General features: G+C 45.0%; 4 protein-coding genes and 1 pseudogene across 15 annotated transcripts; 1 reads left to right on the top strand and 4 right to left on the bottom strand.

Moving 5' to 3' along the window:
• Positions 1 to 724: 724 nt before the first annotated feature.
• Positions 725 to 31,754, bottom strand: CELF6 (CUGBP Elav-like family member 6). 11 transcript variants are annotated; one of them, XM_081049417.1, is made up of 13 exons: positions 31,214 to 31,754; positions 27,462 to 27,544; positions 18,507 to 18,555; positions 6,774 to 6,902; positions 6,586 to 6,665; positions 6,278 to 6,421; positions 6,024 to 6,156; positions 5,707 to 5,856; positions 5,498 to 5,560; positions 5,153 to 5,233; positions 4,922 to 5,065; positions 4,155 to 4,310; positions 725 to 3,304 (listed from the first exon to the last, which is right to left on the bottom strand). In XM_081049417.1, exons 1-12 carry the CDS (start codon positions 31,473 to 31,475, stop codon positions 4,183 to 4,185), a joined length of 1,446 nt encoding a protein of 481 aa, XP_080905543.1. In that variant the 5' UTR covers positions 31,476 to 31,754; the 3' UTR covers positions 725 to 3,304; positions 4,155 to 4,182. The 11 variants fall into 11 exon arrangements, 8 of the variants coding, with proteins under 8 accessions (XP_080905543.1, XP_080905540.1, XP_080905541.1 ...); XR_013993423.1 differs by lacking the exon at positions 5,153 to 5,233 and having other exon boundaries at positions 5,498 to 5,598; positions 5,707 to 5,859; XM_081049414.1 differs by having other exon boundaries at positions 4,922 to 5,233; positions 5,707 to 5,859.
• A 2,176-nt stretch (positions 31,755 to 33,930) lies between these two features.
• Positions 33,931 to 34,456, bottom strand: LOC308497513 (ferritin light chain-like; the record flags this gene model as incomplete). Its single annotated transcript, XM_081048289.1, is given in 3 exon segments — positions 33,931 to 34,150; positions 34,152 to 34,174; positions 34,178 to 34,456. Coding segments are annotated over 3 exon segments (522 nt in total).
• A 14,172-nt stretch (positions 34,457 to 48,628) lies between these two features.
• On the bottom strand, positions 48,629 to 77,292 carry HEXA (hexosaminidase subunit alpha). Its single transcript, XM_081047346.1, has 14 exons — positions 76,979 to 77,292; positions 61,442 to 61,534; positions 60,573 to 60,638; positions 58,946 to 58,992; positions 58,321 to 58,431; positions 57,291 to 57,392; positions 56,680 to 56,812; positions 55,919 to 56,099; positions 54,848 to 54,934; positions 54,528 to 54,600; positions 53,611 to 53,794; positions 53,350 to 53,440; positions 52,591 to 52,695; positions 48,629 to 51,636 (listed from the first exon to the last, which is right to left on the bottom strand). The coding sequence occupies exons 1-14, from the start codon at positions 77,229 to 77,231 to the stop codon at positions 51,573 to 51,575; spliced, it is 1,590 nt and encodes a 529-aa protein (XP_080903472.1). The 5' UTR covers positions 77,232 to 77,292; the 3' UTR covers positions 48,629 to 51,572.
• Positions 77,293 to 88,638: 11,346 nt separating this feature from the next.
• Positions 88,639 to 89,405, bottom strand: LOC308497638 (NADH dehydrogenase (ubiquinone) complex I, assembly factor 6-like; annotated as a pseudogene). Its single transcript has 2 exons — positions 89,259 to 89,405; positions 88,639 to 89,140 (listed from the first exon to the last, which is right to left on the bottom strand). The product of its transcript is annotated as an NADH dehydrogenase (ubiquinone) complex I, assembly factor 6-like (transcript).
• Positions 89,406 to 93,533: 4,128 nt separating this feature from the next.
• TMEM202 (transmembrane protein 202) lies at positions 93,534 to 101,061 on the top strand (the record flags this gene model as incomplete). The annotated part of the gene is made up of 5 exons (XM_081047723.1): positions 93,534 to 93,614; positions 93,849 to 94,104; positions 99,617 to 99,766; positions 100,105 to 100,236; positions 100,691 to 101,061. The coding sequence occupies 5 exons, from the start codon at positions 93,534 to 93,536 to the stop codon at positions 100,909 to 100,911; spliced, it is 840 nt and encodes a 279-aa protein (XP_080903849.1). The 3' UTR covers positions 100,912 to 101,061.
• Between the last annotated feature and the right edge of the window lie 8,937 nt (positions 101,062 to 109,998).

Below are 109,998 nucleotides of genomic sequence, written 5' to 3'. Positions count from 1 at the left end.
GGAAAATAATACGTGTAGTATATTGTGTTAAAAACAAAAGCAAACTATGCAAAAAAAGTGGTTATCCCATTTTCCTTCACTATTTCTTATTAGTTATGTAGGTATAGCTAAATTTATCTTTTAGCCATAGATTGTAAAATCACAACAAATTATATCCAGACCTGATTAAGAACTGCACATCACAAAGGGACTTTGGACTAAAGCAACTGGGCATGATTCTGTTTTGTCTTCCACTGGGAAGTGGGTATGTTTTTTGCTAGGATTATTGCACCATTAGGGAGGCACACTTTTGAGATTGCATGAGTATGTTTGTCAAGAAAAGTAAAAGTGAATGCTGAGCAATAAAAGGGTGGAATATAATAGATGCGTATTGCTTATCTGCCCATCATCCCTTCCTTTGGAGACCCATTTCTCCCCTCCACACAGTCCTGGGGAAGTGGCCTACTCTTCCACCCTGGAGGTAGTCACATGTCCACTCTGGTCAAAGTCTTCCCTAGGACTTTAGAAGTAGAGCTACTGACGCCAACATAAAGAAGGAAACAGAGCCAAGAGATGGAGACATCATCATTTGAACCCTTAGATCCAGTCATGCCTGAAGGCAGACACATCCTTTGATTTGCCAGTTACGTAAGCCAATCAATTTCCTATTGGCTTAAACACATTTGAGTTAGGTTTCTGACACTTGCAGCTGAAAAGGTTGAGACTAACACAAGCACACACAACAGACACACAAACACCATGTTGTTCAAACTCATTAGACATTATACAAGTCTTTCCTGATCTTATAGGAGTCAGCAAACTTGTTGTCTAAAGGATCAGATTAAAAACGTTAGGCTTAAAAAAAAAAAAATAAAAAAAAAATAATAAAAAAAAAAATAAAAACGTTAGGCTTTGTGGGCCACATATTGTCTCGGTCTCATATTCCCTTTTGTGTTATTTTTACGATCCTACACAAATGTAACAACCGTTCTTAGTTTGTAGCCCACACAAAAACAGACTGCAGGCCAGATGTGCCCACAGCCCATAGCTTGCTGACTCCTGGTCTTGACCTTGCCAACCCCTGCAGCATTGGCATGATCTGCCCGTCCCTAACCACGAAGCAAAATACTTCTAAATGCCATTTTGGTTCAAGTGTTTTAACATGACTTAATGAGTTAAGGCTCAGGGAATGGGAAAAGGGTCTTGGTACCCATTATCTTCCACATCAGAGGCACTGAATAAATGGTAACCATGATTATTTCTTGGCAATAAAGATGATGTATCAAAATGATGCCACTGTTCCAGGTCAACCTCAAAGACCCCTCCCTCCTTTCATTTCCTTCAGGAAACCTTTTCTGATCTCCAGTCAAGTCTGAATTACCGATATGAATTAGGACTCTCATTCTTGTTATCACAGACCCTGTGTGGTCCTCCATTGTAACGACATGACTGGTGTGTCTTTCCTCCTGACTTTGGGTACTTAGCACATGCCTGAGCCCCAGCTCCTAGCACAGCGCTGAGCACCTTGGACCGAAGGGCCACTATCCCTCCATCTGAATATCTGATTGAATGTGCAGGTGCTATATAGCTCCATCCTTGTCCAGGGTGGTTAGTCTATGTGTCAGCACTGTGCTGATGTGCAGATGCCCTAGACATTGGTTCCTTTCTCAGGGGGAAATTATTAGTTGATATACACCGCACCTTACCTGGTAATGTTATTATCGGATTTTTCATCCCATTCCCTCCAAAAATGAGTCAAAGACAGAGGAACAGGTGGAAACAAGTTTTCTTAGAAACTGTCATGAAGGAGGAACCCTCCGACCCCACCCCCACATCCTTACTGTCTTATGTGCGATCAGATGTGAGGCCTCCAGCCTCAGTAACACCTGGGGATCAGAGTGCCCACCACACAGCTGGGACCCCGGACTAGTTTGATCCATGTCTATGGGGTGGAGAAGAAATTATCCTCTGGGGAAAAATATGTGCAAGGCCCTGCAGGCCCAGAAAAGGCTGACCAAGGCAAGGTGAGTCATGGTGTTCTAAGCTGAAATCTTTTGCCCATCTCACAGAAGCAGGCAGAAAGCACCACCATTGATCAGCTTTATATGGCACCCACTGTATACAACAGACAGACAAAGACAGACAGACAGAGCACACACCACTTCTAAGCTGAACACTGCTCACCATCTAGAAGCACCTTGGATAAGCACATGTGAGACACTCTTGCATAGGAAAGATGTACTTTTTAAAGGAATGAAGAAGTATTTTGGCAAAACATCTACTTCCCTCCCAGGTCCTGTGTAAAGAGGGACCTCTAAATTCTGAAGCTTCTACATATTGAAAATTATCCCCTTCTCAATGGCAGTATATACAGTAGCAAACCTTCCAAGTCTGTTGTCACAGCCCTCTACATATATCCTGAATCTACTTTACAGGTGGGCAAACTTAGACTTTGAGTCAGAAGGTGGCCTGGAGCGAGGGGATACTGGGGCTGGCTCAAGGTGAGGGGGACACAGGAGGTGTCTCGGCTCAGCCAAAGGCAGGGCCTCTGTCTACCTGGAAGGGGAAGGGAAAAGCTAGGGTGGCCCCCACTCCCTCTTTCTTCCTGCCTGGGGAAGCAGTGGTTCCCACTCCTGCTGGCTAGGTGGCCTGTGTGGGCGGCCAGAGCTCCTCCCGAGGCCTCTTCAGGAGTTTGGGGATTGTGGGTTCACTGCTTCCGTAACGCTCGTGTTACCTGCGTCTGAGCCTATAACTCAGTCCTTCATTATCTTCAAAAGGTGGGTGGGGAGATGGTTTAAGAGAGAATGAGACACAGAACAATCTTCCCACAGCCCCCTTCTGCCTAGGCTGGGACTTTTAAAGGTCTCCTTCACCCTGTCTCCTAGGGATAGTTAAAGGCAGCTTTTATGAGACTCTATACTGTCTTTTGTGAGTTTTTTTTGTTTTTTTCTTTGTTTTAATTTATATAGATATAGATATATATATTCTTAAAAAAGCAATAGTCCTTTGGTCCCTAAACTCTAAGGAATGATATGATTTTGAAAGAAGTAAATCTGGGCTTCCCTTGCGGAGAAGCCCTTGGCACCCCCAAGGGCCCCTGCTGGTTCCCCTAGACAGTCAGTCCTCAGCCAGCCCCAGCTGCCTGGCCAGACTGAGCTCTAGCCACAGGCACAGCACAACCCACATGATGAAAACAATCCTCAAAGTGGCCTGAGCCCCAGGCGTCGGTCTTGGGTCCAATCCACCTCTGGCTGCGGCTGCTCCTTCAAGAAGGGCTGCTCAAGCGCTTCTGTGTTTTCCTTTCCTTCTTCTCACTCTTAGGTATCTGTTGTTGGTATGAATTGGTAAGGGGAGGAGGGAGGCAAAAATAACTCTAAAGGGCAAGACAAGAACAGCAGTTTGCCCCATCAATGATGGCTTGGGTGAGTGGCTGGGCTTCTCTTCCAGAAGAGCAGAGCTATGGTAGGGCCAAGGCAGCAGCCTGATTCACTGAAGCCAGACTCTGGGTCCTTGGCAGATGACTTCAGCCCAGCACCCACCCCAGAGGGCTCCCGGGGTTAGCTCAAGTGAGGCAGGGCCATGAGGACCATCTGAGACAGCAAGTCTCTAAACGTCGCAGGCAGCTGGCCCTGCCAGAAACCTAACATCCTGGCATCTCCTTCCCCTTCACCCACCAGGCCCGCAGGTGCTGCCTCCTCAGCATGCGTGCTTGTCTCCCCCTCTCCGTGCTCATTGACACTACCCAGCCCTTCCACGTGTCCTTTCTTCACCTAGCTCCTCATGGTTCTCCACCATCCTCAGGACAAAGTCCAAATTCGTGGCCTTTAAGACCCTTCACAAGCTGGCCTAAACCTACTTTTCTAGTCTCATTCTCCATCCCTCTGCCCTCCTTCAGCAGGAGTTCTCTATTCCCACGGCCCGCTGCGGCTATCCCGGGAGCAGAACTAACTGTTAAATGTCACTCCCAGATGATGGGGAAAAGAATGTTGCCTAATTTATCTCGGTCCTTGGATGGAAGGAAAAACATCTCCAACTAAGAGTTCCTCCTAAACTCCTGTCTCTTCTCTCCCAGACTTTTTCAGAGATGGGTGCCCCAATGTCCCGAAAAGAACATCAAAGGGGAGAGGGCCTCCATCACTCGGGCCCCATCTGCCTGGGGTCCACCAAGGACTCACCTTTCTGTGGCTGGTCAGTGAGAGCAGATCAGTAAGGCCGGTTGGCATCCTTGGGCCTCTTTAGTTGGACCTTGAGCCTCTTCATGCCAATTTGAAAGCCATTCATAGCCTGAATAGCTGTCTGGGCACTGGTTGGATTGTCAAAGCTAACAAACCCTGAGGGGTGGGCAGAGGTTAGCTGGGAACTGTGCTTAGCAGGGCCTCCTTTCTCTCTGACCAGCCCCCTTTTCTCCCTGCCCCCTCAGGCCAGTTCCATCAAACATACATCCTTCCTCCTTCCATTGTTTGCATGTGCACACACACATACGGACACATGCTCATACTTACACGGACAAATGGCCTGAGTTTCCTAAAAGGGTGATTCTTGGAAGGACAGAAAGCAATTCTGAGTTTGTGTATTGGTCAGGGAGTTCCCCTGTCTTTCAGTAGCATGGGTTGATTCTCTCCCTCCACAGCTCCCATTCTGGTCGTCTGAACTGCAGTTGGAGTTGGAGGGGCTCTCTGGTCCCAGATCCATACTCCTCCTGCCCTGGCTAGACTCTAAAGCCTGACGTGGGTAAACATCTTCCAGACACCTGACCTTCCCAGATGACCCTGAACTAGACTTCTTGCTGGTCTGGGCTGAGCCTCGTCACTTGTCTGTGACACCGCTTTATGCCATATACTCAGCCTCTGGGAATCAATGACTTGTGGAGGGACAATCTTAGGGTCTGTAGGGCATCTCAAAGTTGGCAGTGGGAAAAGTCCAGGGCTGGGGTGCAGCTCACCAAAACACTTGCTCTGGTTGGTGGCTCGATCCACAAAGACTTTGGCAGAGACAACGGCTCCAAAGGGCAGGAATGTCTGTATGAGTTCTGCATCACCAAACTCCTGAGGCAGGTGATAGATGAAGAGGTTACAGCCTTCGGGGCCTGCAGGAACAGTAGCAGGCTGGTTCAGGGGGAGGGACCCTGAGTGCAGCCCCACCAGGCTCTGATCTCCAGCCCCCTGTCCCTCACCTTCTCTTTGCTGCTGGGGCAGGGCTGAAGGCTGCTGGGGAAAAGCTGTGCTCACTGGGGCATAGGCCGACGGATAGGCTGCTGGAGACAGAGGTGGGAGTGGGCAGTAAATCCCAGGATCCATCTCCCAAGTAGGGTCCCATCTGCCTGGCCACCTTTGACCAATTCGGTCCAGTTCATGGTAACCCTCACCCCTAGAGAGGTCGTTCTGGGGCCAGGGGTAGAGGGATGAGAGGGTCAACTCCTCAGAAGAGAGCCTAACCCCCTGCCCCCCGCCCCCAGGTTTCCTAGTCTTTTCTGGGGCCCTCCCACCCTCGCCCCAGGCCAAGCAGCGCCCAGTGAAACCTGCGTAGTGGTGCGTCCCAGAGTAGGCCTGCTGCAGGGGGTCAGCCACGCCGGGGCTCTGGGCTGGGGAGACAGGGGCGTGAGGCCGTGGAGAGGGCGGGCTGGCGGGCAGGGTGGAGTGAGAGGCGGCAGGACACCAGGAGAAGTCCCGAACCCAACACCCCGCTCCCCCTCCCATCTCGGGGGGATTGGGGCGCAGCGGGGCCCACCTGGGTAAGGGGAGAGCCCGCTATTGTAGAGAGTGTCGGAGCCCGGCTGCGCGTTGGTTTGGGAAGTCAGAGGGCCGAAGCCATTGACCCCGATGGGCGCCGGGAGGCCGGGAAGCGTGCCAGGGCCGCCGCCCGGAGGGGAGCTGGCTGCTGCTGGCGGAGGAGGTGGCGGGGTCAGGGCGCGGCCCGGCTCCAGGCCCGTCCCGGCTCCAGGCCCCTCCCGGCTCCACGCCCCTCCCGGCTCCAGGCCCCTCCCGGCACCAGGCCCCTCCCGGCTCCACGCCCCTCCCGGCCGCGCCCGGCCCTGCGCGCAGTACCTGCCGCGGGCAGCAGCGGCGCCGCCACAAGGCTGAAGGCCGCCACGTGCTGCATTTGGGCCGCCACTGCGGCCACCGGGCCTAGGCCCGGGCCCTGCGCCGCCGCCAGCAGGGCCGCCTGGTGCTGCAGGATCTTTGAGAGGGAAGAAGGGCGGGTGTGGAGGGCCCGGCGGCGGGGAGCTGCTCTGGGTCCCGACCGCGTGCCTGCCCCACCCCCCGCCTGCCCGTCGCGCCTGCGGAGGCCCGGCACCTACCGCGGTGGTGTAGGCTCCGCAGGCCCCGAGCGGTAGTGGCGCCGGGTGGAAGGCACCCAACTGGCCCGCCATCTGCTGCATCCGCCTCAGCGCGCGCTCCCGGTCGGTGTCCGCCAGCTTGACCACGAGGCTGGATGAGGCGCCCTGGGTAGGGCAGGGGAAGCCACAGTGACCGGTCCAGACCCCAGCCCTAGCCCTGGCTGAGCGCCTTGCCCATCAGGCCCTTTCCTGGGGCACCGATCAGACGTGCGGAGGAGGAGCCGTCCCCACCCCACTGGCCTCGCCCTCGGCCCCGCGCCCGCCCTCACCGCCATGGTCCGGCTGCCGTGCAGACTCTGGATGGCCGCCTGAGCTTCCCCCTGACTCCCAAACTTCACAAAGGCACAGCCTGGGGCAGGATAGAGGGATTGGGTGGCTCAGGCCACAGGGGCCAAAGGGTCATGTAGCCCAGAGTGAGGCAGGGTCACCAGGAGATCCCAGGGTCAGCTCAAGTCACCTTTACTGGCGCCATCCGGGCTCCGTAAGACAGTGCACTCCTCGATGTGGCCAAAGGGCTGGAACAGACGTCTGACGTCCTCCTCACCCTGCTGCTTCCCCAGCATCCCCACAAACAGCTTTCGGTCCTCTGGGGACAAATCCAGGAGTGACCTGGGGAACCTAAGTCCTCTTGGACTCCCGAGAGTAGCTGGAGGAACTTAAGAAGGTAGCGCACGGCGCTCTAGCTTTGGGAAGAGACTTAGGGAGTGAGGAGGTCCTGGGGCTACAAGGTTGGGTTTCTTCCAGGGCAGGACCACCTACAGACACATCTGGAGAAAAGGAACTCAACCCAGATTTCCGTCAGGAAAACCCAGATCCTGGAAAATTCCAGAAAGACTCACTGCTGTCTTTGTGGAAAGTGATTCAGTTATTATCGTGGTTGGGTAGAGCCCGATATACATCTTTTATATGCCTGACCTTTCTGTTCTTTGAGTTTGGGAAAGGCTATTTTGGACCATATGAGCCCTATTAAGATCGGGGGTCCTCAGAGAAGGCCTTTGCATTCGGACTGGGTCTGGAGAAGAGAAGTACACCCTTGCTGCTCAGCCTGATGGCAGTGGCTAGAATCAATGCCCCTTCCTGCCCAAATCAAGTAGTATTCTAGGTCAAAAAGCAGCACCGGAAGCAGTTGTCTCAGCATACTGCCTCATCCCTAGACACTGAGCTCTGGGATGATTACTGCCCACCCCTTGCACCAAACTCAACCTGGGTGCCCCCATCCCCCAAAGACTGAAAGAGGGCAGGAAGCTTGGGTTCCTGAGACGCCAGCATTAGCATTTTTCCCACTACACTTGCTGAATCCCTGACCCCTTTCCTTACCTCCCACCTCCACCACTTGCTTCCCTCATTGAGCTGCCAGGGCCCTCACTGAGCTCTGCTGCCTCCTTTCTGACTTCCTCTGCCCTGGTCCCGCTCCAGGTGTTCACGCTGGTGTTCATGGGAGAACAAGTTCTGCCTCTAGACCTGGAAGGCCACCTGAGAACATGTCTGATCCCTCAGTGTGTCCACCCTTCCTCTGGGAATGGCAGAGATTCCAGGAAAGGGGCTGCAAGCTGGGCCTGTGTCCTTTGGAGAAAGGCGGAGAGCTGGGGCTGGAGACCATGGCTTAGGTGCACATGCAGCAAGTCAGGCCGCAGGGTCACTGTCCAAGAGCCTGGGGAAGAGGGGCCCAGCCCACAGGGCCTGCTGCCAAAGTCCTGCTCCTTTCTGTACCAAGGGAAGTCTCTGCATTCGGTGTGGGGCTTTATCTGGGTGATACAAGTTGAGAGAGAAGTGGGTGGGAATCTGGCTTCAGGCTTCACCTTTGAGATCCTGGAGCCCAAGAAAACCCACCCCAAACTCCTTTACATTCTTTATAAGCTTGGCTAGGCCTATGGGGTTTCTTGGATCCTGAATGCAATGGAGCAAGGCTGGTAAGGGTCATAGACTGAAGCCTAGGTGACAGTGAAAAGGAAGAACAGACTGTCTGAAGTTAGCAGTGGAGGGAATCTCCAACAAAGCTATGTGTGTGTGTCCATATTGCACCTGGAAGGTTCAGTGTAGGCTGCCCTGGGTACACTAAGGTGTCTGTCTGTCAATGCTGTGTCTGTGTGTGTGTGTGGGGGGGGGGTGCGGGGCTGCGGCTTATATGGGACGGGCATAGTGTGTTTCAGCAGAATCTGTCCAGAGGATTACTGCCCAGTGATCCTGAGGGGAAAAGGATGGGTAACGTACTTGTGGCCAGAATTCTAGAGGAGATGTCGACCTTCTGTGGTGAGAACATAATCAGTGGGTGTGCTTCATTTCTTGGAGGGTTAGCCATAGAATAGTGCCCTTGGAACAGATCACTGGTTTCCCAACCTTTTAAAAAGGCTATTTAACCCATTGTTCTGACAAAAATATTAGGATGAAGCTGAAAATACAAGAGAAAAGCAGAACTTCTCTGACTGAAGTCAGTGAAGGAAGTGTGGGGTGTGTGTGTGCTGGAATGCCTCTTGCTTCATCTACCCCTTAGATGGGGCTCCAAGGAAAGTCTTTCAAAAACCTAAAAGATAGGGAATAGAGTTCCAGAATATGTATGAAGAGGGATCTGAGATCATCCTGTTCAGGAACCTGAGAAGATAGGAAAGGTTTTTCATGAATCTCTTGACTAGTATGATGTTGGCGGCTTTGCCTTGACATTGGAGGACAGACCTCATTTGGTCAGGGAATAAAACCCCAGAAGACTGTGTCATTATTCTGAGCTATGACACTAAAGTATGCCCATTGGCTGCAGAAGGCCCAGAAGGGGCTGGAGAAGATCCCAGGGCCTCCAGAGTTCCAAGGCTTAAAAGGTGTTTCATTATGCCCTAATTTATAGTGCAGCTGTGTCATTGGGTAGGGTCTGCAAGATGCTGATGGTACCTAGATTAAGATGTCATGCTACATGACCAGCATCCTAGGTAGGAAGAGAGATGTCCAAGTTGAGATAGAGCCTGTAGGATGCGAAAAAGGGTTGTGTGGATGGTGGTCTGATCCTTCATCTGCTCTTTCTCTTGTTACTCTTTTGTGCTGATGCTTGTCAGTTCAAGGTCATGTCACAGACCATGAAATTCTGTGATCCTTCTTTTGCAGTGAGAGTCTCCCAAGTTATGAATTTCCATTTCCAAGATAAGGCATGGACTCTATGGTTCTGGGCTACAGGGCTGTACAGAATTTGAAATTGAAATGAGGCCAGGGTGTAGGCTGGGCTCTGTGCTGCCCATTTCCCAGGTATCACCTTGAATACTAGTATCCTCTTTGCCATTGTACATGGACCTTAATGGTGTTTGACAAGAGGATGACCTGGGTCACAGTGACCTTAAGCCTCAGGTGATCCCAAAGTGGTGGGATACACTTAAGAGACCTGGTAAAAGAGAAGTACAGGCTAGACCCCTAAGAATAGTCCTCAAATCCACAGCCCTGACTATTTGGAGGGCTGATCAATGTCATCAGGGAGAGATGATGATGAGATTTAGTTCAGATAATTCAATTTCCTATAGGTTAAACTCTACCAGTTTGGTAAAAAAGAAAAGTCTGTAAGAGGTAGGTCAGAAATGTCTAAATAAAAGCATCCCATGGGTGGTGAGTGGGTCCCTAGAAATATGAGACTATCAAAAAGGGAAGTTCAACCTTGCTGAAGTGGGAGGAATTGGAAGATAACATCAGTGTGGCATTAAGACATAGTAGGAAAGACACACAGTTGAATGGTATAACTGCATTTTTCTGTTGGCAACCAATGTAGACTCCTTGCTCTTCTACCAAATGCTCTTTTGAACCCAAACCAAGTTGTTTGGGCCCCAGAGGCTCATATCTATGAAGCTGCCTTGTGCAGCTGGTCATACAGCTCAGGGATTCTAACGCAGCAAATGATGGGGTTGAGAGCCCAGCGTCAGAGTCAGTCTGCTTCATCTTCCCCAGGAATGGCACCAAGATGCTATTCAAGAAAGGAGTCTCTGCCTCAAGTTGACCCTGAGGAATTCTTAAGGTAATCAAGTTTCTGGCTTCTAGGTCCCTCACACTCACTCACCTCAATGTTGATGGGAAGTCATGGTTATAGGAATAATGTAGAGGCAAGGTTTCAGCATTGGGGTACCAACCAGCAAACACATCCTCAAAATACTGTGCCACCTCTCCTCCAAATACCAACCCAGCAGGTCCTGCTGGTGGCAGAACATCTCCACTGATGTTCTTAGTGATGACTGAAGCATAGGATCCAAGGAAGACTGGAAACTTGAATGAAGCTAATATCCAGGGCAAACAGAGTCTCCTGGCCAGATATGATGAACTTCAAGAAGAGCTTTAATATCGCACACACACACACACACACACACACACACACACACACACACACCCTTTTAGAATTAATAAACATATTCAGTGAAGTTGCAGAATACAAAATCAACAAACAAAAGTCAGTTGTGTTTCTATACACTATCAGTGAACAATCTGAAAAGGAAATTAAGAAAATAATTTTACTTAGAAAAGCATCAAAGTAAAATAAAATATTTAGGAACAAACTTAACCAAAGAGGCAAAAGGAAACTACAAAACATTGCTGTAAGAAATTAAAGAAGACACAAATAAATGGAAGACACCCCGTGTTCATGGATTGAAAGATTTGATATCATTAGGTGTCAATATCACCCCAAACAATCTATAGATTTAATGCAATCCTTATGAAAATCCCAATGGCATATCTTGAAGCAAAATAAAAAAAACAGTCTAAAATTCCCATGGTATCTCAAGAGACCCTGAATAGCCAAAACAATCTTGAAAAAGAACAAAATTGGAGGTCTCACACTTCCTAACTTTAAAACTTAGTACAAAGCTACAGGAATTAGTGTGGTACTGGCATAACGGCAGACATACAGATCAGTGGCATAGACTAGAGAACCCCAAATAAGCCCTCATACATATGATCAAATGACTTTTGACAAGAGAACCAGTCTTTTCAAGAAACAGTGCTGAGAAAACTGGATATCTACATGCAAAAAAAAAAAAAAAAAGATGAAGTTGGGCCCATACCTTAAATCATATACAAAAATTAACTAAAAATGGGTCAAAGACCTAAACATAAGTGCTAAAACTGTAAAACTCTTAGACATAAAATGGGGGAAAAGCTTCATGACCTTGCATTTGGCCCATGATTTCTTGAATATGACACCAAAAGTATAGACAACAAAAGTAAACATTGATAAATTGGACTACATCAAAATTAAAAACTCTGTGCATCAAAGGACACAATCAGAGTGAAAAGACAACCTACAGAACGGGAGGAAATAATTGCAAATCACATATCCGATAAGGAGTTTGTATGCAGAACATACGTATAAAGTGCTCCTGCAATTCAATGACGACAATAAACCAAATAAGCTGACTTAAAAATAAGCAAAAGACTTGAATAGACATTTCTCCAAAGAAGATATACAAAGGGCCAACACACATAGGAAAAGATGCTCAACAAGACTGCAAATTAAGAAAGTGCAAATCCAAACCACAGAGAGGTAGTCCCTCACACCCATCAGGATGATTGTTATCCAAAAACAACACAAAACAAAAAAACAAACAAACAAAATCCAGAAAGTAACTAATGTTGTTGGCAAGGATGTAGAGAAATTGGAACCCTTGTACACTGTTGGTAGGAATGTAAAATGGTACAGCCACGGTGGAAAACAGTATGGTGATTACTCAAAAAATTAAAAATACAATTATCACGTGACCCTGCAGTACCAGTTCTGAGTGTATATCCAAAGGAATTGAAATCAACGTCTCGAAGAGATACTTGTGCATTCAGGTTCACAGTAGTGTTATCCATAACAGTCAAAGGGTGGAAGCAACCCAAATGTCTATCAATCAATCAATGGATAAACAAATGTGATCTATACAATGAAATATTATTCAGCCTTTAAAAGGAAGGACATTCTGACATATGCTACAACATGGATGAACCTTGAGGACCTTATGTTAAGTGAAATAAGCCAGACACAAAGACAAATACTGCATGATTTCCCTTATACAAGGCATCCAGAGACACAGAAAGTAGAATGGTGGTTACCCGGGGCTGGAGGGACAGGTAAGTGGGGAATTACTGTTTAATGGGTACAGAGTTTGAATTTCGTAAGATGAAAAAGTTGTGGAGATTGGTTGCACAACAATGTGAATGTACTGAACACTACTGAACTATACTCTTAAAAACGGTAAAGATGCTAAAGTTTGTTATGTCTATTTTACCACAATATAGAAAAAATAAAAAGAGCTTTAAGGATAGTTGAAAAAATAGGAAATTAGACCAAGAAAGAACTGTATCTTTATCCTGATCCAGGAAAGCCAGGAGATGAGTAAGAAAGGGAAACCAAGCCTGGGCTTCCATGTTCCCTTAAGAGAGAAGAATTTCAGCCTCCCGAGATGCCTCTTCTGTTTGCAAGCTGTACACCTGTACCTGAAGGGCTTGTGAGCGGTTCAGCCATGTCCACAGCCTAAACGATCAGCTTTGGGTGACCTGCTCTGAGTCATACTGAAGGGAAGCAGCTCTCTTTACCTTCATAGGTAGAATGCATTTCAGGCAGTGAAACATTAACCTGAGTAAAATCGTAAGCAGTACTGTTGAAACACATCCAGTCAGTTGGAAGAATACTGTTTAGAATTAAATGAGTATTTGATTGAAGATAGGTATGAGTGTCAACTGACCAATAGAATCGTTGTTACTAAGATCCATATTTGATTTTGGACACAGGATATGTCCCACTTTTATGAAATTCTGAAAATTCTAGCTCAAAATTTAACTTCAACTCAAAGCTTAGTTGTTAAACGCTGAATAAAATAGAATCCTAGAAAAATTTTGGAAAAGATGGCTTACCTAGTCAGATACTAACATATGTTTATTACTCAAAACTCAGGCTAATATTTAATCAAACCCTTGCAAATTCAGGCAGTACTTAAACAATTACAGGATGGGGGTAAGAGGGTTTCTATGAAAACAGATAATTGGATTTTAGAATGGAGTTAAATGAATCTTCAAGATTAAAAAAGAGATTCCTCACCTCAGAAAATGTTTTCAATTTTAGAGTTAAAAAGTAAGGGAAAAAGAGTTCATGGATTGATTACTTAACCAATTTCTGTACCTTGGTCATTTTAGATACATAAATATTTGCCGAGTAAAAAAATACAGCAAATTTGGGGAATGGAGCAAGCAGAGCAATCACCATTGTGATTTATGAATTTATTGATTTTATGTTATGAAATTTGAAAGAGAGGAAAGAATACAGGAGTTCAATGATTTTGAAGGTTTTGCCTTAGGACTAAAAAGTGCTTTTCCGATAAGATTGATACTTACAGTTTAACTTATTTTTAGTGCTTCCACAGTAGAGATAATGTAAGCTAGGAAATATCAACCACAGTTTCCGTGCTGAAGAGCAAATAAAATAGACCTATTTAGTTACCATAATGTGAGGGATTTGGGGATCTCTAGCTCTGGCCTCATATAATTTGTGGTTAACATTTTCAAATGCACGAACCTTAAATATTTGTCCAGGCAAACATTTTAGTGTTCACATTCAAATAAATCTAAATGCTGAAGGAAAAGTTTTTGGCACTATGTATGTTTAAAGTATGAGGTGTGATAAAAAAAAAAAACAACGGTGAATGTTTAAATTAAAAGTAAAACTTATTACATCAAAAGACACATTGCCATTAAACCCCGTCCAAATACTCCCTCTCGCTTGGAACACACTCATCCCTTGGTTCTTGCCACTTTCTGAAACAGTTCTGGAAGTCCTCTTCCGTGGGCGTCTTTAGTTGTGCTGTTGTGGCTGCCTTGATGTCATTTTGACTTTGGGAAAGAGCCAGAAGTCGCATGGTGCCAGATCGGGAATAAGGTGGATGAGGACACGCTGTATTACTGTTTTTATTTCACAGAAATTGCCGTTTCGGAAGTGATGTGTGACATGGAGCCTTTCCGTTGTAATCAGCAAATACAGTGAATGCTGCTGGCAATGGCCATCCAACAGAAAGGCAGTGTTCTTCAATACGGATAACAGATAGTGGAGTTTCAAACCTTAGTAACAGTGTGTGACAAGTTTCAATTTATTTGGTACAGTCAGTCAGGTGTGAGGTACGATTGAGAGAAGGTGTGTTTTCTTTTTATTTTAGTTTTATGTTTTTTAACTTTTATTTATTTTAAGTGTGTTTTTCCAGGACCCACGAGCTCCAAGTCAAGTGGTTGTTTCAATGTGGTTGTGAAGGGGGCAGCTCACAGTGGCCCATGCGGGGATCGAACCGGCAACGTTGTTGTTAAGAGGACCGCACTCTAACCAACTGAGCTAACCGGCCGTTCTGAGGTGTGTTTTTTAAGTGTGATGTAAATCATCCTCCATCATAACAATGCTCCGTGTCACACTTTGCTTCGGTATATGGCAATTTCTGTCAAATAAAAACATTACGGTGTGTCCTCATCTACCTTTTTCACTGGATCTGGCACCGTGTGACTTCTGGCTCTTCCCCAAAGTCAAAATGATTCAGGACATGGAGGCAGCCATGACAGCGCCATTAAAGACACTCATGGAAGAGGACTTCCAGAAGTGGCAAGAACGATGGGATAAGTGTGTTCGAAGTGAGCGGGAGTATTTGGAGGGGGTTTAATGGCAATGTGTCTTTTACTGTAATACATTTTATAATTTAAACATTCACCATATTGTTTGATCACACCTCATATATAGTGCCTTTAATATAATAGGAGATAATTTTATTTTGGAAAATTAGGTGCATGTTTTTCCTTAAGAATACACTGCTCAATGCCCCTAGATATAAAATATAGGCACGGAGTATGGAATGTATGAACAGTACAAATTTAGCTGCAGAATTTATGGGAACTGGCTGGGATACATTCAAAGGCTGCTATAATATAGTCCGTGAGGACGTCGATGCCCGTCTGAGACTCTGAGTCTGGAAAAGCTGCAGGGCATGGCCATGGAAGAAGAGGAGCCTCGCATCTCCTCTTAGGCAGGCCCTGTTGTGTTGCTACTGTTATTGCACTGTAAGCATTGAATGTGCGTGTTACCCATGACTTCTAAAAGTAACACAATATACAATGTGTTCAAAATATAGGTTATTTCAACCACAAATCTCATGTCTATTGATTAAAAATAAGAGGGATACTACCCCGTTGCACTAGCATCAAAATTCAAGAGACAGAATGGAAAGTAACTATTTTTGTCTAAAAGCTCATGTGTGCACAATGGAAAATTCTGTATGGCAGATGAAAAAATGGAAGTCTTTGGGCCAAAGAAGCAAATCTGATGGGTTTGGTTAGACTCTCATATGCTGCTCTACTTAAAAAAATTAATTAGTTGCCAACATTTAATATAATTAAAATGTAAATTCTTTATTAAATCATGATAATCTGTCTCATCCATTTAGGCTTACTTACCTGACTCCTATAGAATTTGAGTAGGTTATCCCTATTTTATGGGAAGAAAAATCTAATAATCCCTTCCAAAAGAAAATGGCAGACTTTTGGAAGATTATGTTTGCCTTGATAATCTTTGGATTATGTCTACATTGATACTAATATTCTTATCAGATATAGAAATCATTGTTAATCAACTATCATAAACTAAGGGATTTAATTTCATGACTAAAACACATGCAGGCTCACAGGCTTAAATATATCAGGACAGGTATGACCATTAATTCTGAATGTTTACAGAATGTCTGGGATCACAGAGATAAGATTTGAATGGGACAAGATGTCCCACATTGGTGTCAGATGCTATATTTCAAAAGCAAAATCCAACTCCATTTTAAAAGTTAAGTTTCTAAAACATTAATTTGTGTTAAAATTCAGCAGAGAGCTGAACTCACTTTGGGAGAGATGACAACATGTAAGAAAAGGAAAACATTTTGGTTAGTAACAAGATTATGTAACACAGATCAGTTGGTAGTAAAATACTTATAAATTATACAGGCCCAACTGTTCTCCAAGAAGACTTAATACATGTATGCCTCCTCTCTCCCAAATATGTGGCAGGGAACATCTGGTGAGGCTGAGCGGGAGCAGGGCGGAATTGAGAGATCTTGCCATCCAAAGCTGCAAGAAGGATTATCCATGGATGCATTTGGAGTATATGCTCCTTAAGAGCCATCTGTGGTGTATATGCTCCTTAAGAAATATCTGTGTAACACATCACTACTAAAATTATGAATTCTACTGCCAGGCAGACCTCTTTTCAGCTAGATTTGCTTTTCTTGCTCTCTTGAGCTGCTCGAATATAAACAGGTAATGAGATGAGATGCCACGTGCACAGAATTTGCCATTGATGTGACACCTGAAACACTTGTACAAAAAGAAAGAGAAAAATAATAAAACTTAGGCTGATGCCATTGGTTGGGGCCCAGACGACCAGGACATAGGCACGAGGCCAAGCAGAACCACTGTCAGCATGGAAGCTTCCTTTGTGCAGCTGCCCCAGCCCGGATAAGATGTTGGACTCCAAACGGCAGGCGTGCCCCCAGCACTGTGGACTTAGTGCCTAAACCCGACTCCAAGTTGCTTGATGTTCTTCCCAGCTCTGTACGTGTATTCTCTCTGCCTGAAACACTTTCTCCTCCCCACTCTTTTTGTTCTGTTTCACTACATTTCGCTCGTCCTAGAGATCTCCAATACTTCTACCTCTGGGAGCCCCCCTGACCTCCCAGACTAAGCTGGCTGCCCCTTGCTTGTGCCCCGACAGTACCCCCAGGACTCGGAAAGCGCTGATCGTACTGAATTGTAGCCCCTTGTTGACTTGTCTGCACCCTGTCACAGCGCAGAGCTCCGCGAGGCCAGCGGCCAGGTCTGCCTTGCTCACATCTGCATTCCTAATGTGGGGTAAGTTGTTGGTTGCATGGTTGAATAAACGGCATCCCAACCTGTCTGTTTCTTAGCTCACTCAGGTACTCTCAGCAGGACTCTCAGCTGTGGGACGGCTAGGGTTTGTGGGCGGGGCATAGAAGATGGCCAACAATGGCCTTGATGCCTAACAGTGCCCCAAGGAGCAGAAATTCTTGGGACAGGTGACCCAGAGGTTTGGTATGCAGCCTGGAACTTCTTACAAATTGAAACAATGAGACGGGAAAGGAGAATGTGTGTGTGGAGGGGGGGATGAAGCTTGGAAATACCTCTTCGAGGCAAAGTAGGGTGGTGACATCTTGACCAGATATTAAGAATCAGAGATCAGAGGTCAGAGAATCTAGAAGGATGAAAGTATGATTTTTTTGGAGGAAAGAACTCCACAATGGAACCAGGAAGCTACCAGAAGCCCTCGTACTGAGCATGATGTCTGAGAGGGTGTGCAGAGTTAGTAGGGTTAATAAATGTCTGTCAATTGGGTTCCGTTGTCTCCATGACATTGGGCAGCTTCTTTCACCTAACAAAATGATGGCTGATCTTGAGTAAGGTAGGGAGAATCTTATCCAAGGGAGAGAGTCAGCAGACATCAGGGAGGGTGACAAGCAATATAAGACCCAAAAGTGAGAAAGACACCAAAAACTGATCCCAGGACTAGCACTGCTTTTCCAGCATGGAAGCAGCCAGAATGCAGCTGGTTGTCTGAAAGCGCAAGCTCTCAACCCCTCCTGTTCTTAAGAATCATTGGTCTTTGTGCACCAGCAATGCAGCTAAAAAACTTTCAAAGTAGTTCTACTGTCTTCAGCCTAGAACTACTACCAGTTCCATGGTCTGTAGGCCTTAATATGGCCTACAAAGTTTGTCGTACCAGCCTCATCTTTGACCATGAGTAGCCAGGCAACTGCAATGAGGGAATGAGTGGCCTCACCCTCAAGAGGACTGGGTTCTCTGTAATCAGAAGGATCTGGAAAAGTAGAGTAACTCTAGCCTTGTTCTTCAAACAAAGAAGAACCTAGAAAAACAGTAATGAACTCTCTTGAGGGGCAAGGTAGCAAGAGTTCCCTTCTTCTATCTGCAGCATCGGCTTAAGCTCTTCCTGCCTCTTCTGGGTCTAGGGACGCTGGATCCCATCCCTTCTTAGTTTGAGCTGGGATGGCTTAGCTGTTTCTGGTGCTGAGCAACTCTGGACATCATTTGTCCCCCTGACCCAGGGAGTCTCTAGTAATAAACCATGGGTAGGACTGATTCCAGGAGTGGGCCCATCATCCCCTACACAGGTGACACGCTGAGGTCCATCAGGCAGGGAAGTTACCTCCTCGGCCCTCACTGGCAGCCGGCTTCACTTGAATTGGACGATTCATCTGAAAGACATCAGACCAACACTCCCAGTCAGCATGACTGCCTGGCCATAGGGACCCCCAGCTTCTCCACCCCCGGACTCTGCAGGATCTAAGCCCTGGCCCCTCTGAACTCTGTACTTTACCCCGTTCACACTGGGATTGCAGATTTTCTCCAGGATTCCTGCCTTAAATCCAGGAATTTAGAAGGTGCTGAAAGTGAAGGGTTGAGTGATAGGAAGCTCATTGTCAAGAGCAGGACGGACTGTGGAAGCTAAGGAGATTCTCTTGCCTTGGGCTCCAGGCAGGGACCACATGAGGCCTGTGCCTCTGGCTCCTAGACTCCCTTAAAGGCTTTGGGTGAGAGGAATTGGGTGGGAGTGTAAACGTGATATTGAAAATTTGTGTTTTGTGCCTCAAATTGAGAATATAATTCTATGTGTCATTTAGATTAAACCATCTGAGAATCAGACTTAGCACTGTCTATCCCCGACTCTGCCATTTAATGGTTGTATGACTTCCAATAAGCCAATGTCTCTCAGATTCAATTTGTTAAATGGGGAAAATCTTCCCCAAGCTTCTGTGTCTACCCCTCAGTCCCCTCCCTGGGCCCCACTTCCCCTGACAATGTTGGGGTTCTCCAGGGCGTCTTTCTCAGTCCTGCTCATTCTGCTCCTCCTATTCTTCCTGGATACTCTCACCCACACCCCACAGCACAGCTACTGTCCCCACAGGGATGACTCAGAGCTCTGCATCTCCAGCCCTCCCTCCCCGCTGAGCTTTAGACCCAAGTGCCCAGCTGCTTGCTGGACATCCCGACTAGAAAGGCCCCCTGGCACCTTCCACGTGACGCACCCAAACCAGAGTTCATCGTTTTGCCTGAACCTGATCCTCCCAGTCATCCAAGATATAAACCTGCAAAGCAGCTTGACTCCTCCCCATACCCTCCCCCACCAACCAATTTCACTTTTAATTCAAGGGTTCCCTGATCAGGAGTGGATAAGAATAACCTGGGAACCATATCAGACTCTCAGGCTGGGGGATTGAATTTGTAAAAGCTCTTAGGTGTTGTCAATATACACCCCACACGTTCCCATCCCCCAACCACCCTAAGAGAATTCATGATTGAATCCCCATCTCACCTTCCTCTCATGGGTGTTGTGGGGATCACATGAGATAATGGGGACGCAAAAGGTCTTTGTAAACTGCCAAGAGCTGGGTGCGTAGGATGTGAGAAATTATTGTTGGGGGGCAGACAGCTGAGTGCCCGGAGGAAAGAACAGCGGCCTTCCTGGTCATGGAGAAGGGGTACTGATGCCCATCTGGCCTGAGAGGGTGATGATCTGACCCCCTTTCCTCAGGAAATGCACTGCATCTGCACCAATCACGGGCCACTCCATCCTCTACCAGTGTGCTTGTTGCCAAGACAACAGGCAGCTTCCTGTTACCATAGCCACAAGTGCTACCCAGTAACCATGGTAACGCCCTGGCAGTCACAGTTGAGCAATTTCCTTTGGATCAAATTTGTGGGTGGGGGAGTGGGGAGGGTTTATGGGGGAAAAAAAAAGAAAGGAAGGAAGGAAAATAGACGAAGCCTGAATCTGTGCAATTTCCCTCCCACCCAAAGCTCAGGTTCTTAAACACTCTGACACGCCCACCTGCTGGTGGTGGAGCATCTGCAGTGTACCGGGCTGTGGGTGGGGGTCAAGACACCGATAGGACTCAGGCTGCAGTCTAGAGGGGATGACAGAGTGATCCAAGCAGATCAGGGCAAGCTGGACAGGTCTGGGATGGCCTGGATCAGGGACCAAGAGGACAGGACCCGTCCCTGGGCATGGCCACCTGTGACTGTGGAGCAGAGACCAAGAGACAGAGCCATGGAGAACAGAGACACAGGGAGAGATAAAGAGACACAGGAAGACAGAAATAATGAGAGACTATAAGAGACAGATCTAGAAAGGGACAAGGAAAGAGAAATACTGGTGGAGATGGGAAGGAAACGAGAAGATAACGGGTCAGGAAGGGGACGCAGGAAGGCAGGGAGGAGAGTGGAGGGGGAGAAGGGAAGAAGGGTAGAAGCCTGAGGTTGGGGGCAGTGAGGGTGAGCGAGACCATCATTATTTTATTAGTTCTTAAATAGATCCTGAGAATTTCTCTCTGGAGCCTAGAGTGATGAGCACATGTGACAGCAGTGGTTTCCATGGCAGCTGCCTCCTGGCTGGGTTTCTGGGAAGATGGAGCTCATCGGTGCCCTGGAGAATGCCCTTTTCCTCCACCCCCCACCACCACCCTTTGATGGAGAATGGGCATTAGGTGGTACGTACATGTTTCCCAGGGACCTGGCAGAGTCTAGACCTCAGAGGCTGGGCACCTCGGCTTCCCACCACTGGGGCATGCTGCCAGCCTTTCCTGAACTCTGTGAAGATGCTCAGTATGGGTCCTTCGGAGGAGATAGCGATGACCCTGGAGACCCTGTCCTCAAAGGCTCTCCGAGGGGAAGATAATGCCACCATTTCCTGAGAACCTAGGATGCGCCAGGACCTTCCTGGGGCACTTGACATACATTGTTTCTAAATTCCTTCCAACCTCTCTGCAAGGTAATACCATTGTCCCCATAGTACAGATGAGAAGGCTGAGGCTGAGGGAGGATAATGACTTGTCCAAGAATACATGGTGGGTAAGTGGTTGAGCTGGAATTTTCCCCCCAGTTCTGTCTGACATTGAAGTCCATGATTTTTGTGCTGCACTGCTCAACTCTATTCTTCAGACATGAACACAAGTAATGGGGTACAGAGTGAGCAGGGCCTTAGGAGAAGTGCACGGTAATGAGCTCAGGGAGAGGGCTGACTCCAGCTGGAGAGGCTATTCAGGGGATGCTTCATGGAGGAAGCAGATTTGACCTGGGGGGTCATTTGTAGGACTGGGGTCACTAGGCCATGTGACGATAATGGGAGAGGTAGGGCTGGAGGCTGAACCTCCAGATGCCTGGGGTATGGAGAGGGAGTTGCCAGTCTGAAGGAGCAAGGGTTCTGGGGGCACCTGGCACAGAGGCAACCCGGGAATAACAAATCACTTGAGTCAGATAGACAGGGATTGAAATCCTGGCTCCATCACTGGCAACTTCTCTGAGGTCTCTGAGCCTCAATACACATTAGTAAAAAGGAGAATCATGGTCCTACCTTCCAGGGTTGTGGTGAAAATGACAGCGGCTGCGTCTTAGTAGGTGCACCAGATGTAATACAGATTGTTTGTTTGTTTAATGGAAGGGTATGGAACTGAAAGGTGGGCAGGGGCCAGATCGGGGCAGGCTGTGAAAACCACGACAAGGAATTTGACTTTGTTGTATTCCAAAGGCGATATGGATCCAGGGAAGGGTTTTAAGCAAACTAATCTAGTCCTTGCTGTTTTATGAAAGATCTCACAAGCTGTCACCATGCAGAGAAAAGATTGGAAAGCGAAAGATTAGAGGCAGGAAAATCAGTGATACAGGAAAGGGGCGAGGGTGACCTGGGCCGGGGGAGTTGGAAATGGACAGACTCAAGAGACGTTTAGGAAGAATTAACTGGACTGAAATCCTGGTGGGCATGGGACTGAGGCGGAGGAGGAAATGATGGCTGACTCTCAGGTTCACGGCTTTGGTGTTGGGAAGGTTGGCAGTTTGGGAGTTTGGAGGTGCAGGACAAGTCCTCAAGGGAGTAGCTCGAGAGGATGAGGACAGAACTGTGGAGAGCAGTGCCCCCCGGGCTCTGGTGGCAAGGGACTTAGGTGTGCTCTGTGGCTGGAGGAGAAAGAGAGCTGCCCACAGGAACTGCCTGGGCAACCCCACCCTGCTTCCTCCCTGCCACAGCCGGGGGAGGGACGTGAGGTAACCATGGCTCCCCTTTGAAGAAAAGAAGGCATTGCCTCCTTGGCCAAGAACTTGTCACGGGACCTCAGGTGAGCTCTTGCTTTTGGCTTGCACCTATTCCCTTGAGAGTTTCCTAGGTGGCGTGCAGGCTCATGTCTGCCTCAGAGCCCAGTCCTGGGGGGGAAATCAAGGGACAGAATGTCAGCGAGATGAGAGAACAACTTACTCCAGGAAGTGAAGAGGGGAAGGCTGCAGTCAGCATGTACTCGTGGCGGGCTTTGATCCTTCTGCTCCCATCAGCAGAGGGAAGGCAAGACCCCACCCCTTCTCCCTGCTTCACTTGCCTAAAATTCCTGCCCTTAGGCTCAGCATTGCCCTCTTCAGGTGCTTCTGTCCTAATGCCAACTCCTTCCTCCACTCTGCACTCATGCTCTCAGCCCCTACCCCCCATGGGAAGAGTGTTTTCAGAGTCTCCCCAGAGAAGGGACCACTGGTGGGTCTAAGAGAGGTGTCACGCGTGCAGGGAAGAGCAGAGCAGAGCAGAGCAGAGGAAAGGCAAACTTCACCACTTCCAGCATTTTGTTCTACTCACCCCCTTCTCTAATTCAACCAAGTGCCAATGGTTCTAGACTCTATATGCACATGGTAAATACCTCTCAAGTGCGTCCTCTCCGCCTCATTCCTGCCCCATGCCCAGCTCCAGGCCAGCATCATCATTCACCTGCACTCAAGCAACCGTCCTAAAGTGTCACCCTCCCTCCGGTGGTGCTAACTCTCCAAGCCAACCTTCACCCTGTAGCCAGGGTGGTCTTTTAAAACCAGTTCCTCACTCTTTCCTGTTTAAAACCCACCCATGGTTCCCCATTGCAAGCCTCCCAGTAAATCTCAAGATCCCGAGACGAGCAGTCAGAACTTGTGAGTCCTGCCTTCCCTGCTGCCCAACGCACACGATACTGTCCATTCACGGAGAATCTTAGCTCTCTTTGCTGAACACCTTCTCTACCAGTTCTCACACTGTCCACAGATTTCCAGAAGTGGCCTTTGTCTTTCAGGTATCTAGACCTTCAAACATGATGAATTATGATCATGATTCAGCTCTGATAGCATCTCCTCTATGAAGTTTCTCCTCCCTCTTTACTCCTGCTGCGTCTTTTACGTACCCTGGTGTAAACCCCACTAAGTTGTAATGAGCTATTTCTGGGCTGGAAGCTCCTTGAGGGCAAAGACTTGACTCACTCACTGGGCATCTGCTAGCACATACAGTGCCTTTGTGTGAGTTAGAAAAAACGTGCCTTTTCCTCTGAGCTGACACAGCGCTGTGATAATGTGCATGGCTTGGTCAGTGGAGCGTGGCTGGATTTTACTCCCCATTTGCTCTTTCCACTCAAGCTGTTTTGTGCAGGGCACAACTGCAAGAGCAAATGTACTCAGTCTGTCCATCTCTTTCGCAGTGTTTAAGGGATGAATGCCCAAAGGAAAGGAAGTCATAAGCAGGGAGATACACAAGTAAGGGGGCACTTTCTCCGTCCCAGAGGTGGGGGTGAAGCTGGCCTTCACCTTCTGCAGGTGGATTCTGGGGCCTAAAGTGGGGCTGAAGGAAGTGGCTCTGGCTTCACAGGGGAGAAGCTGAAGAAGATGGGACACACCACTGAGGTTTGAAGGAAATCCTGAGTAGGGAGCCAAGCTTTGCTAGGTGACAGAAACGAGCACAGGGCAGGTGGAGGTCCCAGTGCAGCAGTTCCCAAGAAATTTCCCCGAGGGGCTCAGGATTTCTCTTTGGCATCGACGCAGCATTTCCCCGTCCCACTGACAGTCCTGCCTGTCTCCAGAAGCAGCGAGATTGATTTTGTTTCTTCTTCTCCAGGAGATGGCAGTTGTACCCGGGACCCAGCGCTTAGAGAAAGCTGGACACCCTCCTCCCTCTATTCTGGTGGGCCTGAGGCCAGGTGAATAAAGCTGCCGCTGCCTCTGGCAGGCCCGGAGGAAAGATTGATGGCATGGACATTGCTGGGGCTGGCCAATGGAGCCATCAATTTTCATTTAGGAGAATAATTAAATATTAATTTTCACTTTGTTAAGCTGGGGAGGGGGAACAAAGCCAATCCTGGCAGTGCCAGAGAAGGCCAGGCCATGTTGGAAGACTGTAGATGAAAGGGTGGGAGGGGACAGCTATATCCAGTTACCAACCCCTCCAAGACCCCAGACCCCACTCTGTCACCACCTTGGCTCAGATAACAGAGAACAAGTTCTGGAGCCAGACTACCTGGCCTCAAAACCTATATCCTCCCATTAGTAGCTACATACACTTGTTTTCTATGACTCAGTTTCTTCATCTATAAAATGGGAATGCCAATAACAATACCTTCTTCACAGAGGATTAAATGACTTCGAATATGTAAAGTTCCGGAATCCATAAATGTTACTTACTATTATTTCTCTTTTCTTCCCCATAAATTATCCCAGTAGTCTAGGGCTTCACAGCCCTTTATCAGGCGCTCTTAGCCTCATAGTCTTCCAGGTACCTCTTATCATGTGGAGCCCTGTGGCTGGTTGAGGAGGGGTGTTATTTTCCCAAAGTTCATCTTCATTTTTTCAGTGCCTTTTAGTTGCTTTCAGAATAAAGTCCAAACTCCTCAGCCTGGCATTCAGAGGTTCCTGTCTACCCAGGGGATCCTTCTCTGGATTCTCTCCGGCCGGGCCCACGCTCACAGGAGCCCTCCCCCACACTTCCAGCCCCGTTTCACACACATCCTGTTCCTTCTGTCTCCGCACCTCTACCATGCTGTTTCCCACATGGAATGTTACGGTTTGTCTCAGTGACACTTAATTCTAATTCTAGCCACAGAAGTCATTTACTCTCATGGTTGGATGAATGACTTCTACTCCTCCTCCTACTAACACTGCTGTTACTATTACTACTACTACCACCACCAGCTAACCTATATTGGGTTCAGCCCTTTATATGACAGTTCATTTAATTATTACAACAGCCCTAGGAGTTCAATTTGACAGATGAGGAAGCTTAGGCTTAGAGAGGTGAAGACTTGCCCAGTGTCACCGAGTTAGTGAGTGGTGAAGCCTGGATCCATGGCCAGGTCTGTCTGACTCCAGAGCTCGCACACAGGTACTGGGGAGAGTGATAAGCTGGTGTTACTAGACACTAAATCTTCAAGAGTGAGGCTTCAATTCTTAGGGTTGGTTCTAGGATCTGACATCCCATTAACAGCTTGCTCAGCTCTAGGAAAACTTTGTCCCCTTGCTGGGCAGCTTCAATTCAAAGAAATGACTTCTTTAGCTTGAGATGAAGGTAGTGTTTCTGTTCTTTACAGGGTCGGACACTTAAGTTCGTGAACTCACCCTAGAAAAAGTGCTGCACACCTCATTGCTGAATCTCACTACGGTCACCTTCGAAGTCCTCCCCTTGGGAAGCTATGCACCGACGCCAGCACCTAGTCCACCCTTCAAAGCAATTTTGAAACTCTTTTTCTGGAATGGCCATCAGAGCTGTCGTCATATGGCCATTGATGTCCTGAATGTCATCAAAATGTCTTCCTTTCAATATTTCCTTTATCTTCAGGTAAAGAAAGAAGTCATTGGGGGCCAGAGCAGGTGAGTAGGGAGGGTTGTTTACTGGCTAAAAACTCCCTCACAGGCAGTGCTGTGTGAACTGGTGCATTGTCATGATGCAAGAGCCATGAATTGTTGGTGAAAAGTTTGGGTCATCTAACTTTTTCATGCAGCCTTTTCACTTCCAAATGGTAAACTTGGTTAACTGTTTTTGTGCAGTTGGTACAAATTCATAACGAATAATCCCTCTGATACCAAAAAAGGTTAGCAACAGCGTTGCAACAGGTTTGCAAACTGAACTGTCACACATTGTATACCCACTGATCCTGATCCTTTCCTCTGGGGCCACCCACAGAAAACCAAGTCCCTCTGCAGAATCTGAAGGTGATCACCCCGACCTCCAACAGTCATATTTATCAAGATCTTACTCTGTGCCAGGCACTTGCTAACCCTCAGTTAATCCTCATGATAGCCCAGTGAGCTAAGCGTTAGTATCACCCCCTCCCTATAGATGAGGAAATGGACGTTCAAGAAGCCAAGTCATGTATCCTGAGACACAGAACTGGCAAACGGAAGAGCTGGGATTCAAATCCAGGTCTGTGAGTCTCAAAAACAACTCTTATTAATGTTAGGATGCCTCTCTAGTAAACCCCCACTAAACCCTGTCTTCTCCAGCTAACTAGCTCCAATTTCTGCAAACTGTTACCCCCTGTCTATATTACGTCCTCATCCCATCATGGTCTCTTTTTGGTGGGCTAATGACCCTCTTAAATCTGAGGCCTTGGGCTGGACACAGTCCGGGTTAGCCGCCCAGGACATTTGCATACTGCTCCTGTTCCAGACGCATCACTCCTTGGACAAGAGAATGTGAAGATGGGTAGTGTCACTTGCTCTTGGTGAACTCATGCTGGTTCCTAACAATCACCACTTCCTTCCTGCCACGTGGCCAACAGGCCCTTCTTTGCCTTTTGTCCAGTGATTGGCCATTAGCCAAGGCCGTACCAGGTGTCATGGGTACATAATGGCCTGGCTGCCTGGAGAATCAGGTCTCTCTTAACTTCAGCCAAGTGTTTTAGGTGCAGAGGGAAGGCAGTCTTGATGAGTCAAGGCACCCCAAAAAAACACTACAGAAATATAACCAGAGGGGCATGCCATTAAGGACCTGAGAATTGGAGAAAAGGGGCTACCAGCCCAGAAGAGCCCTAAGCCATGTGTCTGCATCCATGCTCACACCAGTGACAAATGACACCTGAAGCCATGACTTTAGCCAAGGTAGGCAAATTCCAGTGTAGCCTACCACACTGATGCTTCTCCTCAAAGATGGGATGGAACCATTTCTTTCAGCCGGAAGAAGAACCTGTACCAGCAGTCCAGGGCACAGGTAAGCCTCTCCTAGAAAGATGGCTCTACTGCTAATTCCTGGTTTCAGTCCAGCTCCTATGTTCTGCTTTGGCATGCACGTAGGGCATGTCGCCAGGTTGAGGTGATTCCCACCCCCCAACCCTGGTGGACTTACCCCTGGCAGGGTCTTCTGCTCGTGCAGTGCACTCTGGGCCTTGAGAGCAGAGTCCCGGGCGCAGTAGGTGAGGAAGGCACAGCCTGGGGAGGAAGAGGCTGGCTCAGGGGGTTTCCTGAAACCCCCAAATACTCTTCCTGGAAATACTCCATTAAGTTGACAAACTCAAGGCCACTCTCCTTTAAGCAAGGACACTGCTTCTTCTCTGCCTCCTACCCTCTCTGAAATTAGGGGTTTCATGTGCCTGTGTCCAATGCTCTGGCTCCCTTTCATTTGCTCTTGACCTCCTGCCTAGGGAACATGGGTCCCCACACCCAGTCACATGTTCATACAATCCCACATCTTTCCTCCCGACTCCAGCCATAAATCCTGTTGGGGTTAAACCTCCCTAAGCGGCTTTGCCTTCAGCTTTAAGCCCAGCCTGCCCCTTCCTTTTTGGATTCATACTCAGAGTCTCCCAGAATCAGCCTTGATTCCTTCCCAACTCAGTTTCGGATGGGAAGGGGTAGAAGAGGAGAAGGAAGGTTGGGATCCAAGTCCAGGACCCCACAACTCCTTTCTAAAACTTCCCTCCTCCAAATTTGAAGCTGCGGAATGGGATAATTTGAGGCTTAGAAGATAGGGCTGGCTTCCTGTAAGTGGGAGCTTCCAGGACCCCCAATCCTATCCAAGGAGCTTGATCTGTCAGCTCTCCCAGTGTTTCAAGATAGGGCATCTTAAAGGGTTATTGTGCCCCAAATCTGACTTCTCTAAAAGAGCTACTAGATTATAGGGAAGAGGAGTCTGGGTTGAACCAAAAGTCCTACCCCTTTTTGTTCAGCCTCAGAACCTGTGGCCTACTAGGAAACACTGAGGCAGGGATCTTCTCCTTTCCAACAGTCACTGAGCTCTCATTTAGGAAATATTTACTGAATGCTTACTTATGGTGGGGCATTATGATGGGCTTGGGGATAAAGTGGCAAAAAGACAGACACATTCTATGCCTTCGTGTGGATTATATAAAGAATCATGAGGGGCATGCAACTGAATCCAAAGGGCTGAGGAATGTCTCAAAGCACCCACTGAGTCTGCAATAACAAATAGGGTTTAACCAGGTGACAAGAAGGGTGGTGGTTATTTCAAGAGAGGGAATGCCATGTATGAAGACTGTCAAGAATTCAGTGTGTTGGAGAAATGGGTGGAAGGCCAGTCTGGTTGGAGATTGGTGAATAGAGGCAGAGTAGCCAGTGAGGTGTGCAGGTATCAGGTCATCTATAGTCTTGTACACCTCAGTCTGGATTTTTAACTTTTTTCTAAGAGCAGTGGAGAGCCACTAATGGGTTTTAAACAGGGTTGTGGCATGATAAGACCTGCATTTTCAAAAAGAGCCTTTTGAGTGTAGGAAGGAGAAAGGCTGAAGGAAGAGAAAGTGGATGTGGGCAGCCTTTAGGAGCTTGGTGCAGTTTTCCACTTAGACTTCAGCGGACTAGAAAGGCAAATGGGAGCTTTTCTCCAATGCCTTCTATGTGGCTTCCCCCTGAAGGTGGGTGGATATTTGCTGTTTGTTGAGTTAATGGCACCTTACAGAGCTCCTGGGACAAATTCTCATCGTATCAATAGGGAAACTGAAGCCCAGAGAGTGTGTCTGTGGCAGGATAGGGTTTAGAATCTCTTAACTCCTAGGCTGAGGTTGTTTTTCAAAGCACTGTGTCTGCCTCCCTCAGTATCCAGCCATCAAAAGGAAAATGAGTCACTGGCTTTTGGACGTCATTGTTGCTGGGGAGAGGGTGGGAAAGATGCTGACTTGGAGACCCTCCCTGATCATCTTGCAAGGCAATCCTGCCTTGGAGAGTTGCAGGTTGGTTTGGGGCTAAATCACCAAACATCGGATTCTGCTTACTTCTCTTTTCCATCTTCTGTCACCAACCCATATCAGCTGACATCAGAACTGGGCAGGGCTGGGGCCCTGTCTGAAAGGCTCAGGGGCCCAACTGCTGCCTAAAGGAGCCCATGTGGATTACCTGAGATAGGGGGTGGAAGAATGAAGGGATGGAATGACAGAGAAGCATGGCTTGAGGGAGGGGGTGAATGAAAAAAACAGGAAAAATTAGGACTAAGTGGAGAGAGAATATGAGAAAACAGTCTAGAGACTCTGATGGTGTTTGAGTGAGAATTAAATGTATTCTATACACTTCCCTTATTGTAAAGATGACTCCCCAAATTAGCTTTTATTTACATACTGAAATAAATGTCTAGAAAATAAGAAAATAAATTGCTATGGATGGATGGACAGCCAGGCAGCCAGACTGCATTAGAAGGAATCTGGATGTTATGCTCTTGTCCTTTCATGCCCCGTTTAAAATAACCCCACCCCAAAGGGTAGGAGATGCTACCTACTTGGTCCCAGATCTTCTATGGGCATTTATTTTCCTGAAGTCACTAGGAACTCCCCAAGGCCTCCCAATTGAAAAGAGGTGGAAGCCTGATTACAGCTCCCTTAGGGAAGTACCTTTAGCTGTTATCCAGGGCCCACCACTTCTCTCCCAGGAAAATCATGGAGGATAGTTGGTGAACTTTCCCTCCCCCAAATCCTGAAACCACAGCATGGTGAAAGTAGGGAGAGATAAAGTGTTTCTCCTCAAATCATTTCCTTCCCCCATCCATGTATGACATGTGACTCTGGCTCTCTTACTCCAGCCCAGCCTGGAAAGACTTTTCTGCATGTAAACAAGCCTCCTCCCTCTCTCTACAGGAAGAAAGGGGTGTGGCTGGATAGGACTGTGATGCTTCTGTCTTTCTAGCAGGGGCAGGGAGAAGACCCCTTTTCTGCTTCTTCAACCTGACTCACCCTAAGTCTCTGGCCCACAGGCTCTGGTCCAGGACCAGCCTGTGAGGAAGGGAAAAGAGGAGGCCACAAAGGGCAAAGTTGAGGCACAGGATTGGGGTGATTAGGGGATGAAAAAAGTGCAGGGTCAGCTGAGAGGAAACCTGAGATGAGGGGGCACAAGGTGGCAAGAGTTCCAAGCCAAGGTTAGGGTTCTGGACTCAAATCAGAGGCAGACAGTGTTGGGATCCTGGCAAGGGGTAGGAGAGATTGGAAGTTACTCTTAAACATCAGGGTGGAATTTGGAGCTGAGAACCCCCTGGGAAGGGAATTGGATTTTGTGAGTTCGCTAGGCCTGGGTTCTGAAGAAGGGGAGAGTTTGGATCTGTGGCATTTTAAGGTGGCAGTCTAAGAGTCAAAAGAAGACTCCGGAGTTTGGCTGGGCTTGGAGGCCAGAATGAGGGGTGCAAGTTCAAGATGTGTGTGTGGGTGGTTATGCTTAAGTGGGGTGGCATCAGATGGGGGTGTTCAGGAATGATTGGGTCCAGCATTTGGAGGACTGAAGGTATTAGAGACCTAGAAGGTGGAATAAGTTTCCAAATTCCAGGCTTTGGGATGTCTAATGGGAAGAATGGAGGGAGGTCCAACTGAAAGGCAGGGACTGTTGGGATGTGAGAGGCGAAGAGTAGGAAGTTTGAGAACATGTCAGAGGACCAGAGTGATGATCAGAGGAAGGACAACAGAGAAAATTCTGGGTTAGGGGTTCCGTGATCTGGGGAGGATACTGGGCTGAAGTGAGGCTGATATTGGACTGCCCCTAGGTAGGGCTAGGGTTGGGGCTGAGGTTGAGGCTGGAGTTTGGGTTGGGCCGCACTCTAATCGGATTGGGGCTGGGCAGGGCTGGGCAGGGCTGGGCTGGGCTGGGCTGGACTGGGCTGACCCCGCGCACCTTTGTGGAGGCCGGTGAGCCGGTCCTTCAGCACCGTCAGCTCGTAGATTCGGCCGAACTCCTCGAACAGCGGCTTGAGGTCCTGCTCGTCCAAGCCCCGCGGGATCTGCCCCACGAAGAGCTTGATGGCGTCGTGGTCCTTCATGGGCACCGCAGGACCTGGGTTTAGCCCGCTCATGCCGATGCCGCTGTCCGCGGTGCTGAAACCCAGGCGCGGGCCGGGGCCGGCGGGCGGTGCAGACCCTCCGGGCGCCGCGGCCATATCCCCGGCCGGCCCGCCCTCCCGCCGGTCCCACCGGTCCCGCCTGTCCCGCCGTCCCCTCCCTGGACCGGTGGCGACGGCCAGGAGGGAGGGGGCGGGGCCCGGGCAGCGAGGGCTGGGGGCTGCACAGGGGGCGGGGTCCCTGGTGGAGGGGCGTGCAAGGGGAGGGGCGGGCTGGAAAGAGGCGGGGCCGGGGGCGGGGCAGGCCCGGGCGAGCCTGCCGGACGCTGGGGTCTGGTTTCAGGTGCCCGCTCCGCTCTCTCTGGGCTCCCGCCGGAGCTCTCCCGGAGCCGAGCCCTGAGCCCCAGCCCCCGTGCTTGGTGACGTCAGGCAGCTGGCCGCCGAGTCTACGCAAATGATTTGCATAATGAGGAAGCAGCGTCCAATCAGAGCTGGAGTTGACCGGGCTCGGCCGGGGGCGGAGGGACGGCTGGGCTCACGCGCGCCTGCTCGCCATGGCAACCGGACCTTCGGATGCCCTGTGTGTGTCGAGTATGTGCGGGCGTGGCCGTGAATCGCGCGTGTGCGCCTTAGACCGCGTGAGGGAAAGTAGCTTCGTCATGCGTCTGCGGGAGTCGGAGCTGCCCCCCTCCTCACACACAAGCACACACAAGCACACGCACCTCTAATCACAGGAGCCTTTCCTGCGGGGGCGGATGGGGATTCCTGTCCCTTTCACACTCCCAAAGCCCGTTCCTCCGAGCCCTCCTACCCCGCCCCATCACACATCTCTCTTCCGTGTCTTCAACCATTTCCTTACCCACGAGCATCAAACACGTTCTTCCCTGCACACCCCCCTCCCCCGTTTTTAATTTTTTTTTAAAGAAAGAGAAAAAAATAAAACAAAAACTCCAAAACACTCTTTGAACTCGGATTCCTCCTCAGGAGAGAGAGAGAACTTATTCGCCATATTTGCTCAGATAACCTAGTTCATCGCAATTCCGTGAGCTCAAAAGAGTTATCCATCCACCTTGTCTGGAAAACGAAGCTGAGTGAGGGTCCAGTAGGTTAGGACCAGGCCCGCCCCTAACATCTGCAGGGCCCATGGCAAGAGAAGAAATGGAAATAGACAAACAGTGTGTCTATATATTTAAAAGAGGTAAAATGAGTTCAAATTTGTTAAATAAAATATGTTCGCGTCTCATTTTCACAAATACATGTTCATAATAAAAATATATGTAAAGCTGTTTTTTATATGATTGAATGTTGGCAAAATATCAGAGCTGATGGAATTTTATTACTCTTGCTCATGTCTGAGTATTCTCTTGATGGGCCAGTGATGTTTGGACAGAGGAGTAATACAATAAAGATAAATAATTCATAAATTATATGTTTATTTTATAAAACTTTTTCTTGTCTTTTTTCATGTAAAATTGCTAACCTGTGTCCACTGATTGTTCTGAGAAACTCTCAAGAGCAGCAATAGCAATTGGAATCAACAAAATATTATTCAGAAATAAATTGTGATTTTTAAAAAAAAATTATTTTTTAAATTTTAACAAAAGTTACTTCTTGTAATTACCTGATTATGAAGTGGGTTACTATAACATTTTACTTTCATTCAATTCGATGTAATTTTAAACTTCCTTTGACCCATGGATTATTTATAAGTGTATTGGTTAGTTTTCAAATGTTTGAAGATTTTCCTGTTATCTTTCTGTTAATGATTTCTAGTTTGAATCCATTATGGTCAGAAAACATATGGTCTGTGTGATTTCACTTCTTTTGCATTTGTTTATAGATTTTTATGACCCTCAGAATATGATGTATCTTTGTAAATGTTTTGTTGGTATTTGAAAAGAATGCATATTCTGCTGTTGTTGGATGGTGTGTTCTATAAAAGCTGATTAGATCCTGTCAGTTGATGGTGTTGAGTTCTTCTATATCCTTGCTGACTTTACGTCTTGTTGTTTTATCAACTGTTGAGGGGTGTTGAAGTCTCCAATTATAATTGTGAATTTATCTATTTTCCCTTTTTGTTATATTACTTTCTTTTTTCTTTTTTAAGGGGAACAGGACTTTATTGGGGAACAATGTGTACACTTCCAGAATTTTTTCCAAGTTAAGTTGCCTGTCCCCCCAGTCGTAGCCATGGCGGGCACAGTCCAGCTTCAGGTCCAGCCACCGTCGTTAGCCGCAGGGGTGCAGCCCACCATCCCCTGCAGGAGTCCAACCGGCAACCTGGTAGTTGAGAGCCCACTGGCCCATGTGGGAATCAAACCAGCAGCCTTCGGTGTTAGGAGCACGGAGCTTCAACCGCCTGAGCCACCAGTCTGGCCCTACTTTCTTTTTTCCCTGCAAAAAGTTTTATTGTTTCAATTTGGTCCATGGCATGGGAGGGGGCTCCAGGGTGGTTAGAAGCCTGCCTAGTAATTGCAGGGAGAAGCTCAGGCAGAAGCCCAACACCAGGGGGATGCAGAGGGGCCCCTCAAAGGCCTCTGGACTTCAAAGTGTCCTACTGGTACTTGAGGGTGAGCTTTTCAAAGAGATACTTGCCTAGCAAAGCCTGGAAGCCAACCACCCTGTGGAGGTTAGTCAGGTGGTCGCCCATCTTCTTGATGAGTTTCACCTCCTCATCCAAGAAGTGGCTCTTCAGGAAGTCATAGAGATGGGCGTCTGTGTGGGCAAAACATAGGGCATGCAGATCCAAACGGATCTGGTTTAGGTTTCTCTGTGACCATGGCATCTTCCATGGCTTCCTAAGTTTTACCCCACTCATCTTGGAAAGGCTTCTGTAGGTCCCAGAAGAGGGTGTGGCCACCACACTGGTTTTGCATCTTCAAGAGACACTCGGTGCCTTCGTGTTTCTCCTTGGCCAACTCACGGAAGAAGTGACCCATGCCCTCCAGAACCACAGTGTTGTGGTTGAAATAGAAGCCCAGAGAGAGATATGTGTAGGAGGCCTGCAAATGCAAGTTGATCAAGTAGTTGATGGTGGCCTCCACCTTGCTGGAATACTTTTGACAAACTTTGGGGCTCATGGTTGCTCAGCAATAAGGGGTTAAGCCAAAAAATGGTGTTGGCTAGTCTTGAAGGCTGAGGATGGCTGAAATGGTTCTGAAGGTTGTGACTGGAAAAGAAGTTGGAGGGTGGCTGGAGATAGGAAGAGGGACATCTCTGCGTCTGTTCTGTCCAAACACTGCTGAAGCTAGAGACAGATCTGAGGGACTGACAAGGACACTGTCCAGTTATATTAGTTTTTGTTCACATGTTTTGCAGCTTTGTTGGTTGGTGCATACACATTTATGATTGCTGTCTTCTTTTATCTCTGCGTTCTTGATAAATTTCTTACTCTGAAATCAACTTTATTGGATATCATATAGCCAACCATGATTTCTTTTGGTTAATGTTTGCATGGTATATCTTTTTCCATCCTTTTATTTTCAACCTACCTATACTGCTAAATTTCAAGTGAGTTTCTTGTAGACAGCATATAGTTGGGTCATTTTTTAAAAACCAGGCCACTAATCTTTGTCTTTTAATTGCTGTATTTTGACCATTTACATTTAATGTAATTATAAGCATGTTAGGGCTTCATTGTTTAAAATCAAACATTTTGTTGTTTGTTTGTTTGTTTGCTTGTTTATTATTGGGGAACAGTGTGTTTTTCCAGGATGTCAAGTCATTTTTTAATCTAGTTGTGTGTGGGGGTGTACAGCTCAGCTCCAAGTCAAGTCATGTTTTCAATCTAGTTGTGGAGGGCGCAGCTCAGCTCCAAGTCAAATCATTGTTTTCAATCTAGTTGTGTAGGGCGCAGCTCTCTGGCCCATGTGGGACTCGAACCGGTGACCTTGGTGGTATGAGGACCATGCTCCAATCACTGAGCCAACCGACTGTCCACCAGAGGCTCAGCTCCAGGCTCAAGCAGTTGCTTCTCACTGGACCATATGAGAATAGAACTGTCAACCTTGGTGTATGAGCACCACCCTCTAACCACCCACCAGCGCTCTAATCACTCGGCTCCAAGCTCAAGTCATTGTTTTCAATCTAGTTGTGGAGGATGCAATTCACTGGCCCATGTAGGAACCGAACTGGCAACCTTGTTGTTAAGAACTCGCACTCTAACAAACTGAGCCATCCGGCTGCCCCAGGGCTTAATTTTTTGCCACTTAGTTTTTTGTTTTCATTCCCTCTGTTCTTCCTTTCTCTTGTTTTCTTTTTTCTACCTACCTATGGGTTATTTGTTTCTTATTTTAGATACATTAAACATACATATCTTAACATAGTCTACTGGTGTTGATATTTTACCAGTTCAAGTGAAATGTAGAAAAGTCACTTACCTTTAAATCCCTTTATCTTCCCTCATTTATAATATAATTGCCTTAACTATGTTCTTTACATAGTTTGAGAACCAATTCAGATAGTGTTACTCAAAAACAATTTGGAAAACTCAAGAGGAGCAGTAAAGCCTATAATATTTACCTATACTTTTTCTTCTTTAATTGCTCTTTCCCCCTTCCAGATTAAGATTCCCCCTTCCAGTCTAAGATTTCTTCTTTTATCATTTCCTTTATGTTTTAAGAACTTCTTTAGCCATTCTTTTTTAACCTTTTTTAAAAAAATTAGGTTCACATGTACAAAGCAACATAATAGTTAGACATTTAAACCCCTCATGAAGTGCTAACCCACTCTCAAGCTACTACCCCTCTGACATCTTATATAGCTGTCACAATACCATCAACTATTTTCCCTATGCTGTACTCCACATCCCATGACTATATATACCTATATATTTAGTTATAGTTGACATTCAATAATATTCTACTTCACCTTCAGATGTACAGTGCATTGGTCAGGTAGCTACACAGTCTATGAAGTGATCCCCCTGATAAGTCCAGTGCTGATCTGGCACCTTACATGATCTTTACAACATTGTTGATTATATTCCCTAAACTGTATTAACTATCAATTTATATTTCTAAATGCCTTCAACTTTTTCACCCTGACCCCAGCCCCATTCCTATCTATCACCCTGATAGCTCTAGTACCTATCTGGCACCATACATAGTTATTACAACATTGTTGACTATATTCCTTATGCTATAACCTACATCCCAATGACTACTATATAACACCCAATTTGTTCTTCTTAATCCCTTCCCCTTTCACCCATCCTTAACCCCCCTTCCCATCTTAAAGAAGTCCCTTTAAGAGTCCTTGTAATATTGGTTTAGTGGTGATGAACTCCTTCAGCTTTTTCTTCTCTTGGAAGCTCCTGATCTGTTCTTCAATTCTAAATGACAGCCTTGCTGGGAAGAGCAATCTTGGTTATATGCTGTTGCTTTTCATCACTTGGAATATTTCCTGCCACTCTCTTCTTGCCTGCAAAGTTTCTGTTGAGAAATCAGCTGACAGTCTTACAGGGCTTCCTTGTAACTAACTGCTTTTCTCTTGCTGCTTTTAAGATTATCTTTGTATTTAACCTTTGGCATTTTAATTATGATATGTCTTGGTGTTGGCCTCTTTGGATTTATCTTATTTGGGACTCTGTGCTTCCTGGACTTGTATGCCTATTTCCTTCCCCAGGTTAGGGAAGTTTTCTGTCATTATTTCTTCATAGGTTTTCAATTCCTTGCTCTCTCTCTTCTCCTTCTGGTACCCCTATAATGTGAATGTTGGTATGCTTGATATTGTCCCGGAGGCCCCTTAATCTCTCCTCAACTTTTTGAATTCTTTTTTCTGTTTGCTGTTCTGGTTGGGTGTTTTCTTTTACCTTATCTTCTACATCGCTGGTTGGATCCTCTGCTTCATCTAATTTACTGTTGATTCCTTGTAATATATTTTTCATTTCCATTATTGTATCCTTTACTTCTGACTGGTTCTTTTTTAAGGTTTCCATCTCCATTTTTATGAGATCATTGAGCAGTCTTATAACCAGTGTTTAGAACTCTGCGTCTGATACCTTGCTTATCTTCATTTCGCTTAGTTCTTTTTCTGGAGCTTTGCTCTGTTCTTTCATTTGGGACATGTTTCTTTTTTTTTTAAATTAAAGTTTATTGGGGCGACAATTGTTAGTAAAGTTACATAGATTTCAGGTGTACAATTCTGTATTACATCATCTATAAATCCCATTATGTGTTCACCACCCAGAGTCAGTTCTCCTTCCATCACCATATATTTGTTCTCCTTTACCCTCATCTACTACCCCCTTTTCCCCCTTACCCTCTGGTAACCACTAAACTATTGTCTGTGTCTATCAGGTTTTATTTCTCATTTGTTTATCTTGTTCTTTTGTTGTTTTTGGTTTATATACCACACATCAATGAAATCATATGGTTCTCTGCTTTTTCTGTCTGACTTATTTCACTTAGCATTATAATCTCAAGATCCATCGGTGTTGTCACAAATGGTCCTATTTCATCTTTTCTTACCGCTGAATAGTATTCCATTGTGTATATATACCACAACTTCTTTATCCATTCATCTATCGAAGAACATTTTGGTTGTTTCCATGTCTTGGCCACTATAAATAAAGCTGCAATGAACATTGGAGCACACGTGTCTTTATTTGTACATGTTTTCAGATTTTTTGGGTAGATACCCAGAAGAGGGATTGCTGGGTCATATGGTAATTCTATTCATAATTTTTTGAGGAACCTCTACATTGCCTTCCATAGCGGCTGCACCAGTCTGCATTCCCACCACCAGTGTATGAGGGTTCCTTTTTCTCCACAGCCTCTCCAACACTTGTTATTATTTGTCTTGTTGATGATAGACATTCTAACTGGGGTCAGGTGATATCTCATTGTGGTTTTTATTTGCATTTCTCTGATGATTAGTGATGTTGAGCATTTTTTCATATGTCTATCTGCCATTTGTGGGACATGTTTCTTTATCTCCACATTTTGGCTGTCTCCCTGTGTTTGTTTCTATGTATTAGGTAGGGCTGCTACATCTTCCAGTCTTAATAGAGTGGCCTAATGTAATAGGTGTGCTTTGGGGTTCAGTGGCACAGTCTTTCTGGTCACCTGAGCCACACACTTCAGGTGTATTCCTTGTGTGGGTTGTGTGTGCCCTCCTCTTATAGACGAACCTTGATTGATAATTGCACATCAATGTGAGGGACTGACCCTTGGGCTCACTGTTGTGAGGACTGGCCTTAACTACGGTTGGAAGAGCTGTGCAGAGGCTGATCCTATGGATCAGGATGTGCCTCAGCAGGACTCTGGTGCCTGCCCAATCTGTCCCTTGGGTGCATCGTACTTGGAGACGGCTAGGTGATGCTCCAACTCATTTTGAAGCTGGCCACTGGGAGGCACCAGCCCCAGGACCACCTTGGAAGGAATCTGCCGTAGATCAAGTTCAGCCACAGCCCCTGCCCCATCCAGGGCCACCTAGTGGGAGCCAGAAAGAAATCTGCAGATGGCTGCCACCTGTGTTGTGCTTGGAAGTGCCTTGAGAGGCCAAGCCGCGAACCAAGGCCAGCTGCCACTAGTGCTGGCTAAGGGCTGCTCAGCCAGAGGTATAGGACATGCTGAAGCCAGATGCTGCTTATCTGGGTTCTGCTAACCTTTGAGAGTCTAGGAGTCTGCAGCTTGAGCCAAGGTAGGTCATCTGCATGAAAAAGCCCTGGAAGCAGCCTACGTGTGCCTGAAAGTTGGGTGGGGGGGAAAGAAAGGTGGAGACTCAGAAATGGCGCCCCCTTGTGTTTGCACATTGGGTAGGGGGCAGGCTCAACAAACAATTGCGTCCGCCAGCTTTCCTGTGCAGGAGAAAGCCGCCTCTCCAGCTCCTGTCCAAACCAGACAACTGAATTCCCCACCATTTGCCCCTTCCACCTTTCCAGCTGCTGCCCCAGTGCTGGAGCTCAGAGCAAGTGATTCCACTGGTTGGGACCTGTGCAGTCCCTTTAAGAGGAGCGCCTGTGGGTGCGGCCGCACTGTCTCACTCAGTCACAGTGTCCACTGTTTTTCACAACCAAAAATTGTGGGGACTTCTCTCACCAGCACTGGAACCCTGGGCTGGAGTGTGGCTGGTATCTCTTGCTCCTTAAGGGATGGGGGGACCCCCCCACACAGCTGAAATAACCTTCCTGATCTTTAATGGTCACATGTAGGTGTGGGACCAGCGTGTGTTGTGTCTCTGACCTTCCTACCAGTCTGGAGGTGGCTTCTTCTGCACGTCCTTAGTTGCAAAGCTTCAGTTCGGCTTTGCTTGTAGGTGATTCTCAACAATGATTGTCTTGTAGATTAGTGGTAATTTTGATGTTATTGTGAGAGAAGGTAAACATAGCGTTTACCTACTGCGCCATGTTGGCTGTCCCTCCGTATCCATTCTTTTAAGGTAGTTCTGTTGGTGAGAAATTCTCTAAGTTTTCCTTCAACTGAAAATGTCAATTTCCCCTTCATTCCCCTCCATTTTGCTGGATATAGAATTCTGGTTTGACGGTCCTTTTATTTCAGCATTTGAAAATGTGCCACTTCTTTATGGCCTCCATAGTTTCTGATGAGATAATTGTTTTCCCTTTGTAGGTAAGGTGTCATCTCTTTCTCGCTGCTTTCACAATTGTATCTTTGTCTTTAGTTTTTAGAAGTTTGACTATGATGTGTTTTGATGTGGATTTCTTTGGATTTATCCTCTTTGGGTTTGCTCTGCTTCTTTAATCTGTAGATTTATGTTTTTTGCTAAATTAGATGGTTTTCAGCCCTTACTTCTTCAAATACTTTTTCAGCCATTTCTCTTTCTCCTTTTTCTCCAGGATTATGATGACAGAAATGTTAGATCTTTTTTCTATAATCCTGTAGGTCCCTGAGGCTCTGTTAAAATTTTTTAAGTTTATTTTTCTGTCTGTTGTTCAGATTGGACATATTCTATTCTACCTTCAAATTTACTGATTCTTTTCTCTGTCATCTACATTCTGATGTTGAGCCCATTCGGTACATTTTTAATTTTGGTTGTTGTGATTTTCTAAAATTGTCATTTGTTTTTTGTTTATATCTTCTATTTCTTTGCTGAGACTTTTCATTTTTTCATTTGTTCCAGGTGTATTTGTAATTGCTTGTTGAAGCATTTTATGATGGTTACATTACAATCTTTGACAGTCCTGACATAGGTGTCATATCAGTGTTGGTGCCTATTATGAGACTCTGGATATTTAAATTTTCTATCTTACCAGGTTTCCCTTGACCCCACACTAGTTGAGAAACAGGGACACTGCCTTGTCACTGACAGGTGGTGGTTGAAATTCAGATTTCCTACTAGGTCTGGTGAAACCACCCTGAAGGGGAGGGAAGGGGGTTTCATTACTATTGAATGGAGGTGGGAACTTCCAACTAGGTCCCTTTGACACAATTCCAGCAAGGAGGGTGAGGAGTCCCATGTGGCTTCCATTGAACCCACAGAAAAGGAACTTGTTAATGCTGGGTGGGAATGAAAGTCTTAGCTTCCCACTTGACCTACTCTGACACCACCTTGGTGTTGGGGAGGAGAAGGTGTATCTTGTTACAGCCACTAGCCTAGACGAACTGAATTGGAATTGCTGGGGTAGGACCTAAGCAAAAGTATGTTTTTAAAGCCCCTTTGTTGATTCCAGTGGGCTTACAAACAAGATTAAGAATTACTGCTTTAGAAGTTCCTTTAGTGAGGAGTGGTAAACTCTGCTATGCTTATCTGGAAATTCTTAATTTTGGTCCACTTCTTGAATGCTAGCTAGTTAATTACAGTTATTTTCTTTCAACTTTCTGAAGATATTATTTCACCATCCTTTTCTTTCTGTTTTTGCTTATGAGAAGTCAACTGTCATCTTTCTGCAGGTAATTGGCTTTTCTCTATGACTGTTCTTAAGATCTTTTCTTTCTTTTTTTTTTGTAATCTTGTGTTTAAAAGTATAATTCTTTTTATTTAAATTGCTGGAAATTTCTTGTGCTTCCTAAATCTGCTTATTTTCCTTCAATTCTGGAGAATCCTCAGTCATCGTCTCCTTAGTGAGTGTCTTTCTCCCATGTGGTGTGATGTGCTGCTGAGGGCCCATTCTCTCCCCTTTGATGAAGGATCTGTTGTTATAGTTGCTGGGAGTGCTGGGGGCAGAAAGTCTTCAGCTGTCAGCTCTTTCAGAAATTGCCTCAAGATCATGCCCCTTTCCAGGGTGGTTCACATCCAATGACTGATCAATATCTAATTACGAAGGCCTGTCTATCTCAGCCCCAGTGTGGGGACAGAGCCAGGAGTGCAGTTTCTAGGCTCTCGGCCTCACATAGAAAGGCGCTGGCTCAGGTAGTAAATGGCCATCAACTGTGATTGGATGGCCATCAGCTGTGGCTAGTTGGCCATCAGCTGTAACCAGTGAGCCATTGGCCACTAATATAACTGCCGTGGCTATGCTAGCAGAAAATGGGGGCTAGCAAGACGATGGTGGCTGAGCCTGCAAGCAGTGCAGTGAGGGTTGCAAACAGTGTGGCTCCTGCTTCCTGTTTCTCCAACCCAGTCACCAGTGAGAATATAGTGGTGTGACTCCCCTACCGATGGCTCTGTGGGTGTTCCTTTTTGGTCTCACCATGTCCTGTGTTCTTATGTGGGGAGCAGAAGCAGAGACCCTGCAGGCTGCCCCGCACGACACCCAGTCAGAACAATTTTGAAAGCCTGCAGGGCTCCCTGTGGGGTCATCTGTAGTTGTTGGCTCATCTTTTCCCTCTATCTATTTTACTTCCTCTCATTCCCTTCTATGGGGATTGATTCCAGAAGTACTCCTTTATAAACATCCTACATGCTAAACTTGATTTAAGACACAGCTTACTAAGGAACCAAACCTGCAGTATCCCATTCTTTCTAGTCACGCCTGAAGCTCTGATTAGTTATCAGGTTGTCTCACTCTGTCTCCCTGTCTCTTTACCTCTTTCAGTTTCCATCACCTTGACTTTCTTCGATACATTCTGGGTAATTTTCTAAGAGCTACCGCTTTAGATTAGCTAACTAATTTTCTCCTTAGTTATTTTTTATTATGAATCATTATTTTAAGATATTGCTTTACAAAATTTACTAGCACCACATTGCTTTGGGAAAATGTAGTACAACATGTTCTGGGAAATAAATAAAACATATTTTAAAAAGTTTGTGAAACCTTCCTTGAAGGTTTGGTGCATCTCTTCCACACAAATATCTGGTACCACACATACATCCTCATGCATATTCATGAGCCAATTTTGGTAATTAGTATGTATCTTTAAAAAACTAATTGTATTGCAGCATTAAATGTATTTACACAATATTTTACCTTATACTTTTTTCTCAAATTTTCATCTCTATTTTTACTACTATATCTTGTTTTTCATTCTTGAAGTGTTTTCTTCTCTTTTCTTGATCATGGTTGACAACAGCTTGGATTTTCTAAACAGTCATTTTTTTGTGTTATTAACTACTGCATTTTTTCTGTTTCATTAATTTCTGCATTCATCTTTATTGCATCTTTTACTATACTTCTTGCTTCTTGGCAAAAGGTAGGGAGAGATTCTCTGAAGCAATTACTCTGATTTTACTTGTATAGCTGATATTATGCTTATTTTACCTTATATATGTACTCCTTAAGATACACTGAAGCCATTCTCACTTATTTCAATAATGTTTTGGGGATCAAGTCTTCATCTTTAATTCTGCCTGATTTAATTTATGATTTAGAAAATTACTCATAATTTTTATCCAATTCTTTTCTCTATTCCCCTTACAGAGCATATGCAATAATATTTCTATGATTTGAGACATGAGAATGAAACTGTGTTGAGTTTGCCAACCTGATAAAACATTGATTCTCTGGTTCTGGGGTATAAAGTTCTACAGACATGTATTGATTCAGTTGCAATTTGCACATCCTCTATATCCCACATTTTTTTACATGAAGTAGCATTGTAAGAGAGGTGGGTCGCATTCTCCCAACAACTCTAACAACTGTACATGTTTCCATTTTGCCATACATGTATATATTTACCTTTTCTACAAGATTTTGTGTTCCATGTTTTGAGGCTAAGTTATGCTGAATTTTAAGATTTATATTGATTATATCTTAATTGAGAGTTTATCTTTACAACATAAAATTATCCTCACAATCAGGTCTCAAGCTATTTCCATTTAATTCTAATTTGTATTGTTTAACCATCCACACTCTCTCTTTACTTGGCAGACATATCTTTGACCTATCTCATCACCTGTGACAGACATAAAAAGGAATGAAACACCAACGTTGACTAGAAAGTAGTAAGAGCTCACTATTCATAGATCAATGTGACTGTCCCCCTGGTGACTTTGAATAGTGGCAGAATCAACCCCTGAAAAAAAGACAGGCATGTGATCAGGAACAAGGGCCCAAGTTGAACCAGGAATTTTGTGCCTCACTTCCTCATCTATTTCTGTCATTGTGCTATTAACGGTGTGCCACAATATAGTAATACTCAACCTCACCCTTGGGTAATGTATCACGATGGTGAGGACAGTTTATGTCCAAGAGGAGCCTGAGAAGCTGGGGGAGAACTCGTAACCCTGTTGGTGATGTCTCCAATGAAACCCTGAGGAACCCAGTATGGTTTCTGTAGGACCCAGCTAGCATAATAATCAGGAGTACTGGCCTGCAGTGAATTTGAAAGATTTCAGGGTTGATCAATGTAAAAGACATGACCACAGATTGGTGGTGGCACACAATGAATTTTATTTGGGTGATGTTTTGACATGTTTGCAGGGCAAGAGGGAGGGAGATGTCTCTCACAGCAGGAGACCTTCTAAGGGCAACTGCATAGGGGCCACCACTCAGAAGGGAAGGAGGGCAAGAGAATTCCTAGGGAGAAGAGACCAAGGAGGGGGCTTACATGTGTAGGTGGTGTTGCACAGCAGCACAGCTAGGAGTCTTTGGGTCAGAGAACTCCGAAAGGCAGCAGTGGCTTGGGGTCTTCATAGTTCTGGAATTTATCATATCCATGGCTTGCAGATGTTGCGTTCAGTTTCACAAGGTATGCAAAGCAGGCAGGTTGTGAATGGCTGAAAATCTGTTTATTAGGGCTATATTTAAAAGAATTCAGTGTGTTCAAATGTTGCCAGCTGGCTTTTGAGCTAATGGGAGCATCTATCCAAAGAAGTCACTAACATGAGGCTAATCCACAGAGACCACCTTTGGCTAATTGATAGAACAGGGCCCCAGCACTGGCACTGCAGATGGCTGTCATCATCTCTTCAGGTGTTGGTCAATCTGAGTTTGTTCTTCCAGGTACATGTGTGTCCCTTCAACATATGGTTTTTATTTCAGAAAATATTTATTAAAATATAGTTTTAGTATATGTTCTGTTCCATTGCTTTGGTTTTCCTCTTCGATAAATCACATCATGCATAGGTTAGATCTTCTTTGTCTATCTTCTTTACTATCACTTTCTCTCAAATCCATTTTTTGTCTCTCTTCTCTTTTAAAAAAGTCCTCCATTGAATCTTTTGTCTGAAGATATTATCCATTGTCATATTTTCTTGTGTTCCTTCTAGTTTAGTTTTCATTTCAGAAATAACTTTTAGTTTATTCTCTTTTCTGAGTTCTGTAACCTTACTTTTCAGAATCTTAATTTTTTCCAATCCTTATATTTTTGAAATTTTCTAATTCTTATACTAATTTTTTTCCACTTTGTTTTTAAATGTCTGGGTAAATCTGTTATGCTTTCATTGCCAATTGGGACTTTACTGTAGTCCTTATTCCCTTCCTTTTTATAATGACCATGTATGGGATTCAACTGAGATTGGTTTCATTTGCTCATGTTTAAGTGCAATTAGTTTTTCTGTGTACAAGGAGCCATGGGAAAAATATCTTTTCTAGCTTCAAATCTTTGAAGTTTTATTTTTCTTTAAAGAAATGATAGAGGTAAGGGGGAAGAGGGTTGGTATATGAGAGTAAAAGAGATCAAATACACGGTGAAGGAAAGAGAACCGACTCTGGGCGGTGAAGACACAATGTGATATATAGATGATGTAATACAGAATTGTACACCTGAAATCTATGTAATTTTACTAACCATTGTCACCCCGATAAACTTTAATTTAAAGAGAATAAAAATATGACCTTTGACTTCTGAGATCTGCATCCTCTACTGTCCCACCCACTTTTATCAAAGCCTTCTCTTTCTTTTGTCCTTATTGTCCCTGTTTAGCTTCATGTGGATGCTACTCCCATCGTTTCTCTTCAGCTTGGGCTTTGTCCTGGAAGGGTATGATTTGTTAGTATCAACATATTATAGGGCTCAGACCACTTGGACATCTCCAAAACTTACTGCAGCTCCTTTTCATTCACTTGCAAACTAAGTCTGCATGACTTCCTCCCAGTTTTGGTGCTATTCTCAGATTTACTTACCATTTACTTTCTGTCAGTGATTTCGGCAGTCTCCTGTTCTCAGGGATATTGAACCCCTCATTGCCTTCCCTTTATTTGTCCTGGACAGATACTGAATGCATATTGGTTTTATAAGCATTAATGATTCATCCCCAAGTGCTAGTATTTTGGGGTTTATAGGGCAATACCTTCTTTTAAAACAGCGTTATTGAGGCATGGTTGAATACAGTAAAATGCACATATTTCAAGTAATTTGATATTTTGACATATGAACCCATGAAATCATCATAATCAAGATAGTGAGTAGATCCATTTCATTCGAATGTTTAATTGTACTCCTAAATTATTTTTCCCTCCTGCTCTTTCCTGCTTCCCCCTTCCCCAAGATACCACTGATACATTTTTTGCTGCTATAGATTAGTTTGAAGTTTCTTTAGTTTTATATAAACGGAATCATACAGTGTGTACTTTTCTTGCTAGCTTTTTTTTTTTTTTTTAAGATTTTTATTGGGGAAGGGGAACAGGACTTTACTGGGGAACAGTGTGTACTTCCGGGAGTTTTCCAAGTCAAGTTGTTGTCCTTTCAGTCTTAGTTGTGGAGGGCGCAGCTCAGCTCCACGGCCAGTTGCCGCTGTTAGTTGCAGGGGACACAGCCCACCATCCCTTGCGGGAGTCGAACAGGCAACCTTGTGGTTGAGAGGACGCGCTCCCAACCACCTGAGCCATCTGGCTGCCCTTTTCCTGGCTTTTTTCACGGAGCAAAGTTAGTTTCAGATTCATCCATGTTGTGTGCATCCTTTTCACTGCTGAGTAGAGGTCCATTGTATGTACTATATACCGGTATTTCTTTATTCTTTATTTACCTTTTGATGGACATTTGAGTCATTTCCAGTTTTTGGCTATTACAATAAAGTTGCTACGAACACTCCATACAAGTCTTTTTATGGCCATATATTTCCTTTCTCTTGGGTCAATACTAGAATGGAATCGCTGGATCAAGTCATAGGTGTATGTTTAGCTTCTAAAGAAACTTTCAAACTGTTTTCCAAAGGGTTGTTATATTTTACATTCTCACTAGCAGTGTGTAAGAGTTCAAGTTCCTCCACATTCTTCTTGTCTACACGTCTTATAGTCTTTTTAATTTTAGCCATTCTAATAGGTGTGTAGTGGTATAACATCATGGTTTTAATTTCCAGTTCCCTCATGATTAATGATGTTTAGAATATTTTCATGTTCTTATTTACCATCTATTGAAATCATTTCCACATTAAACAATTTGGATTGTTTTCTTACTGTTACATTTGGGAGTTCTTTAGATATTCCAGTTACAAGCCTTTTGTCAGATTTATGCTTTGCAAATATTTTTCTTCTAGGCTGTGGCTTATGTTTTCAATTGTTAATTTAATTTTTATGAACACGGATTTATTAATGTGTTATTTAATGGATTATGCTTTTGGTCTAGGAAATCTGCCTAACACAAAAATTTTCCTCTATGTTTTCTTTTAGAAGTTTTACCGTGTTAAGTTTTACATTTAGTTCCATGAATCATTTTTTGTTAATTTTCTTGTATGGTGTCAGGTATGAATTTAGTTTATTAAAAAATAAATTCTTTTTTTGCACACTGATATGCACTTTATGCTAGCACAATTTGTTGAGAAAGGCTATTCTTTCTCCACTGAATTGCCTTTGTAAAAAATCAGTTGTAGAGAGGTGGCTGGTTAGCTCTGTTGGTTAAAGCGTGCTAATAACACCAAGTGCTAATAACCTTGGTGCTAATAACACCAAGGTTGCTAGTTCAATGCCCACATGGACCACTGTGAGCTGCGCCCTCCTTAAAAAAAAAAAAATCAGTCATAGGAGTTCCGGTCAAGATGGCAGAGTAGGTAAACACTGTTCTTACCTTCTCTCACGACCACATCAAAATTACAACTAAAGTACAAACCAACCATCATTGAGAACCACTTGAAATCTTGCTGAATCGAGGCCCTACAACTAAGGACATACAGAAGAAGCCACCTCAGAAAAAGCCACTTCAAGACTGGTAGGAGGGGCAGAGACATGGAATAGGTTAGTCCTACACCCTTGTATCCCATTTGTGACTCTTAAATGTCAGGGGATATCTCGGCTGCAGAGGTCTGCTCACCCCCTGAAGGAGCAACAGGTCCCAGCTCCACACCAGGTTCCTCAGCCCAGGGTTCCGGGGTTCTCAGCCAAGGAGAGAAGGCCCCATAATTTTTGGCTGTGAAAACCAGCAGAGATTATGGCTGAGTGAGACAGAGGTCAGCTGGAACCCCAAGAACTCCTCTTAAAGGGACCAAGATGGACTTACCAATGGAATCATTGGCTCTGAACTCCAGCACTGGGGCAGCAGCTGGAGAGGCGACAGGTACATACAGGGGGAACTGAGTTGTCTGGCTTCAGAACAAGGGCTGAAGGGGCAGCTTTCTCCCAGACTGAGGAGCTGTCGGAAGCCATTGTTTCTTTGTTGAGCCCTCCCACATCCGGTGTACAGATGTAGGTAGCCACCATATCTGAGTCTCCATCAAGCTGTTTGACACCATTCATTGGCCATGCCCTGGTGATTCTAAGACCCAGCCCCACCCAACTTTCGGGCACACCCAAGCCTCTTCAAGTGGCTTTTTTGTACAAACCACCTGCCTCTGAATTTCTATGTTCGAATACCTTCTCTTTCATATAGATTATCCAGACACCCCCAATATGCTCTTACTCGTATTCAGTAGCACACCAGCACAGCACAGACATGTCCCATTTCCCAGCCCATGTCTGCCTGCCAGCTGCTCTGTCTCCTCTCTCTCTCTCACATACACACACTCCCCTTTTTTGAGTGACTTCCAAAACACCCTAATTTGCTATAAAGTGAGCCATAAAGAATTTATTAACAATGAAGAAAAATCACAGCTAACTATCAGATATTCAAGAGGAAATGAGATTTAAAATAAATTCTAGAACATAGTTATTTTGGGGGAGAAAAGGATTAGGACTGGGATGGGTACATATATGTTTTAACTGAAACACCTGAAGCAAATGCAACTATTAAGCTATGATAAAGCTGGGTAGTGGTTACATTTTTGTTTGAAATATTTGAAATCATTACAAAATAAAAGTACTTACTGTGGAAGGGAAGACGTAACATGTATATGGTTAGAGCACAATAATTACTGTGAAAATAAGCAAGGTTCACAGAGATTTTAATTTTAAAATCTCATTGAAAAATGCAGGAAAACACACACACGGATTGTTTCAAAAGGGATTTTAAAAACTAATTGTGAGGACTGTGAAGATTTATATGTAGAATGAATACTAATGAAAAAATTCAACAAGTAAACATTTCACTGAAATTAGTTAATATGTATATGTCATACATATTTATTAATAGTTGGTATAACAGGACACTAATTTTCAAACTTTCAGAGTTTATAAAGAAAAAAATACAGAATGATTTTAATAGACAAAGCACCCAATTTCTGCTTATCTTCTTTCTTAGTGGAAAAAAAAAGTATATGATACACAATTGTCATGGCCTGTATGGATTACTCTTACAAACGACACTGACAAAACTATAAAAATGTAAACTTTAGAGTGTTGATGTTGCCAGCAGTCATGGATATGGCCAGCTATCTAAATTAAATTCAATCGATACCCATCTAATCCTTTTCCACCCTTTCCTGGTATCATTCTGCTTTCATCATCCCCTTGCTGACTCCATGACTAGTGTTGGGAAGTCCTCTGCCTCCGTTCCTGTGCTAGTCCATTGAGTGAACCTGAAAACACCAGATTCCAGGAAGGGAGAGGATACCTGCCCTGCAGCCTCGACTCCTACCAAAGAGGTGGGGGTGGGGGTTGTAGTGGTGGTACTGAATGTCCTCCCAGTCTCCATTCACTCCTTTGCTTTAGGCCTGTTTTGAATCTTTAGGAGAATCAGAGCAGAGCAGGGGTGGACTGTGGGCCCTAAGATGACTGGAGCCAGGAAATCAGTCTGGCACTCCCCTGCCCCCTGGTGGTGCCCAGAGAACACAGGCAGGCTAGAGTAGGGTGGCCTGGGGGAAGGGCCCCGCGGGACACTAAATCCCCAGCGGGGTGAAGGGAGGCCACGTGGGCAAGCAGTGATTCTGTGCATTGGAACAGACTGGGGGATCGCCGCGGTCAGCAGTTCGAGGTCTGATGACCAGTGGGCTTAGAGGAGCAGAGTGGAGGTTGGGAACAGCACATCCCACCACTGAAGGTCTCGATGCAGCCACAACATTTTTTTTCAATTTTACAAATAATAGCATTAAAGAAAATGTTTATGACAACAACATAGAACTTCACTGCTTTATCACACGTGTTTTCATGGTCTCTTCCTTCACTGACTTGAAACTTACAGCTTAGTAGCTGATTTTATTCATCATTATCCCAAACAACAGCAATGTTATGGTCAACTAAGTGTAGCCGCATTTCTGCAGGGTCCTTGCTTGGGCCCACCCCACAGGCTTCTCTGGGTAATGGAGGTGAGGGGGCTCCTCTGGTGGGTGTAGGTGGTAGAGCCCTGGGCTTGGCTACTCTGGGCTGTGAAAACCTCGTCCCCAAGAGGATTCTACAGGCAGAAGGAGCCCATCCTGTCTCTATAGAAACAGTGCAAGAAGGCAGTGCTGGTGTACCTTCAACCAGGTCCCCAAAGGAGCGTGATCGAGGGACTGAAGGATGACATTTAAGGACCCCTTCTTGGCCCGCCTTCCCCAAGGTTCTGTATCCACTATACTGGAAACTTTCTGAAAGAAATGTCTGGGAAGCTCTCCGCTGTCCCTTCACCCCAGGACCAGGTAAAAGAACTTAAATAATGGTCAGAGAAATCCTCATGGGAAACAGTTGCTGTCTGCTATTGCCCCAGCCTCTGGGTGGCACTGTTCCTTCTGAACACAAAAACCATCATGGGGCAGCCTGAGCCCAGATGAGTTATTTCTTCCACACTCCCACCTCCCGGGCCCTAGGAGCTTTCCCCTCGGGGTCTGGGCTGTGCCATGGATTCTCTGAAAGGATGCTATTAGGCTGGAAATGGGCAGGAGGAGTGGGGGTGGAAGTTGCTAGCATTTTGGGGAGTTGAGAAGGGCCTCTAGGGAACAATTCCTTCAAATTCAACACTGATCACAGTATTTGTTCTACAATAGTCAAATAATGGTTGCATGAAATTGACATAGGAAGAAACCCAAAGCAGAAGAGAAGCTCTGGGGGAGGAAAGCGTGTGAGCATGCAGCCGGGAGGCTATTCTGTGACCAGGCTGGGTCTGGAGCCCTTACCACCGCCCAGAACTTCTTGGAACATCTATAATGTCTTCTTCCGTATATGAAAACCTTGGAGGTCTAAGTGACCTCCCCACTTGGAGGGCAGTGACTGGAGGATGGGGGTCTGTGTCCGGGCTGTGTGGGGTGGGAGAGACGACTCCTAATGCGGCTGAGCAGGGCAGCACAAAGGCTGTGGGTTTCTTTCCTAGCCCTCGACTTGTAAGATGCCTCCAGGGGCAGGTACTGAGCTCACCCTGGCTGGGCCCCGCTGAGCCCATCACTCTAAGGAGCACAGACCAGGCCTGGCAGCTCCCCTACCCCAGGGCCACTCACATTTTTCACACAGGTAATCCATGTGCATCGTAGTAAAGTGCCACATCGCTCTTTATTGGACACCAGCGCCAGCCCCCTTCTCTCCAGGCACCGGGGCACGTGGGCAAGGGGCTCGGTCCCCCGGCCGGGATGCAGTGGAAGCCTGGCCCCACGACCACTCTTCTAGGGCCGGCGTCCTCCTCCATGTCTGGGGCTGCTTGCTCAGGTTTGTTCAAACTCCTGTTCACAGTAGCCTACACTGAGGGGCTGGGCCTGGACACCTCGCCTGCAGGACACGAAGAAACAGCGTGAAATGAGCCACTCAGAAGGGGGTTGGTCTTAGGCCCAGCAACACCTTCACCACAACAGTGTCCCCTTCCCCCGTTTCAGTGGGTCGCAAACTGTGACTGTACACTGGAGTTACCGGGACCGCACTCCCAGAGACTCTCACTTGCGGTGGGGCCACGTGTTGGCAAGAATCTACATTCTGAATGGGTGCCCCAAGTGATTTCGATACAGGGACACCCAGGAACTTTGGGGAGCACTGACCCATTTCTAATCTGCCTGTCTCTTTACCCTAGCCCCAAATACTCAGTCGCTATAGAAAAGAGGTCGATGCCTGAAGGGTGGATGTCCAGTGCTCTCGGCCCACTGAGCCCCCCTTCAATGGCTCTAAAAGGCTATAAATGCGGAGGCAGTGAGGGACCATCCACCTGTGCAGACAGGAAATCCCGTCCTTAGGTCTCAGCCTCACCTCTAGGCACATCTCCCGCATTATCCAGTGTGCTCAGAGAGGGTAAGGAGCTAGCTCGGAGGCACCCAGTGCGTTACAGACAGCTGGGACCCGGAGCTGCACTTGGCTGTGTCCCTCAGGTCCTTGAGACTCAGGCAGTGGACGAATCGTGGAAATGACCACCTGATATTGTTCTATCCCCAGCATGGGCACAAGTGTCACGAGAGCCCAGAAAAGCACGGCCATGACAGTACAGACTCTGAAGTTGAACTGGTTCAAATCCTGGTTCTAAGTGGCTTTGAGCATGTTACTTAACTTCTCTGTGGCTCAGTTGCCTATCTCTGAAATGGAGAAAAAACTACCTACTATATAGAGTTGTGGTGAAGATTCAATGAAATAATGCCTAAAGGGCTAAGCATAGTATTATTAGTATTCTTTTCCTGTCAGCAAGGGGTCCCAAGCCCCTGACCTTCCCACTTCCTTGGGAAGGCCCCACAGCCAACCTACCTCAGCAGCTCACAGCGGAAGTGTGACAAACGCTTAAAGGCAAAGTCCAAATCAGTCACCACCTTGTTGCTCCACAGCCTCTCGGCAACAGCCCCTGCTCTGGGCCTGGAGGAAAGGGCGCACACACCAGGTTGGACCCGGGTTCCCTGCAAGGGCGTGGGACACCCACAGGCCACTGCCTCTCGCACAGGCTCAGGGCCAAGGGATGTGATCAACCCGATTCAGAGTCACAGCCTTGCTGGAGGGCTCCCAGGGCCCTCAAAGACTCAGCTCCATCTTCATGAAAACGTGGACAGTGTCCCAGTCTTCTCCTCTCCCACACGCATGGGAAGCACAGTCTTGAAGGCAGTGGAACCGTCGCTGACAGCAGCCGCAGCAGCAGGTGTTCTCAAAATGTCAGCTCCGCCCCCGCCCCCAGGCCGGGTGAGGCTACTGAGGAGACAGCCTGGGGGAGTCTTACTAGAGGGATCTTGGACTTCAGGCTGGAGCCTGAGCAAGTCATCTGCGCTCCCGGGGCCTCATTATTTGTGAAGTCAGGCTAACACCCTCTATTGTACACACCTGCTGGGTTGCTGGAGCAGTGTAGATGGAAGTCGGGTGGGAGATGAATACCATACAAACAGAAGGATTACCAGAAGGCCCCTTCTCTCTCAGGCCTAAAGGAGGGCACTAGTCTGAAGGTGGCTAGATGGGATTGAGTCTAGAAGGGAGACCCCAGGCCCACAAGCCCAGCCCTGTCCGCCCTCAGAAAACCCTTACCAGAGCCTGGGGACCAGGTTTGTGGTGTCCACATACTCTCCCCACATACAGGCCTCTCCACCAATCACCAGAGCCTTCTGCTCAGTACTCCCTGTGGGAAAACACGCAACAACAGACAACTCTAGGGCTTCCCTTTACTCCCCCTTCTCCTCAAATAGGTTGTTTCATCTCCTAACGTGAAATATTCAGCCCAGGCCCTCCTGCCTCCCCTGTGTGCTCGCCCAGCCTCCTTTGATCAGCACGGAAGCTCCCTGCTTTCACCTTCAAATGCCAGGGGATCCACCAGGTAATACCCCTTCCAGTCCTGGCCGTAACTTATGCGATTCAGGTACCAGGGGGCAGAGAGCAGGGCCCGGAAGCCAGCACTGGTGATCAGCTCCATCTCCTTCAGGTAGTTTACCGGTAACTCTTCTCGCCAAACCTGGATGATTGTGTCTGGCCGAACCTGTCACAAAGGTCAAAGGACAGCAATGGCACACAGCTGACAGGATTCCTGGACCACATTATCATGCAGGCGACCCAGGTCAAGGGCTGTGAATCCCCTCTGCTCTCCGGTAGCAAAGTAGTTCTCTGTGACTCCTGACCACTGAGCTCCTAGCCCGGTGCAAAGGTCAAGGGTTCCACAGGCCATAGGACAGCTTCCTGCTGCTTCGTCCCCCGGCCTTCTGCAGTTCCCTTTGTCCACACTGAGAGGTAATGCTGCTGGGAGCTAAGGGAGGCAAGCAGTGGAGCCCAGGAGACTCCCCGGGACCCCACATGTCCGAGGCTCCAGATGTTTCTGAGGATGGGACAAGGTTCCTGCAGAGCCCCTGCATGTGGCAGGAACCGGGATCTTACTGGTCAGCAGTGAAGGAGAAGGAAACCCTGCTCCCATCGACCTGCATGACCCGAGTCTATGACTCAGGAAGGAAAACCCAACTCACATGCGAGTCTCGGGAATCCTGAGTACCCTAGCAGCAGAAATGACTCCTGATCAGTGTGTGAGGGGAGACAGAGAGGGTCCGATACCCACACGCAGACCTCTGTGACCTTTCTAAAGGGAAAGGACATGGGCCCAGGGCTCTGAGCATGAGAGCCTAATGCAAACCGGGAGGCCCCGTCCGTACAGAGGCATGAAGGGCTGGGGGACCAGCGGGGGGCACTAGGGGTGATGCCCCCTCTCTCTGCCTCTGGCTTACCTTTACTTTATTATCAAACACCTCCTGCCACACCACGTAGCCCTTGCCAAGGGCAGAGACGATGTTGAGGAGCCTGGAGGGTAAAGACAGGGTCTGCTCAGTTCAGACTGGCTCCAGGCCGTCGGTGCCTACAGGCCGTTCCCCATTGAGCAGTGTCTTCCCCACTCAGAAACTGATCACTCCAAACCTGAAAATCTACGGTTAGGGACCCTTTTCAAGGGGCCAGATAGTGGTCAAGCAGGGCCTGGCCCTGGTATGGAAAGTGAGGACCCCCTAGGAGGTGACTTGAGGGACCCTGGCCACCCCCCTTCCTTCCTCACGTCTGGATGTAGTAGGACTCCAGCTGTTTGAAGTCGTCACCAAAGCCTTTCTTCTTCATAAAGGCCTGGATATCGGGGTTGGACTTCCTGAATCCAAAGAAAATGAAGATTAATTCTTTCCACATCCTCACAGCCCAAAGCCAGGGGACCCACTCTGTAATACTAATTGGGGATTAGTCCCACCGCCTCCCACAACTACCCTTTTTCACCTTGAAACACAATCAGCTGAGGATCTCAGAGGCCCCAGATATGGAAGGTGTGGCCTAACAAAGCTGTATGGAGAGGCCACTGACGCAGGCTAAGAAAGTTGGAGCCTACACCTGAAGAGCTTTAAGTTCAACTCTCAGAATACGCATGAACGTCTCTGGAGTAGCCACGTGGCTCTGAGCCTGGCCCTGGGGCTGTGGCACGCTGGATCTGGCTTCTCTCTAACCCCCACCCAGGCATGTTCTGCGTTTCCCTTAATATTCATCCTTTATTCCAGCTGGATACGAGCATGGCCGCAGCTCCGTTGCCCCACAATGTATTTTGCTCACATTTCCTCCGGAATGCTTTCCCCTCCTCCATGTCTCAGAAAAGCCAAACTATTTCCCCAGACCCAGCTCAAGTGCCCACTTCTTGAAGGAGCCCATCCACCTTTTCTGAGCTAAGTAGATCCGAAGGTTTGGATTTTACAGTTTAATACTAAGTGGACTGTCATATATTAGTCTCACACTCATCTGTGTCGAGTCTTCCACCAGACTACTTTAAGCCTTCAAAAAGCAGAGATTATTTTTCCCTATCCTGGATTTTTCCAGATAATTCTGTGCCCAGAGCTCGTTTTTCCATAAGTCATTTAAGGATATGACAAGAAGAGAGAGCTTGAATTCACAGCCTTGCCAAAATCGGGTAGGACCTCTCCGTAGCTGGAGCACAGAAAAGCCTAAGACCTGAGTCATGTGCATGGAGACAGCTGCTCTCGGAGGGTGGCCCCTGAGGAGCACATATGACAGGCAGCCTGTCGGGGGCGCTAACCTCTATTCCGAGTAAGCAGTTCATCAGGATGGGATGGGAAGGTGAAAGGGCTCGTACCAGCACGTGAAATCCACCTCATCTCCTCCAAGGTGAAGATAAAAATCCGGGAAGACAGAGCTGACCTCCAGGAAGAACATGCTCATGAACTCATAGGTGCTGTTGAGAATGGGATTCACTGGTCCAAAGGTGCCAGAGGGCTGAGACCCAGAGTAGCAAGGAGTCAGTAATCCAGAGACACCTAAGCCAGTAGAGAACCCCACGCAAGTATCACAAACACACAGATCCCCAAGCAGTCATACACACATACAGTAAGGCGCTCAGAGGAGGCAGTGGCATTCAGACAAATTCCACGCACACAGGCAGAAACACGCCGGGATCACAAACACTGGACATCGTGAGGGTTTAATCCAAGAAACTCAAATACAAGTCAGAGGCTGGGACAACAGTCAACATAGGCTCTCTTGCCCTGACACATGGCTTCCAGCAGGGGTCACCCTTGCTCCTAACGGCTGTTCTGCTCACCTTGCCTTTGGGCAGAGAAGGAGAGAGAGCCCCCGTTCAGCCAAATTGGCACGATCTTTCTTCCACTCTAGGGGACAACACCCCGCAAGAGCATCATTAAGACGAGAACATATGAGAAGAACTTGCCCGTATTTTAATAGTAAGAAGTGGCCGCCTTCACCCAAAGTAAGTTCTGCCTATGTAATTCCCAGGTGGAGAACGCCGACGGCCGGCGCCTGGCACATCCCAGCGCCAATGCGCTGAAGCCCCACGGAGGGGGCTCAGGAGACTTCCTGCTACCTGTGACGTGGTTTTACCTGGTCCCCAGGACAGAGTGTGGCCAGGAGTGTCGAATTCCACCAACACACGGATCCCCCGAAGCCGTGCATATTCAATCACGTCCTTCACATCCTGCGCTGTGTAGACATGGGTGGCAGGGTTGTAGGACCCCTGAAAGGCACAAGACATCCCTAAGGATCTCATTTCCTGAAGCAGAGTGCAGGACTCCCTGGATATCAGACAATCTAGCCACAGCCTTTAGGCATCAGGGACTATCTTTAAGGAACTGAATCAGAACTTCCCATGAGCTCTCACGCCTACTGTTTTATCTGCGTATCATAATGCCAGTGAGACGAACAAGGCAGGTATTACACCCATCTATCAGAATATAAATAAACAAACAAAAAGAAAACGAGAGAATAACAACTACAAAAAAATAAACAAGAAAAAAGAAAGAAAGAGAACGAGACCGGGAGAGAGTATCTCCTGAAGCTCACAGAGCAAATTACTGCAAACTCTGGACTTGAACTCGGGTCTTCTGAATCAGATCCAGTGTCGGTGTGCAGGAGGAGAGCTGGTGTCCTTGCCAGTGAGGCCATAGCTAGGCTCAGACATCGACCCATAAACTTAGGGCAAAATTGAGACATACCTTTCTGCTGAGTTCTGGGAAACTGAAGCTCTCATACGGAAAGGATGGGTCATCCACCAGATGCCAGTGGAACACGTTGAATTTATTGTATGCCATGACATCCTGTAGGGCAGAGCACACGCTGTGGACCTATTGCAGGTTCTCTAGCTTCGGCCTCAGACTTGGGAAGCTGGGGAGAGCTCTAGGCTGCGCCACATACCCAAATAGACACAGCCTGCCCAGCTTCCTGTTGAATGTTTCAAGGGTCTGTCAAACCGTCCCGACAGGTGTGCCTGCCATGCAGGGAAGGCCCAGCACGTTTCTTCTTTCCCCAGGGTGTATTCAGTCACCTCCACATCCTGTGCTGTTAGATGTGGGTGACAGGATTGTAGGACCCCTGTAGGACCCCCCTCCAAAGGCAGCTGACGGAAGTGGTGTCTCCTCTTTTTGAGATGAGGTCTAGCCACACTGAGAGGAGGGTTGCAGCTATGGGGTACCCTGGAGTTTTCCAAAAGCCCTCAGATACCCTGACGACGAACACGTCTTCCTGCCATTTGTTTTGGGTAGCCTGACTCGTGTTTATCCAGACTGTGAGCCTGTTGTGAATCTGGTAGTCCCATAACCCGCAAATCTCAGAAGCCAAGATGAGGGCTGTCTCCACTCCTTTGGTTCCGCCAGGGGAACAAATGCAAAGGCAGACACCCAAGCTGGGTCAGCAACTGTCAGATCAGCCTGCCCCCTGAACTCGGGACAGGAATGTCCCTAGGTTGGACCTTGTCCGAACTAAACTAGAGTTAGCGCTGCTGGTCAAAGAAGCCAATCCCCAACCACCTTCTGTGTCCCTAGAGACAGCGTGGACATGTGCCCACAGGGGCCAGGGGACAGATTTAAAGTGCTCTTGTTACTTTTTCAGTTGTAAGGCGGGTCATCCTTTAGGTGCCCCTAAAGTTCCTTACACTCTGTCTGTAACTCTAGGAACATGCAGCCGGGCTATCCCTCGCCCCATCACCCCAGAACCCTACAGGTAAAGAAGGACGTCAGGCCTGAGTACCAGAGTGTCCAGGATGCTAGGCAGTGGCAGGTAATGGCGAGACGTATCCAACAGCAAGCCTCGGTGAGGGAAGCGGGGAAAATCCTCAATTTCCGTCTTGTTGATGAAGAGCTGTGTGGACCAAACACTGACCATGTCAGGACTCAAAGGGAACTCACCGTGGGGGGGGGCGATGAGGAAAAGTCTCCCGAGATGCCTGAAAAGCCACTCTGTGACTATTTTGCAGGGTAACTGTCTCCCCACACCCCCCACACCTCCATCTCAATGACCATAAGCAGGATCCTCTCTAGAGGGCAACTGCCCCATGCTAGCCAAATACAGCTGTCCCACACACCACTCAGCCTACAGATTCTGGGTTTGTACTGACTGTTAACATGTCTGTTTTCTTCAAAGCAGTGTGGTCTCAAGATCATTACTGAATAATGACTCAGGGGACTAAATTACAGTGTTTCCAAACAGGCCGAGTCTACCTAACTAGTTCCCATTCATGTCTCCTGTATACCCTTGTTGGGGCCATTTCAAGCCACCAGGACTCTAAAGCAAAATTAGATATTTTCAATACTCTCAACGTGGGGAGTAAACTCTAGAGACTTAAAAGGAGCCCTTTTTGAGGGCCCACACTCACCGTGCCTTCGGGGGATCTCCAAACAAGCTGGCTAAAAGTCTCCAGACCTATAGGGAAATAGAGAGGCAGAGTAAAGATTCAAGGGGGGGTGGGCGGGGAAAGACATGCATCCATCTGGGAGGTTCCCAGGGTGCCAGAAGGTAACGCGTTGACACACAGTGAAAGGGGACATAGCGTAGTAGGTGTGAGGATTCTCAGCACCATGAAAGGGGGATACCAGGAAGCTGGTGTCAAGTTTTGCTCTGTGTGTTATTTGGGAGGGGGCAGTGTAAGGGGTTTTGGTGCCCCTCCTCGGAAGACACTAACCTTCAAAACCCACATACCTCTTACTCATATTTCCAAAGGTGTGAACTCACAAGAATATTAAGAGAGGCCCAGATGTGTGCCTGTAGGACAGGTACACAGACAATCAGCCTACACGGGGCTGAGGCTTTCTAGGGATAGCACCCACTGGAGCTAAGGAAGTGGAGGAAATAGTCCCCCGTCTGCTGCCCCCTTCACTTCTCCCAGATTGGACTGTGCAAAAGTGATCATAGCTTGAGTTTCCAAAGAACCTGGGTCCACAGCTGGACCTACAAGACAAAGAATTGTCCCCTTCTCCTCTTCAGAGCTTGAGAAGAGACCCAGCTCTAGGGAGCTGAGGTGCAGCAGACAGCAGCTGGCTCAGCACTGTCTCAGTCCACAGGACACAGGCTCCTAGATTCCAGCTCGGCCCAAGGGCAGGCACGTGGAGTCCAGAGCTTTGTGTGTTCTCAACAGCTGGAGCCGCACTTCTGAAAACCCAGCAGAAGCCCCAGGAAGAATTCCCAGAGTCCCAAATTTTCAGAATGAATAAATCTGTGAGACCTTAGTGGCCACTCAGCACCTAATGTGAGCTAGACGGCTAGGATACTGTTTGGGTTATTTCCCCCGACTGACGCCCAGCATTCTGGAGTCGCAGGTTTCCCCCACCCAACCCATCATTAACACTTGCACAAAAAGTACAAGAGGGAAGAAAGGGGATGTGGCATGCTGTGAGGGGCAAGGGAATAACGACAAACCAAACCAAGGTTTTGAGTTCTGTCAGAATTTCCCTCATTCTTCACCTGCAGAAGTGTTACCAAAAGCCGGTGTTTGGCTAAGTCTGTATCTAGGGACCAAAAATCTTTCCAGGAAATCAAGAGGAACGGCATAGGCCTCTCACCTGGCAGCTAGTTAAGGCCTCATTTTCTCCCAAATAACATAATTCTACATGTTTTCCTACTACTTATCTCTTTTTTCCACATTTATCTATTTCTTTTGATATAGTTTTCCTCTTTAATGAAACCTGGCCAATTACCGCTCCTGTGGCCGAGTTGCCCCCGTCCCGCCGGCAACCAGCAGCAGCCCGCAGGCTCTCCCACTGCGTCCCCAAGCACCTGCCCAGGGGGACCACCGCCAGTGCACAGGCGAAAACTGCCAACGCCCAGGGAAGGTGTACGTGAACCCTCCTTCCAGGGGGCTGTGGAAACACTTTGCTTGGTCTCCATAAAGAAAATTTCCTGAAGTGGGGGCACCGCTGGGCCCCCCGTCCTGTCTTCCCGCTCATCAATGCCAACCACCCCATCAGCCTTCGGTCTCTTCCCGAGCAGGAGCCCCCCCTCGTTACCTCGGAGGGCTCCCCAGACGGTTGCAGAGAGGAGGAAACACTGCTCGTCACTCACAGTCAGGGTGTCTGAAATGACAGCAATGACCCCATTTGGTTAAGGATTTCTACTCTCAGATTACATCCCACATGTTCTGGATAAATCCTGGGATTAAAAAACAACAGCAAGATCACATTTTGTTTTTCTTTCAAAGAGGAGACGTCCCCAGAGCAGGGCAGCTGCAGGTCAGCCAGGCCTGGGCCAGAGGGGGAGGGTGGTCACCCAGGGGCTGCAGGCCCTAGATGACACGTGATGGGGGGCAGCCTGCAGCAGAGTCCTCTGCAAAGCACCACCCACTTATGGGTCAGTTTCTCCCCCAAGAAACACGAATCCCCGCCTGCCTTCAGCTGAAAGTATGAAGTGTCCTACTGGCAAACGGGACGGAGATGCTTGTAGGGGTGGGGCCGGGTTCCCAGTTCCCAGGGCCTTTGTAAGCACCCTCCTTTCCCTTTCCCCCCAGGCTTCAGCTACCATAGCTAAGGATATGAGGAAGAAGCCACAACTTGAATGTTCTCTCTGCTGCCTGGGAAGCCCACAAATGTGGCTGCTCAGGGAAGACAGGAGGCAGTGACAGGCCCTGACCTCACCTCAGTACAAAGGATCAAAAACCCCAGAGTAGTTCTTAAAGAAAATCAGCAAAGTGTACACATTCCGACAATGGCAATGGAATTATGCTCAGTGCAGAAGGCAGGGGTCCTGTGGGACTTAGTGTACAGCCAGTGCGACACTGGTGACAACATATAGGAAAAAAGCCTTCTGTGGCCCTTGGCTTTGGTGGCCCTTGGTCCCCACAGTCACGGAGGGCTCCAGGCGGGAACAGGGTGGTACTTACAATTCTCCACTGACTCCAAAGAAGGAAGCTCATCACATCCAGGAGTGACCACAAGGACAACCAATGAAGTCTTCTCTGACATAGGCTGTTTTCCTGCAAGGACAGTGGAAACTCGGCATGGCCGACTGGCCACCACAAGTAACGGGCAAAACCAAAGCCCTACAGGAGGGCCCCTAGCTCTAGTACCTCAGGTCACATGCCTGTGTCACGAAGGGAGGGAGGACAGAGCACATGCTCTTGGCACAGGCACTGCCTACTCATCTGTTCAACTTTCTCCTGTGCTTGGGACCCCCGACCCCCACGGACGACTGATCGGGCGGCAGCCTGACTGTATCTCTGACAGGACTCTGTATCTCTGGCTTGGTCCAGTCCAAGCACCAGACTCCAAGACCTCAACCACTGCTCTGAAACTAAAGGTAGCTCTAGAGCGTCGATGCTCAAAGCGTGGTCTGTGGATTGGCTGCTGATCTGTAAATGGTGTCACTGGTCACCAGACAGGAAGCTTGTCTGATGCCAGAATGTACATTAATTATGTCAGAATAAACACACTGTTTAGTTCTAACATTTTTCCATAACAAGGTCTTCTTGATGAAGGGGACAGTTTCACATTCTGGTGTGTGTGCTTCTCCCCTCACTGCAGACTGGCGCTTGAAGGAGCACTGCTTTCGAGGGCTCCAGACTAAGGGTTTCCAATCTCGTAAAAGCCCAGGAGCTAACGTGAGCAGATGAAGCAGATGACAGGGGTCTCCTGCACGGGAGGCCTGCGATGACGGAGCTGGTGCCCCAGAGAAGGCACGTGTCCCTAGCTCATCCTCCTTTCTTCCCTCCTCTTCCCAAACAGGTTCTCTGTCTGAGACTTCTCCCATCAGTGGAAAGCCACCCAGTATGAGCCAACATACTATCTAATATAGCCCTACAGAGCCTAGTCTATGCTGGAAAAAAGCCCAACACAAATACGCTGTCTTCCCACCCTCCTGCCGGTTCTTCTCTGTGACCTTCAGGTGGCTGTGACTGTACTGTCCTATCCTTAACCTCAGTGAACCCACCCCCCCACTCTTCCTGGAACTGCACGTGTCCCCATGGGCACCACACACCCACGACTTCCTGTGGAACTACAAAGGCCGGGACAGGATGGCCTGGCACAAGGCCGGGACAGAGGATTGAGAACCAAACCAGAATCCCAAACGTCCTCCACCTCTAGACAGAAAGAATCCAATTGCCGTGAACTACCTCAAAGAAGCCTGCCTACCCACCCTGAGCACGGCCTCCTGGCTGCATCTCAGCTCTCAGGTCTGCCGAGAAGGAACAATAAGCGGCCCTTTCCTATCATCCTGAGCAAATATTCTTTCCCCTCCCAGTAAATACTCTGTGCCCTCTAACATGTACCTAAACCCTGCAGGGAGAAGGGAACTTGAGGCTAGTCTGGGCCAGCCACTCACAACTGCATTCTAAACCCTAAAAACTTATCCTCGTAGCACAGGACAGGCTTTCGGGGCAGGGACCACTCTCAAAGCAGAACATGGAGGGTCAGCCCAAGCTCCCCAAGCAGATCAGCCATCTCTACAAAAACAAAGAGCAAGGAAGGCTGGATTTATCGTGGCGATTACTTCTTTAGCACAGGGAATATAATAAAAAATGTGATAACTCTGTATAGTGCCAGGTGGGTACTACTGAATAAGTATGATGTACACCTGAAACTAATATTATATTCATTTCTATAGTTTATTAAAAATCTTTAAAAAAAAGAGCAAGAAGGACTTAAGTGAGGAGTGGGGGTCAGGAAAACTATAGAATATCCCTCAAGCGAGGCCTTCTGCCCCTCCTCGTGCTCACTCCATGCCTGCACAGCACAGAGCTCAGTGCCACTTGTGTGCCCACTTGTGTGCACGTCTACGCAGATGGCCATCCAGGAGAGGCACGAGGCCTGGGGACATCGCTGCTCATCTAGGAACTGAGGAGAAACCACGACTAATCCCCACGCAGCCGCCACCGTCACTGTCCTGGTGACGAGAGGCTGCACGAACACCAGCCTTCTCTGAACTATTACTTGGAAACAAGAAAACAACAAATTTTTGCTGTTATTGCTATTCCATCTTATTTTTCTAAAACACACCTGCACTCCAGCCTTTTAGAGGGGTGGGTCACAGACTCCTTTGAAGCGCTAATGAAAATAAAAGGATTTCCCCAGAACAGTGCCCCTGATTTAAGGGCTCGTCCCTCCACTCCTGCCACCAATCTTATGGTAAAGAATCACTGTCCTAAGTGTGCTCAGTGACTCATCTGGGTTTTGGCTGCTGCTTAAACACACTATGAGGGGAGGAAAAGTCTGGGGGAGGTGGTGAAGTGAGAGCTGGCACAGCAGGAGGGATCCCGGATCACTTACAAGGATGCAAACAGAGGCTCACTGCTTTTCTGCCTCCCAAGCTGGTAGTCTGCAGAGAGGAGGAAACAGGCAGGGGCCAGGCCCGCCCCCTCTGCACACGCGCACGTGCTGCACAGAGGAGCACTGCCATGTGGGAGGGAACAACCCATCAGGCAGCCATCTCCTAGGCGCACTCACAATACGCCTGGCGGCACAGCAGGAAATTCTGAAGCCTCAAGTGCTCAGGAAGTATCATGATAAACAGAGCACTGAGCAGGCAAAGCAGGAAAGGTTGGTTCTGATTCTGCTAGTGCCAAGCTCCTCAGCTTGGAGTCACAGGCTCCCCTTTCCTCCCCGGTAAACAGTGGTGAGGTGGCCGCTCGTCCTCCCTCCTCCCTCCTCCGAGCTGGCATGGCGTGGCCCACACAAAGCGCAGACCATAGTCAGGCCCCTCCACGACGGCCTCCTGTCTCCGCAGTTCCCTCACGCCATGCTTTCATGTGAAGTTGATCCTCCTGGAGCCACTAAAAAGCTTTTTTTTTCTTTCTCTGATTTAAAAAGTTGAAGAACTTCACACAGAACTTAGGAATCCCTCCTTTACCCCTTCTCTGAAGTTTCCTACCCTGTGTGCGCCTGCAGCACAATTAGCTGTATTCCTCACAGATACAATCTGCTGGACGGGGACCTCTGAGAAGCCCAAGCACCCGAGTCCCACTGTGGAACCTTGTCCAGATGCCAGCACCAGGACTCTTCCATTCCCTTCCTCTCCCGCCTTCCCTTCCTTCCGTCCAGCCCCAGGTGTGGCCCGTCACTTCAGGCCCCTCTGCACTCCCCACAACCTTTCTCTTTTTCCTTCTGCTGCATCCAGCGGGCACAACTCCCGCTCCTCATCCAGCCTAACATCAGCCTTCTGTGCACCCGGGCCCGGCTGCTTCCCGCTCTGCTGGAGGGAAAGGGAAAAGTCACGGAACAGTGGGACTAGGCCACTGACACAATCATGCCCTGGCATCTCGGCTGGCCCCTGATGAGGCCCTGAAAATCTATCTCCACGATCGCTTTTTCCCTAATCTCTGCAACAGCTAGTTCAAACTTCTACCACTTTCTTCGTGTCTAAAGCTTGATCACCACCTCCCTCACTCTCAGCAGACAATTGGAACTCACATCCATCCCCACCTTCCTCTTCCTCTCTGACAAAAATACCTACAGCACATGTCTGATCTGTACTTTGTCGTCCTCCTACCTCACGTAGGAGGGAACCCACGTAGGGTTCCCTTTCACCTGTGCTCTGCATCTCTCCTCAGGCTCTTCTTGTATAAATTACTGACTTCCCTTTCCCCCAAAGTCTTCAAATTATTTCTTTCTGGTGATTCTTTCCCATCAGCATTAAAATATTCGCAAGTCTCAACTGTATGTCATCTCAAACAGTCATTCCTTCATTTGCCTTCCAGTTACAAAGAAACTCTCACAGAAATGTAACCTGAGCAGAGTCTGACAGATCTGGGTTCTAATCTTGATTCTTTCTAACACTTTGTGCTAGCGGTGGGACCCTGGGCAAGATATTTTCCCGCTCAGAGCTGCAGTTTCCTCATCTGTAAAATGGGGACAGTGGCAGTGCCCACCTTCTGGGCTATTGGAAGATTAAAAGAGTTAATGCACGTGAAGTGCTTGCCTCAGTGCCCAGCACGTGATAAGTGCTCGTGGAGCTGGCTATCCTTAGTCCTCTCCTTTGTAGCCACTTCCTGAAATCCTATCTACTCGTCAGTCTGGTTTCCTTCCACCACTCCTCTGAAAATGCCTTCCAAGGTCCTGTGGCTCTGTAACTAAATTCAAGGGACCCTTTTCAATTCATTCATTTGTTCATTCACACAACAGTTATTTATTGAACACTTATTATGTACTGGGTGTTCTAAGTGTGAGGGATACAGCAGTGATCAAAACAGATGAGATTCTCTGCTGTCGCAGAGCTAATATTCGAGAGACCACTCACTCCTTCTGAGGCACCTTGGCAGCATCTGACATCCCACATCTTCTTGAAACTAAACACCCCTGGCTTAGGGAACACTGCTCTCTCTTGGTTTTCCTTGTAACTCCTTGAATATGTTTTCTCATTCTGCTTTCCCTACACCAACCCCTATGGGCTGGTGTTCCCCAGGGTCACAAACTTCTTTTCTCCTCACTGACACTCTCTCTGGACACTGTCATCCACTCCCACGTAGGCTGATAACTCTCAGACCTAACTTTTCACACCAACTCTTCTTCTGGAGTTCTAGACTCATACACCTCCCCTGAAATGTCTCAAAAGCATGTCAAATCTTAAATACAAATTTAATGAACCAACTCTTCACTCCTCTTCATGGCTGATCTTCTCTCTCAGTTGGATAACACATCACCTATTGATTTACCCAGACAAGGAACTGCCTCCTTCTCCCACCTTTCTGAGTAGCCCACAAGTTGATTTGCTCAATATTTATTGACTGTCTACTATGTGTCAAACACCGTGCCAAGCACCCAAGCACCGAGATTACAACAGTAAAAAAGAAAGACCCAATTAAGTCTTATAACTACAAAACCCTTATTCTCTCCTAACATCACCAACATGCCCGCACTCCATGGGGTAATGCCTTGGTTCAGTGTCTCCCAGCCGATCTCTCCCTGCCTCCATATAGACTCCGTTCCAATCTGCTATCCTTTGTGATCTTTCAAAACGAAAATCAGGTAATGACAATCTCTGCTCAAAGTCCTCCAATGGCTGCCCGTTGCTTTCAGGAGAAAGTCCAGGATCCACTGGATCAGGGGTGTCCAAACTGCGGCCCGCGGGCCAACTGCGGCCCATGATCCATTGTTAATTGGCCCGCAGCAAATTCCAAAAGTATATTTAGTTTGCTTAAATAAACCAGGTGAGGCAATACGGACTTCACCTCGAGTGAGTGGCCGGCTGTGTGTGTAATTTACCACATATGGCCCTTGGTAATAACCGTTGAAAAGGTTTGGACACCCCTGCCCTGGATGATTATAAGAACTCCAGCCTTGTCTTCCTCTGCTCTGGGTAGGAACTCTCACAGCAGCACAGCGAACTCTCTACAGAACCCTGAAAAGGCCACATTTTCCATTCTTCTCTTGGCACATACTCCTTCCTCCAACTGAAACAAACTTTGCATTGCTTCCACATCTCACCTGGTTAAGAAACAACTCTGGTTTTCCTTTCATTAAACTTTGCCCCACTGTTTCCTAAGAGACCATCCTATGTGATCATGAAGGAACACATACACACATTTTTCGTAACATTTATTTTAATATACGTTGTTTGTCTATCTCCTCACCGAGGCTGTGAGTTCCTCAACAGCAGGGACCAATCTCAGTGTCTTTGTTTCCCAGTGCCTGACACACGGTGTCATTCAATAAATGTTTGCTGAAAAAATGAATGATGCTAGAATTTAAAAAATGTTATTTAATGATATGTATGCATAATGATTGTGCTACATGATAATCAGGCATTAATGGCAAACAGTTAATGTAGATTACTTTTATATACGCAGACCTAGTATTTCTGAAGTCCTGGGATTGGGATGGGGATGGTAAGAAGACACCCAGGCATACAGAAAGGGACTTTTCAGACACTGCTCTGAAGACCTCTGGGTCCATAAATCTAAAGGTTCAGGTCTTTCCACTTCTCTGGAAGGAACAACTCACTGCTGCATTAGGGTACCGGAAACGAAGTCTTTACCTCAGCTCACAATAGCCTCTCTCTCCACCAGACCTGCTCCTCCTCGAATCAAAACATTTCTACCGTATCAATGTGTTTAAGTCACAGAATCTTAGCAGCATGGAGAAAACACGTTCGTTTGGTTATAACGTGCCATTTGGTTTGGTTTCTGGAGTGGAAACTAGCAAAGTCAACTCAGCCTTCGGTAACGTCCCACTCTTTCAGGTCTGCCTGGCCCCTTCGTCCTGGATCTCTCCTTGGCTCGTGCCAGCGTTGTGCTTCTCCTCGCCCACTCTCTTCCCTCCCCCTCCCATCTTTGTATACATCACATCCAGGCTTCCTTTCCCCATACTCAGCCTAATAAAAACCCTTGAAATCATTCACTTCCCACTCATTTCTTCATTCCACCCAGGATATACTGAGCATTTACTGTGTATCAAGAACTGTGCTAAGTGCTGGGGTACTTAGAAAGAAAACTAAGCCCTGGTCCCTGCCCTTGAGGAGCTCACAGTCTAGTGAGAAAGACAAATACAAACATTACAAGATAGCCTAATAGGGTTACAGTCATATTACAGCTACCTCCACAGAGGGAGGCAGACTTAACCTCAGAGGGGACCTCTGAGCAGAACCTTGAACCCTGAGTCGGTGGGTGCCAGGCTACCAAGAGGGGAAAAAGCATTCCAAAGCCTGGGAAGCAGGCAGTGCCCAAGTACAGTGCTGTGGGGAGGGGAAGAGGAAGGCCACCTCTGTCAAAGTCCTTACCCGAGTAAAGCAGGAGTCTGAGAACCCAGCTGCCCCGCGCCTGGAGCCCGGAACCTGGAGCCTGGAGCCCGGAGCCTGGAGCCCAGAGTCTGGAGCCTGAAGCCCAGAGCCCGGAGCCTGGAGCCCAGAGCCCGGAGCCTGGAGCCCAGAGCCTGGAGCCTGAAGCCCAGAGCCCGGAGCCTGAAGCCCAGAGCCCGGAGCCTGGAGCCCGGAGCCTGAAGCCCAGAGCCTGGAGCCCGGAGCCCAGAGTCTGGAGCCTGAAGCCCAGAGCCCGGAGCCCAGAGTCTGGAGCCTGAAGCCCAGAGCCCGGAGCCTGGAGCCCAGAGTCTGGAGCCTGAAGCCCAGAGCCCGGAGCCTGGAGCCCAGAGCCCAGAGCCCCTCCACACCGCTGCTGAATTCAGTCTGGATCATGGCGTCCCATGAGTCCCAAGATTTCCATCCTCCAGAAATGACTAATACCTAATCAGAAGTGCAACTGATCCAGCCCGTACATAAATCCTGAATGCTCTCCCTTCAATCTTCCTTTGCACAAGTTGTACTTAAAAGTTTTCTTTTTCCACACTACTTTTAAAACTTGATCTAGTCTCCTCCTCTCCCCCTGAGCCCCCACTGGAAAGAAAACGTCTCCCTATAATTATAGATCCCAACAGATAACCTTAGTTAACGTTTGGCATAGTCTTTCCATTTGTTTATAAATACAGATTTATTATTAATTTTTAAAACAAAAATGAGATCCTGATACATACCAGCTGGTAACTTTTTCCCACGTCCCCAAACGATGTGCAGATCTTTTAATGCCGACATATACAGACTACATCACTTATAAGTGTTACATAGAATTCCAATTTTGAGATATACTTTAAAGAGTTAAAAGTCCTAACTTTTCTCCTCTTTGTTGACATTTGGAAATACTTCTTTCTCATATTATAAACAATGCTCTAGTAAATAGTCATATATGAGTATATATATATATACATATATGCTGCGAGAAATTTTTTTTAAGCAGTTGCAAGAGACTTCTGTAGGAAAATTCCAAGAGGTGGAAATGCCTAACCAAAGAAGAAAATGTTGGGTTTTGACACTGCGAAATTACTCTTCCAAATTATTGCACTGATTGTCATCTGAACCAACATACATGGACCCATCTATGTCCCATGGACCCATGGACCCATGACATCCTTCTAAAACTAGACCACTTCAATTCTTTTTCAACAGTGCTAGCTTGATAAAGAAATATACCATTGTTTTAATTTGTACTTCTTTAATAATGAATGGATTTGAGCATTGTTTTGCATTTACTGGCTATATTCTTTGTACTTTTTTTGGGGTTAATGTTCTTTTATTGATTTGTGGAGCTTTTTCTAGATTTTTAAACTTGTTTTTTAAGGATGCAAATATTTGCCCCATGTTGTCCTTTATTTTTGAACCTATAGGTTCTTTTACTTTACTTTTTATGCAGTGAAATCTATTAGTTTCTTCCTTTATGGTTCCTTTATTTACTGGCTTAGAAAGGTCTCTTCTACCCCTAGGTATAGGTACAGTTTCCTTTATTTCTTTCTAATATTTTTATGGCACACCTTCTATCTTTAAATCTTTAATCCATCTGGAATTTATTTTTGTGATTGCTATAAGGTAAAGATTTAACTTAAATCTTTTCCAAATGGATAACAAGCCATCCCTACCCACTGACTAATATCTTGACTAATATATCTTCTCACTTTTAAGGTGAAATACTTCATCATATGTTAAATTCTCACATGTATATGAATTCTTGCTTATCTCTGGAACTTATTTTCTTGGCAGTCTTACAGTCAAGGAAATCCACCATGTCATATTTCTATCATCTTTTGTCACTCTGCCCAATACATAAATGCCTCTGCTCATTTCTGGACCCACGCTCCCATTCCTGTAAGTGTTTCCTCTCCTCCACAAACCACCTGTACTATAAGTCACCCACCCCCACAAACTGTCTGGAATCTTGTTCTGTGGTTATTTAACTATGAAAATCCTCAGTCTCATCTACTTCCTCCTTAACTGAAGCCTGACTCTCCCCAGGAATGCCACTTCCCCATAAATGTACTTTGGGAGGCAGCTCCTTCCCACATCCTCTCTTCTATGGCTCACGTCATCCAGCTGTAAAATCTTGAGCCTCTCCTTGTCACAACACTGCAACTTCCCGGTCACTTCTTTATTTACCCAAGACTTCGGATCCTGGACCCCGTCTTCCTCTCCAGCCCAAGGCTGGCTACCATCCTAAATGATTTCAACACTCAAGAGGAAGAAGGAACCCACGCTCTGACTTACCAGTTATCCAAGTTCATCTTCCTCCTCCTCAACACCTCCCCACGCTCACCTCTTGGACCTTCTTGTCCTAGGAAGTGTTCCAACTCATTCTCTCGAGCTTCAGGACCATATAGCTAACTGCCAGACACTAGATACCGCACTCAGCAGGTCCAAGATCAAACTTATTTTTTATAATTCTCATCCCACCACTAACCTCCTAATTAATGTCTCTGTCTTTCTCTCTTTTCCTCTCCCTTCCTTTCCTCTCCTGCTATCTTCCCTATCTTTGCGAATGGCTGCGGGAAACATTCAAATTGCTAAGTCATAAATTTGCAGTCACCCCCAGATGACTCGGGTCTACTACCTCTCTGGCTTCAGAACTTGCTGACCCAACCTAGAACTGTCTGCTTCAGCCACGTGGACCTTGGCTTCCTTGAATATGGCCTGGAGGCTTCTTCCCCAAAGGCCTTTCCCACATGCAGCTCTTGCTATGCAGGTCACCACCTCCATACCCACCAACTCCTACCTTCAGACATGACTAGACAGCTCTTTATGGGAGTGTCTCAAAATGTACCCCTGCACACGCACACACACTCACTTGGGTCAAGTGCTCCCAAAACACCTTATACTTCAACTACCAGCAAAAATCACACTTTATTGTGTGTCTATATTTCCACTTCCAGAGACTGTAAATTCTTTAAGGACGGGAGCAGTTCAATTAATATTCTTTGGACCAGTGCTACTGACAAATTAGAGTTACTTAATAAACACCACTTGTATAAGAATGGATGGAAAGAAGGAAGCCAGCCAGAAACACCACTGGAATCTGATAACAATGGGCCAGGTATCAAAATATTCACAACCTGAATGCTATTGATTAAGCAATTAGATGTTAGAAGTTACTATTTGAAGTAATTAACACTTGAAGTGTGATCAGGGCTTAACCCCACCAGAAGCCAGTGGTTTCCAAATTGCTAATTGATGCATTGCTCAATGAAGATACTTATCTTCAAGATGGCACAATAAAAATCTCTGTAGACAAACAGACCTGTCTGGAGTTTCTGCTCCACCACCCCTGGCTGTGTAACCCTGGACAGGAGGCTCAGCCTCTGTGAGTCTCAGTTCCGAAGGATGGGGCAACACCAACTTCACAGAGCTATTATTCAGATTATAGAGCATAACATACAGCAAGGGCCAGACACTCAATAAATCTAGTTTCCTTTCATTTTCCACTTCCTTTTTTCCTACGAGGTCAGTTTGGCCACTTGGCTGGAGGAGCCCAGGGGTGGTGGCTTTGTGGAATAAACACCATAGGGGCAGCTTCCCCAAGGTTTTTCATGAGCTTCTGATTGGAGCCTGAAGAATCCACTACTGTGTGGTACCATCCTGTATGGCAAGCAGGCTAACACCAAACATATAAAAGGGACATAAGCGTAGAACTCTGCATTTGCCTCAAACTAGGACTGTGGCCCCAAGCAAAAGACCAAAGCCACTAAGTGGGGTCCCAGTAGTTACCACCGGGACAAAGTTGATGGGACAGAATTTAAACTTTTCATCTAGTGTATCTAGTAAGCCATCTCCCTTCCGATCCCAAAGTGTCACAAAAGAAGGGGAGGCTGCTGACCACCACCCGAGATGACAAGCGCCCAGACTTCTGCGGTCTGCACCATAGCCAAACCCCAACCAACCTCAGATGTGGACTCAAAGATAGTAAGGACATTGTTATTGGCTAGAGATCAGGGTTGAGTGCACGGCCAGGAAGCTTAAGCAATTTAACAGAAGCTTAAAGCAGAAGGGAAATGAAAGAGAGAAGTTCCTGACCCCGTAACGGGTCTTCTTCGCTATAGCCAGGAATAGAGAAGAAAAGCAAATCCATTTCTCTATTACAACAGACTACAGACCTATAAACCTTAAGGCAGGTCACAGAAAACCCTTCACATATTCACCATTCTGACATCTAGAGACACAACCTCCTCTCTTCAGCTGACCTTGCTGTCAGTGGCCTCACAGGTGGGAGAAGGTCCTACCTAATCCAACTGGTCTACCCTCTTGAGGCTGCACATGGACTCAATCTATCATGTATTTCCAGGACCTGCAGAGGAAATTTACAAAAATGCAGAAACATAACAGTGACCTCCTCCATTTCTAAAAGAAGTAGAGGATCGGCAGTAAAATTTTCCCTCTGTATAATCAACAGGAAAATAATTGAGTTTTATGCCTCTAACAGGCTAAGAAAGGGACAACATGCCCCAGCAAGAGACTGTGTAGCTAAAAGGGGGTGGGAGGGGAGCCCACACCTGCTATTAAAACCAAAAACAAACCAAAAAAGAAGGTATCAACAACCAAAAACCTATACTGCCTTGCTTTACTCTTCTGTTTGGCGGTGAGGATGCGGGGTAGGGGGTGGAGGAAGATGGAAGGAAGGACACCACTGGGGCTCAGACTTTTAATTTTTATTGTTTAATTTTTTAAATCGCCAACTTCTTCCTTCTACATACCTTCCTTCAAAGATCGTGAAGACATTCATCACCATCTCTTTGTTATCTTCAGAAATGCTTGAAATACAGATTTTTTTTACAAAAAGCAGCAGGAGCTGCTTGGAAATTAGGCAATTTGCCTGAGAGCACATAGTTGAACCAGTGACTAATAAACATTCTCTGGCTGAGTTCTGACTATACCATGTCCCAGACCCTGAGTCCACCATTGCATACGGTCTCCGACCAGAACATCCAAGGCAGGGGAAGCAACAGCAGCTCAAGGAAATAAGACTCCAATTTTTCATAAACCGGGCCCAGACTACCCCCACACACCTTGATTAAACAGAACTTCCTGGACTCAGTACCACCCAGGGCTATCGCAAAAACATTACGATTTAGTAATAAAGAAGAAAACAGGATTGTGAGAGGAGAGGCTGACTGAGGCCTGCAGGCCAAGCTCATCTAGGCCCTGGGATTCAAAATGGAACACAACAATTATTTTGGCCCTCACTAAAAATGAGCTCCTGCTACCTGTGTCCTCCGCAATCTTTGTATTTCCCCTCTTTATGCGTCCCTCCATTCTCCACATACCACGACACAAGAAAAATGATTCTAACTACAGAACGCTCTTCCTGCATTGTTTTCTCCCTCTCTGCTTTTAAAACAATAAACTCGGGCAATCAAGTCTTCTGTAAGGGCATGCTGTCATGGGAGAGGTGAAAGTGTACACAGCCTCTAGTCCAATCAGAGTGGAGAGAACTACGTAATCAGCCTTACTCTTTCTCCGCAGCTCCACTGCCTGGCCTTATCTGTTTCCTTCCTACAACTCCTTAGTTGCACTCCCAGTGCTTCTCCAACTCTGTGATGAGATAGAATCAACTTGAGTTGGGACCACAACATACTGTGATCCTCCTTTCCCTGGAATCACATGCTAATATTCTAAGTTTGAAACCTGAAAAGCAACGCAATCGATTCTAAATGAAACCTGCAAATCATCTTAGAAGTAAACAAAAGCAAGAAGCCTGCTTAAAAACTTTTATGCAAAGTAGCCCTTTTAAGTGAATATATCCAACACGTAATTAAGTATCTACTACGTCTCAGGCATAATTATAGAAGGAATAGCCAAAGGAGGTATTTTAGGAGATTCAGATTATAATGAATTATGACACTTATTAACTTAGTCTCTTGTTTGATATCTGAGGACAAGCAAATCAAATATTGATAATGACTGCAGAAGAATCCAGATTCTCATTTAATAACCTTCCTTCCATTCTAGAATAAAAGGACTGGGAAAAGCGTGGGGATTATTCTGTTTAGGGATGATGTTAACCTAAATAACTCATACCGTGTAACCTAAGTAACTCATAACTGGAAAATAAGCCCTACCGTGATTTTCAGGATGACATCCCCTGAACATAAGCCCTAATGCATCTTTTGGAGCAAAAATTAATATAAGATCCGGTCTCATTTTCAGGGAAATACGGTAGGCATATTTGTGTGGACATCAGAACAGGATGGGAACATGTAATAGCCATTAAATAGTAATTAAGTACTACGGCTTCAATCAACTAGTTTCAGGAAAAGCAAAGAAGATTTTGTCAAACGACAAAATCAGATTTAGTCACTTGACCTGAAAAATTAGGGCTTCATCAGCTCCATCAAGCACTCAAAAAGTATTTGTGCCACATTAGATGGGTGCCATCCCAAATGATCAAACCTTTGATTTGCAAACAGGATGTGGCTTAATAATCAAAACAAAAAACTAGGTTCATTCAACTATCTAGAGCCTAAAATAATTCCATTTAACAGGTTTAACAACATGTAACACACACCCTCCAGTTAGCAGAAATACCTCTCAATGACCAAGACAGGGAGCAAATATGAAACACCTCCACAGACCATTTAGCGATTGGTGGGACTCTGGCTAAACCCTGCAGGTGAATTCAGAATCGAATGGAACCTCAGTACTAGATTTAGTTCTCAGAAAAGGAAAACATGAATTCCACTGAATTCCAGGTTTAGATCAAAAGCAGAAGTTGTGCTGCATTAAGAAAAACTCTGGCCCAGCACCTATAAGGAAGTTACTTGGAGGAATGGGACGAAAAGCTGTTAGCTAAGATTTAACTGGCATATGTTTTCTTTACTAAAATCAGCCCTATAGAGAAATATACCCTGGTTTGGGCCTTGTTGATGTTGCTTTCCCCTCTGTCAATTCATGCTTTTGTTTGTTTGTTTTACAGAAATAGGATTATAGCTCAAGTTATCTGAAAGCCTCCCCAGAAAACCGCATTCCTAAGGGAAGGCTCCAGGGGAAGAACAACAGAAAAGGAAGTTACTCCTATGTCTTTGACAGTGTTCATCCAAACCAGTTGTCATTCTCTTTCAATGGACAAAAATCCCCCAACTAACAGAGCAAACTCACTCACAGGAAGGTAATAAACTGCAATAAACATCTTATTTAGTTTCTTATCTGTCTCTAAATCTTTCATTAGGAATGTATAGCACCCCACTGCCACGTAGCTACCCCATTTCTATTTTCTTGATTAAACTGTAGTCCTACAGCAATGGAGGTAAAGGCTTAATTTAGAAGTACAGGAATTATCCTAATTTACACAACAGTAGTAAACACTCTCATTATCTTTTGAGCATTTTATGATACATTGTGTCCTTTTGTTTCATATTTCCCCAATTGGACTGCAAAGCTTGGGCCTACGTCTTATACTTCTCTTGCTACCTCCAGTAGCTAACTTAACCTCCAGAGCGCCCAGCACGGAGATAGGCACATACCAATTAGATGATAGATTGATTTTTTTGCACAAGCCAGGCCCTAACTGTTTTATACCAGGATAAACATATTCTGAGCATCGATCAGGTATAAGGTATTCTACTATTTGTCATGACAGAGTCAGAGAAATATGTGATCTACCACACGCACAACAGCAGGCTTTTTGTCTTCCCCGCCTAATATATTTTATACCTTAAGAACCACCTTGATGCTGAGACTCTGGCACTTTCTAAGTGCCATCTGTTTAATTAAATCCTTTTGATTCTATATATTAAATGAGAACATTCGTGAAAGTAATTTCAGCAGTTGAAACATCATACAAACTGTTATCATATGGCCGAACCATAAATACGGCTTCCACTCATAAACACCTACACATCATAACCAGAGAACTAGACTCCAGATTTGCAAGAAAACGCCAAGTAGAACTTTATTCCTTTGTGTTGCTGACTCCACTCATCAATTTGCTTTGAAATACCAATCGTCAAACACCATTTCCAGCAGCGGCCTTACCGAATCCTGCCAGCCCCTGCTCATCTGGATGAACCCAGTATCCCAAGCACTCTGGGCTTCTCATTGACCCCCCCCCCCGGCCCCCACCCCCCCCCCGGCCCCCCGGCCCCGCCCTCGTCACACACGCCAGCGTCTGCGCAAGTCTCGTCTTTCCGGGGACAGCCTTCCAACCCTGGCGCCTTGGGTTCCCCGCCTCACTGTGAGCGGCCGCTCAAAACTAGTTTCTTTACGGAAAGTGGTGTATGATTTATCTCACAGTTGGAACATTTACTGAACACACGAAGGCGTCGGATACCTTCACGTAACTGCGTAGTTCCCTACATTTCTCACGTTCTGTCTCACCGACTGTGGGTGTTACTGTCCCTCACCTACCCGGCGCGCTCACGGCGTCCCCAGGGCCCTGTGACACGAGGGATGGCCGCAGAGGCCTGGGCACCGCACTCCCAGGCCTTAGACGTCCCGATGGGGCTGCAGCCCTGTGGCAGGCAGCCGGGTGAAATCCAGCCCGAGGACAGATCCCACGTCCATCCCGGCCCAGAAGTCAGCCGCGGGAGGCGCTGAGCCCCGGGGACGCCGAGGCCACAGCGGCGGCGAAGGGCGGGGGACGCGGGGACCACAGGGCCCGGAGCACGGCGGGGCGCGGCCGGCTCACCTGCGCGGGCAGCCCCGGGCCCCAACTCGGGGCCGAAGAGCACGCCTCGGTAGCGCCGGAAAGCCTCGTCCAGGACGGAGCAGCCCGGCCGGGCGGCGGAGCTGGCGTGGTACTTGAACTGGAAGCGCCGCGGGGAGACGGTGTAGAGCCGGCCGGAGGTCTGCACGGACTGCGGCCAAGGCCACAGCGCCACGGCCCGCCCCGCGAACGCCGCCGCCAGCAGCAGCGAACACCAGAGCCCGGAGCCCGCCATGGCCCGCCCGACGCCCCCGTCCCGGTGGGCGGCCACGTGACCGCCAGGTCAGCTGAGCGGCGCCCGCGTGACCACCGGCGTGTCACGTGACCCGGCGCGGCGCGCGCGACGCGGGAGCGCAGACGTCCGCCCGCAGCTCCTGCGGCGTAGGCCGGGGGTGGGGGCGCGGGGCGCGGGGCGCGGGGCGCGGGGCGCGGGGCGCGGGGCGCGGGGCGCGGGGCGCGGGGCGCGGGGCGCGGGGCGCGGGGCGCGGCGCTGGCGGCCCAGGAGCCCGTGCCCGCCGCAGGTGCCGTGCCTGCCCGCGCACGGCTGTGAGCGCCACCCGACAGGCGCCCGGTGGGGAGCGGCGGGCCGCAGACTCTGGACGTCTCGGCTGAGTCCCGAACGCGGAGTAAGAGTTCGTCAGGCCTGCCTGGGAGGGAAAAGACGTGCAGGCCCCGGCACTTTCAGAAGCAGAAAAGAGGGGGATTCAAGCCACAGGTCGCTGTGATGCGAAATGCTGTGGGGTGGGAAGGGTCAGGGGTACGTCGTCTGGCTCTTCCGGAGAGGGCATCCCAAGGTCACAGAAAATGTGATCTACTTATGACGGGGGAAAATGTGTACTTTCAGAGCAAGCTCACGTTTTCCCAATTCCTGCTTCTGGTATGAGCTCTTCCCTTGATAGTTGATAAACTCCTGGTAAATGCTCCCAAATCCTCTCCCAGAGAGGAAAACTTCAAAAAATGGGGTATATACTTACCGCGAATAGGAAGACATTGATTGCACTTTCAGTGCAACGTGGAGAGTGCCCAGAGATAAGACAGAGGCTTGGTCCTGCAGGGGCCTTGCATAGAAGTCCAAGGTCAGGACTTTATTCTGTGGGCAATTGAAAATCACCCCAAATATTTGCATTTTAGAAATCTCATGTTGCATAGTTGAATGGATAAGAAACCAGTCAGGAGGCGGAAGATAATGAGAACTTGAACTACAGCAGTGGGGAAGGAAGAGAGCTGTAGACCCAGGAAATAGTGGGTATCCAGAGGCACCGGGGTTTACATAGGACAGGCTGGAGGGCTGAGCGATGAGAACTCCACAGATACTTGAGTCAGGGACCCTTCTTTCCTTGGTCACTTCTTTCCTTGGTCACCACCACTGTATTTTCGGAGCGTAATTGAATCCCTGACTGCAAAAGGAGATAAAAATAATGCCATTGTGTGGCATTATTTGACTAGTAGGTAATTTTTTAAATCATAAAATTACATGTTAGTATTAAGTGTGAAGATCAGAAAAATTAACTTTTTAAAATAAAAGCCTCTTAAAATCACAGTAATTTATATTAAGGTACCTAATTTAATAGTTATATATACATGGCTCATAATGGGAAGTCAGATAGAGAAACATCATCTCTCACTTCTGTAACTTCTCTGGATTCATCAAATTTCTCTTAGAAGGTTGATTATGCTAGAATTGAGCTCATAACAAAAAAGGTAGAAATTAGATCTCAAAATCACAGTTTCAGATCCTAAGATTGCATATTTACACTGATTCCTACATTGTTTAAACCTAAATTGTATCAGCACCAATTACATTTGGGAGATACATTACCCAAGGTACCAAGGGAAAGGATCCAAGAATTATTGTCAGAAGAGCCAATTTATAGGGTCTGTCCCACAAGGCCAATAGTTTTGGGAGGGTTCAGAGCAGGTTCAAAGGTATGTATGTCAGGCAGTATGTCAAAGTAGGGTTTCAGGACTGAGCATGTGCCCAGGCACCCCTCATGTAATTCCCTATTACAGGGAGAGGAGTCATTTACTTAATGAAGGAGGTGGGCTCCAAGAGATTGGAGAAATCATTAATGAAAATTCTTAGAGATTTTTGATGAGAGACTATTCCAAACATAATATTCCAATTACCCTCTTTGACCAGTATATCACAGAATCAGAAAAGTAATGAATGACCATTAAAAGTTTAAAAAATCATTATAATCCAAATAAATATTCAGAGACTAGCATAGATAGTAGCACATTTTAAAATTAAACACTTAACAATAAGAATTCTTTAAATTAGTATTACATAACATTACCATCAAATTTAAGGGATGATGAATAACAAAAGTAATGAATATAATATTTGGTTGTTTCCTCTTTTTCCTTTTATTAAAGAGCTTAAAATGAATAAAATGAATAAAACATGATCTAATTCCCATAGCTTCCAGTAAATTGGTGTACATATCAGAAAAAGAATTCACCCTCAGATAATGTGTCATCACTGTAGATGCAGAAAAGAGGGAATGACGAATTTTGCTTGGGGAAGTCTTTCACAAAGGAGGTGACTTTTGAGCTTTGTTAGCCAGTCAGGGAAGAGGAGCACAGGTGAAACACAGGTGTGAAAGAAGATGGCAGAATGAGCATAACGTTTATGGGAGACCACAAAGAGATGTGCCATGATTATCTCACCATCGTCCCTTCTCCCTGGAATGCCTTTCCCACCTCCACTTTCATTCCCACCACCAACCTGACAGCCTAAACTTTTATTTTACCACCCTGTAAATCTCTGATTTCTCAAACTTGGGTAAAATCACACAATCCTTTGAGTTTATCTCCATCAGAGCACTTATCTCATAGTAGCATATTGCCTGTCCACTTGTCTGTCTTCTCCACTAGACTAAAAGCTCCTCAGGACAGATTCTGTCTTCACTGTAGTAGTCCTAATCCTTGGCACACTATCTGGCGCATGGTCGATGCTCAATGAAGACTTGCTAAGTGAAGACTGAATGAAGGGCTCTGAATATCTCTTCTAGTTAGCATCTACTTATCCTTCAGGTCTTAGCCCAAATCAGACCAACAAGTATGCTGAGAATGGAGTCCAGGTGTGCTGAGACAGCGATCCCCTCAATCCTTAGGGTGGCCAGGCAGAGGCTGGGCAGCTGGACATCCTGGCCAGCCACCTCCAGCCAACACCAATCCCCTAAATGTATTGTGATGTGAGCAACTTTGAGAAGCCTTTAGACATCACCTCCATTTGGGTGCTTCTTCATGGCACCCTCATGTGGCCTCTTTACCTGTCTACGCCCCCCACAGACAACATGCTGAATGAATGGTATCTTGTTTCACAGTTGTATCCTTATTGTCTGAGCCAGGACTCTGCACACAGTAAGAGTCCAACAAGTATTTGTTGAACGAATGCATGAATGAGGAAGCATTTGTATTACAATTTTAAATACAGTCAGAATTTCAATGTGTGGAGGAAAAGAGTGGTCCATGGAGAAGGATTACAAATCAGAAGGAAACCTCCATCTAACATTCACTTCAGGATCCACAGGTCCTAGAAGAGTATCTGGCACACGGACAGTGAGTCTTTTTGGATGAATAGAATGAAATGGCAAATGAACCTCAGCACAGATCTCTGAAGAATCTGCATTATACCAGGGAAGTGGGCAATTCTATTTGTCTAGAACCAATAGTGCATGAAGAGAAATACTGATAAAAATCATCTTAATATCTCTTTTTTTTACCATAAGAGCTGTTTAATTAAAGCGCTTGCCTACCTTAAGCTTACATCTAAGTCAGATAAACTCGTAGAAAAACATGAGAAATCCTATCCAGGGTTAGACCATCAGTCCAGGGCCTCTGATGTTGGGATTTTTAGACCAAAAAAGAGAAAAATTATATAGATAGTTAGGACAGTTATGTATGTTTAAGGCCCTTTTAATAGGGGCTCCTTTTGCTTAAACTACATCCTGCTCCAGACATCCCGATGTCTGCTCTGGATGAAAATTATCTGGGCTCTAGTCTGATCTCTTTGGCCTCCATGCCTTTAGCCTTAATGGTTATAAATGCTCATGCTGGCTAAATTGCAGATATAATTAGAAACCCCTTAAGGGAGGTGGAATGTCAATGAAACCTTAATCGGAGAATATAAGTAAGTCCTTTACAGAAAATCATTCAGACCCTGCATTATTGCCCCTAGATTTCCCCAGTTGGCCCAGAAAGATTTACCACTCATTCCTTGCCTTCCTCCCATTCTCCTCCTGCCTGGGTCCTCCATACTTATTTTCCTTCCATGACAAATAATGAAGCTACAGCCTCCAGGGACACCAGAGCACAGATTCCTTCAGCTTTTTTGTTCTTTGGCCATCGGTTAACATTTGGCTTCAGGAAACATTAGTGGCATATTACTGTGAAACAGGTTTCCAAAATGTCCAATTTCACTGATGCTACAGCTGGACATCTTGGTGCTAAGAACTCCAGTTAAAATGTATTATTTCTATTGGCAGCACCTTTTAGATCTTTCTCTTGGACTCCTTTTCTTCATGTTGGAGTTGACTATCCCTCTTACAACTTGTTTCCCGTGCGGTGTCAAAGAAAATGTCCCAGAGCTTCCTCCCACTTGGGAGAGGAGGCAGGAGGGGTCCAGAAGAAGCGAGGCTGGACCAGGATGTAGTCCAGGAAGGAGTCCCTGTGGCACCCAGTGTGGTGATGCCTAGCTCACCCACAGAGTATTCATTCGAGGTCTGGGTCAAGGTCTCAGCTATAAGGTGTGATCAAACAATATGGTGAATGTTTAAATTAAAAAAATTATTACAGTAAAAGACACACTGTCATTAATCCCCTTCAAAATACTCCCCTTTGCTTTGAAAACACTTATCTCATTATTCTAGCCACTTTCTGAAGCAGTTCTGGTAGTTATCTTTCACGTGTGTCTTTAGTTGCACTGTCATGGCTGCCTCAATGCCTGGAATCATTTTGACTGGGGAAGAGCCAGAAGTCACATGGGATCCAGTGAATAAGGTAGACGAGGACACACTGTAATGTTTTTATTTGATAGAAATTGCCATATACTAGAAGTGATGTGTGACACGGAGCGTTGTCATGATGGAGGATGATTTACAGCACACTTTTAAAACATATCTTCTCAACCGTAGCTCACACCCAACTGACTGCTGAACAAGTTGAAACTTGTCACACACTGTTACTAAGGTTCAACGCGCTGCTTCCTGTATTGAAGATCCCTGCTTTTTCATTGGATGGCTCTCGGCAGCAGCATTCACCGTATTTTTGTGATCACAACGAAAAGGCTCCATGTCACATGTTGCTTCTGGTATATGGCAATTTCTGTCAAATAAAAACATTATGGTGTGTTCTCATCCACCTTATTCACTGGATCTGGCACTGTATAACTTTTGGCTCTTCCCCAAAGTCAAAATGACCACGAAAGGTAAACACTTTGAATAGATTCAGAACATCGAGGCAGCCACGACAGCTCAACTAAAGACATTCACGAAAGAGGACTTCCAGAACTGCTTCAGAAAGTGGCAAGAATGATGGGATAAGTGTGTTTGAAGCAAGGAGGAGTATTTTGAGGGGGATTAATGGCAATGTGTCTTTCATTGTAATACTTTTTTAATTTAAACATTCATGTTTTATTTAAATGTATTGTTTGATCACCTCTTGTATAGTGCTTTTTGGCCTGAAGTGTCCTCAGCATCTCTCTCCCACAAAAATCTGGCAGGGTTATAGCCTATAACATTAGGCTATTCAATTGTTTGAAGATTCTGTTCCTGGCCTCATACTATCCTGAATAAAGATCATGCATCCTTAAAATTCCATAGAGAAAGGATTAACCTCTAACAAAGATGTAGGGAGAAGCATTATACTACTGAACTCAAACCAATATATGCTGTTTGTAATGTATGTTTGAAAACTTTGTTTGATCCTCTATTGTAAACTTCTGCTTGAACTAAAACAACAACAAAACACCCCTCCCCCAAAGGGGTACAAAAATCTAGGGGAAATTTTTGAGAATCATAAGAGTATAGACCTAGATGTGATCTTAGCAATTATGTAGTTCACTTCTCTCATTTAAAATAAGAGAACTGAGAACCAGAGAAGTGAAGTGCATTCCTCAAAAGCAAGAATAGGATATTATTCTTTGTGATACTTCCAACATTGAGCATAGTGCCAGGTACATAGTGGGTACTCGACAAATGATTGTCAAATGACTAAATTCATTCCTTGCTACACATAGTACAGTGCATTGCATGCAGTAGACACACCGATAAATTTTGACATTGAAATTATTCAACCAAGTGTGACTATAGCCAGAGAGAGGTAAGGCTGGAAATAGACTACAGATGTGTGACCTTCCTGACCAGGGGTTTCCCTGTGTCACTGGATTGTGCCTCTGGAGATACCTGCTGTCATCTAGTCTCTTTGAGATTGATCATGGGTTTGATCATGAGCCCAATGGGCCTACATCTTTTTCTTAGCCCGCTGACTTATAGAAAGGAATGATCGCTGGATTTGAATGTGCATGGCCCACTCTCAATTAACTTTAGAACTACGAAGAAGCAATGATGCAAATAATCTGAAAGTCACTGTGTTTGGCCTATGCTTTTCTCCCTTGGCAGTAGCTGACTAATCTTTCTAAAGAAATTTTGCTTAGGAAAATATTAAAATCCGTTAACCTTACTTGAGTCTGCATCAGCCAAATAGTGGCAGGAGGCCAGTAGAAGGAAAAAGAATTGTTCAGAGCCAACAAATGAACACACAGATAATTATAAGGTAATTAGAGCTCTAACCCTGGAGATAAAGGTCAAAGAAACAGTGATCCTTCCCCTCACTTTGAGTAATGATATGTAAGATAAAAATGCTTCAGAAATTAAAAAGATCCTTCATGTTCTAGGTGCAAAAGGTTAAACACCTGATATTCTTGTCAGAGACATTGTAGTTACTATGAAGAGAATCCCAACTAGCTTCAAGAGTGGGGAGTTTATCATCTTCACAAGCACCTAGACACAAGAAACTAATTATAGCCAGGGTCAAATGGGCTGGGATATGTATTAGGAATCACGGTTACTCCTTAGTCTCTCATCCCCACTCCTGCATCTGCTTTGTTCTCTTGCTCTTCCTAATTTAGTCCTTTCGTATTCCAGTTTCAAAGTCTCCAGAAAGAGAATGATTAACCCAGCTAAGAAGAGATGGAACAGGTTCTAGTGAGGGAATAGCTTCACTTAGAAGGGAATATGTGGGGAGTCAATGACTGCCATTTCTTTATTATAAAAGCAATACATATTGGATTTGAAAAAGTCAAAGAACACCATTTTGCATGTAGAAGTTATGATGCTCAGTTCACAAACGTGGCTATGCAGGAATTGCAACTTTGTTTTCCAGAATATTTTCTACCTTCATGACCGAAGCCCCTGATCTGCTCAGTTTACAAGGAAACGTCACCATCGTCCTTCCTGATGTTTACATCCTTCCATGATTTACTTCACACTTTTGAGACTTTTGCAGTGCCAAGGAACCACACAAAAGCAGAAAGATAGACTACTGGCACTTTAGCACATATTTTTCTATGCATGAAATCGATGTATGTATGACATGGCATGTATGGTCATTTCTGTGTATGACCATTGTCAGTATGCACACGTCTATAATCTTTAACAACAAAAATTTAGAGCATGAAATAATCATCATTCTGCAAATTTTTCAGTTAATACATATTGTAAATATGTAAATAATACATATTTACACAACATATTGTGTAAAAGAGTTAATATTCTATTTTTTCCCGTTTTATAAAGATATAATTCACATACAGCACTGTGCAAGTTTAGGCAATCATTGCATGATATATGTAAGTCAAATAAGCATAATGATTGACTTACAGATATCATGCAAAGATTACCACAATAAGTTAATTAACATCCATCATCTCATATAGATACAAATATATATACACACACACACACATATATACCGGGGTACCAAAAAATGTATACAAGTGGACACTTGGGTCAATGTTGCTCAAGCAGTAGTTCGCTGTCATCAGAAATGTCTGGATGCTGATGGGAACCACTTTGAGCACCTCTTATAATTTCAGAAGTCAAATGGGATTTGTATTCATCTTTTGTTGTCAGTATATATCGAGTATTACAATTTTAATAGTTTTCTTAAAATGTGTATACATTTTTTTGGCACCCTCTGTATATCCTTGTGACTAGCACTCTTAGGACCTACTCTTAACAACTTTCATGTACATCACACAGCAGCGTTAGCTGTAGTCATCATGTTGTACACTACATCCCTAGTACTTATTTATCTTGTCACTGGAAGTTTGTGCCTTTTGACCAACTTCCTCCTATCTCCTCCCCTCCCTGATAATATTCTGCTTTTTAAAGCTGAACAATAATAATAATAGTGATAGCTAACATTTATTGTGCACTTATCATGTGCCAGATACTATTATAAGGGCTCCACATATGTTAATTTATTTAAGCCTCAAAATAAGTTTATGTGGATATAGGTGCTCTTATTATTTCTATTTATTAGATAATAGGAAATCAGAATTGAGGGGTTAACTAACTTGCCCCAAGATTACACACAGAGCTGGAATATTGTGGATGTTCCATCTTTTATTTACCCAATTCCCTATTAATGCGCATTTAGGTTTCTTCCAGATTTTCTCAGTAATAAACAATACTACAATGACCATTATAGAGGATATTGGTTGCCACACAACAGCATCTATTTTCACCCTTCCTCACCATTGATACCTTGTTTTTCACTTGGAAATTTCAGCCTTTAGTTTTGTAGCTTGGATGAGATTGACCATGGCCACACGTCCTCCCTGTCTTAAGCCATGTAATCAGGGCTATTTTCCTCACCCATTCAATCTAAACACTTGAAAACATAGGTTAACAATGTACAATCCCACCAATAATGTGTGAAAATGTCCATTTCATTACTCTCCTTCAACATTACTATTATTTTTTCGTTGCTACTATTGATGCCTTGAAATTAATTTTTAAAAAGATATAGCTAATAAAATTCATACATAAGCTCCAGCAAGACAGAAACAGAATACATGACCTCCACATCATCATAGAAAAGAAAAGGACCAAAGAAAACTGGATCATTCTGACAAAATAAGAGGAAGAGGAGAGGAAGCAACAGGGATATGTAATTAATAGAAAATACGGAGAATAGGAGTATAGGAATAAGCGCAGTCTATCTGAACTATCACACTACATGTAAAGAGGTTAAATTCCCCCATTAAAAGACAAAGACTGTCAGATTGACAAAAGAACAGTCTAAATGCTGTTGATAAAAGACATTTAAAATGATACAAAATGATGACGGTAAACGAATAGTATATCAAAGATATATCAGGAGGATGCAAACAGAAAGAGAGCAAGTGAAGCATTTATTAACATCTGGCAGAACCCAAGGCAAATAAATTACAAGGAACAAAGATGAATATTTTTAATGATAAAAGGTACAATTCACAAAGAGGATAGACATCCTGAACCATTATCCACCTAACAACAAAGAAACAAATATATGTATATAAAGCAAAAGTTGGAAGAAATGTAAGGGAAAAGAAAAAATTACAAAATTATAAAAAGAAAAAATTGTAAAATTATAAAATTTTTATAATTATAAAATTATAAGAATTATAACCATAGAAATATTAACATTTCTCTGAGACTATTTTTACAAGTGCAAAAAAATAAATAAGAACAGGAATATCTTGCATAATGTAATTAATACTTTGAATATAATAGATTTATGCTCTTATATCCTACACAAATATATTTAAAACTTTTAAATGCCCATGGGACATTGAGAAAAACTGGAAAAAGACAAATATTCCTAAATCCAAAATATAACTTTTTTTTTATTGAGTTATACCATTTCCCCGAAAATAAGACCTAGCCAGACAATCAGCTCTAATGCATCTTTTGGAGCAAAAATTAATATAAGACCCAGTCTTATTTTACTATTTTATTATAAGACCAGGTCTATAACACAATATGATATGATATGATATGATATGATATGATATAATATAATATTAATTTTTGCCCAAAAGACGCATTAGAGCTGATTGTCCGGCGAGGTCTTATTTTCAGGAAAACACAGTAATTGACATAGAATAGTATATAATATTAATTTAGGTGCAAAATATAATGATTAAATACTTGCACATATTACAGAATAATCACCACAATAATTCTGCTAACATCCATCACCATACATAGTTAACAAAATTATTTTTTCTTGTGATCAGAAGCAAAATGTAGAATTCTTAGAGGACATGTTCTTTGACTGTAATCTATCAAAACTGGGGGGAAAATCTAAATATGTGAATAAATTTTTAAAATTCTGAATAATTCTTGGGTCAATTATAAAAACAAGTACTCCTAGCACTATATCAGAAGAATAATGTATCCTGTCCAAATACGTTTTATTACAGGAATGCAAAATTAGATAAACATTAGCAAATGTATTAGGGCAATGTTTGCATTAAATAGACTAAAGGAGTAACCCCATATTCTAGAGGTTAGAAAGGAATTTGATACAGCCATTCTATATTTAAAATCCTGATAAAATAGAAATAGTAAGAAACTTCTTTTACATGAAAATGAATATACATATGAAACAAAAAGCAATACAGGCAGTCAAGTGACGAGATGAAAGAGAAATACATAGAAAAAATAGCTTATTTGTGTTAGCAATAACAAATTAGAAAACGAAATGGAAAAATTTGATTCATAAAAGCAAATTAATGTATGTAAAACACTTAGCACAATTCCTAATAAGAGGTTATATAAATACGATGTAATAATAATATTGATTTTATACATAACTTGAGGTGAAATTACCAAGACAAAGGATACGTTTTTAAGATTCTTGATTTATATATCCAGGTTATTCTTTTAACTTTTTATTAAATTATAATATACATGTAGAACTCTGGTAATCAGTGCCTAGATCAAGAAACAGAACACTTCCAGCACCCTAAAAACCCTTGTATGTCCTCTCCCAATCCCTAGTAATCTCCTCCCAAGAGTGTCTCTGTCTTCTGCCAACACAAATTGGTTTTGCCTGATTTGTATTCCACATGAATGGAATCATGCATATGTACTTTTTTGTGTCTGGCTTCTTTGGCTCAACAGTATGTTTATGAGAATCATCCATATTGCTAGTGTGCTTACAGATTATTCATACTGCTGTCTAGTATTTCATTGTATGAATTTACCACAATTTTCCATTCTTCTGTTGATGGGCAACTGGGTAGTTTCCAATTTGGGGCTATTATAAAAACTGCTGCTGTGAGCACTGTAGTACGTGCCTTTTGGTGGACATGTGGACACTCCTCTGTTTACTCACTCTTCTGTTAGGTTGTCTATCCCATTGATTCATGAGTTCTTTACATATTCTTGCTACAAGTCCTTTGTTAGATACACAGATTACAAATATCTTACCCCATTCTGTGGATTGCCTTTTTACTCTTTCAGTGGTATCTTCTGGTGAACAAAAATTCTGTTATAACAAAAATCTTGTCCTACTTCAAGATCACAAAGGTGTTACTCTGTTTTCTTCTAACCAAATTGTTTTTTTCCCAGTGCCATGAAATTATTTTAATATCTTTTTCTCCATGACTGAATATACAAAGATAATGGAAGTAATGTCTTCTTCTGCTGTAAAGATGGATGGAATATATCAAAATCCACTTGTTGAATTTTCTTTAAGAGCAAGTGTGCCTAGCTAGCTAGCAATGACATATATTAGGTTGCTCACATTTTATTCTTGGTTCTTGCATAGAAAATCCTCTTGTGAAACACCTGGTGTTGTATTTGTCAAACATACAAATATCCCAGGGAAGGAACACCGTTTGCAAGTGTGATAGGGCGTGGCTCTCGGCAATATGACAATGCCTCATGCTTTCCCAATGTGACTTGTGTCATCATCTGCATGAAGATCCTTTATACCCAATATTACTAGTGTTAAATAAAGGAGAGTTCTGTGTGTTTTCAGCATAATTTTCCAGTTCCTGGATATTATGATATACTTTGTCATCCAAACTATTTTCTCCATAATTGTTTTTCATGAGCCATCTTTTAGTCAGATTATGTCTTTTGACAGAAGTTTACCTTTCACTTTTTCTTCTCAGTCCACTGTATAGGGGGCTTAGCTTTTCATCCTCCTTGGGGATGTCAACCTGGGGCCCAGAAACAGGGCCAGCCTCTGGAGGGTGCACAGACCTTCCATGGTTCAACAGCCAAAGGCTGACGTGGTATATTGTGACGGTATATATTGTCCACCGTTTTCCCCCAAACTGCAATTGCATCAGTTCAGTTGTTTTCTCAGAGACCGAATCCTTAACCAGCCTGAGCCAGTTCCACATTGAAGGGCCTCAGCGCAGAAGCAGAGCCCTGGGATTCTGCAGGGAGCATGGCCTTCACAGTCTCGTGTCTGCAGCAGCTCCAGGCAGTGTCAGCTCAGCGCAGGAAGTGCCGGGTCACTTCACAGGCTGGGGACCCCAGATTGCTTATTAAAGTGGGTGAATGGCAATACCAACAACCACCAGGTATGAATAAATGCTTGTTTTGTCATATGTATCACAGGACAGGACCTAGCAAGTTCCCAGAAGGACTGACATCCCTCCTACCTTTTGGTAGGTCTGAGAGTTGAACGGTACCTGACCTGTTCCTTTAATAGCTAGAGGGTTACATCATTTACCAACTCAGACACTGTTCACAAAATGACCTGTTAGCCCATCTTACAGCAAAATTACCTCTTTGGTAATGTACTTGATCAGTGCCACTACTGAAGGGAGAAGGGGTAACACATTCTTTCCATTAACATTAGTGTTTCATGGGTCTCAAGGTGGCCTGTACCAAGGCCATGCTCAAACAAACTTGGAAAGACAGTTTAAAAAATAATAAGAGATAATATTTACTGAGCACTTATTCATTGGTTGCTATAGATAACACATTTATCAATAATATTAATATCCATCAATAATAGAATTTGTTGAGTATTTAAGGCACTGTGTTAAGAGCTTTATGTGTATTATCTTATTTAATCTTCACAAAACTTCTATGAGGAAGGAATGATTATTATCCCAGTTTTAGAGATGAAGAAACTGAGGGTCAGTGAGATTCAGGAAATTTCCCAAAGGAACTTAGCTAGTAAGTGTTGGAACTAAGTAAGTATTAGAACCAGGATTGAAATGCTGGCCTCTTGACTGAAAGTCTCTATCTAGCTCTGTAGCCAACATGTGTATCTGATCATTATGCTGTGCAAGCCAGTTTGCTACAATCATGCCAGTAGGGCTAGGGTATTCCAGCAATTGAACTTCACAATATAATCGCATAGTGTGGTACAAAAGACTCTTTGTGACCTAGCCCTTAGCTACATCGGCAACCCTCAACCCTTCCCTTTGATTTTGTACCTCGCAGAACCACACTGCTTCTCGTGCCCTGAGAATCTCATGCTGTTCATGGCTTCCTGCCTTGACACGTACCATGTTTCCCCGAAAATAAGACCTACCCTAAAAATAAGCTCCAGTTAAGATCCTCAGCCAGATGGACGCATTTAGTACGTGTGGGGACAAAGCCCCCAAAAAACAGTTTCCAGGCTCTCGGCCTCACATAGAAAGGTGCTGGCTCGGGTAGTAAATGGCCATCAACTGTGATCAGATGGCCAGCAGCTGTGGCTAGTTGGCCATCAGCTGTAACCCGTAGGCCATTGGCCACTAATATAACGGCTGTGGCTATGCTAGCAGGAATGGAATGGGGGCTAGCAAGAAGATGGTGGCTGGCAAGCGCGGACTGCTGTTAGGCAGATTATGTAGATCCTGCTTTCTGTGTCTCCAGCCCAACCGCCAGCGAGAATATATTGGTTTGACTCCCCTATCTATGGCTCCGTGGGTGTTCCTTTTTGGCCTTACCGTGTCCTGCGTTCTTGGGCGGGGAGTGGGAGCTGAGACCCTGCACGACAAATGGCGCAGCGAGCAGGGTCCCCCGCGTGACAGTACGTTAGGACGATGTTCCAGAAGATGATGACATGACTGTATTTGAATAAATGTAGATTGTATACATTAAAAAATATGACATCCCTTGAAAATACATCCTCATGCATCTTTTGGAGCAAAAATTAATATAAGACCCAGTCTTATTTTCGGGGAAATACGGTATAAGACCTGGTTTTATTTTCAGGGTAGGTCTTATTTCCTTCTACCTCGATTACTTGGCAGATTCCTTTAAAATCCGGCCAAGACATCATCTCTACCAGTAAACCTTCCCTAATTTTCCTCTGACAATGTTAACGATTCTGCCCTTTGTATCTACCTTTGTCCTTTCTATAAAAATGTATCGCTCACTCATTCATTCAACAGTAAATACTATTTTTGCCAGTATGAAGAGATACAAGTGTGGGGACAAAACCCCAAAAAAACAGTTTCCAGGCTCTCGGCCTCACATGGAAAGGTGCTGGCTCGGGTAGTAAATGGCCATCAACTGTGATCAGATGCCAGCAGCTGTGGCTAGTTGGCCGTCAGCTGTAACCCGTAAGCCATTGGCCACTAATATAATGGCTGTGGCTACGCTAGCAGGAAAGGAATGGGGGCTAGCAAGAAGATGGTGGCTGGCAAGCGCGGACTGCTGTTAGGCAGATTATGTAGATCCTGCTTCCTGTGTCTCCAGCCCAGCCGCCAGCGAGAATATATTGGTTTGACTCCCCTATCTATGGCTCCATGGGTGTTCCTTTTTGGCCTTACCGTGTCCTGCGTTCTTGGGCGGGGAGTGGGAGCTGAGACCCTGCACGACAAATGGCGCAGCAAGCAGGGTACCCCGTGCGACAACAAGTATGAAGAGACAGAGGGTTAAATATCATTTTGCAGAAAGAGGACTCTATAGACTTTGAACTTCCAGGAGTTCCCACCACTGAAATACAGAAAAGGTGCCAAGTTGGGGTGGGAGGGGTAGAGGAGTGCCAGCAGTGTGATGGGGCATTCTGAGTCAGCCCACACTTAGGAATCAAAGCTTACCTGTTTGCAGAAAATGAGCTGGGGATCCACCTGAGCATTTATCTGAATAAACATTCATGCAGTGGAACAGGATGACATCTGTTCAGCATCGTAGACTGATTTTCGGCCTTTGTAGGGACAGGAGTTAGGACCACCTCTGAGAGAGTTGTTTGAAAAGGAGGCTTTGAGATACTCTGCGCACAAGTGCTGGCTGTGGAAGCAGGGGAAGGCCGTTCTCACGTCTGCGCAGAACCCAGCACTGCTGCAGTGTATTGAACAGTAGCTTTCAGCGCATTGGCTAGTAGCCCCTGGGCAAGGATACAAGCATTTTCACAGTGGGCAGTGGCAGTGGCAGGAGGGTAGCAGCCTTCAATGGCTTCACGAGCAGAGGGAATTAAAGAGAGGTGTCATGCAGGGTGTCATGCGGGGTTTCAGCTCCTGCTCCCCACATAAGAACGCAGGATATGGTGAGGCCAAGAAGGAACAACCATGGAACCATAGATAGGGGAGTCATGCCACTATAGTCTCACTGGTGGCTCCTTTGGAGACACAGGAAGCAGGAGCCTCACGATCCGCAACCTGCCATCTGCTTCTATGCCAACCAACCTCACTTACCTGCTAACCGCAATCCGCTCTTGCTCGCTCAGCCCCCATCTTCTTGCTAACCCCCATTTTCTGCTAGCGTAGCCACGGCAGTTATATTAGTGGCCAATGGCTCACTGGTTACAGCTGACGGCCAACTAGCCACAGCTGATGGCCATCTGATCACAGTTGATGGCCATTTACTACCTGAGCCAGAAGCTTTCCATGTGAGGCCGAGAGCCTGGAAACTGCACTCCTGGCTCTGTCCCCACAAGAGGGAACCAGAAAAGGGTGGATGTTGCATGAAGGACTATGGCTGACACACGGGTTCATGAGCCTGTTGAGATACACCTGAGGCCTCCCACTTAGAGCTGGGGTAAGAGCATGAATCCTGGGCTACTGATGTGTGTGTGTGTGTGTGTGTGTGTGTGTACAGATATCAGTAAATCGCGATCATATGTAATTTTTTTTTACTTTTTAAAATTAAATGTATTGAGGTGTCACTGGTTGGTAAAATGACATAGGTTTCAAGCCTACATTTCTATAATATATCATCTACATATCACATTGTGTTCACCACCTCATCACTTTTTTTATTTGCTATTAAGGAACTGTGTCTTATTCATCTTTATGTCCGAGAACCTAACACAAAGTCTGACACCCAACAACGGCTGACAAAACACTTGTGGATTTATTTAATAAAGGAGTTGGGAGGAGTCAGAGGAAGGAGGCTGGGGAGCCTCACGCATACAGGCACATGCTTAAAATGTAATGCTCTCTTCCTGATCTGACCAGACCTGGAATATGAAACAGAAATGGGCTCGGCGCCTTGGGCTCTGGGCCCCTTAGGATTCTGCCAGCATGTGTGAGGAGGTGCTGAGACAAATTCCGTGGCAGTTAGAAGGTGAACTGGCTGCTGAGATGGAGAGGAGGGACCAATTAGTCTTGACCTTCTACAGTCCTGAGGTCCCCAAACTTAAGGGGAACCGGAAATACCAAAGGGTAAGGAGGTACCCAATTGCAGGTCAGATGGGAGGACGAGGACGTGACTGAAAGGCAGGCCCAGACAGCGTGTCATAAGGATAGAGAAAAGATCACCCTTTTGTGTTTTGTAGAAGGGGTCGGGATAGAGATCCACAAATCAAAGCCACATGGGGATTCTCCAGGTAGAGAAGAGTAGGCGACCCTGGGGCTGGGGTATGTTTTGGGTAGGCAATGTTTCCCTCATCCTTGTAGCCTACCCTCCCCACCAACAAACATCCGAGTGCCTCGATGCCAGCCCAGAGGCGGCAGCAGCATGTGGATCAGACACACACCTACGTCCGAATGTTCTGTGGCAGCCTGTGTGGTTTTAGCCTCCTAATGCTGATCTGCGTGTCCCCACTGAATTGGGTGCGGTTCCTGGTGGTCAAGAATGGCCTTGAACTCTACGCAGGACTCTGGATCTCATGCAACCATGAGCTGTGCTGGAGCCACACACCCAAGCCACCCTGTGAGTGCCACTAAAATGCCGCAGGCCCCACAGTTCCAGAGCTTTCTGCCACACTGACCTTCATTTTTCTTCCTCCAAGATCTCTGGCCTTCATGTCTCCAAGCCCAGGATGGGTCTCGGCCAGATTGTAAATATAGCCATCCTTTTCTTTGGTGTCCTTTCTCCCTCGTACTCCAGGTTGTTTCCTCTCCCAATTATGAGTTGATGCCCTCTTTACTCTCTGGGAAGAACTCTTTTGTCATTTACAAGCTATTACTGTGATTGGTATTCTAATGCAGAAACGGGAAAGAAGTGATTGATCATAACTGGGAGATAAAGCAAAGCATCTCACCCTCCATCAGATTTAACGTTCAAGGTCAACTTGTCGGTCTGCTAACAGGAGGAGAGAGCTTAAATGCATGTCAGAGCTGTAGTTTAACAAATGCCAGCTATTTAGAGTAAGTTCTTAATGTCAGTGTTATGTGAATTTAAGTAAACTGAAAATGCAACACAAAATAGTTAAAAATAAGCTTCTAGGCTAGAAGATACCATATGTATGAGTTTTTCAATCAGAACCAAGACTTAGAGGAAAGACATAACTAAACTAAACACTTTCCTTCTCATCCGCAAGAGATAAGATTTACACAAAGAAACAGGTATTGTGAAAGAAAACATACATGAGCAAAGCATTTATTTTTCCTTGTCAGAGACTGAGGCGCCCCAGATGCTGGGGGCGTGGGGACACCTGGGCCCAACGCTGAGGTGGAGCATCCATTATTTGGCCATGGGCCGGGGCATTTGGAGCTAAGGGGCACGAAGCTACTGCAAGATCGTGGGTAGAAACTGAAATCAAAGGCAGGCAGACAACTAGTTGACAACAAAGTCAACTGCATCTTCAACTAAGAAAAACCAAGAAAAATGCTTGCAACAACTATGAAACATAAAAGATTAATGACCTTGATATATAAAAATGTATTCAAATTATTAGAAAAAGATAAATACCCAAATAAACAAATTCTTTGTAAACAGACAATTCACAAAAGAGAAACAACAAATGTCTAATGAACATAGGAAAAACAATTTTAACCTCAATCGGTCATTAAATAAAGGCAAATTAAATGACAATGAGAGAATTTTTCAACCATGACATTAACAGATTTTTAAATGGTACTATACAAAACTGCACACTTCCATACACGCTGAGGACAATGTACTTAGGTATGAGCCGAGCAATATGTTTAAGTGGATCCAGAGATTGACACTCACTAATTCCATTTCTGGAGAAATGAGGTAAAAGACATTGGCATGAAGTGAAGCTGTAATTATATTTATGTAAACTCTATTCTTGGCTTACACTCAGGACTTGAGATTATTTAAATCTTTGAGTCAGAACCTTGAAATTTGTCACTTAAAATAGCAAATAGTTTATTTTTTTGGAGCCTTGAATTCACCTATGAGGCCAATTGTTAATGGTTTAGAGAGAGTCAATTACGTGAGTCCCCTACGTACACAAATATAAGGTAAGTACCCACCCGATTTCCAACATTAGTGCTAATTCTAGGTCCAGTAATCAGTCTATAATACAGATCTCATAAGGAATTCCCAAAATGGAATCGGTAAGTACAGGCTTTATCAGCCTGTGACAATACTATGTTGTTATTGCCCAAATTCAATAACTTTAAACTTTTATCTACTGGATTGCAAGAATTTGGGCCTTGCTCGTATGCCATCCTCAGTCATTTCTGAGAGTTTCACAGGGGCTGTCTCAGGTAGTCTCAGGAATGTGTGTGCTCAGGTTCTCGGGCCCTGGACCCACTCTAGACCACTGTGCTTTGCCTCTGACTTCACCTTGTTCTAGATGACCGAAGCCTCTCTGCTGTAGCTGTTGATGACAGAACAAGGAAGGGGCGGGGAGTAGAGGACACCATCCTTCACGTCTTTTACTAGGTCTCAAATGTGGAGCGGACCTTTCTGTTAATTCCCTCATAGCATAAGTGAGATTGCAATGTAGTGTAAAGGAATGTGTTCCCATGGGCAGTAACTTGATCTGTTTTGTAGAGGGTGGGAGAGAAAGGGTTGGTCTTTTATTCCAGATACTGGGCACTCCCGAGCCAGGGCCCTGGGAACCACCATGCATTAAATATCACCAAGTTGTGGGAAGTGATTTATTCTGGTGCTCCAGCTGGGTCACCAGGGAACCCAACTACTGAGTGGATGTCACTGCCTCCCCTCAAGGGTGCTACATCTCCATCCCGGATCTCTTCCATTCTCCAACCATGCCCTGCGTGTGCGTCCCCTGAGTGTGGGGACACTCTGCCTTGGCCTATATGCCTGGAGTGAAGGCAGCATGGCAGCAGCACCGGGGTTTAGACTTGGCTGAATAAGTGTCTGATTCCCCAGCTTGCCTCCAGCAGCACTACCTTCATCCTCAAAACCCATCTCCACACCCCACGCCCACGCACCAGTCCAGCTCCTTCACAGTGAAAAAGGCCGAGATCTGTGCGGAGCACTGCCTCCTACCCGGACTGCGATTTCTACTGGAGGACGCAGGGTGTGTGTCAAGGGAGTCCCACCACCACGTTTCTTTGGAACAGCGAGCACCACGTGCTGGCTTCTCTCCTCTCATGCCTTCTTTCTTCTCATGTCATCTTGGCTTCCCCACTGCTTCCTTCCAGGGCCGTGGACAACTAGAAAGGAGGAGGGCATCTACTGTGAACTGAGCCTATTTGTTCACACGAGTGGGTGGCTTACAGCCCCCTCCCCCTCACTTCCCAAAAACTCCCAGGCAGTTTTACTTTCATAGCAGTAGGGGCCCCTGCCCATCAGTGATAATCAGCCAAGTGGTGCGAGTTCTCAACGAGTTCTCAACTGGCTGAGAAGCACGACTGTCTTCTGGTTGGTAGTGTCCCTCGCAGGCCTGGTAAGTGACCTCTTACCTGACGGCTGCGGAGTGCAGAATCACTGAATGCAATGGTCCTGAGAATGCCAGCAAGGGTCTTGCCACGTTTTTCAAATGATTGGGACTTCTTTCTCTTCCAGTTGGGAGGGACGACCCCTATCTTGCCAGCAGGTCGGCTTCATCACCTTCAGTAAACCGGGAGGCTTGCAATTCCTGCAGCCTAAGTCCTCATCACAGCATATCATTACGGGAAGCTTCAGAAATATTTGGATACAGGTGAAATAGGTTTTTCTTTTTGTCTTACAGGAGATACAGCAGCTTTGGGACCTTTGTTTTGTTCAATGAATTTTTAAAAACTATGAAGGTAACCAAATGCAGCTGTTTTAGATTTTGACACTAAGTGTTTAGTTGGGCAATTTATTGTGTATGGTTATGACTAGTAGACTTGATTCCTTTGAAAAGTTAGACAGTTCTATGCGTGAATGTGTAGCTGTTTATTTGGAGTAGTGAGTGATCTTGTTTACGTAGTTGTCAGGAGATGAGGCACTAAGACAGAAAAGAAAAGGTATGAAGAACATGAGGGCACAGTCTCCCCCTCAGGGTAGAAGATAGGACTGTAACATACCTGACACAGGAGTTGGACTGGCTATCTTACACAATGCTGTTTTGTGTTTTAAATATCAGAACCAATTTGAACTAGCGTCAGCTAAAGAGTAAATGTATTTATAAAGATTCAGGAGAATCTCACAGACTCCCAAAGGCAGGAAGTTTGCTGGACCTTTGAGGATTCCAGAGGAGACTGGAAACAAGCCCACCTCACTCAGTGTCTCTAGGTTTGCTTTGTCACTCATCTTTATTTCAGCTTTGTCTTATCTCTACAGCTCAGTTTTCCCTGCTTATTAGTGTATAAGTGCCCCAAAAGTGATATCCCAGTCTAGTTTTATATCTTCTTGATTCAAGCAAGCAAAAGAGGAAATTAACATGAATCAGTTCCAAATCCAAATTTCCAACCATAAGAATCAGATTGGTCCAGCATGAATCAGGTCCCCTTCCTTGGTCCAATCAGCCAGAGTCCAGAGCCTAGACAAGGGCTGCTAGGGCCCGAGGGGGATTGTGGGACCAGTCTGGGCTGGTGGTTCTCCCTAGCTACATATACTGCCAGTTCTGAATGACTCAGTTTTCATAAAATGTGCTGGTCTTGGGTTATTATGTTTCAATGTGGCTAATTTGCAGAACAACTCACCTCTGTGAGTTGGGGTGTGGTTTCATGGACATCACCGTTATCGATGGGAAGTTCTAGAGAACAAAATAAAACTTTAGAGGCAGATCTTCCGCTGGGATAACATTGGTACATAATTTTGTCTCTCTGTATTACTTGGAAGCTGGATTGGGATTCTTAGGTGCACAAGTGCTTAGAGAACTTTTGGGGGGAGATGAGCTGGCCCCTGCTACATTGAGACAGGAAAGAAGCTAGAAAAGGAGGCACCCTTCCAAGGATGCTGAAGAAATTGCTGAGTCTGTGGTAGCTCAGAAAAGCCGTATCAATTTGCAATAATAAGTTAACCTCTCTATTTCTTAAAACATTGCTGGGAGCTCAGGAAGGATTTGTTCCATGTTAGGGGTGTGGTAGCAAAAAGTAAGGTTTAGCATGGCTCCTCTTCTCTCTTACCAACATCCAGAGCCAAAGAGAGCAGAGATTGGGAGCCAAGAGATGAGGGAAGAAGGAGTATATGCACTTGGGCAAGGGCTTTGGAGCCAACGAATTTTAGCAGACCTCTCCTTGAACAATTGTGAGATAGGACATAGAGGGAATTTCAGGAAAAGAAAGGGAGATACTTTTGGGGTGTTATATCCCTGCAATCCAGTAAATCAAGGGCTTGAAATCATTATAATATAGGAGGTAAGATAAATGTGACTTCATTTTGTAGTCACAGGCTGACAAGGGCCTACCCATGCCAGATACATTTGAAAGAGAAAAGAACAGAAAGAAACTCCAAGTCCAGCAATGGTTTAATTATTAAGCAAAATGTGTTAACATACTGTTTTGTAGCCATTAAAAATGATGTTTACAGTGTGTGATCTGGGAAACATCTTACTATATAATCTTAGGAAGAAACTCACATGATATTGAGTATCATATCTACTGTACACAGAAAATAGGAAATTTCTAGAAAGAAATAAAATGTTAACAGAGCTTGCTTCTGGGTAGTGGGATTGTGGCTGATTGTCTTGCTTTTTGAAGCTTTTGTAGTCTTTGCAATGCTTATATATTGAACATGTATTACTTATTGAAATTAGGATTAGGAACAAGAAAAAATTTGAATCTATGTTGTGATGTTAGAGTCATACCCCTTACAAACTACTTTACATCTACGTTAACATGTTAACCCACCCAGAACTAGGTGTATATTATCTTTGGTTTTACAGGAAAGGCTTTGCCTTCATAGTAAAGAAATCCCAAGTATCAGTGAAGAGCTGAGAAAGACAATCCTTCTTTGCGCTGTGGATTCAACATAACAAGTTCAGCTTCATCCTCCTTAGTCTTCACTGCCTTCTCGGAGACTCTGTCTGTTGTCTAGAGAGAGGTTGCCTGCTGGACTAACCAAGCCTTTCCTTTCTCCTCCTCCTTGGCAGATTATCTCCAGTATTCCAGGGCCTTCTACCTCATCTCTGTCCTCACCATACTCATCAGCCTTGGCTGGCTCTTCAGCGCTTGCCTCCCTAGAAGAGGAAGCGTGACCACCAACTTGGACCTGAAGGTCTCCATGCTCAGCTTCAGCTCAGGTACAAACATAGACAGGCAGGGGTGATGCCAGGGTAAAATTGTCAAGGGAAAGCTTCTCTGTGGCGCTTTCATCCTAATTTTTTGGGGGTCCATTTTCTCTTCTTTGGTATCACATCAAGCTGCCAGTTACCTGCCCTGTCTTATTATATAAAACACACTTTAGGTGACTTATACCACGGGAGAGGTAAAAGCCCCTTTCTCTCTCCCCTCTTGGTCATTCCTCACATTTTGATCCTGCCATACATATGGCATCTGGAAGAAGAAGAAGAGTTGGGGGTGGTAGTCAAAGCAGACTGAAAACACTGATGGGTTGTGACATCTTTTCTTCCGGTCCTAGCCATCTGCTTGCTCCTCTGCCTCATCCTATTTCTGGCACAGGTTCACGGGCATACCAGGGATGCCATGGAGTCAGCTCTCCTATGGGCCTATCATATTAATTGGTGGAGTGACTGCTTATACATGTTTTCTGGTGAGTCAGTCCCCCACCTTATGCTAGAAGGATCGGAGGGGAAATCACTTTTTGAAAGGGAGGTAGAATCTAGGAGAAATAGAAAGACTGACTGTTCCTATATAGAACATTTATACATCAAGAAGAAGTATGGTATGACACTGACGACCGGGAATTAGTAATCTGTTCCACCACTAAGTGAGCCATAGACAGCTTGAGTGATTCACCTAAGACCGTACAGAAAGTAGTGGAGCTCTGACTTGAATCCAGGAAGTTCAATCTTTGTCCTAACCATGTGAGAAATACTATAATGGAGTGGGAACCCGGGAGGGTAAGGAACCCTGCTGGGGAGAGAAGGGTTGGCGTCACTGAAAAGAGGCCTTTTGAACTGAGTATTTAAAGGATGAGTAAGAATTTTAAAAGCCAACGACCACATGTCCATTGAAATAAACCTGAAATTCTTCTCTTCCCTTAGGGATCATCTCCTTTGTCAACTACATAACTTTCAGATCTCCTCCCCTTGATCAAAATGTCACTGTGATTCCCACAGAGCGGTCAAGGCTAGGGATTGGTCCAGTGACTAGAGTTTCACCTGCTGAAGATGAAGGGTCAAGGCCTGAGATGGAATATGCAAGTGACAGAGAAGAGAATCTACAGACCTACCAAAATGCAGACCTACCAGATGCAGAAATGTGATGGTGATAGGAAAACTCAACTATTGCTTGCCTTAACAACGGGGGAGAAGCTAACTGAGTTGGGAATGATTGTGCAGATTCTAAAAACAACACTCTCCTAATATCATGTCCATATTACTGAAGGAGACAGCATTAAAGCTGATGAAATGTCCTTTGTGTGTGTTGGATCCAAAATATGTATGATAGTCATAAAAAAAAGTAATGAAAACTCAGCGAAGAAAAAAATCTATAAGAAAACATCAGTATTTAGTGTCATGAATGAAAGAAACTAGCAATAGATGTGGTGTGTTGATCTGAGATCTTTTTGGGCAACAGGGATCTCACGGTCATGGAGAAAAAAGCCACCTAATTCTGTTTGAAATTTCCTTTGTTACACATGCATGGAAGGTACTTGGACAATAGTACTTAATCTCAATTGGACAATCTCAATTGGAGGTCATTACCAGAAATGGAATGAACACCAATGGAGATAATACCAAAGGTGCTGAGAGGTCCTTGGAAATCCATGGGGTCCCATTTCCTATGAGGACTGGTAATTTGAAACCCAGACAGTCTATTTTGTGACTCATTGCTTCTACCTTGGATGGGCAATACCTTTACCAGACATCCGCAAACTCTCTGAAATTCTACACAAAACTTGTGTTTGCACTTTTCTGTAAACAGGGCCATAGCCTCCATCAGATTCTTGACAAGCCTGTGACTCCTTTGATTCCTTAGGCATCAATTACATTTTAGAGCCAAATGAGGCTAACGGGCTTTCTTCAGCCTTGGTACATATGTGGACCAAGTTAAAAGATTTTTCCATGTTTTATACATCCTGTTAGACTGAGTAAGTGGGGGCAGGCTTACGGCAATCATATTGATCTTTTGATGGCTAAAGATGCATTTCAAACCCAGTCTAGACTCTATGCAGAAGGTTCCTGACATTGATTGTGTCTTTTACTCCTTTCGTAATTGCCACTACTACTGTTGAGGTCCATTCTTCTCTTCCTCACGCCTGGCAATGGAATGGACTACAGTACCCAGCTTCAGCCCTTGCTGTTCTTAAACTTAAGCCCTTGGGTCTTTTGGGTTTAAATAGGTAACCTTTGGAGAAAACAAACAAAACAGAAATGGAGCAATCATGTAGTTCTTATAATCCTGTCCCAGATTAGTAATTCCCAAACATTTCCAGATGGTAACTGGAAGCCCAATAGATTAATACTTCTGCTTTTATCCCTGAGGGGAGGAGTTTTGAAGCGCAAGCATGTGTGCACCCACACACAGAGACATACATACGTGCGTGCACCTCATTTGGCTCTGCTGGAGAAAAACCCTCTTCCCCATGTTGGCTTCTCATCGTAGCAGGAGATCCAAGCCTGGGCAGAATGAATGGTGCCTCCTTACTCCAAGCTGCCCCATTTCAGAGGCCTTTCTCTGGTTGTAAGAATAGACGTGTAGTCAAGTCAAGTCTACATTCACACACGAAGTATACCCCACATATTAACTAATGAAGGACTCACTGGGTTCACAAGCTTTGTTTATAATTCAGTTTGAATATTTTAATTATATGAATAATTTGATGGGGAGCTGAGTCCTGATGACTCTTCAGGAAATGGAAGTTTGAAGTGGGGTGAGAAGGAAGCAGGTCTAAGAGTGGAAGATGCTAGATAATAAGGAAGTAATGATAAAGACCCTGGCTGTTAGGGGAGAACAGGTAGTAATCCTGTCCCAGATTAGTAATTCCCAAACACTTCCAGATGGTAACTGGAAGCCCAATAGATTAATACTTCTGCTTTTATCCCTGAGGGGAGGAGTTTAACTAAGTTTTCTACTTTGCTAGCAGAGAATGATCTTACAAGCAGAGACAACCTTTCATTGCTCCTTTAGAAACTGAATGCTCCCTCCATTTTCTTCTTTCTCTTTCTTTGCTTGTAGAGAATTCCTTAAAAAGCTGAAGTGGATTTCCAATAAGATAGTTCAGTAAATGACCTTTTGATACATCTCGTCTGCTCTAAATACAGTGCATGACAGATGAATTGGAGGAGAGGGGGTGAGTATTATATTAATCCAGGTCAAAACAAGACAAGCATTTTCACTGACCAGAAAAATAACAAAAACAACAAAAAGGCCATGATTCAAAGTAAGCCATAAACTTAATGGGCTCTGAGTTGAAAGGCAAGCAGAGGTGAACAGAAGACAGTTCCTGTGGAGTGGAAAGGATTAATAGTGCTTCTCAAGAAATAGGCTAGTGTAGTCGCACAACAGCCTAGCCAACTGTCCCTCCATGACTTTCCTTAAGGAAAGAAGAGTCTGTGAGATTGTGCCTTTCTGGGACTCTGTTTCATCCTTGTGTTTACACATTATGTCTCTCTGTCTGGTCCCCAAAAGATGGTTTGCAGCCAAAGACGGGTAAGATATCTCACGGGAGATACAACCTAAGCCAGGCGGAACCGAGTGGGGACCCCCAATGAGCTGCCTTAGAAGAATAAGGGAAGGGGCCTTGCCTCCCCTTGCTCCTGCCTGGGAAAGTCTGTTGCGTGCCCTGGCTTTTCCCTTGCAGCTGTTTGTGAGAAAAGTCATGAGAACAACAAAGATCAGTTCTCTCCACTTATCTCTATGAAGTTGTTACAATATGAGAGACTTGACCCTGAGAAGGTACAGACCTTAGGTAAGACATCATGGGAACTTGTGCTTCCGCTGTTTGAAGGTCAAAATAATTGGCTTGGGGAGTTTCTATAACGTGATAAGTGAGTCTCATAAACCGTGCCAAAAACACTGCTACTCCCTTGTATACTTATCAATAAAAGCCTCCAGTCGGCTTTATTCTGGGCTCCAGCCCTCTGAGACTGAGAGACCCCTGGCCTTCTGAGAGATTTAACAGCATTAAGTCTCTGTTTGTTTCTTTCTTAAAAACTTAACCCAAACCACCCCTTCTCGCCTCCTCACTGCCCTTGTTGCGCGGGACGCGACAGGCTAGAGCCAGCTTCACACCTCTAGTTCACACTAGGGACTTCCGAAAAGAAATGTAACAAAACCTACTGCCAAGCACAGACTGGGGCTGTAGCTTCTTTGGAACTACAGACTCAACGGAGACAAATACTTTGTTTAACCAAGCAATCCATTGATTCATGAATTGGGTCTGTGACAGCATATGTTGTCCCTGATAGAACAACTCAATAGGAAATCTGAAATACCATGTGATGAGACTTGACCCTGGACTGGGGCCTTTGGCCAAAATAAGGAAACCCCAAAACTACCAGATGGCATCAGCATAGAGGGATAGAAAGAACCAAAAAAGACAACAGCAAAAAAAAATTTGTGCATGCAAAACATGTAAAAAGAAAGTTCAGAAAAAACCCTCAAAGTCAACAATCAGAAAATAAATTTATTTCAGATTATTTGGGTTATAGTATGATAAAGACTTTAAGTATTCTTAGGATGCACAGAGATATATGATGGAATCATAGATTGCAAAACAAAACAAAACAAAACAAAACTCAGAACTATGACACAAAAAACAGAAATAAAACAAGAAAAGGTTGGATGAAAAAGACCCAATGAGAAATCACGGAAATAAAAAATATAGCTATTGTCATAGGGAATATAGTCAATAATATAGTAATAACTATGTATGGTGTCAGATAGGTACTAGACTTATCAGGGGTGATCATTTCATAAGTTATATAAATGTCTAATCACTATGCTGTACACCTGAAATTAATATAATATTGTACGAGTCAGACAATTAAATTCATGAACTCAATCTAGAAAAGGTGCTACATACCTCATTGCTGAATATCACTATGGTCACCTTCAAAGTACTCCTTTTGGGAAGCTATGCATGCAAGCCAGCGTCTAGTCCATGTTTCAAAGCAATTTTGGAACTCTTTTTCTGGAATGGCCCTCAGAGCTGTTGTCATATCACCCTTGATGTCCTGAATGTCATCAAAATGTCTTCCTTTCAATATTTCCTTTGTCTTTGGGTAAAGAAAGAAGTCATTGGGGGCCAGATCAGGTGAGTAGGGAGGATGTTCCAATACAGTCATTTGTTTACTGGCCAAAAACTCCCTCACAGACAGTGTCGTGTGAGCTGGAGCATTGTCATGGTGCAAGAGCCATGAATTGTTGGTGAAAAGTTCAGGTCGTCTAACTTTTTCATGCAGCCTTTCTAGCACTTCCAAATAGTAAACTTGGTTAAGTGTTTGTCTAGTTGGTACAAATGCATAAAGAATAATCCCTCTGATATCAAAAAAGTTTAGCAACATGGTTGCAACAAGTTCGCAAAGTTAATCGTAGGACCTAGTATGTCAACTGTAATTGAAAAATATGAAAATTATTTTAAAAATATGTAGCCATTGAAATAAAAATTACAATTGATAGGATAAAAATAAATAGTACACTCAACAAAGAGAAAATAGAATATTTACAAAAATTGACCAAATACTATGTCTGTTAAGAAAGTTTCAATAAGCTAAAAAAGTTTTAATAAAGGCTCTCAATCAACCTATGTTTCTTGACCACAATGAAATTAAATTAGAATTCAATAAAAAGAGAACAATTTTTAAAACTTCTTATATTTTTGAGAACTATAAAATGCTCCCTAAAATTCATGGGTAAAAGGAAAATCACAATGGAAATGACTAAATATTTAGAACTGAACAACAATAAAAGAATTGTAACAATCAAAACCCATAGGTGCATTTATTGAAAACAAATGAACCTGAAAAAGAATAGCTAGATAAACCAAAAGGAGAAGAAACAAAAAAATTTAAAGTAAACATTAGTAAGATATGAAAATGTCTTTAGGTTCAACAATAACGTAAAATCTAATTCTTTGGAAAAAAATTAAATAAAAGACAAACTACAAGCAAATCTAATTAAGAAAGAAAAAAGAGAAGGAATATATACTAAAGTTTACATACTACATATTACTTATATGCATATGTATATACATACATATATGTGTTATTTGAATGTATTTTACTTTTTAAATTTTGTTTCTTTACCATCTTTGTGCATTGTTTCTCTGTTAAAATCACCCAGAATGGCTTTAGATTTTTCTCATTTTTCCCCTTGTATTCTTATCAGTGTCTACTTAATATTTTGAACCAATAAGATATCAAATATCCAATTAATCTGCGGATTCAATGTAATTCCAAACAAAATCTAACAGTTTTCTTTGTTTGTTTGTTTGTTTTTTATGGAGAATGACAAGCAGTCCTAAAATTCACGACAATTCATTCTTTTCTCTTTGCAAAGGGCCAAAAGAGCCAAGATAATTTTGAAAAATAAGAAGATGGAGACATTTACCCTAACTGATATGGAGTGGACTTGTCAAGCTATTGTAATCAAAACATGTGATATTGGCACAAGTTTAAAAAAACAAATGTAACAGAATAGAAAATCTAAAAATAGACATAGGCATATGTAGAAATTTGAAGTATGATAATGGTAGTATTAAAAAAATGAATGAGGAAACTATGGACTGTTCAACTAGTAGTCAAAATCATTAAGTAGGGCTGGTGTATTTTGGTTAAATAGGGAAGAAAGATTCTTTTTCCATGATCATATTTTAAAAAGAGAAATCCACGTAGATTAAAGACCCAAATGTGAAAAACAAAAAACTCTAGAGACCTCCACTGGCCCATCTGGAGGAAATTTGAACATCAAAAAGAATGATAGCAATAGATTATAATACTTCAAATTTTTCTTTCCTTTTTTTTTTTAATTGTGGAATATTAGGGAACAGTGTTTTTTTCCAGGATGTCAAGTCGTTGTTTTTCAATCGAGTTGTGGGGGGCGCAGCTCAGCTCCAAGTCAGGTCGTTGTTTTCAATCTAGTTTTGGAAGGCGCAACTCGCTGGCCCATATGGGAATTGAACCCACAACCTTGTTGTTAAGAGCTCGCTCTCTAACCAACTGAGCCACCAGGTTGCTCTCAACACTTCAAATTTTTTAAAAAATCTGTGACAGTGTATGACCCTCAGCAAAAGAGAGAAACAGCAAAAGGAGAAAAAAGAAGAGGCAGATTTTCTTTATAGAAGAATGCCAACTAATAAATACAGAAGGGATGATGATAGAAATTGAAAATGGTTATTTTATAATCCCCAATATAATTCAGGTAAGGATTACCAGAATATCATCATTGAGTGAAAGATCATTGGGAAACAGGATATCAGGTTATCCCTCCATTGAACACTTATTAATTCCAAAGGGGAAATGTACCTTTACAATGGAAAGTTTTGGCAATCACAATCTTCAGTAGTCAAGCTTGGCTTTGCCAACAGGAGGATGGCTTAACATCACATGCTTCTCGATGTGATACAGTGGGAAGTAAACACCATCACTTTACGATGTTTTTGCTAGAAATGCTTGACTTGAGTCTAATAGTGAAGAATCACACTAATCCAGAAGGTAGGGCATTCTCCATGACAACTGACCCAAAATATTCAAGGATTCAAATTGTGAAGAAGGGAGGGAGGTGAGAGGATTGGCCTAAATAAAGAAGACTAAAGACATAAAATAGTCAGAAGAAATAATTGATTCTGGATTTTTTTTTAATGTGTAAACATTTTGATGATTTGGGAAATTTGAATATAGAGAGTATATTGTGGGTCGTATTGATTTCATGTCGTTTTTCTCAGGCGTAGTATTGATGCTGCAGATATGTAAGAGAATATACCTGTTTCTTGGGAGATATGCTGAACTATTTTAAAGTGAAGCGTCATAATTTCTATACCCTACTTTCAGATGATTTGTCAAAAAGAAAATATATGTATATCTATGTATATCTATACATCTTCATATATATATGTATATATATATATATATACATATATATATGAAGACAGAAAAAAATTAAATCTGTCAAGATGTTAATAGTTGACAAACATAGGAGAAGGATGTTTTACTATTCCTCAAATGTTCTCTGGGTTTTAGATTTAGCAAAATAAAAAGACTAATTACTTAAAAAATTTTATTGGGAAATATTGGGGAACAGTGTGTTTCTCCAGGACCAATCAGCTCTAAGCAGTTGTTCTTCAACCTAGTTGTAGAGGGCATAGCTCACTGGCCCATGTAGGAATCAAACCGGCAACCCTGTTGTTCAGCACTCACACTCTAACCAACTTAGCCATCTGGCTGCCCCCCCAAAATTAATTTTTTAAAAGCAAAAACTTAAAGAAAAATATTAAAACAGCTTTATGACTTTGGAGTTCTTAAAATAAAAACATTTATAAGCCACAAAGAAAAATCCTGATAAATTTGACTGTTTTATAATTAAAACTTAAGTACTATAAAATATAACAGAAGGTCATCTAAGAGATAAGTTCACCTGTAGGAAGATATTTAATATATATATAAATTTATATATATATGACAAAGCGTCAGTATCCAGAATATGTAAAGAAATTCTATGCAAAGAAAAAGGAAGGTGGGGTCAAATAACTCAATAGAAAAATTGGCAAAGGATCTGCATAAGCAGTTTACAAAAGGAAGCCTAAGTGGCAATAACATAAAAAAAATGTTCAACTTCACCAGTAATTAGGGAAATATAAAGTAAAACAGCAATGCTGTAATGAATGTTATTATAATAGTGCTAACACATACTATGATAGCATCATTAATATGATGTTAGAATAAAATGAATAATTAAATTCCATAATAAAATTATTGTTAGATTAAAAAGTCTGACATTATCAACTGCAAATTGGAATTTTATGCACTGCTGGGGGGAGTATAAATTGGTAAAAAATGCTTTGGGAAGCAATTTGTTAATATTTACTAAACAGGAAGATATGTGCACCCAATGAACTCAGTTAATTGTATTCCAAGATATAAACCCTAAAGAAAGATTTTATCATATGAATAAAGAGGTATCTATAAGGATAGTCAGTATAGCACTTTTGTTACAGTGAAAAGTTAGAAACAATTTAAATATTCATCGACAGAAGAATGGGTCTCATTTTACAGTGTTCCCTCTTGCTTATTCTGCTCCAGCCCCACGGGCAGTTTCTCGATCCTTTCAAGCAAGTGCCCACCTTGGGCACTCACTTGTCATTCACTGCTCTTTTCCCCCAGAATGTTCTCACCCCAGCAATCCACTACCTGGTTTCTTCACTTCCTACAGAATGCTGCTCAAATGTCACATTTGCATAAAAGCTTTCCTTGACCATCATATCTAAAAGATTAGTCCTTCTCTTCATTCTTGTTGCCCTTAACTTGCCATATATATATATACATACACATACATATATATATATATATATATGTATGTGTATGTATATATATACACATATTTACTTTCTGTCTCCCACCCTTCTTCATGGTAGATTGCATCATCATTTTCAATTCTTTACTGCCCCTCCGCCCCCCTCACAATGTGACTGCATACTGCAGAATAGCCTCATACTATTCTGCTCCATTGGGTGTAGCTTGTGGATGCTTTAGCTAATGGAATGTAAACAGACTGTGACAATGCTGAGTTGAACACTTAAATGGCATTATGTATTTCTACACGCTCTCTTGTGCTTCTGGTACCCACCAGGGGAAGAATGTGTCTCAGGCAGGCAATTTGTCCCAGAATAGTGAGGACGTGTGAAGTGGACCTGACCTTGACCTGAAGCCTGCAGGCCAGCCTCGCCTGGCCAAACACAGGCACACCCACTCAAAAGCAGCCCAGTTTCATGTGATCTGCAGACCTGTGAGGGAGAATCCGCTGTTGAAAGCCACTGAGAACACTGGAAGTGTTTATTTGTGTGGCCTTATTGCAGTAGTGGCTAACTGATGTGCCCCTGCAGAGCATGTGAGGGCTGACCATTAAGTTCGCCAACTTGTTGCAACACTGTCGCTAACCTTTTTTGATACCAGAGGGATGATTCATTATGAATTTGTACCAACTGGACACACGGTTAACCAAGTTTACTATTTGAAAGTGCTGAAAAGGCTGCGTGAAAAAGTTAGACGACCTGAACTTTCCGCCAACAATTCATGGCTCTTGCATCACGACAATGCACCAGCTCACACGGCACTGTCTGTGAGGGAGTTTTTAGCCAGTAAACAAATCACTGTATAGGAACACCCTCCTTACTCACCTGATCTGGCCCCCA

The sequence above is a fragment of the Rhinolophus hipposideros genome, assembly GCF_964194185.1.
Source record: "Rhinolophus hipposideros genome assembly, chromosome: 5".
NCBI classification, from domain to species: Eukaryota; Metazoa; Chordata; class Mammalia; order Chiroptera; family Rhinolophidae; genus Rhinolophus; species Rhinolophus hipposideros.
This window is presented reverse-complemented; position numbering and strand designations above follow the sequence as displayed.

Coding starts and splice junctions, on each gene's coding strand:
- CELF6 (XM_081049411.1), bottom strand. CDS start 31,475: ATGGCCGCGGCGCCCGGAGGGTCTGCACCGCCCGCCGGCCCCGGCCCG. Junction 6,666..6,773: donor CCCGGATGGCGCCAGTAAAG/GTGACTTGAGCT, acceptor ATCCTGCCCCAG/GCTGTGCCTTTGTGAAGTTT. Junction 5,066..5,152: donor GCCCCAGCAGCAAAGAGAAG/GTGAGGGACAGG, acceptor CTGTTCCTGCAG/GCCCCGAAGGCTGTAACCTC.
- HEXA (XM_081047346.1), bottom strand. CDS start 77,231: ATGGCGGGCTCCGGGCTCTGGTGTTCGCTGCTGCTGGCGGCGGCGTTC. Junction 60,639..61,441: donor TTTGGAGTCAGTGGAGAATT/GTAAGTACCACC, acceptor CTGTCATTTCAG/ACACCCTGACTGTGAGTGAC. Junction 58,993..60,572: donor CGTCTGGGGAGCCCTCCGAG/GTAACGAGGGGG, acceptor ATTTCCCTATAG/GTCTGGAGACTTTTAGCCAG.